This window comes from Acomys russatus, chromosome 22, assembly GCF_903995435.1.
Source record: "Acomys russatus chromosome 22, mAcoRus1.1, whole genome shotgun sequence".
NCBI classification, from domain to species: domain Eukaryota; kingdom Metazoa; phylum Chordata; class Mammalia; order Rodentia; family Muridae; genus Acomys; species Acomys russatus.
Window position 1 is genome coordinate 45,531,096 of NC_067158.1, and position 144,179 is coordinate 45,675,274.

A 144,179-nucleotide genomic window follows, 5' to 3' on the forward strand; every position below is an offset into this window, starting at 1 on the left:
AGTAGGTGTCTCCCACTATTGGACAGTCTGACATAGATCTCTAGTTCAAGTAGTTAGTATGCTGATCAACATGGAATTCCAACATGATTTAGAGGTTGGTCTGAACTCTTTGACTTAGTGCACAAATTACGGTCTTGTAGACAAGAAAAAAAGACATGAGCTAATCACAAGTAGGAATAATAAAGCTAAGTGATACTTAGTATAATATGGGGATTGTAAAATGTATTTCAAATACAAAGGAACAGCTAAATTAACACTATTTGGTAATGTGCTAGTACATTTAGGCCAAAAGAAAATTTATTTACTGCCATAGGTGGATAGTAACTTCTTATTCGATTTGTTTGTTTTACAATCTTTGTGGCAGATTTTTAACTACAGCCTAATTAATTTACTAACAAGATTTAAACATTAATTGACATTTTACAAAGTTTTGGAACTGTAAAAATAAAATATGCTATACAAGTCTTGTCAGAAGTAATTGTTTATTTGTCATCCTATCAATCAAAATCCTACATATCGAGAACTTCTAAATCCAGCAGGAACGCTTATCTGAGCTCGTTTGTGTGTCTGAGATAGTAAATTCTGCAAGATGAAAATCCGTAATAGCTCACTCATCATTTCCCTCTCCAGTTGCCTCACTGAATTTATAGCAGTACAGAGCTCATCCTCCATGGCTCCTTGCTTTTCTTCTCACCCTTTCACCCTCCTACCTTCTCCTTTTCTTCTCAATTAGCTATTCATATACACACTCAACTCATTAAATCAGTACCATTTACATCTATAGAACTTGGGGGCTAAGCCTTTTTCTGTATCACATGAGTCAATTACAGTAAAGAGTCAAATCTATCGGTGCGGAGTTTACACATTGGTAAATGTTAATGACATATCTCACATATTTGAAGCAATTCTGATCAGGCCTTGCTCTTGGCAAGGACATTTTATGAGGATAATTGAAAAAAAGATTGGCGGAGATAGAACAATGAAGGAATTTGTTGCAGTCCCGAATAGATGCAAATACAGTTCTAAAACACAACTTCTCATATATGTAGTTTCAAATTCCAAATAGTTGTTTTGAAATACTATATTTATATTAATTCTGATCTAGACAATCAGGCTAAAAATTGTGACTATGATTTAGTTGTACTTATGTCATAGTATAGTTTTAAGATTAAATAAAACACCTCTGGTATTGCCCCCCCCCCCCCGCCTCGACTTTTCCATTCTACTTCCCTGTGCTTTGTCCAATGTTTGGTGATGAGTCTCATCGTCTGTTTCAAACTGCTGCTCAGTGGAGCTTCGCAGAGGACAGCACTGCTAGGATCCTGTCTGCAAATACAGCAGAGTATCTTTAATAGTGTCTGTGGTTGGCTTTCCCCAGTAAGGGGAGTGGGGCTTGTCTCTGACATAGAATCTGTTGCTACTTTTGATCACTTCCTCATGGCTGAAGTACCTTGTCAGGCCACAGGGGAAGAGGACATGTTCAGCCCTAATGCAACTTGATGAGCTGTGGTAAGGGGTTAAGGGGGCTCTGCTTTTCTGGGGAATAGGGGAAATGGGAAGAGGAAGTGTGGGACTATTAGCAAAGGAGGGAGTGGCTATGACTGGGATGTAATGTGAATAAATTTATCAATCAATGAAAAAGAACTGTAAAAAGGTTAAATAAAACAGAAATGAATGATACTGATTTTTAGAATAGAAGTTAAACTTCTTAGTTTAATTTCAGATATTTTACTCCTTAACATTGCATATGAAAAATATACTATGCAGCTATTAAAAACAAGGAATTCCCGAAATTTGTGGATAAATGGATTGAGCTAGAAATGATCATAATGAGTGAGTTAACCCAGAAGCAGAAAGAATCAAATGGTATATACTCACTTATATCTGCATACTAGCCCAAGGGGCATGTCCCACGAAAGCCTTCACTTACCAGGAAACTGGGACAGAGGGGAAGGCATCCTATTGGGACTCTAAATGAGAGACGCATGGGAGAACAGCAAAATAAAAGGATCCAGAGGGTCCTAGAAATCTACAAGTAGAACAATATGATAGGCAGATTTGGGCCCAGGGGTCCCGCTCAAACTAAGGCACCAGCCAAGGACAATACAGGAGGTAAACTTTAAACCCCTTCCCAGATCTAGCCAATGGTCAGAATATTCTCCACAGTTGAGTGGAGAGTGTGATACGACTTTCTCACATACTCTGGTGCCTCACATTTGGCCATGTCCCCTGGAGGGGGAGACCTGGTGGCACTCAGAGGAAGGACAGCAAGTAGCCAAGAAGAGACTTGATACCCTATGAGAATATATAGGGGGACGTAATCCCCCTAAGGAACAGTCATAGGGGAGGGGAATAATGGGAAAATGGGGGGGGAGGAATGGGAGGATACAAGGGATGGGATAAACATTGAGATGTAACAAGAATAAATTAATAAAAAAAAAAAGGGGAAAAAAAAAAAAAAAAAAAAAAAAAGAAAAATATACTAGTAATCTCAATCCCTTAAAATGTTTTTTGGTTTTGTTTTTGAGATGTCTTCATGATTTTTTAAACTATTCATATGATAGACTATATTTATAAATTTATATGTATTAATACAGAACAGAATATAACATTCAGTATTTACATTATACATTCTCATAATAGGATTAAATATCTCTACTCTAGGTCTTGTCAACCTTTATTTCTCTAATTTCTTCTATATTTTTATGTATCACTCTCATTAATTATACATACTTAAAACTATCGCAGTTGAACACAGACTTCTATTTGTCACGTTGTTCAAATGCCTTGTTCCTTCCATCCCACAATGCCCTCCCTCATTTTAAACTAAAGACCACTATGGGAAAGTTTCTAATGGTTCTGATTCTTGCCTCTCTAATTTTGCAATCTACTCTTTCATTTTTCCTATGAAGACATATGTACACTATGCAACACATTTTTATCCAGATATTAGACTTTAATACTTCCTTCTCTGAATAATAATCATTTCAGTGATTTAATATATTCAGTATATTCAAATATACAATAATATATTGCTTTAATATAAAATTTTACATCAATGGCACAGCATCTCGATTATCGTAAGTAGGGGGTTAAATCCCTCTGAACAAAATGGGAAATTCTGTTTTTATACATTGTATAAGTTAGAGAAGAAAATCTCTTAAATTAGATTTAGACCTATAACTTCCTAAAACAATAAGCAAAATGAAACCATTTTTCCTTGGCCTCTCTACTGCAAAAAATTAATGCTTCTTTCAGAAATAGAACATGTTTGGTACTATCAAAGCTGAGTTTTTCTACATTCCCAAATAAATCTAGTTGCTGTTTAGAAAGCTGTTTCTGTTTATGTTATTTAACAATAAAAATGACAGGATGGTATAATATTGACATGGGAAGAATAACAAAATCCTGTAATAAATGTAAATCTGTTATACTTAGCAAATCACTGAACACATGCAGTAAAGTAAGTGATATGATCTCCTTTTAATTTTTCTAAGCACTGGTATATCTCTCATTTTGATGGCAAATGAATGACTCTAAATCATTTAAAAATGTTTTCATGGCCTTTTAGTTATTAGTTATAACTTTGTACATATTTTAATTGTGTTTTTCTTTTAGCAGTAATAATACTTTCCTTCTTTTGGATTATGTCATTATCTACCTTAGCCTGCCACCTGCTCTCACCTCACCACCCTCCCTAAATAATGTCCAAGATCCAGGGAATGCAGCTTTTCACAAGTCAATCTGCCAATCCCACTCCTTGAGACCACCCAGAGGGAGGTGTCTATTCCAGAAGACAACTGAACAGGTCTTCTTGTCAACAAACCTCTCAGGATGTGGCCATCTGCACTTCTCTGACTGGACCCTTTTACATGTCCGTGTCTTGCTGTCATGCTCTTCCTATGAGCCACAGTCCAAGCTTGGGAAGATAGCGTGCTATCACCTTTGGATTGTCATTGGACACCTTTTAGGAAAAACCAGTAACAACTTAGATATTTTGCAATTAGAATTCTCAAATCTTTCTACATATTTGATTAGTTTTCATTAATATCTCATAGACAAAACAAGTATTTAATATATTTAAATATACACATATATACATATATATGAAATAAATATTTCATGTACATATGCATAAGTACATAAGGTCCATGGTGAAACAATTTGTTTACTTTTCTAACCACTACATATTTTTTCTGTGAAGTTATTATACTATATAGTCTTATCTATTAAAATAATATAAAGGGTAAAATATTTATATTTATACCATAAATACAAGTATTCAACTTCATATTTGTAACTGTTATTTATTGTTTCTACTTAATCACAAATATATTCTCCAAGGGCCTACATTTGTTTCTCTACATTATATCATTAATCTTTTCCTCAAATGATTTACAGGGTTCATTTTACAATGTTAGTCTTATTTAATTTTTCACTCTAATTTCTATTGTTTTCTATTTTTTCTCTTTTCTGGAGTTCTGTGTCTCTGAATCTACTAAGGCTTAGAAAAGTAGTGGTCATGTATAAAATTTTAAAAATATTTTGAGGAAAAATTAATGAGTTCAGTAAAATTTTATGTAAATTTAACACAAAGCCAAGCAACAACAACAAAACCAAAATAACAACAACAAAACAGAAAAACAGCCAGGCGTGGTGGTGCACACTTGTAATCCCAGGACTCAGGAGGCAGAGGCAGGTGGATCCCTGTGAGTTTGGGGCCAGCCTGGCCTACAATGCGAATCCAGGACAGCCAAGGCTATACATGGAAACCCTGTCTCAAAAAAAAAAATAAAAAAATAAAAAAAATAAGAAAAGAAAAAACAACATCAACAACAAAAGATCAATAATTTGAAATGGCCAAAATTAAAAGTAAAACTTTGCCAAGTTGGATTTTTAATGAGAAGAATTAATTCAAATTATAATGATGAGTGTTTAAGCACCCCATGAAAGCCCAAGCAATAGAGTGAGCTTTTTGTCCCATTAATTAATTTATTTAATCATTTAACAGGCTGGTTGCACCTCCTCCCTCCTTCTCTCAGAGAAGGGGAGTCCCCTGCTCCCTGCTTTGGGTAACAACCCACACTTGGCTCAAGTTGCAGCAGGACTAAGTGCATTATCTCCCACTGAGGCCAGGCAAAGAGCCCAGCTAGGGGAAAGGGATCCAAAAGCAGGCAACAGAGTTAGAGACAGCCCTGTTCTCTTTGTAAAGGGAGCCACGTGAAGAAGAAGCTGCACATCTGCTATATATGTGCAGGGGCCTAGGTCCAGCTGATGTGTGCTCTTTGGTTGGTGGTTCAAGTTCTGTGAGTCCTCAATGGTGCTAGATGAGTGTACTCAGTAAGTCTTCTTGATGTCCTTGACCCCACAGGTGTCCTCAATCCTTCTTCCTGTTCTTCCACAAAACTCCATGAGCTCTGCCTGCTGTCTGGCTATGGGTCTCTGCATCTATTTCCATCAGTTGTTGGGTGTAGCCTCTCAAAAGACAGTTATGCTGGAATCCTGTCTGCAAGCACAGCAGTGTCGTTAATAGTGTTGGGGGTTGGCTCTGTCCCTTGGATTGGGTCTCAAGTTGAGCCTGTCATTGGTTTGGCATTCACTCAATCTCTGTTCCATCTTTATCCTTACACTTTTTGTAGGCAAGACACATTTTGGGTGGAAGGTTTTACAGGTGGGTTAGTGTCCCCCTTTCAACCCTGGAAGTCCCACCTGGCTACAGGAGGTACTGATTTCAAGCTCTGTCAAGCGCTGCTGCTAAGATTCTTAGTTTGGGTCAACCTCGTGGACTCCTGTGAGCTGATGTCCAACCCCTATTTCTACTACTTCCATTCTCCCTCCCCGCTCCTCCCCTTCTCTCTCTAGGTCCTGTTCCCTGGCCCCATCCATGATCTCCCCATCCTTGATCTCCCCATACCTGATCCTCACCCTCTCTCGCACACAGTTCCATCCTTTCATCTACTCCAGGGCTCAAGGGAGAATGCTAGATTCTGCCTTTTATACATTATATAAAGTTAATTTGTGGCAAGAAATTTTTTTGGCAGATCAGACAGAACAAAGACATCTCAATGCATCTACTTGCCAATCTTCTAAGTATGTCAATATACTTTCTTTCACTAGCAAAGGAATTTTGAATGAAATGATTTTGCAGGTGTGTTCCAAATTCTTGATTTGAGCAGTTATTCCGTTATCAGGATTCAATAAAAACACCAAGAGGCTGGTGATTATTATGTAGACAAGAAGCATGTGATAGAATTTCAGGCTGCAATTGGAATAATGAAAAAGATCCAGAGGTTATAAACCAAGGAGAGCTGGAAGTCTTAGAAATCTGGCCCAGGAAAGGAAATAAATGTATGTATAAAAACAAGATCTTTCATTTCTCTCTTCCCTTATGTCCAGAAAATCATGGAAATCTCCTATAGCCTCCTTTCAACATGCAATCCCTTTGACAAGGCAGCCAACAGCTTCTGGAACACTTTGACAACCCGCAGGCCACACTGCCCAGACAAATCAGCTAGGTGACCTTTGCACTCCCTCCTACCTGCCAATTCCAGCCCTCCAGTCTTATTCACAGCTTTGGAGCAGAAGATCTACTATGACATTTCCTCTTCTCTGTGTTCATTCTCTCAGGGGACTAAGCAGATTCTAGTGGCATACTCATCATTCCTCAGTCATGTGGACTCTCTCTGCCCCCTCCCTTATAGCACATACCCACTCCCAACATAAGCCCCAAATGCCTACAAATACTTTCTACAAGGGACCTCAGTGGCTAAATGGCATGGCCTTAGATGTATTTCCTATTAGGCAAACCACACTCTTTAGAACAAGACAGGGCAACAGAACCAACAGATGGGCTTCCTTCCCCCAGAACATAAAACCAGATATTAACACTTAGAATTGCAATCACCACAATCACAGCTGCCTAGATGTCATAATAAAGACTCAAAAATAACAGCAGAAACAATATGTCTCCCGGACATGACAGGACCCCTACTAAAGTAGGCACTGAGAACTGCATTATAGCTCAAGTATAAAAAATGTTCTTCAAATTAGCTATTGTGAATATAACCCAGGACCTTATAGGGGCTATGAATAAATCCACTAATAAAATAATAAATATACAAAAGTGAATTGGCATGAAGAAAAGTGTTAAAGACACGCCAACGAGAGGAGAATTTACACACACACACACACATACACACACACACACACACACACACACACACAATCTGCGGGACCCTGAAATGAAAATTTTAAGAACTCAAACAGGAATCTAAGAGGTAAGTCTAACAAGCAAAATAAAATAGAAGGGAGAATTGAAAGCTTAGTCAAAGAAAATGCCAAAGCTAAAGAAAATCCAGCTCCCCCCCAAAAAAAATCATTGAGAAAATTTGGGTTTCTATAAAAATACAAAGTCTGTGAATAATTAGACTATAAGAAGGAGAAAAATACTATGACCAAAGAGCAAAAAATATTTTTAACAAAATTAGAAAAAAAATCTTAATCTAATGAGAAATGGGTCTATCAAGGTGCAAGAAACATGGGTAGAACATCAAATGGACTAGACCAGAAACAAATTCCTCATGACACATAATTACCAAACCACTAAAGATACAAAGAAAAATATTAAAAGCTACAAGGGAAAGGGTAAAAAAATATATAAAGTAATCCTGTTAAAATTTTTTAAGCTGATTTTTCAGTGGAGACTTGGAAACCCAGAAGGGCATAGGGACAAAGAACAGCAATTAGTAAATGGGACATCAAGAAACTGAAAAGTGTCTGGATGGAAAAGTGTACCACAGTTTGGACAAAGCAGCAAGCTACAGAATGGAAAAATATTCTTATAAAAAGCATGTCTAATAAGGGACACACACACACACACACACACACACATACTAACACACACATTCAAAAAATGAAGAACAAGAAAAAAACAAATGAAAAATGGGGGACCGATCTAGGGGGCTTTTAAAAGAGGAAATACACATGACTGAAAAGCATTGAAAGAAATGTTTAACATTTTTAGTCATAAAGAAATTGCAAATAAAAGCTACTTTGAAACTTTATTTATTCTATTCACAATTACCAATATTAATAAAAGAGATGACAGCTTATGCTGGCAATGTTGAAAGGTATAGGGAACACTGATCCATTGTTGATGGGAAAGCAAACTGGTATAACCACTATGGAAATCAATGTTGTGGTTCCTCAAAAAGCTGGAAATTGATCTCTCCAAGATATAGCCATACTCCTCCTGGACATATACCCAAAGGATGCTTCATTCTACTACAGGAATACTTGCTCAACTATGTTCATTGCTGTTTTATTCATTCTAGACAGAAATTAGAAACAGCCTAGATGTCTGCCAACATAGAAATAGGTAAAAGAAATGTGCTTCGTTTACACAAGGAATATTTGTCATTCATTAAATCAAAATAAAATTATGAAATTTGCATGTAAATGGAGCTGGAAAAAGTCTCTGTGAATTAGGTAACGCAGTCCCTGAGTTGGTATGTTTGATTATATGGTTATTGATGTTAAGACTTTGAAGTGCAAACTCCAATCCATATAAGCAAAGTAGTTAGGTATGGAGTAAAGGATTTGAGCTGGAGACTGAAGTATGGATCTATCTGAAAATAAGAAATAAAACTGAAAAATGTGGATGGAGAAAGTGCCAGGGAGCAGAAATGAGAGGACTAAATGTGAAGAGAGAGGAAAAAGGAATACAATATATGGAATAGGCAAAGGGACAGATAAAATTAAGGGGCATTGGAGAGGTTCTGTGAAAAGCTAATACAGTAAATCTTTCTAAAGATATATTCAGGTGTGACAGATAATAATTTACATTAGGAATTTTAGACTCACCAAGATAGGAAATATGTTTTCTTCAAAGCTGCCAAATACAAATAGCTGAAACACTAAGAATGTAACATTTATAAATTTTTGATTGTGTCATGATACTTTTTGCTATAGGTAGTTTATTGTATATATGTTCTGATAATATGAATATATATGTAAAACTTTTAATAAATATATACAGTTATAAAAGCTATTGGGACTCTAGATGAGAGAAGCATGGGAGAATGGCAAAGTAGAAGGATCCAGAGGGTCCTAGAAACCTACAAGTAGAACATTATGATAGGCAGATTTGGGCCCAGGGGTCCCGCTCAAACTAAGGCACCAGCCAAGGATAATACAGGCGGTAAATTTTAAACCCCTACCCAGATCTAGCCAATGGTCAGAACATTCTCCACAGTTGAGTGGAGAGTGGGATATGACTTTCTCACGTACTCTGGTGCCTCACATTTGACCAGGTTCCCTGGATGGGGGAGACCTGGTGGCACTCAGAGGAAGGACAGCAGGTTACCGAGAAGAGACTTGATACCCTATGAGCATATACAGGGGGAGGTAATCCCCCTCAGGAACAGTCATAGGGGAGGGGAATAAGGGGAAAAGGGGAGGGAGGGAAGAATGGGAGGACACAAGGGATGGGATAACCCATTGAGATGTAACAAGAATAAATTAATAATAATAAAAAAAAGCTTTCTGAATGAAATTGCTAAATAAAGGTAGATTGGAGCTTCCACTGTTCATCTCCCCAAACCAAAGGGAACTTTCAGCTTCAGAAATGTGTTACACCTAGTCCTTTATATTGAACCCCCAAACAAATCAGTCTATTGCGAAGGCTGTTGATTGAGCTCTACAACTGACGGTAAGGTCCTATTACAAAGGACAACACAAGTTATTGAACACTGAGAAGTTGAGCTGCTGTGTGCCTAGTGCCTTCACTCCTACAGACTGGGGTTCATGACTACCAAGAAGAAAAGTTAAACACCAATCCAGCTAAAAACTCTTTGATCTACAAGGATATCCTGCCTGCAAGATGTGTAAATATGTACAAACTATAACCTCAGCACTCAGAGGGGGGGCAGAGGCAGGCAGATCTCTGTGAGTTCAAGGACAACCTGTTTTGCAAAGTGAGTCCAGGACAGCCATAACTACACAGAAAAACCCTCTAAAACAAAACAAAACAAAAAATGTTTTTAAATGTGCATGTCTGATGACTAACAATGCTAAGCATTTCTTTACGTGTTTCTCAGCCATTCGATATTCCTCTGTTGAGAATTCTCTGTTTAGTTCTGAGCCTCATTTCTCAATTGGGCTGTTTGGTTTGGTGGTGTTTAATTTCTTGAATTCTTTATATATTTTGGATATTAGACCTTTGTTAGATGAGTGAGAATACAAATCACTTCTAAGGCCCAGCTCATACCTTACAGTAGACAGTAAAGGGCCAAAGCAAAAGGAACACAATGGCATCATTGTTTGGAGTATTTTGTTGTTGTTTTTATTTTATCTCACAAGGTTTTGGCAAGGTGTTTTGTTTTGTTTCTTTATTTTGTTTCTTACCTTACAGGTCCTTTATGTATATATTTTGGGTTCTGGTTTCGTGTTTTTAGCGATCTCCTGTAGAAGGAACATGTATGTCTCTTTGTCTACATGTGTACCTCCTGCTGCTCCTTTGGCTCTTTTTCTTGTTTGATTGTTTTGTCCTCTTCCTATTGGTTTTATTTGTTCTATCTTATTTTGCTGATAAGATACAGCAAAAATATGGATTTGGATTGAAAGGACAGTGGGGTGACTCTTTTGGGGAGGGGAAACTACTATCAGAATATTGTCTTGAAAATATATTTTCCATAAAAGAAAGGAAGAAACAGGAAACGTGACTTTTGATGTTAGAATTTCTGACTTCTAAGGCTAAATGACAATAAATTTGCATTATTTGAAGTAACGTATTAGTGGCACTAGTTTATCAGTTTAATAGCTTCATCAAGTTGATGCAGATAGTATCTGCAGAGCCCTGTTTTAGGTGACAAAAATACAGAGATAAACAACATAGAGAATTACACTGATCATTATATTTGGTGCTTTCCATAAATCCAAATCTTCTTAACAATTGTGCATGTTAGTTGTACTTATTTGCTTCTGGTTAACAAGGAGACTGTAGGTCCAGAAGTAATCTTTCTGTTCTCATATGACTGATAGATGAGATGATTATCTCTAATTAATCTATAGAGTCTAGTATTTCTAGTCACTATGTTGTCCTCAGACACCTTGGATACACAATGCAGCATTTAATAGCATAAATGAGGATTCATTCTCTGAGTCGTGTTTTCTTTCACCGTTATGGAGAGGATAGGAAAACAGGTAAAAAACAGAATTTCCTGATAAGTTACCTTTAATCAGAGTAAAGGGAATTCATCATGAGTTGAATCTACATGTCCAAATCAAATTAAAACATAAACTGTGTAAATAATATTTAGCTAATTTAAAACAGGCTTTTGTTGGGTATTTTCTATAACAATATTATTGTCTAATTTTTATTTATGAACTTATTCGATGCAGCTTTTAAAGTTTAAAAATAAAAATCCATAACTAATATATATATGAGAGAGATTTTGTGCTACTAGTGAATAATTAGAGAAATCACTAAGTATGCCCTGATTATCAAAAACACTATTGGTAGCATTTTTCTCAGCTCGAAACTTTATGTCCAAGTCTTTCCCTCTGTATTCCATTCTATATTCTCTTCTCAATGTATCTTCTAGTCACTGGTTTCTATTTCAAATTATTTTTCCTTGTAATGGTTGCTTACAAACAGAAGTATATTGATGCATAACTACTTTCAATCATCAGTACTGCTTAAATTTTCTGAAGTTTATTGGTGAAATGATCCTACATACATGTTGACAAAATCACCTCTATGAATAAACAGTATATCCAAAAACAACTTGGCATCACATCATATAAACTGGATAATTAAGTTTTAGGTCAAGAAACCCCATTTAAAAAAATAAAATTCTGTATTTTAAATGAGATAACAGTGTTTCTATGCAACTAAATATATAGATGTTATTTTATATCTCAAGATAGAATTTCAGTTAAACTGCCTGTAAAGTCCTGCACTTCATTTAAAAATTAGTTAATTGGTTGAAAAGTTAAGAAATTTCTTATTAAAGGATATTTAACAGATATTCAATATTACCACATGTGTTAGTCTTTTTTTGTCTTTGGTTAAAAGCAACTCTATGACCCACAGAAGTTGATTTTTGCCCCTGGTGATTTTATTTTATTTTGAATAATTGGAAAGCACTTTTCTCGGATGTGAAGTAAGAATTTCTTTCATAAAAGCATGTTTTGCCTGGAGTATTTTTAACTGGGGTGAAAACAACAGTTGCAAAACCATTAGTTCTCTTCTCGAAAATTATTCATTTACAAAGTTATTAGCTTAATAAAAAGGAATTGATAGAAAGCCTTAAGCAATTCTTCTCTAAATCTGGGGGATTTGCATCATTAAAAATCAATTGCAAAGTCAAAGCTTGTTTCATGTGTATGTGAGGAAGAGAAAAAAAGAGAAGTACAGATGTAAAAATCTTGCCTGGAGTTTTCCTTATCTATTATTGAAGATGAAAATCTTCATGAATGACATTTAAAGTATTTCTTCTTCCGGATGTGTCTTTTTCTTTTAGGTACAAAACACAATGTTAATTATGGACTTCATTATCAGAGATTTTCAGCACTAAATCTTTCTATACACACAGCTAGGTTAGAAAGTTCACTTTCTGATAATTTCCTTATAACCTAAGCCTTAAAATTGTGTTTTTCATTTTTGTGACTAAGCTATAAATTCAACAACGAGTCACTTAAACGATTATAAGAACTACTCAACAATGTTTAAGTCATGGATGGACAACAAAATATATGGTCTTTTGTTCATTTTATACTTGAAGAAAACCATTGGCTGAAAATGAAAACATACGCATCTTGTAAACAACTCTAATGCCACAGGGAAACCTTGTGTACGAATTTAATTTCACACTATCTTAAAACTATAAGAAAATGATTTATTTAACAATATATAGTCTAAGAGCAATATCCTAAAATAAAGTAATGGTATACATATATCTTCGGAATCTTATGTAAAAGGATAAATGGAAAATGACAAGGGTCATCCTTGAAGTTTGTCATAGAAAATGTGTGATTATAATGTTGTCTGCAAATGTTTGAGCATTAATAATAGGCATAAAAGATTAGATGTGAAGTTGTTTTTATTTTATCTCTAGACAGTTTCTCCACTTTACTAAACAACTGAAGTCTCCTTTATACTTGATGGTGCTTTTCTTGGGCTTTGCACTTACTCCCGCCTCCAGGCTATATATTGCAAAATTCCCTCTTATCACCGGGTTTGTCTGTTTGAGAGGAGAAGCCACTTCTTTTGATTCATAAAAGGCAGATTTGTGGTACACACAAAAATTAAGAAGTTAGTATATTGAAGGCAATTCTGTAATGTCAATAGTGATACCACTGATAAACATTTTAAATATGTTTTTAATTAAAGTAGATTATGCAACTTTTATATCCCTTTTCCTCCATTCCTCCCTATTCTTTTCTGTCATCCCATCCATTTCAATATACCTTCCCTTATTCTTTTTCCCATGCCTACATATTCAATCTCAAATTGATAACCTCCTTTATTTTATTATCACACACAGACACACACACACCAGAAAGAAAAGTTCGCAATTATCTTTCTTAAAGTATATTCTTTTCTGTAATCAACTCTAGTCTTGTAAATGCTTAGACAGGTCAGTCACAATCTCAGAGAAACCCTGTTTTACAAGCAAGGCACTTCACCACACATTGAGAACAGGAAATGGATCGTCAATCTATTTTTCTATTATGACATCTTTCCGTAACAACTTAGATTTTACTCTCATGTCCTTTGATAACCAATGCCATTATGTTGCATCGAGGTCATCTTCTGGGAGATTAAAAAAATTTAATGTAAATAACCCTTGCTTACAAACTTTTTCCTGCAAACTTCTCCTCCCAACACTGACACACCCGTTGACAGGGCCATTGATCCAGTCTTCTTTATCTAGCTATTTCTAAGAAAGAGTCTTTCACAGCGAACTTCTGGGTATTCTGGCTTTTACAATATTTCTACCTCTTCTCCTATAATGTTTGCTGAGTCATATGCAGATGATCCTTAGGTGGATATAGAAATATGCACCCAGGCTAGGTTCACAACACTCTGTTGACCTCTGTATTGTATCCATTGTGGTTTTTCTGTACTATCCATACGTAGTTTTTAAAAGGTTGCTTTCATGAAGCGTGGTAGTAACACTTACCTATAGGAATCTGAGCAAGATTATAATGTTGAGAAGTGTTATGCTATAGCTAAGTGGATGTAGTAGATACCTTTCTAAAGTCTATGGTCTCACAAGCTTGAGGAATCCAGCTAACTTTCTATAACTAGGTGTGATTTCCTGTTCTTGAGTGGATCCTGAATTCAATTAGACAGCTTTTAGTTGATAGTGACATGTGAATGCTACTTCTTATATCTTTGGGCATAGCTTGCCATGCTCGTCATTTTCGTGGCTCATACATGTTGCAGATGGGTAGGGCTGAATCACTGGTTTTCTTCATTTGTAGCTAGTGTAGTATTTTCTTATTGATGTTAATCTTGAGGTACTATGTATTCAAATGTTATTGCTAGTCCTCCAAGTTCTTTACTGTACTAAAAAAATTCTTGGGGAGAGGGAGAATTTTTTACATTAATCTTGCCTCCAAAATTATCCCTGGTTGTATAATAAAAGATGCGGACAGTGTAATGTTGGGAGATGGTGTGATATATTTTGATGCTAATTACTCCTTGCTGTCTCTATGATCCACCTTTTGACCAATAAAAAGCCATCACCTAGATAGGGCTAATGAGATAAGTGTGGCTAGGGTTCAGGGGCTAGAGACAAAGAAGAATCTGGAAAGAAGAAGTGGGTCCGAAGAAGAGAGGAAGAGGAAGGCCACCATGGGTTAGATGGAAGAGAAGCATTTGGCCGGCCTGGATGGAGATTTGGCCCAGATGAAGAACATTAGCAAGTATTTGGGATTATGGATGGGCAATCGCTTGATAGAAATTACTAGGAGCAGATGGCATGGGAAGTAGTTTAGAGGATTGATATCTGCCCTGCCCCTGGTTTACTAAGGCTATTTTAAAATATAGTAAGTATCTGTGTCTTGATTGATCGCTAGTGGGCATACTGAAGTAATAATACTAGTAATACAGATTTTACTGAGAGTAAACAATTATTAGGCCCTATTGGTAATACTAATGATTTAAAAACAACATCCTATAGCTGGGCAGAGATAGAAGTAGAAGATGGAACTTCCTGGGAGGGAAAAAAGAAGCTAAGCAAGAAGGAAAAGGAAGGTCTTTTGGCAAGGAAACAGACATGACTATAGACCTAGAAGGTACAGCTAGCCACGTGGCTGGATGGGAGTAAGTACACAAGTTAAATTAGATGAGATAATTGAGAGAGTCCCCAACTAACGCCTAAGCTTTGACATTAAAAGGTTTTGATGTCTCTATTTTTATGGAAGAATGGACACCAGGATCATTACAACAAAATGGTGCCCAATTTATGCCAATTAGCATCCATGCCTACAGCTTGGGAAGGCCAGAGTGAAAGGCAAGAAAATGTCAGCCTGGTTGGACATCTGGCCTTGGATCTTTGAAAATAACAAAAGCAGACCAAAGCCTCAGGTATGCTAGAGAGAGCTAAACCTGTATCTGTGGGTGAAATGGAAAACACTGTAGCAGACGGCTACGGACCTTGTATAGTTTCATTTAGTTGTTGTCCTCATGGTGCTAGTTACAGTATGTTCTGTAATGATCACAGTTTTCTGTGTCCTATCTAGGAACGTTCAAAATAAAGCAGACTTAGGTAAGGAGAGAACCGAGAGATGGAGTGCTAAATTACAAGCAATAAGAACACAGGAAGGAAAAGGGCCTTCCCAATAGAAAAAATAAAATGGATGGCAGCTGAACTCAGAGCTCTTTGGCTATGAGATATTTGTCAGCTCTTTCTGCTAAGGGTCCAACAATATAGTAAGTACAGCAACATGTAAATTCCAAGGAATAATGGACAAGGCTTCACTTCAACATCATGAGATAACACAACTGGCCCGAAACTTAAAAGTTTCTTGTCTCTGCTTGATTACTTTTTAAATGCTTTTGTTTTTACCTTATAGCAAGAAATAGAAAGGATATTTTATTGTTTGGCATTATTAAAACATAAATATTTTCTAAAGATTTTAAGTAAATTCAGAATGTCACTACAGTTTGAGTTTGTTGCTTTCTAAATTATAGAGTTACCATGATTTGGAATTGAAGGGAGATACTTGATCAGGGTTGTGGTGGCACACACCTTTAATCCCAGCACATAATACAGCCACTTTAAAGGACAGTCCAAAATTCAAAATGACATACTTTTCATTAAAATTGCCATGTAGGTTTTTGATTAGTAATAAATAATAATGCCCTGGGTAATCCAAAATATAAATGCACATAAATCTTAAATTTATGTAAAGAGAAAGGGTGACGTAGTGCTCTGAGCAGCCAGCTAGGCTTCTTAGGATGTGGGGCTCCCACTGGAGAACTAACAGCAACTCTGCCTAGAGTGAAATATAGAACCAAAACCCAAACCTTCTAAACAAGTACACAATATGTAAAAATGTGCTTGAACACTAAAATAGGAAGGAGTTTAATCATGTGGAATACAGGGAAGGAGGGTGAATTAAAAGAGAAAAGAGGATGGATCAATATATCTAATTAAAAATAAATACATGCCAAGAGCAGTATTTTGGAGACAAAGACAAAGACAGATAGGTTTATTGTAAGTTCATGGCCAGCTGTATCCATAGAGCAAATTCGACACATCCAAGGCTACAGAGAATAACCTTGTCTCAGTAAGGATAGAGAAATACAACAACAGTTTGAGATTATATTATAGAAAGTGTTCCAGATCCTCAAGTCAAACAATTACAGACAGATAGATACTGACTATGTACATGTGTACAATTAAATAAATGGTCCCACTATTAGGAAAGGAAATACAATATATTGTGGAGATTTTACATTTATTCCAATAGGAAAGAAAAGAGATGTTTTCCATTCAAACAATTAGAAATACGATTTTATAGAGGGAGACCACTTGAAAACCTCTGCTGGGGACAGGAGAATGAGGGACATAAAAAAGAACAAATGAGTAATGTATATGCTTATCCCCTAGCTGGTATTTGCTGCACACACGTCATTGCACATAGTGATAAATTAGGGTACGAGCAAGTAATGATTCAAAACATTCTGAAGATTTCTGAAGTCCAGTACAAGGATTGCGTAAGTGGTGGGAAGGAATTGCTATTCAGAAAAAAAAAATAGAGAAGGTAAAACAGGACCACTTCAAATTATATTTTAGGCTGAATTTGTGTCATATAGTGAGTGTCTGAGATTTAGCAGGATAGCTTTAAATTATCCTTTAAAATACTTTTCTTTTTAAATTCTCTCATTGTTCCATGATTGGGCTCACTCTTTTTTTTTTTTTTTTAAGCAAAGACCAGCAAGAATTTGGAATGCAAATGAAACATATATTTGGTATGCTGATAATTGAAATTTTTATCTGTCTTATCAGTAAGGACAAATATTTTCTTTTTAAAAACCAGTTAACCATTGAGATGCAACAAGAATAAATTAATAAAAAAATTAAAATAAATAAATAAATAAAAATCAGTTAACTCATAATTTGTCTCTTTTTTATATCCTTTAACAGAAGACTGTATTTTTCAACTCTATCACACTTCCATGAGTGAGAATTTAAAGTCTCTTTTCCCTTATAAACAGCTTACACTTCTCTGAAATTTAGTTTGAATAGATTTCCTTTATTCCTTCTCCAGTTTTCCATTATATTTAAGTATGAATGAAATTTGTTTTTATATCACATGGCTTTCATTGGAAGGAGTAGTCTGATGTTTTCCCAGCATGTTTAGTCCTAGCAAGAAGCATATATTCACTTATTTGTTATGTATTTGTTTATTCAAATTCCTTATCTCTAGGTTGTGTTTGAAAATGTAATATACACTGTTTGAAGAACATTGTTTTGCATGTGTATTCATGCTAGATATCATGTTAGTTAGAGGGTGAGAGAAAGATAGATGACTAGTATATTTATTTACCTTCATTTCAATTTGTGCACTAATCATGACAACAGCTTTAACTATCAGGCATTATTTTGTCAGGAGGACTGTGTTTTAAAACCCTGTATTATCTTAATATTCCTCTGACTCCCATAGAAAATGGGGACCTGAGTTGTATACCCAAGAAAAGCTGTAGTTAATATACATCTGAAGGAAGTTATAATTGCGATAAATGAGTATTTTGAACTGATAACTATTCTAAGATTTTCCCCAAGATTAATCCAACTTGAGCAAGATATCCCATATTTATAGCTGTCATCAGACCCAGAAAGTGGCACTGACAACTTCTTAAATTCTTCATCCCCTGTGGCAGGTGGTGATTTCTGTTCCCTAGGGATATATACACAGTATAAATGCAAGTCAGCTGCTATTTCACACACCTAATGCAAGATCTCTATTAAAATCTCATTACTAATTCATTAGTCACTCAGAATAGCACAGGTACTACACGACCAGGCTATGTTTATATGTAGTTCCTGAGAATTTTAGAAAAATATGTTTTAAATTTAAATAAAATCTTATCTACATTATATAACTTTAGTTATAAATACAATCACTATATGTTGAACGTGTTTTCCAAGTCTAAGGTAATGGCAATTTCTATGTCAGTTCTTAAAAATCTTTCTGATACCATAGTCTGAATTTTAACTTTTTCCTACTTTATTTTGTGTTATAATTTATTTAAAATGCTACTTCAATTACCATTCCTTTGCACATTGAAGACTTTCAGTCTTGCCTGGTGGATATATTTTCTTGGAAGAGGCTGGATAAAACACATATTTTATTAGATTATTTAGTGAGCTAGAGTAATATTTTTCCAGATGACACAGATTTTGAACAACCAAAATACATATTATTAAGCTTACTGTGGGTAATTTGAATATATAGAGTTATATAGCTATATATTCATATATACCCACTAAACACAAATATACATGCATCTGCAGAAATTTTCTAAAAATGTTTTAATTGCTTGTTTTGTAAGACATCTTCTAGAAAAAGGAAAATGATTGAGCCAAATATTTTTTTCTTTTTCAGAATCCATGAATTGAAGGTGCTAATGAGAACTGTGAAGGAAGGAGTGCCTAAAATAGAGCCAGTAACAACACGTGGCCCAAAAAGTTAAAAAAACAATGGCAGCTGGGAAAAATAATGAGAAAAGACATATTTGTGTAGTACCATAATTGTGTTGAATTAGAGAATTCCAAGATGTTTACTCTGTGTGTGTATGTGTGTGTGTGTGTGAGAGAGAGAGAGAGAGAGAGAGAGAGAGAGAGAGAGAGAGAGAGAGAGAGAGAGAGAGAGAGAGACAGAGAGAGAGAGAGAGAGACAGAGACAGAGAGAGAGAGAGAGAGACAGAGAGAGAGAGAGAGAGGGAGAGAGAGAGAGAGAGAGAGAGAGAGAGAGAGAGAGAGAGAGAGAGAGAGAGAGAGAGTAGCTTTCTAACAGAAAACAAAGAAGAGAAAGAGACCTGACTATTTACTGTGTTTCTCTGCATGCATTCCACAAGCATTCTGTTCTTAAAAACTTGCATTTTATATGAAATAAAAAAGAATTATCTCTCTTTAGCTATGGTTATTTAATAATTTTTAAAAGGCAAACACATTCCAAATTCAATCTTCAACTTAAGTAATTGCAAATGTCCTTTTAATTCCTTCTGTTCAAAACCAAGTTGTAAACTTCAGTTTCTGTTCAAATACATTGATAACATTTCTCTTTTTTAATACCTCATTATCTTCCTTGAGTCTTTCTTTGTTTTATCATTTGGGTTCATCTATCGGTTCCATAGTCTTTCTGTTCTTACTTTCACCCTGTTTATCACATTATTCAATAAACCCTCGTATCTTTTCTTTTACTTCTCTATGGGCACTACCTACTTCTTTCCCTCTTTCTACCGTTACTATAGTGTTTGTTGGTGTGTGTGTGTGTGTGAGTGTAAATATCTTTGTGTATATGTGAGTGTGTATATATGTAGATTTTAAGTGTGCAGGCCTATGCATGTATGTATAAACCTATGGGGAAAGTGAGATATCTTCCCCTATGACTTTCATGACTATTTTTGAAATGATATCTCTCATTGAATATGGAGCTCATGAATACTGTTAGAATAAATGGCCAAAAAAACGACCAGCATCCTTCTAGTTCTGCCTTACCAACATTTGTGCCATAATCCTACCTTTTCACATGAGTAAGAGAGAGCCAACCTTTGGTTTTTGTGCTTACAAACAAGAATTTTATTGAGACATACTCTCCGTCATCCATCTTTACTCTCTCAAGCGTGTGTGTGTGTGTGTGTGTGTGTGTGTGTGTGTGTGTGTGCCTGTGTCTGTGTGTGTTACATACATATATTTTGTATTCTATCTTCACATATATGTACATATTATTATACCTTCAATATTATGCATATTTAATTTATCTTGGGGCTTTATGTATAGTAGGAAAATGCTCTACCGCTGAGCTATATCCCTCCACCAATTCATTAAGTTTTGTGCTTATATTTGCAAATGTCTGCTAGATTTGGGCTTTTGTACACTGATTAAGCGAATCATTAGAAACAAGCCACCAAGGAAAGAAATCTGAACACAAATAAACGTTAGCAAAATCCCACTGTGTTTTTCGCCTCGACTAATCACTTCAAAGCTGTCATTTTTTTGTTTGTTTATTTGTCCTATTTGAGTGCACATATCCCTAGGGATTTTCTGTCAACACACTTAGCCTGGCAATTTTCACCATGGGAACTATAACAGTAGCCAAGAATCAAGCTCAATAACCCTGTGTAGTTCATGGATGCTATGTGTAGACATAGTTAGTTGATTTAAAAATATCATGTTCAATACACCAAACTAAACTCAAAATGCATCTTTATATTACTAACAAGCTATAAACACTCATCATTTTTTGTTAATTTATGTATTATTTGAAGAGAGCCTAACCTTAGTGACTCATTAGTCCCTTGTAGTTTTTCATTTTTTTGTTTTAATCAGAGAATAATGCACACAAATGATATAATAAAATATGTCCCTTTGACTCTTATTTCAACATGAATTTCCTGAGTTCTTAGCAGGTATCAGGAACTTTTCAGAGTAGTGTAATTTCCTTCAGAGTTTGCATACTTTTAGTGTTGTTCTATTATTAGAGAATTTAAGGCTTGCAGCCTATGCAATTTAATGAAATTGGCAACAGGTTTCAAAGGTAAACGATATCTGTTCAGTTTTATAGAAAATATCAAATTTTATGATAAAAACATTTCATCAAACGTTTTATTATCTATATTATCTATTATATAGCTTACCTAGGAATATATATACATATATATACACACACATATATATTACTACTGTACTCATTCCCTTTCATAAAATTGATTAACTGGGAAAAATAGATTGGACAAACTAGTCGATGTTTACAGAGACAATAAATGTAGAAAGTAAGTATGAATCTAAGCAGTATTGGTCAAGTGATAAAGTCAGAACTTTATCACCTTTGTTTTTTGTCAAATTATTGATAATGTGACAGAAGCTTTAAAAAGAAAACCACTGAGGTTGGTCTCCTTTTGAAATTAAGATTTATCACAACTTGTTTTCTATGATATGATAAATCAGCATATGCTTGGACATAAATCAATCTGCTTTTCAGATCAATGATGTTTAAGTGATGTTAAATCTTCATGACTAAACAAGAAAAAGAAAAGATGACATCCAAGAGGCAGCAACCAGCACGCAAGGGGTCTGAATAGCAGGACCTCAGTGAGTGAAGATCAAGCATTTAACCATGCTGCTGACTCCTAAACGCCAGCATCTGTGTTTCCCCTGCTACATGAATGATCCCAAGTCCTAGGGATGCAAGGTTCCAACTTCTAGCCACCTGACTCTTGTCTCCCCAAGCAAGGACAGTGGGTTCCAGGGACAAATGGATTTAACTGCCTCCCACCTAATTAGTCCTGCTTTTCTGAAGATATACTTATGGATTCGCCTACTAGGGACATGATGCCAGCCTCTGTCCCATACCTCTACTTGTTTTCTAAGGAGATCTGCCACCCAGGACAATAGGATCATACAGGATGTTGTTCGAGGATTCCAAGATGTTGGCACCCAGCATGCATGCTGTCTGGGTAGCAGATGCTCAGGGACTGCAGAGCCATGCTGCTGACTCAAAATGTCCATCCAGTAGAGAGACCCTGGCTCCTAAATATCCAGGATTCCAGCATTTGGTCACTCAAATTTTCTAGCCCTCCCCAACAAGGGTGCTCATATTGCGGGGACACAGTATAGTAAGATAAAGTACATGATTCTACTAGCCTTCTTAAGGAGACCTGCCTGATGTTAGAATCATAAAAGTTAGACACCCTCACCTCAGGCCCTGCCGGTAGGTCCAACTGGAACACAGCAGAGGGGAGTGGCAGGGTAATCCCTGAGATCCAGACTCAAGGCCACAACCTCACCCACCTTTGTCCAGGCTCCTCACACATGCTACAAAAGTCAAGTAGGCAGCAGAAATAACCAGTCAATTCCAGGGACCACCAGATAGCTTTGGGGCATCAGAAGAACAAAATAAACAAATCCAGGGCCACATGAAGCTACCATAACTCAGATATTCTACTACAACAAAACCTTGGATATGCTAACACAGCTTAAACACAAGAAAGTGACCTTAAATATATGCTTATGAAGATGATGGGTACATTTAAATAAGAGATAAATAAAGCACTTAAAGAAATACAGAAAAATAAAATTAAGCAGATAAAGGAAATGAATAAAATGATTCAAGACCAGAAAATGAAAATAAAAATGATAAAGAAAGCATAAATTGAGGAAATCCTGGAGCGGAAATCTTATGAAAGAGAACAGGAATTAAAGAATTAAGCATAATCAACAGAATATAAGAGATGGAGGAAAAACTGTGAGACATAGAAGATACAATTGAAGTAATAGATATATCTGTCAAAGAAAATGTTAAATCAAAAAATTTCCTGAAACACAACATCCATGAAATCAAAAGCACCATGAAAAAATGAAACCCAAAGTAATAGGAATAGAAGAAAATGAAGATTCCTATGTTCCTGGCTCCAAGAAACAGAAAATATTTTCAGGACAATTTCCCCAACCTAAATAAAGGGATGTTTTTACACATACACGAGGCTTACAGAACTTCAAATAAATTAAACCAGAAAAGAAAATCCTATCATAATAATTAATCAAGAGAGATGGGGAAGGATACTTCATACACATTAATGGAAAAAATCCACCAAGAAACATCTCTATTCTGTACATCTGTGCCCAAATTACAAGAGCACCCACATTTATAAAAGAAACATTACTAAAACTTAAATTACACACTAATTTCCATACATTAATAGTAGAAAACTTCAACAACCCACTGTCTCCAATAGACAGGTCATTGAGACAGAAAGAAAACAGAGAAATAATGAAAGAAACAGATGTAATGAATCAAATGGTCCTAGTAGATGTGTACAGAACTTTTCCACCAACTATAAAATAATATAACTTCTTCTCAGCACCACATAGAATCTTCTCCAAAATTGATCATATAGTTGGTCATAAGTAATCATTAACTGATAAAGAAAATTAAAATAACTCTTTGTATTTTATCAGATGACTATGGAATAAAGCTGGACTTCAACAACAACAGAAATAACAACAACAACAATAAAAACCAGACATACTCAACAAAACTGAACAACTTAATATGCCATGAACAATGTGTAAGCCAAGAGATAAAGAAATTAAAGATTTCCTTAAATTAAATGAAAATAAAGACACAGCATAATCAAACTAATGAGACCCAGTGAAAGTAGGGCTAAGAGAAAAGTTCATGGCACTAAATGTTTTCATACAGTTGATGAGATCCCATCTTAGCAACTTAAGGACTCACCTGAAAGCTTTAAGAAAAGAAGAAGAAGAAGAAGAAGAAGAAGAAGAAGAAGAAGAAGAAGAAGAAGAAGAAGAAGAAGAAGAAGAAGAAGAAGAAGCACACACACAAGCAGAGTAGATGGCAAGAAATAATCAAACACAGGTCTGAAGTCACTAAATTATATACAATGAGGGCAACACAATGAATAAAAAAAAAAAAAAAAAAACAGGAGCTGGTTGAAAAAACCAATAGGGTAGACAAACCATTATCCAAACTAACTAAAAGGAAGAAAGACAATATTCAAATCAACAAAATCAGAAATGTCAAAAGGGGACATAACAAGAGACATTGAGGAAATCAAAGAAATCATTAAGTCTTACTTCAAAAGACTGTACTGCACAAATTAAAAAGTCTAATTGAAATGTATAATTTTCTTGATTTATTCCACCTACAAAAATTAAATTAAGACCAGGTAACCAATTTAAATAGTCCTAAAATCATTAAGTGCCCAGGTCAGATGGTTTGAGAGCAGAATTCTACCAGACTTTCAAAGAAGAGCTAACACCAATATTCTTGAAATGATTCCACAAATAGAAACTGAAGGAATATTGCCAAAGTCTGTCTATGAGGCCACAGTCATCTTGATACCAAAAGAACACAAAGACCCACAAAGAAAAAAATCAGACCCATTTCTCTTATTAACAGTGACGCAAAGACACTCAATAAAATACTTACAAACTGAATCCAAGAACGTATCAAAACTATTGTACACCATGATCAGATAGGTTTCATCCCAGGCATCGAGGGGTGGTTAAAATAGCTGATAGACCGCTTAGTCTTCATATGGAGCTGCGTCTGAATTGCATGCTTTTGATCACTTCCTCCAGGTGGGGCTGCCTTGCCTGGGCCATTGGAAGAGGATGTGCTCAGTCGTGAGGCAGCTTTATGTGCTGGGGTGCTTGGAACAAGGGTAGGGTGTATAGAGGGAATAGGATGGGAGGGTAGGACTGGGAGAAGAGGAGGGCGGGGGCTATGTTTGTGATGTAAAGGAAATAAATAAAAATACAGAAACAACAAAAACAAATGAAAAGGAACCGGAACATATGACTTATGGAACTGTTTCTCTTCAATGGAAGTCTGAATAGGGATAAAATTATATTTTTCTTTTATAATATTTTTGGAAATATTATACAAACTTGACATATAACTTTTTCTTAATATGGAATGTTTTGTTCTGAAAGTGCTGTTAGCACACTTAAAATATACTGTGTAAGCATGAGGAGTTGACTGAAAGTACATCTGAAATTGAGCACAGCTCATGCAATGTATTAATTGATTCACAGCTAGCTCTGTTGCCTCTGACTTCATGGTGTGCAAATGTACTTACAGTAAGTGTTCAGACTTCCCAGGGGAGCACTGAGCCAGCAATGTAAGAGAGTTAACTAACATTTGTATGGTATTTTAAGTGTCTGGGGGGAAATTCCGTTTTTATAGGGGTTCTGATGCTTTTGCTATCCTGAAGGATTTTAGTTAGGAATATAATACTTTAACATTAAGGGGAAAATAGATAACAATTAGGACAGTGAGATAGTAAAATTAAGGCACAGAGTAAAAAAGAATAATGAAACAGCTCACCACATTCCTAATAATCTATCACCCCAGTCTATTCATTTTCCCATGTGGTGAACTACCAAGTTCCTTCATGACTGGCCTACTTCCAGCTCACCAGCCCTCAGCTTGCTGAGTGGGAAAGATAAGGGCATATGTTCTTGGGGGAATCAGTTCTTGTAACATCTAATCGATCACTAAGTGCTGAAGCACCCAAGGCAAGGCAGAGGTACCTCTGGGAAGAACAATCTGCCTCACTCACAAGAGCACGGGTTCCTAGACATATTCAGAAGGTTATTGATTTCAAGAGAATTGAAATCTCAAGCATACGTGCTGCTTGCTCAGAGGGTTTTATCAGAGCTCTCTGACCTTTCTGGGATCTGTGTTTGAGAGAGAGAGAGAGTGACTGTCACAGCTTTCACTCTGCAGGGACAGCAAATGTCATGTCAGGATCTTAATAAGAATTATTGAAGACTCAATATTATAAATCCATGAAAAGCAAATTCCAGAAAAGCAGGAATCTGAGTTTTCGGCAGTGCATGAACAAAATTCTTCTGTTCTGCATCATTGATACTTTGTGGGAAGTTTTATTGTTTTATATTTGTCTGTTTTGAGTGTGTTTGTGTTTTTGTCTAGTCAGTATGATTACTCTGATTATTATATTTGTTATTTTGGAGTTAAATTGCTATTATCTTCTGCCATGTTTGCACATGGGTTTGTAAACTAGGAACTCTTTTTCTATTTAGGTTACTTTCCGGCTCTAAATAAAATGTTTTGAATTTTTGGGGGACCTTAAGTGAAGTCCTGTGATTGATTTCTTGAGTGTCATTAAGATTTTGAGGAAAATTAAGGCAAAGTAAAATATATTGTCATTGTTATTACTATCCTTATTCTTCCTGGTGGAAACTTTAGCAAGTAGAATCTTAGAGAAGTCTGGTAGATCATTGAGTTTGTGTCTTTGAAAGAAACAAGGACATCCTGGTCACTCCCTTTTTCTTTCTTTTTGTCTTCCAAGTAATATGAAATAAAACACATTGTTTTTTCATGTTAGTAACTCTTTGCTTCATTTTATGCCTCATCACAATGAAATCAAAGGACTCAAAGGGTCATAAACTAAAATTTTTGACATGTTAAGACAAAGTCAAACTTTCTTCATTTTCATTTGATTTTCTATAATATTTTGAAATAATAATAGAGCCTTTGCTAGTATAAAGACTTCTTAGTAAAATGGCTCTCATAAACTGCTAGTTCATAAAATGTAATAAAGGTGTATGAAGCATGTTTGGCTGCCCATAAGATATTTACTATCTCTTTCATTGTTAAAGAGTGATCTCAGTTCTATAGCATGGCTTCTATCTAGGCTTGTTATTCTAAATTTTCACCTTTCTGATTGTCAGGTCCAAAGGAAACCTAGGAGAAATGGTTAACTGTTGTTCCCATTAGCTTTCCAAAATGACTGCTGGCCTCTAGGCTCCCTCAGTACTTATGTCTCCTCTAAGTTCTCATCCTACCCTGTACATTAAACATCTATAGTTCATGAGCTTCCTTTCTCCAGCTTCTCATTTCTATATAATCTGCCTTTAAGCCATGTGCTTTCTTGAGTCTCACCTTTGTGGTTCTTTGTCTCTCTGTCTATTATCTATCTATCTATCTATCTATCTATCTATCTATCTATCTATCTATCTATCTAATGTATCTATCAATCTATCTATCATCTATCATGTATCTATCTATCATCTATCTATCTATCTATCTATCTATCTATCTATCTATCTATCTATCTATCTATCATCTATCTATCATTTTCCTTTGTCCCTCTCCCTGCTTCATCTCTTATGACCTGGTTAAGCCTATAGACTGTTTAGTCCACTGCTTTGTCTCCCTGGTATAGACTCTTTCAGATGCCTCTAGAAAAAAAAACCCTCCCTTCCCCTCAACCATACTTTGTAGTGTTCATGTCCTCATTTTATACAGATTAATATATGTCATGATCTCACTTGGCAAACAAAAGCAGGAACATTATATTGGCTCACTGGAGATCATGATGCTGCTTTTTTGGTATGTCAATACAAATTTTCAAATTTGGGGGTGACAGTAACCACTTTAGATAGCAATTCTAGCACCTTCTGTAGGGCTCAGTTTGTAAAGATATATTGCTTAAATTTGGTATTATCATGCAAATTCTTTTTCTATTGCCTGTGATAGAAAGTTTTGCTGAGTATAGTAGTCCTGGATGAAATCTGTCCTCTTTTAAGGTCTGTAGAAAGACTGTCCACTCCCTCCTGGGGTTTAGTGTCTGTCCTGATAAGCTGGGTAGTATATAATAGGCCTGCCTTTACATATTACTTGATCTTTTTTCCTTGCAGCTTTTAATAGTTTTTCTTTGCTCTGCATGTTTAATGTTTTGATTATTATATTTCATGAGGATATTTTGTAAGATTTTTTAATTAACGGTAATTTATTAGAACCTACACCCTAAGTTCAGATATAGATGATGGACAGATCATCTCCATGTAAAGAAGTGGAGGAGGAGAGTAGGCGACTGCATCTGAAACTCTACTGCCTGCAATTTGCTCACTGCCCCTTGGCAGAGACACCTTATGGATGCACAGAGGAAGGGGATGCAGACTATCCAGGGGAGAGCTGATAGACTGTGGTCAGACAGTGGTAAAGGAGGACCACATCTGTCAGAGATCTTAGGGAGAAGAAGAGGGCAGAAGAGGTTTTTATCTGGTCCATCACATTTGTCATTCCATATGCTTCTTATATCAATTTTTTTGTTTTGCCTCTTATATCTTTATAAGAATATCTTTCATTAAGTTAGGAAATTTTTCTTATATGATTTTTTGCAAATATTTCTATGCCTTTGATCTGGGTTTCTTCTCTTTCCTCTATTCCAATTATTCTTACATTTGGTCTTGTCATAGTGTCACAGATTTCCTATATATATTGTGCCAAGATGATTTTTATTAAAGATTTTCTTTGACAGGAATACTTCATTCTTTCATTTTTCTCCAATTCCTGAAATTCACTCTTCCATCTCCTTGTACTCTGCTGGTGGAGTTTTCATCTAAGGTTTCTCTTAGAATTCCTAACTATTTCACTCTCAAGTTTTCCTCAGTTTGAGTTTCCTTTATTTGTTCTATTTCTATTTTCTGGTCTTGATCTGATTTATTCATTTTCTTTCACTGCTTGTTTGATTCTTCATAGATTTCTTTATGAAATGTATTCATTTCCTTTTTAAGGATCTCTCTCTCTCTCTCTCTCTCTCTCTCTCTCTCTCTCTCTCTCTCTCTCTCTCTCTCTCTTCTTTTTTTTCTCGCAATGGCACCTAAGCCTCTGGGTTTGGAAAGTGTACAATGTTAGGGGCTGATCTGGAATTTTCTTTGTAGAGTGGGTACTTTGTTTCTTAGTTTCTATTTCTTTCTCTGGTTCTTAAGAAAAAATGGTGGCTGTGTGTTCCCTACTAGGAAATTATTCTGGGATCCTGGCAGGTTTTTCCCATTGAGTATTCCAGGTAAAACCCATTTCTAAGTATTAGGATCTAACACTTAGGAATGGGGGAGGGAAAAACCTACTACTGTTTCATCTGGTCATTAATTACATCTGAAAAGACATTGCTTTAACATAATTCTTTAGGCAACATATACTAATTGCATGAATTAATTGGTTTCCTTTTAATGCCCCCACCAAACACATTGTGCCTTGGTACATATATCCTCCTTTATATACTTTCTTCTCATGACCCTGCTTCTAAATGTGGAAATCTCTAAAAGTTAGCAGTAGTCATTAAAAACCTGGATACATAACTTCCCCATGACACTGGTACTCAACACATTTCTAAACTCTTCACCCTCATGTGTACCTATTGTGCTATATGTGAGAGTTAATTAAAAACATTTATTTTTTGGTTTTTTTTTTTTAGAGCTTTTTTTTATGTTTTTTGTTTTTTGTTTTTGTTTTTGTTTTTGTTTTGTTTTGTTTTGTTTTTTTTTTTTTTTGGATACAGGATTTCTCTGTGTGTAGCCCTGGCTGTGCTGGAATTATTCTATAGACCAGGCTGGCCTAGAACTCGTAGAGATCTGCCTGCCTCTGCCTACTGAGAGCTGGGTAGAGCTGATATTTACTTTCTACTTGAAAGTACTCTCAAGAAAACCATTGGAATTCTATTAAATTATAATCTCAGTGAGAATAAGGATGTAGTATATTCTTACTACTGTATACCAAGGGCATCAGTCAGCCCTTGACCTATGATAGTAAGTTAATATATCCGTTTTAGTATGATATGCATTAGACGCAAAGATACTTTGCCAAAGAACTTAAGCAAAGCCTATCACACATTTGGGTAAATGAGACTTACTCTGAAATATTTAGATAATTTGTTCTTTATTTACCCATTGACACAGACAAAAGAACCGAAAACCCTCGTGCTGAAATGTAAGTCTATGCTACTATGAGTTATTTTTGTATGTAAAGACCACTTTAAACATGCCCTCTGTTTATGGGTAACATTCCGTTTGTTGTAACTGAGAGGAAACAGTAATGTAAAAACTTTTGAGGCATGGACTACCGATATTAACAATGTAACTACTAAGTAATTATTTCTACTCTTAAGTTTCTCTGTAGAGGTTTATGAACATTTCTTTACCCAGCTTAACCTTACCCAACAAGGAAAAAAGAGTGTAAGTCTCCTCATTTGTTGTAAATCATTTCCTTTCCACACCATTCTATAGTAACATATAATTTCTTCTGCCTTTTCCAGGATTGTCAGACACTTGGAAACCTACCATTTGCCTTGCCAGCTATACTTATGACCTCATCTTCAATTATTTTTTCACTTTCCCATTGTCTTTTCTTCAGTCCTTTCTGGTGACCTGTAAAATAATTCAAAGCATGCATTCAATTTACCAGACTCATCCACGAAGTCATTAAAATCATCCTGGTTTTCTGGTTTTTCCTCTGAGTGCTTTCCTATGCCCTTAATTCTTTCCCTGGGTGTTTTTAAGAGGCTTCAGCACACTTACCTATGAGCACACCAAGAAGGATTGTCTCTTTACCTGAAAATTTCCCATCCTTGCTCTTTTACCCTTTCTCATACACTTTTCTTCTTTAGTTAATTTTTTTTTCTGGAGCTATTGGTTTTACCACTGATTTCATTTCTATCTAGTGAACCCCAAATCATTTACAAAATTGAAATACAAATTTCAATATGAAAAACAGTTCTGAACAGTCTGATCCAATCATAGAAGAAAAAACTACAGTAAAGAGAAAACATGAAAATTATCCTTACAAGATTAACCATATAGTGTGTGCTCTGAATGCTGTGGAGGTATATTCATAATTTTTTGCCATGTTCTAAGAATAAACCACAAATTCTCATTATGACATTCATGATTTATTGCAACATTTTCTGTAAGAGAAATTTTAAGTATTTTTAATTTTTTCTTTTTGGTCTTCTAATGTTCTTATATCATTTCCTCTTCCTTTTTTTCTTTGAAGCCTTCCCATATATCCCTCCTTGTTATTTTTTTAGAGATTTCTTTATTTGTCTTTTCCTGTTTATTTAGTTGAATAAATAAATCCAAGCACGTAAGTATTTGACACTGATTGTAGTGTGATTTTATTCAGGTTATGTTCCAGGTAAGAGAGTTTGTAGAAGCTACTTGCATATAACAAGTGAAAGAGAAGAATCAAGAATTTCAAAGTAGTTTTTTATTCCTATAAATGGAAAATAAATAAGCTTTGGTGAAGTATTCCCTGCAAAGAAGCAGCTAGAATCAAGCACTAGCTTATAGATAGCTGTAGCACACAATTCACATCACCATGATCAACAGTAGCTTCTATCAGATATCAATGGTAGAAGGGCAGCATCGTGGGAATAAATTGACTAGGTAGTCCATATATGACAATCAGTCTGATGCAATATGGCCAGAGACATTATTGTAATAGAACATAATGTAGACTTAGAAGTGTGGAAGGGAAGCTTGTAGCTGAGGTTCTTCAGCAGTGCCCTGGAATGAAAATATCACAGTCAAGAATCATGCTACACTGCTATCTCAAGTTACAGACAGCATAAAATCACTGGTGTGTGTTGAGGCCTAAATTAATCTGATAGTCATAAAGAGGACAGCAGGTGATTAAGTAATTAGTACCAGACACTCTGCTCCTTACTGGGGACACAAGTGAAGTCCATGAGTGTTATCAGCTACATTAATCTGAAGTTGGTTGTTGTTTCAACCAATATTTTCCTGAATTTCGCTTCTCCGCTCCTCTGAGCATTATAAATCCATGTAAAGCAACTTACATGGCAAACCAAATGAATCAACACAAAGGAATCATAGGAAAAAAGAAAACCTGATGGAGAATTCCATTACAACAAATGTACAACACAACAAAGAAACAAAAGTATGGGAAACATTTTCAATCAACGGACAGGAAAGTCATTAGCACCGTGGATTTTCAAATCAGATAAAAATGTTTTAAGTTGTCATATCACCATCTACTAATTTGATTCTATTTATTTTCTCAACTTGGTTTCCCCATATAAAAATGGAAATGATAGTAACTGTAGTTTACATGCTTTTGACATAATTAATAATCATCCATATATGCAACTACTTAGCGTAATGGCTTATATGTTGTATGTTCAGTAAGTGTGAGTGATCATTATCACAATGCTGGTAAATCTAATTTCGTGAGTGGTTTTCATCTGTAAGAAAACAATCAAAGCCAGCAAAAGCTGTACCACCAAAATCCTGAGAGTGACTCCAATGAACAGATCAACTGTGTTACCACTATTTCTTGATCCTGTCTCCCCGAGAGCTGTGGCACATGTTGGCACCCCTTTCTTATAACTTCTTCATTTCCTTATTTTTTGAGCACATTATGTTTTTCTTCACTACATTTTATTTTAAATAAAAATATGCAGTATATTGAAAGTCCTAATATTTTATTAGGCTTTTTTATTTGCTTTAAGATACTTAACAGATCTCCCCTTTAAACTTTTATTCACTTTCCATCCTGGTCTTAGGCCCCTCCTACCTCTCCTCTCCTCTCAGTCCCATACTCCCTTCCCCATTCCCTCTCCACTCTTTCTCAAAAAAGGGGATTTCCCCCATCCACTCATCTCAGCTCTTCAAGTAGCATCAGAACCAACTAAGTCCTCTGGCAATTTTCAATCATGCTCTATCTGCTGCTTACAACATGTGGCTGGTTGCCATGTTGAGTTTGGGATTGAGTAGAGCCATGGCTTCATGGTCATCTTAACTAAGAGCAGCCACATTACTAGCAGCCATCTTTGTTGTGGGAGAGTGCTGGCTAAGAACTGATGCAGTTAATTACAGAATTGAGCTTTACCTAGTCTCTTATTTTAAGTTTTCAAAGTTAAGCCTAGAATAGGTAAGTTAAAAACAAAGTTTGTTTAGCTCAGCTGTAATAATAGACTATGGTCTTCCATCCTGTCAGGGAATCCTCAGAATATGAATGGCCTTTAAATGCTTAATAAAAAGCTTACTGTGGCAATGAGCCCAGTTTCTGGGCATGGTCTCCAAGGTTTCCAAGAAGATTTGGGCACAATGAAAGATGACTTCACTGGATTGTAATACTGGGCAGGACTGCCCCAACTCCAACTTGCCCACTGCTAAGGCCCTGCCTGATCTGTGGACAAACACCCAGAGAGTTGACTGTCCAGTTTTGCCTAGAAAAAACAAGTAGGTAGGTCAGTCTTCCAAGTTTCTCCTCCACAGAAACTCATCCAACACATTTCTCTGATATATTTGAAGATCAGTTTAACAGCAGAAACCAACTTCAGGTGCCTTCATATAAAACTATACAGTTTATATATGGTCTGAACTTCTTATGAAGTGTTTAAGGGTCTAAGAAGATTATTTAAGCTTGGTAAATGCAAGTTATAAAGTTGGAGAAGATGCTAATATGTTTGAAATTTATCTTTTTGTTGTTATTGTTACTGTTGTTATTGTAAACTTTAAAAGTGTCATATAAACATCATGGACAACACTTCTCATCAGAAAAACAGACTCCAGATAAATGCAACAGCCTTTTTGTCTGAGGGTAGGAGCTATTCTCCTTTCTCTGGTCCTGGGAGCCCCCTGCTCCAAGCATGGGTCTGAAAGTTTCAAATATATATTCGGCCCCTAATATGTATATATGTTTCAGCATCCTGCCAAGTGTTTCCTCAAGGGCTGCACTCATAACTCAACTCACAGAGTACTCCATATGGGCTTGCAGTTTTCTAGCTCCAGATGGTCTCACAGATCCTGGACAGCACATAGAATGCCTGTACTTCCCACACTTGGCCAACATTTCAGCCTTTACCCCCTTCCCCCAGTAATACTAACACCCCAATGTTAGCAGGAAGTAACCAAAGACAATTATTTGTCATTTGTTCATTTATTATCAACAAAAGGCTGGGATGTTTGGCCCTTACCTGCTACAGGGTATGGCTGGAATATCCTTCCCTCTATCTCAAACTCTCTAGCCCATGGGTGCCGTTTCCTCTCTCCCAGAGGCTCTTCATGATATAATCTAGACATTTTGGTTCCTCTGGCTCTCTCTCTACTCTACTCTCTCTCCTTCCGTTCTCTCTCTGTACATCTCTCTCTCCCTCCCCCTACCCTGCTGCTCCAAAAAACTCATATTTGTATAATAATAAAAAAGTTATATAATATTAGCTTGATTTTATAAATATTATTTTAAAATATTTTAATTGAGTTACTTGACCAGGAATGGGTTTTCAGGTGTTCTCTTAAGTTGTTTAAATGTGATGTCTCCAATTTCTTATAAAGGCTATGAAATTTCTCTTTGCACTGATTTCATTGAGCCCCAGAGGTTTGAGTACGTTGTGCCTTCATTTTCATTGTATTTTATAAAGTATTTAATTTATTTCTTTATTTCTTCCCTGGCCCAGTTGTTGTTGAGTAGAGTTGTTCAGTTTCCATGCATGTGTAGGCTTTTTATTATTTCTATTGCTTTTGAAAAGTTCCAGCTTTAGTCCATAGTGGTCGGATAAAGTACAAGGTGTTATTTCAACCTTTCTGTTTCTATTGAAGCTTGCTTTGTGACCAAGTATATGGTCAATTTTGAGGAATGTTCCCTTAAGTGCTGAGAAGAAGGTATACTGTTATGTGTTTGGGTGAAAGGTTCATAGATGTCTGTTAGGTCCATTTGATTCACACATCTTTTAGTGTCATTATTTCTCTATTTAGTTTCTGTTTTCTCGACCTGTCCTTTGGGGAGATTGGAGTGTTGAAGTTTCCCACTATGAATGTGTGGGGATAGATGTGTGGTTTAAGCTTTATCGATTTTTTTTTTTTTTTTTTAGAAATAAGAACGCTCTTGAATTAGGGACATAAATGTTCAGAATTGAGATGCCATCTTATTGGGGTTTTCATTTTATAAGTATCAAGTGTCTATCCTCAATTCTTTTGATTAAATTTTGTTGAAATTCTATTTTATTAGATATTAGAATGGCTACTCTAGCTTGCTTCTTCGATCCATTTGCTTGGAAAAAAATGGTGAGTTGTTGGTGAGGTGTATTTCTTGTTTGGAACAGAATGATGAGTCCTGTTTACAAATCCATTCTGTTTGTCTGTGTCTTTTTATAAGAGAGTCGAGTCCATGCATGTTGAGAGATATTAATGACCAGTGACTTTTAGTTCCTTTTTATTTTGATATAATTGTTGTAGTGTGTTTGTGTTCTTGTCTTCTTTTGGTTTTGCTGAAGTGATTTATCTCTGTGGATTTTGGGGGGGGGCATATGGTGTTGTGAACCTCCTCCAGTAGGAGTTTTCTTTCTATTAACTTCTGCATGGCTGGGTTTTTATATAGATTTTGTTTTTATTTGGTTCTGTGATGTTATTTCTTGTTTTCTCCATCTGCAGTGATTCAAACTTTTGCTGAGTATACTAGTACAGTATAGTATTAGACTGGACTGATGTCTTCCAATGCCATTCTGGCTTTTATGGTCTTTGTTGTGAAGTCAGGTGTGATTCTGATATGTTTGGCATTATAGGTTACTAGTCCTTTTTCCTTTGCAGCTTTTAATATTTCTTTCTTTCTTCTGTACAATTACTGTTTTGATTATTATGTGGTGGAAGGATTTTCTTTTCTGATCCAATCAATTTGGTGTTCTGTAGGCCTCTTGTATGCTTAGAGACATTTATTTCTTTAGGTTGGGGAAACTTTCTTCTATAATTTTATTGAAAAATATCTTCTGGGCCTTGGGTCTGTGAATCCTCTTTTTCTCTATTCCTATTATCCTTAGGTTTTGTGTTTTCATTGTATCCTTGATTTCTTGTATGTTTTCTGTCAGTCCAGTATTTTTTAGATTTAATATTTTCCTTGAGGAATGTACTGATTTATTCAATTTTATACTCTTTCTTCCATCTCTTGTATTCTTTTGGTGATGCTTACCTCTGTAGTTCCTGCTTTCTTCCCTAAGTTCTCCTTCTCCAGTGTTTCTGTGTTTGTGCTTTCTTTATTGTTTCCATTTCCAACTTCAGATCTCAAACCATCTTATTGATTTCATTCACCTGTTTGTTTGTATTTTCGTGAGTGATTTTTTTTTTTTCTTTTTAAAGCCTCAATCTGTGTGGCTGTAACTTCCTGTATTTCTTTAAGGGTTTCATTTTAAAATGCATCATAATCTCTATAAGTATATCTTTAAAGTCATTTTCCTGTGTTTCAGTTGTGTTATGCTATTCAGGGTTCTGGAGATCCCGTGTTGTTCTTGCTCTAATTGATTGTGTTTTACACTGGCCTTTAGCAATCTGGTTGCCTCTTGCATTGTCTGGTAGTTCCTGGTGCCTGATGGAGTTCTCAGGGGTATGGGAAGAGCCGTGGGCACAGAACTCTACGTTCCTGCAGATGTCCTCCTTGGACTGTTCAGTATGGTCTCTGATTGGAGAGTGGTTCTAAGGGAACTGCTCTTGGCTTTCCTCAGGTATATGATCCTCAGGACTCACTGGGATCCTAGGTATCTTGAGGGTGGATCTCTTCTCCTACAGCAGAATTAAACAAATGCTGAGAGCCAAAGCCAGATAATATGCAGAGAATGAGAAGTCTTGGAACATTTATTCCTAAATTGATATCTCCATCAAAGTCTTTCTCTCATGTCTCAGGGAACACTGAAGCAGAGGAGACAGAAAGTGAGTAATAGGCAGAGGAGATGGAGTACCCCAAAACCATCACCAACACCACCACTAAACAACAACAACAACAAAACCCAAGGCTCTCTAAATCAACAAGAATCAGTGAACAAACATCTAAACTCCTAAAGACTAAGACAGCATTCATAGGGCCTGCATGGATATATACCAGATCAGGTCTAAAAGAAGATGTTAACACATGCCCTGTTCCTAACCCAGAACTATCTCAACCACCTGCAAATAAAATGTAGTTTCCTCCAAGGGAGTTGGAAAAAAACTACTATTAAGGGTAGGTTGCATGTACAGCAGTAAATGGACAGCAGAAAATTAATGCTACAACATCTTTGGGTGTTTCTTGTTTCATAAGGTTGTCTCAGTCCTTTTAAAAAATCTATTTTATTTTTCATTTTATTTTTACTTTTATTCTATAAATAAATATATTATATAAATAATGTATATAACTATAAGTTAGCTTTTTTACCTTATAATATTTTATTTTTATTTTGTTATTGTCACTTAGAAGCCTGTTTATATTGAGAGACAATGGGGGTGTATATGAATGGCAGGGGAAGAAGGCAGGAATTTAGAAGAATAGAGGAAGGGAGAATTTTTATCAGGGTATATTATATTTTAAAAAATCTATTCCAAAAAATACAATTTGGGTGGATTCAGAAGCAGATCATTTATTAAGTCTGGAATAAGGAAAGATAAAGAACATCTTTTGTGATAGATTTTGATTTTCCTGGAAGTATGAAACAAAATTCAAAATTGACAACAATTTAGCTTAATTCAGAGTAATACAGTGGTTCATATTTTAAATATTTTTCTTAATAGCAAACAGCAAAATAATATTTTTAGGTTTCCTATTATTTTAAATATTTGTATTTTAAGTTCCAGTTGTAGGGATCCATATCTTCTGACAAAACATTTCAACATTTTTATATAAATTTTAGTCTTTTAATTATTATTTCTAGATTATTTCTTAAATTGTACCAGATAGTACATAAATATTTAATGAAAAATGCACAGATATTATCTTAGTTCTATTTCTAAATAATCATTCCTTAAGACTCCAACTTAAGAAAACTTTCTCTTTCTTTTTGGCTGAGGTACTGCTTTTTCAGGTTTTAATATTATTGGAAATTTTTCATTAATATGCAGGACCCATCTGTTTTTTTAATTGATTACCAATGATGAATATTATAGGACAGACAGTATTTTTTATAAACTTTGTTACATAATTTATGTGGAACCTAATTTTTCCTTATTATAAAAACATGAAGTGGGTTTTTTTCTATTTTCTCCCTAAAGCACAAGTATTGTAGTTGTCTATTCAACATCTATCTATCTATCATCTATCTATCTATCTATCTATCTATCTATCTATCTATCTATCTATCTATCATCTAATGATTTATATATATATATATAAATATATATATCATCTATCTATCTATCATCTATGTATCTATCTATCATCTATCTATGTATGTATGTATCTATATATCCATCTATCTATCGTGTGTGTGTGTGTGTGTGTGTGTGTGTGGGTGTGTATACTGTATATATATGTAGCTATCATGAGGAAAATGTACCTTTGGAACATACTCAAACATAACTTTAATATTTCAGATGTTTTTATTTGATATTGAACTTGTATGAATGTAACAAACACTCTTTTCTGTCTCTTCTCTACTTCTCCCTGAAAATTTCTTTCTGTCTTTCTCTTTCTTTTGAGAGGGACAGAGTCAGAGACAGACAGACAGACAGACAGACAGACACACACACACACATACAGAGAGAGACAGAGAGAGAGAGAGAGAGAGAGAGAGAGAGAGAGAGAGAGAGAGAGAGAGAGAGAGAGAGAGAGAGAGAGATTGTTTATCTTGGGGTTTAAGATAAGATGAGAGATGTCGCCTTGAGATATGCTTTTCCAAACTTGGGTGTGTTTAAAGGTCCCATTTTTGGTGTATGATAGTAAATAATGATGTCAATTCCCTTAAATAATAAATTTCACCTCTGGTGGAATATTATAATTAGTTTGGAGGCTTGAAAATCCCATAGCTCAGGATGTTCCCCATAGCAATTAAAGTGGAATCTCTGGTGCTGTAATCTAGAAATTAGTAGTTGCTTAAATTCCCTAGGTGTGTTTAATATGATGCTAGACTAAGATACTTTTCTCTGGAGTTATAGTAAACTTTATTGAATCAAATACATATAATATATATGTATATATAATATCTAATACATATAATATAGTATATAAATATATGCATGTGTACATTTTTATTTATTGAGAATCAGTTTTCTTGATTTGTTTTCTGGTTTCGCATTTGAGCTATATTTGTTTATTCATTTGTTAGTATCGTAAAAGTTGACATTTTTATCCATTTTTTGAGTATATTTTTCCATTTTCATTTCTACTTTTTTTAATTTAAGAAAACACCATTTTAGTTTAATTAGAAGTATATCAAATACTATGTCCCAAAATTTTTTAAAGAAAGCAATAAAAATTACACCTAATGGAACTATTCTCTTTGCACAGACATCCTTGGGGAAGCATCCTCCCACAGCAGATGGAAACAAATACAGACTCACAGCCAGGCTTTATTCATAGAGTGAGAAACCTTGGAAGAGTCAGGTTTAAATGTGATATCTTTATAGAGTTCCTTCACTTAGGGTTCATGGAACCTTACAGAAAAGGAGGCAGAAAGAGTGTAAGAGTCAGAGGGCATGGGGGACACCAAGAAAACAAGGTCCTCCAAATAAGCATCATCAAAGCTCAGAAGAACTCACAAAGACTGAAGGAGAATATACAGAGCTTGAATAGGGCAGGTCCTCTTTGTATATAGTACAACCTCCAGATTAGTGTTTTTATGGGAATCCTGGGTGTGTGAATGAATGTGTCTGTAATTCCTGTGTCTTCTCTTGGGATCTTTTTATTATGTTTGTTTGTCTTGTCCTGATCACATGTGTTTTGTCTTATTATATTTTATTTGTTGTATTTTGTTATTATCCCTTAGAAGCCTACATGTTTTCTAATAAGAGAGAGAAAGGCAGTAGATCTGGAAGAGAAGAGATGGGAGGATCAATTGGGATAAGTAGAGAGAGGGGAAACCTTAATCAGGTCATATTATGTGAAACAAAATCAAATTTCCATAAAAGCTGGGGAAATAGCTATTTTAATTAGAAATATGCTTGACATATACATTTTCAATGTTTTATATATTCAGTTTTAAACTCAGAAATGTATCAGTTTTGATTAGGCTTATTATTTCACATTACTTCAAAGTTTACTACCCTGCTAACCATTAAAAAGGTGGCGTAACATTGACATGTAGTATTCTTGGATCCATATAGAAAAGCCTTTTCTAGTATTTTCTAACTCGGTTTCCAAAAGATGATTCAATATATGAGACTGTTTACTCAACATTACTAAGTGTTGACACATGTCAGAAGACAAACTGTACCCACAACCTGGTTTTATAGACAAACTGAGAACTCTGAACATCAAGGACATTGTTCAAGGGCAATATTATTCTGCTCCGATCAACATGTCATCTTTTAGAATTTGTAAGACTTATCATTCATCAACAGTACACCAGGCAGTTGCTGGCACACAGGCTCTCAAATCCTACTAGCAGGAATTGTTGAATAAGCCATTTTTTTAAAAATTACCAATTTAATTCAGCATATTTGTATTAAGTGAGCAGGTCAGCTGACAGTCTGGTTAGGAAGAGAACCACCAAAGGGACACTGGAAACCTGCATAGAGTATTTGCTGATCACACTCTGATTTCCCCCATTTGTTACTAACATTGCTTGATATTTTCCAGTGATTAGAGTTATAGGCATTTTCTGTTTTGTTTGAAAATATCTGGAACTTCTCATGGAAATGCATTGGTTAAGCAGGAACAAAGCTAAAATTATAGGAGATTACTATCTTGGGAATAAGTGTCTTTTGATGAGAATTACAGAATAGAGTATGTATATTGTCCAACCTCTGAAAAGAACTAAAAGAATAAAATTTGATTTAATTATTTTTGCCATAGAATACTAGGCTACAATTTCTTAACATAAAGAAAGTTATGTTGAAATGCGTTGCATCCTCTGATATGAACTTTATGTATTATAGCTTCATCATTAAAAAATATAGATGCAGAATGTAATTGAATACAGGGGAAGACAGAAAATAATTTTGACTTTCTATGCACTGATGTAATATGTTACCTATTCTATTTTGGAAATCACTGATAAGCTTAACAGGATTTATTTTCTTTTTTATTAAATATTTTTTATTTTTTACATATACATTTATATTATAATACATATATAAAATAAACTACCTACAGCACAAAGAACCATGACTCAATCAGGACCTATATAAATGTTACATTCTCAGTGTTTTGGTTATTTGTATTTGACAGCCTTGAAGAAAACATTTTTCCTATCTTGGTGCATCTAAAATTCTGAACGTAAATCAATATCTCTTTATCATCAACTATAAACATCTACCTAGACCTAAACACATCTTAGCCCCTAAACAACTAAGCTTAATTGTAAAACTAAACTGTCTGGTCTTCAACACCATCAGAGACTTGAGAAAGAATAAACTTGATTACTTGAGCATACAGTGAGAGCAAGTTAGTAGCTTTCCAAATGAGAAGATGACAAAGACAATTTGCTTCCTGAATATTCACCCAAAATTCTCTATAATGTTGGAGCCTCATCTTCAGCCTTCTGGCCCAAAATAGCTGACAGACATATTTGTGAGTCAGGAACTATTGAGGACTTGCTTACCCTGTCTTGGCAAAGTTTGGCCATCAATTCTGCCAGAATCCAAGTTTACCCTGTTTTAGGAAGAATTCTATCTGTGGTCGAAATGAGGACACTTTTCCCAGTGGCTCCTTTGCCACACTTGAAGCTATCTCCATAAGGAGATTCTAAAAATCAAATACTTAAAATATTTTCTTGACAAGATCTCAACAGAGTTAATGCTTCATCAGCAACATAAGCTATTTACATATGTAATAACCACTTATGTTATAGAACCAAAAAGACAGGAACAAATAATGTTTATTTTCAGGGTTTTTTGTATGTTTAAAAGAATCATAATCTTGAACATTATGTTTTTCATAGAAGCATGTTATATTCTGAAAAAGGTAAGTAAGGTATGCAATGGAATTCGTATAGATTAGGAGCACGAGACAAAGAAACAGTTACTACCTGCAATACATTGACAGCAATGGGAAACTCCCAAGACTCTATGGTGCCCTATTATGTTCAGTTGCCTAAGTGTATTGAAAATGTAAATATTATCAACTTACTGTGCATTTATTTAAGCAGAATCATTGCTTAAACTGAGAAGCATCTTCATATGCATATCTATGATAGGATTTCATTTCTAAATGAAGCACTATAGAAATTAATGCTTATAATGAATAATAAAATAAAACTGTTTGAAAATACGAGAATTTATCAGGAAATTGTTTATAATGACTTTATTTCTAAAGATTTCAATTTAATTTTGTTGTAGTACAGTTGAACAATGGAAAGTAAAAGCATAAAAACTGAAATCACAAATAAGGGTATAACTATGGAATTACTTCACAAGATAGTTAGGATAGGTGAATGTAAGCCTTAATTTATTAATTAAATGAAGCCATTAGTTTTACAACCATTAGATGTCACTCATAACTGTCTTTCAGAGACTACATATTTCATAGCAGCATATTTATTTCAATATGATATCTTATAGTCCGCTGATTATCTTTTCATTCTACTCTTTATATATATATATATATATATATATATATATATATATATATATATATATATATATATATATATATATTATTTTTGAGTTTATTTACATCTCTACTGAAACCGGGATATCTCTGGGAAACATGACACTTAATTTATATAAGTTTGATGACTTCAGAGCTACAACCCTTGCTTCATTTTGCTGCACCGACTTCTAAAGATTTTCTTTGAGATTTCTGTTCCCAGAGATTGAATAAAAATACAACTCTAGATATTTCAGTGGAGAGAATTTGCAGATAGATTTAGGGTTACCAATGAAACAATCTTAAAATGCAGATTAAATTCTGCATTAAACAAATAAATATACTATTATTACATGGATTATTAAAAGCAAGGTAGGAATGTTTAGAGAGACATGCTAAAGTGATGAGGCAGAAAACTGAGCATAAGAGGCATCTTGTGAGATTAAGTTCACTTTGAAAGGGCTTAAGAGACTCAAGACATGATCAGGACTTTAAAGATTGAGAAAAATCTGTAATAGTACACAGAAAAACACAGAGGAAATCAGTAAAACCTGAATTTTACCAATTCTGCCACTGATCTAGCGAGTCTGGAATTAGATCCACTCTCTGCATTAAAGAGTGACTTGCATTTTTCTTTATCATTTTATCATTTTAGCTTTGTAACTATGCAAGTAAACAATCAGCTCAGCCGCATTTCACATAGACTTCTAACTTGAGCCAGCGCAGAGGCAACACACTTTAAAGTGTCCAAGTATGATGTCAGAACTCTTGCATCCCTCTCCATTAGGAGTCCTTATATAAATACTCTTGTCTCAGACTTTAAGACAAGGTTTCTTCAAACAGATTGCAAACAAACCATATTTTCATCTCTACCATATTTAAATCAATGTTGTTTACTCCTACCTTTCAAATCCATCCTCGGCTTCTTCCTGTGGGTTACAACTTTTCTTTACTCAATGTTCAACTTTTAGGTTTGGAATTATCAGAAATTTGGTTTTCAGATCTTTCCTATCAGGGTTTATGTAATCTGTAAAAATGAAGAACTTTGCTTTAATATTTTATTAGCTATTATTTCATAATAGAAATTTTATCATTCAGAAGATAAATCTCTATTAAGTTGTTTTAAATCTATAGACTGAAAGCTTACCAATATATTTTAGTTCTCAATGATATAGTGAAAGAAACACAGATGGTACTCCACTTCAGGTTACCTGATTTCTGATCATTTCTAAAAGTGGATAATATTTTTTTACCCAATTAAGACCAGATTAAAGTTTTATTTTATGTTTCACAATTCTTTTTCATTTTTTTATTAATTTATTCTTGTTACATCTCAATGGTTATCCCATCCCTTGTATCCTCCCATTCTTCCCTCCCTCCCATTTTCCCATTATTCCCCTCCCCTATGACTGTTCCTGAGGGGGATTACCTCCTCTTGTATATGCTCATAGGATATCAAGTCTCTTCTCGGTAACCTGCTGTCCTTCCTCTGAGTGCCACCAGGTCTCCCCCTCCAGGGGACATGGTCAAATGTGAGGCACCAGAGTACGTGAGAAAGTCATATCCCACTGTCCACTCAACTGTGCAGAATGTTCTGACCATTGGCTAGATCTGGGTATTTCCACAGTGTTAACTTTATGCAGAATGCTCTAAAAGGCTTGTTTCTTGAATATTGGAGAATAGCAGAAGACAACAATTATTTGGGAACTGAACTGTGAGATCGCATCTACTGATTTTTTTTCTTTCTTTAATAATTCCTCGTTTTATTTGTCAGGTATATCAGTAAAATGTAAGCACTCTTACAGATTAATGAATTCATTCTGTTGTAAATGATATGTAGGATTCTGTTTTCAAACACTTGTCTTCTGGCCTGGAAGCATAATGAGAAAAACCACAATCTACAAAAAATAAGTATGATATATTAGATTTTATGTTTTAGGATTTTAATCTTTTATTTTTGATCTATTAAATTAACAAAAATATTTAACACATGATATATTTGAACTCAACAATGCCATGAAAGATATGTCATGTTTCGAATTGCAATCTCCCAAAAGCTAGTTGAGACCATTGTGATTTTCTTTATAGAAATGATCTTTATAGAAAAAAAATAATATCAGTTACTTATAGAATTAGAATGGCTTTTCTTAAAGCCAATGACTTGTCCTTACAAACAAAGATCAGTGATTAGAGGACATGGAGGAAAACCATGAGAAGACAGTAGAATTCGGAATCACATAGTCATAAAGCCAGGAGCCCACGGACCTGCCAGAAGCTGGACAAAAGGACCCATTGAAAAGTTTCAGATATAGCTTAATACTTCTCATATCTTCTTACATTCTTCCAGCATCCAGAGAAGTGATGATTAAAGGTTTCTGCTTTCCTCCCACAAAATAGCACAGTATACTAGAAATGTGTGCTATTGTGATTGAAATAAAAAGCGTGATGCAGATTCTTAGGGATATCATCCTGTTGAGGTGAGATCATATAGATGAAATATGTTCTGTGTACAAACTATGCCACTCATAAGAATATAGTGAGGGAATTTTTTCAATTAGCACTAAGAGCCATGTTGTCTACCTGTTAAGGTTCTATTTGAAACAGATATTGCCATTTAAGTATGGGTTTATAATGGAAACAGTCTGAGAATACTAGCAGGAGACAGAGCTAACCCAGGGGGCCCTCTTTTTGTCTCTTGCAATGTGTCAGTGTAGGAGAGATTATTTCTCATTGGAGTTTCTAGTACTCTGGCTTTTCAAATTTCCCCACCCTCTTTCAAGCTTTTCTGTGAGCCAGAGGTGCAAGAGCTGTGATTAATGTATCTACTGGTTCTAGGATCCCCATAACCCACTGATTTCTTAATTATTTTGGGTTGTGTTTTATTGTAATGCTCTCCATTTTCTATAATGAGAGGCCTCTTTGATGAGGAGTGGAAAGTAAACTAGTGTGTTTTATAAGGGTAAAATTGAGAATACAGTAAATTATTGTGATCACCTAGCAATGGGGTGGAGTAGATTCTTATTTATGGTCTATGATCTTACTAACTCCAAGAAGCTTCCTAGGATTCCAAGACCCATCATGATTTCCACCATGTTGAGTAGGCATAACATCCAGTTAGACAGCTGCTAGTTATTACAAATATATGAATGTGACTTATTGCACTTTTGCTGTATCTTGCCATGAGGATCATTGCCAAGGTTCAGAGGTATGGCAGCCCAGTAGGACTGGTTACTTGATTTTTTTCCTTTGGCTACTTTCAGAGAAGTTCTCAGAACCAAAAAAGCCGGACAGCAGATTAGAGGGCTTCAGCTCAGATCTTAATGGAATATTCAATGTCCTGTGTACTACATATGTGTTTTCTACATCAACAGTGACCCTTCCTCATCCCCTGAGAGGTAATCAAGGGCTGCCTCAATAATCTATATTGTTTGTGAAGTCATGTGGATGACCTTTAACAAGTATTCAAAAGAAGACTTTGTCATATATAATAATGGGACATTCACTATTCTATGTGGGAAGTATTGTCAGTCCAAGTAGCATACCTCCTCCTCTTCCTCTTCCTCTTCTTCCTCCTCCTCTTCCTGTTCCTTCTTGTCCTCCTCCTTCGCCTCCTTCTTGTTCTCCTCTTCCTCCTCCTCTTCCTTCTTCTTCCTCTCTCTCCATATCTTTCTCATATGTATGTGCATATATATATATACCATAAATTTTAAAAGATAATTTTACTAGTCTATTTTTCTTGTGGTAAGCATTGTTATCCTAAGTGGAATATATTTTCTCTCTCATGAGTAAGTATAAGATATATAACACATATAAGATATATCTGATGTTAGATATATACTTATATTTACTTATAAAATATAAAACCTTACCTATAGAAAATAAATATGGTAACATTTAACCATAACTATAACATTGCTCTAATAACTTATTATTGGTATTCTAGTTCATAAATATAAAAGCTAATATCAATATTCTAGTTTAAATGTTTAGAGTTAACTTTTTGTTGAGATATCTCTATATTTATATATTAGAAACAACAGCAAAGCTACTTGCAGAATATATAAAAATCTGTGGTAAAATTTCATATTTATTTATTCCACATTTAATTTATTTAATATACTAAATTTTAAATGCAGAATGCATGAGATGTTATAGTAGGACAAGGGAAATAATAAACCATGAAATAAGTCTGTAGTTTCTGCTTTAATGAAGAACACACACACACACACACACACGCACGCACGCACGCACGCACGCACACACACACACACGCACGCACACACACACACGCACGCACACACACACACACGCACACACACACACACACACACGCACGCACACACACACACGCACGCACACACACACACACACGCCCACACGCACGCACACACACACACACACACATGCACACGCACACATATATGAGCCACAACATAACCCATTAATTATTTTTTTAATGTAACATTTGTACTAGTAACTCTTTACCATAACTATAACATTATTCTTATAATGATTCATAATCTCTTTTCTGATTTTCCTTTTCAACACTAAGTATGGCATAATCTCCTTGTGAGAAGGTATTAATTATCTTTCAGTATCTAACACAAAGCAGCATCTCACTGCATGTTTTATGAAGGAAGTATTTTTTCATTCAATGTTTATCATTCTCATTAATGTCAAGGATTCTTGATCTATAATCTCTATATCTTGGTAATTATTGTTTGGTGGCAAAAACTGATTATTTATAGCACTATATCTCACCTTGTGTTCTTGTTTATGGTTGCCTTTCACAACATCTGTGATAAAACATTATACAGGAAGACTTGTGAGCTCCCATATTCTTGCCTTAACCCAACCTTAGCCACTTCTGTTACAATGATCCTCACCAATGGTAGGCAGGGCATGTAATAATTCTAGAGGAGATCTAGTGAAGCACATCAGAAGTACAGGTTTGTCCCACAACCCCTCATATCCCAGACCCTGAGGGACCTAATAGATTGAGCATTCTTTTGTGCCTCTGAGTGCTGAGAGTAAAAGAAATAATCTACAGAGAAAAGCCTTCCAATTATTGTTTAATACCAAGAACATGCCTTGAGATTAAATAGATACAGGTAACATGATACACAAAGAGATAGTTGTATTTATGCATTTAGAAATATATACTATAGAATATAATTTATTATAAATTTTAAAATGGTCCTTAAGGCTTTCTGTGTTTTCTGCTATAACAGTATTCTTTGTTCATCTCAGCTTCCTTTCCCTTACATGCACATTTTTGTATGCCTTTAAGAAATGTTAACAGAATTTCAACTCTAGATCCAAACACCACTTGCCTACAGAAGACTGCTGAGCATTTACTAGGCCTGCCAATCCTGAAGTTTATTCCTGAGAGTTATCAACAATATCTGAAAACCTGTCCCTACTTATAGCAATCCAAGATACACACAATACTAACTCATTTAAAACTGTTTGTATCTTTTCCCCATCCCATGTGATGCTGCAAAGTGTTGGAACATTATTATTACAAAGAAATTAAACTGAAATCCTAATTATGATTTCATATGCCCCCATAGTAAATGCAAAATGGAAATTGTGCTTCTAAAAAGAATCCAGGTAGGCATTTTCTCCCCAAACATAAAGAGCTTGGAATGTTGCCAATGTGGTCAAATTGATCTGGTTAGAAAGATAATCATCTGGTACAGAAGCAATTGCCAAAAGTTAACAAATTGAGAGTGCTCCACTGGGGAAGAGAGCTGCAGGCTACAAAAACTGGCAGCTGTACTTCCTCTGAATACAAATAATTATTTCAAAAAATAAATGAAGTCTTATTTATTGGCAGTAAGACATGGATCCTTGGTGATCACAGATGAAAAAGAAAAATGTGAGATTAATTTGTAAAAAGAAAAATGTCTTAAATCCAGCAGAGTTTTGCTGTGAATTTCAGTCAGAACATAGGTAAGCTATTTTTGCCTTAGGCTCTGTGAACACTACCACCAGTGCCTGGGAAACTTCTGCAATAGGCTTCCAATTGAATATTTCATTTTTAGCATGTGTTGATCTATAACATGTGGTGAGAGTCATTATCTTTGATAGAAAATGATTAGCCCTTCAGTTGCTGGTTAAGGGCTCTAAAATTATATATTTATCTTATCCCATCCAGTGGAAGCTTTCAGTTTATTAATACTATTTCTTTTGGAGACTTCGAGAAAAGATTAAAAAAAAAGAACTCTGAGTATGAAAAGAAAACTCACCAGAGCTTCATAATGTGAATGACACAATGTAACTTAAGTTTCCCTAACCTAAAGAAGTGAAAACACAGGACCCCTGGGCCCAGATCCCCTGGTGGCACTCAGAGGAAAGATAGCAGGCTACAAAGCATATAAAGGAGGAGGAAGTCCCCCTCAGTCACAGTCATAGGGGAGAGAAGTAAGGGGAAAATGGGAGGGAGGGAGGAATGGGAGGATACAAGGGATGGGGTAACCATTGAGATGTAATATGAATAAATTAATAAAATATATTTAAGAAAAAGAAAAAAAAGAAGTGAAAACGCTTTCTTCTTTGCTTGAATATTTTGGGTTTGTTTTTTAAAATTTATAACACTACCTATATACAATTGTATAAATACTTTTTAAATGTTTTTAACACTGTTGCCTGAATCTCCTTAAGGAGGGATATGTCGCCATGAAGCCCTCCTCCATTCATAATGGAGTGATGTTTGGCCCTTCTTATGCGGGTCTCATGCAGGTAACCATTACTGGTATGAGTTCATAGGCACAGCAGTTAGCCCATATGGAGAAGACAAAACAGTTAGATTTGTCTTCCTCTGTGGTAATCGTCTCTAAGACTTAGAGGGGATGCTGTAGATTCCCTGTTGAGCCCTGAAGACTGAACATCACTTATTCCTATTACTTTGCCCAGTTGTAAGTCTCTTCATTCATTGCTGCCCACATGCTAGAAGGTTTGGTCAGAGTGTTTGATCACTACAACAGAGAAGGAATCATGCCATTCCCTTCAACCCTTTCTCTTCCTAACTCATCTGTTCCCAATCTAATTTAGACTGTCTTATCCTCAGTATTTGCACTTTTAATCTTCATGTATCATTCTGACTTTTATTCTTCTATTTACCTTCTTATGTTCTCTTTCTAAATTTTCCCCCTGACTTTCTATGTAGCTTCTGGAATCAAACACAGAGCTTCTGGTTGGCGGGTAAGCACTTTCCTCACTGTGATGATTAATATTGGTTACTAATTTGAAAAGATCTAGTACCACCTATGATAGCAGATATCTGGGCTCTCATATATAGGATTATCTAGAATAGGTTACCCTGTAGGCATGCCAATAATGGATTTTCATAATTAGGTTAAATAAAGTGTAAAGATTTACTGTAAATATCAGCAGCAATCCAGCGTTGGTCCAAATATGATGAAATTTATGGGAAAAGCTTTTGCCGTTTGTGTACTAGAGGCTGTCTTTGCTCTTAAATTGATATCTGTGGCCTGTGAGTTCTGTTACCATGCCTAGTGTCACTTATTGACAAAAACCCCAGTCTTAATGTGGACTTTAGATCAGTGGCTTTTTATGAATCTTCCAGACCTTTGGTATCAGTATGGGACTGCTATAGTATCCAGTCTTGTGGACCCACCAGCTCTTACCCTTTGCAGTAAGAAGATGGTCTCTTTTTGACCTCCCAGACAATGTTATGTATACTTTCACACACATCTTCATTTTATTTGTTCTGTTTCTTTATAGAACCCTGAGGAATACACGAGGCAACCAATCTCTCAAGCACCTATTATTTCTTTTAATTACCTTCCTGTTTATCTTAATACAATTCAAGGTTATTTTATTAGTTCATATGTAGATGGAGTAATTACCACATTTCTAAGATATAATATACACTATGGAATACTACTCAGCTATTAAAAACAAGGAATTCCCGAAATTTGTGGATAAATGGATTGAGCTAGAAATGATCATAATGAGTGAGTTAACCCAGAAGCAGAAAGAATCAAATGGTATATACTCACTTATATCTGCATACTAGCCCAAGGGGCATGTCCCACGAAAGCCTTCACTTACCAGGAAACTGGGACAGAGGGGAAGGCATCCTATTGGGACTCTAAATGAGAGACGCATGGGAGAATAGCAAAATATAAGGATACAGAGGGTCCTAGAAATCTACAAGTAGAGCAATATGATAGGCAGATTTGGGCCCAGGGGTCCCGCTCAAACTAAGGCACCAGCCAAGGACAATACAGGAGGTAAACTTTAAACCTCTACCCAGATCTAGCCAATGGTCAGAATATTCTCCACAGTTGAGTGGAGAGTGTGATACGACTTTCTCACGTACTCTGGTGCCTCACATTTGACCATGTCCCCTGGAGGGGGAGACCTGGTGGCACTTAGAGGAAGGACAGCAAGTAGCCAAGAAGAGACTTGATACCCTATGAGAATATACAGGGGGACGTAATCCCCCTCAGGAACAGTCATAGGGGAGGGGAATAATGGGAAAATGGGGGCGGGGGGCGGAGGAATGGGAGGATACAAGGGATGGGATAAACATTGAGATGTAACAAGAATAAATTAATAAAAAAAAAAAAAAAGAACTCAATAAATTTTTTTTCATAAGAATTTCCCTAAATTTCACATTTTTAATATTTTCTCAGAATAATGCATGGGTTCTTACAAAACTGAAAGTAAATCTAATACAAACATATTTTTAAGTGTTCAGTATTCCTCATTAGTGTAAGTGGTGTCATAAACCTCATCTATTATACTCCAGTTTAACTCCCAAATTACTCTCATACATTTTGTATATTTAATACAAAGCATTTAATATTTTCAGGAAAATCCCTGAAATATGCTGAGCTACTTCTTGTTTTTGTTATTGATGATGATGATAATTTGCAAGTCTAGGACAACTTTATCTCTTTCTTGCCTGAATCAATTCAGAGTGTGACACAACTTTTTCAAGAAACAATAACAACAAAAAGGTAGTTATAAGTTCATGAAATCTGTAACAGAAGAGAAATTCCAGAGGCCTAATTATCTCAGACATTATTTTATTTTTGAGAAAGCCAACAGGAAACAATTTTATTCTTGAGAAAGTCAATCACATTACTATATTATCAAAAGAGTTTGTATGCTATATGTTCAACCAAAAGACAATCAATTAACATCTGTTCTCATTCTTTAAGACATAACCCAAGAATTTATGCAATTTATTAAATAATATTGACTATTATTTTTGACACAACAGAGATATAATTGCATATTATTATAAAACCAAGAACAGTTGGGAAATTATTATTATTTTATGAACTAGATGATTTACTGTAAAGGAATTTCTATTTGTGATGTGGATAGTGAAGCCTTTAGGTCTGAAATCAGTTTTGAGCATGATTACAGATTAGTTATATCAGGAGTGTATCTTCATTCTTTGCTGTAAGTATTCTTTGAATACCAGTATTTAATATTGTTTGCTCTCTTATTTTTAGTGGAACTTTCACTAAATAAGATTTTACTCTATATCAATTTAAGTAGCATCCATACAATTAATAAGATAATCATAAGCTAACATATAAGGTAATACATGTGGAATATGCATGTTGTGTAAAGCATAGCCTCCTTACATATAATATGCACTTTTTCAGAATTTGTGAGTTTAATTTTGTGTTTTTATAACACACATGACATATGCTGTAAAACATTTTTAAGTACTAGTAACTCCCTGAAGACAATTATATAAACATGATCTTTAAAGGTCATTGTAATAGTTTGATGTTTACTGAATTTTTTAATGTTATATTGAATGCAGTCTCAAAATTCTTTAGCGGTAGTGTTAGTTTAAAATTGTGTGTGTTGCAGTTTTTCTCTCAATGTGTCTAGCACACAAACAATTGAGACTGGACTATTTATTATATTATATTAGCATGCTTTAAAGCATAATAACAGAGCAATATAAGTATATATTAACTAAATTAGTCTGGTTTCCTCCCAGAGTAAATCCCAAGATAATTGTACTTTATCACTTTCTTTGTGCCAACTGTTTTTTACTCATGTCTTCTGACCTTCTGCCAATGGCTGAATCCTCTCTCTCTCTCTCTCTCTCTCTCTCTCTCTCTCTCTCTTCCTCTCCCTCCTCCTCCTTCTCCTCCTTCTTTTTCCTGGGCAAGCAAGAAGTCCAGTCTGAGTCTTTCCCCTGCTTAATGATTGGCTGTTAAACTCCTTTTTGGACTATCAGGGGACTATTGTGGAGCAAACTTTAGACAGGAGATTCTCAAAACAAGGATCTCACCCAGATATGGGAGTACAGAAATTGGCATTTGAATCTTTACATAGTAAACAATAACATTATGCCTATACTTTTTAGAAAGTTTATCATATCTGCTAATAAAAATAAAGATGAGTTTAATGAATTTTAATAATCAGTTTTTATAGTGATCAGGTTTCAAGTGATTAAATTTGAAAAGTAAAAATTAGTTCCATTTTTACTTTTTTATTTGTCTAATGTATTTTTTTCCAAAGTAACATTTCTTCCTACATTTTTTGTCTGAATAATTCCCTACTCAATGACTTCTAGGTCAGGAGGAAATTTTAAAAAAAGAAATTAAAGACTTCCTAAATTCAAGGAAAACTAAGGCACAACATACTCAAACTTATGGGACACAATGAAAGCAATCCTAAGAGAACAGTTCACAGCACTAAGCAACTTCATAAAGAAATTTGAGAGCTTCTATAATAGCAACTTAACAGCTCACCTGAAAGCTCTAGAACAAAAAGAAACAGGCATACTCAAAAGGAATAGAGCTGAAAATCATCAAACACATGGATGAAATCAATAAATTAGAAACAAAGAGAACAATTCAGAGAATCAATGAAATGTGCAACTGTGAGGCCTGTGTAACTCCGTTTCTGAAAAAGGAACTCTATTTTTTAAGGGAATTCCCCTATGTATGAACTTCAGTTTCAGAAAGCCCACATGAATGAATTTCAATCAACCTACCTCTGGAAATGTTTGACCATCAACATTGGACAGCCAATCAGGGGCAGCTGTGATTCCTGGCCTGAGAAAGATATAGCTGCTTAACTACCAGTTTGAAAAGCCTCTAACTCCTGACCACAGTCACTTAACCTCAAGAACACCTACCAGTTTGTCCTTGTTTGAACCAGTCCGCAGAGCCCTAAAACTACATTAGAGCCCTAAATAATTGCAGATGTACTTGTACTCTTGCCCCTGATCTGCACCAATAAAAGTAAAGATTACCTATCTCTCACCTTGTTTCTCCTCTTTCTTGCCTTTAAAAAAGGCCTACACATTCAAACTGAGGGTGTCACCACTATGTTTTACCATAGCATGCTGGAATAAAGGCTCTTTGCATTTACATAGGACTTTGGACTCCTGGTCTTTTTTGAGGTCCAGGTGATCTGGGTATAAAAGAACTGGTTCTCTGAGAAATCAACAAGATAGACAAACCTTTAAACAAACTAATTAAAAGTTGGACAGAAAGTACTCAAATGAACAAAATTGGAAATAAAAAGGAAGACATAATAACAGACATCTGGGAAAGCCTATATGCCACAAATTTGGAAAATCTAAATGAAATGGGCAAATTTCTTGATAACTACTAGTTAAAATAATTGAATAAAGATCAGGTAAAATTAATAATCCCATATCATCTAAGAAAATAGAATCAGTCATCAAAAGTATCCCCCTCCCTGCCCACCCCAAAATAAAAGAGGCTAGACGGATTCAGCACAGAATTCTACCAGACCTTCAAAAAGAGCTAATGAAAATTCTATTTAAACTATTCCCCAAAACAGAAATAGAAGAATCACTACCAAACTCATTCTATGATACCATAGTCACCTTGATTCCTAAACCACAAAAAGACCCAATAAAAAAGAGAATTTCAAACCAATAAAATATTTGCAATCTAATTCAAAAACACATAAAAATATCACTCAATATGACCAAGTAATCTTCATCCCAGGCATGCAAGGGTGGTTCAATATACAGAAATCAATTAATGTAGTCCATCATACAAACAAACTGAAAGAAAAAAAAAAAAACACACATGAACATCTCCCTATATGCTGAAAAAGCATTTGACAAAATACAACACCCATTCATATTAAAAGTCTTGGAGAGATTGGGGATACAAGACAGTTACCTGAATATAGTCAAGGAAATATACGTTAAGCCTATAGCCAACATCAAACTAAATGTGGAGATACTTAAATCAATTCCATTGAAATCAGGGACATGACAGAGCTGTCCACTGTCCCCACAGCTCTTCAATATAGCACTTGAAGTACTAGCTAGAGCAATAAGACAACTAAATGAGATCAAAGAGATACAAATTAGAAGGGAAGAAGTCAACGTATCTAAGGTTGTAAATGATAGTACACATAAGTGACCCCAAAAATTCTACTAAGGAATTCCTACAGCTGATAAACACTTTCACCAAAGTGTCTAGATACAAAATCAACTTTAAAAAAATGAGTAGTCATCCTTTAAACAAAACACAAAGAAGCTATGAAAGAAATTAGGGAAGCAATACCCTTCACAATAGCCAAAAAACAAAAAACAAAAAACAAAACAAAACAAAACAAAACAAAAAACGTAAAGTATCTTAATGTAACTTTAGCCAAGTAAGTGAAAGACTTTCATGAAAATACTCCAAATCTCTGAAAACACAAATTGAAAAAGATAGCAGAAGATGGAAAGATCCTCCGTGCCCATGGATCTAAAGTATTAACATAGTACAGATGGCCATCTTGTTGATAGGAATCCACAGATTCAATGCAATTCCCATAAAAAGGCCAACAAAATTGTTTACAAACCTTGAAAGAACAATTCACAACTAAATTTGCAAAAAACAAAAAACTCCAAATAGCTGAATAGCTCAGGCAATACTATGCAATAACATATTCTGGAGGTATCATTATCCCTGATCTCAAGCTATACTATAGAGCAACAGTAATACAAACTGCATGGCACTGGCATAGAAACAAACTGGTGGGTTATTGGCATCAAAACCCAGGAATAAAATGATACATCTATGGATACTTGATTTTTGACAAAGAAGGCACCTTCCAATGGAAAAAGATATCATCTTCAACAAACGGTGCTGTTCTAACTGGATATCTATATGTTGAAAAATGCAAACCGACCCTTATTTATCACCCTACACAAAAGTAAAGTTCAAATAAATTAAAGATTTCAACCTAAACCCAGACACACTAAATATGTTAAAAGAAAAAATGAGGAAGACCCTTGAGCTTATTGGTACAGAAGACAACTTCCTGAATAGAATGCCAACTGCTCAGTCTCTAAGACTGACAATTCATAAGTGGGGCCTCATGACACTGAAAGTCTTCTGTAAGGCAAAAGACACTGTTAAGAGAACAAAATGACAGCCTAACATCCCTAGTCATCAGATAAATGCAAGTAAAAAGTACTCTGGGATTCCATCTTACACCTATCAGAATGATTAAGATCAAATGCTTAAGTGCAGCACATGTTGGCAAGGAGGTGGAGAAAGTAGAACATCCTCCAGTGGTGGAAGTACAAATGTGTACAACAGTTTTGGAAATAAATCTTTTCCTGTCTCAGGAAATTGAGAATAATTCTACCTCAAGACCCAGCCATACTGCTCCTGGAAATATACCTAAAAGATGCTCCACCTACAGCAATGACGTTTGATAAACTATGTTCATAGCAGCTTTATTTGTAATACCCAGAATCTGGGGAAAAAACTAGATGTTCCTAAACTTAAGAACAGAAAAAGAAACTGTGGTACATTTACACAATGGAATACTACTTGGCTATTAAAAACAAGGAAATCTTAAAATTTGCAGACAAATGGATAAAAGAAGAAATGACATCCTGAGTTAGGTAGCCCAGACCCAGAAAGACAAACATGGTATATTCTAATTTATAAGTGGTATTAACCACATAATACAGGATAACCACATTGCAATACAAAGACATAAAGAAGCTAAATAACAAGGAGGACCCTAGGAAGATTGCTTAATACTCATGAGAAGGACAAATAGAATAGTCACCTGAAGCTGTTGACGGGAGCCTACCATAGAGGTCCTCTGAAAGACTCCACCTAGGAGTAGATCCAAGCAAATTCTGAGACATACAATCAAATCCCTGGGTATAGTGCAGGGAATACTATGGAAGAGTTGGGGAATAGAGGGACTTGGAGATGTCAGGAGCTCCAGAAAGAGAGCAATACAGCCAACAAATTAGGGCGGAGGAGGGCAGTGCTGCAGGGACTGATACACCAACATAGGACCATGCATGGTGAGTATCTATACTGTCTGCTCAGATAGTATATAGACAAAACAGTCTCCTTGTATGCCTCATAATATAGGCACTAGTGACTACTTCTAAATGGACTCTGGTGCTCCTGTATTGATCATTTCCCCCTGGCAAGGCAGCCTTGACAGGCCACAGAGGAAGAAGATACAGGCAGTCCACGTGAGACTTGATAGGCTGAAGTCACATTTTGGGGGAGAAGAATTCCCTCTTTCTGAGGACCATGGTAGGGGAAGATGAGTGAGGGTGCATAGGCCAGGGCAGTGATAAGAGAGATGGCAACAATTGAACTGTGAAGTGAACAATATTTATTAAAAAAATGATCCAGGGTAATATTTTGTTTTAGTAATACAATTATAAATTATGCAATTGGTTTAATTAAAGTTCAACTGTATATGATAATATATAATATATGCTGTCTATATAATGTATATAAATCCAGACACTCTAAACTACCTGTGCATATAATCGCATACCCTTTGAACAGTGGTGCTAAGCAAAAGGATATTTCTACTCAATACAGATTCAATGAGATTCATTTATTTCACCTCTTAACTCTATGATAATACACATTTTTTTCAAGAAAACTGTATTCTTCCTCTTTCTTTCTCATCTATTCTGACTTAAGAAAAATATACATTGTTTAGTCATTCCCTCAACCTCTGTTCTATTTGTTCTATCTTTATCCCTGCAGGTCTTGTAAGCAGGGAAGGTTATAAATCAAAGTTTTTGTGGGTGGGTTGATGTTATTCCCCCCTGCACTAGGAATTTTATCTAGTTAGAGGGTGTCTTCTTCTGACTCCATTGCCCCTGCTAGTAGGAGTCTCAGCTCTAGCCCTTCTCATATCCTCCCAAAGACTTTTTCTCACTTAGACCTCCAGCTTGTCTCAGAGATGGTCCTGCTCAAATATTGTTTTTTTCTCTTCAGACCTTTAAGCATTCAGGATGGCATGTCTCAATAGTAACTCCAAACCATTGTTGGTGAGACACTGACTTGATACAAAAACTTTGGAAGTCAGTGTGCTGTTCCCTAGGAAAGCTGAATGTGTACTTACTGCAATTTTATACCCAATATTATCACTTTGATATCACTACATAGATACAGTTGATGGGCATCTCAGGCATCATGGGGGTCCACTAGTAAGGGGTGTGAGAGCTGTATCTGACATGGACACTATTGCCTGCTTTTTGACAACTTTTCTCTCACTGGAATGCCTTACTAGGCCACAGAGAAAGAGGACAAACTCAGTCCTGTTGAGACTTACTGAGCTGGGGTGTATGAACTGTAGGGGGAGCTTTTCTGAGGAGTAGGGGAGGGGAATAGGGAAGGAGGGTGGGACTGCCAGGATATTTATTCAATGCTTTCTTGTACTAAGATTGTTCTGATAACATTGTGCTGCTGTTTCCTCATTAGAGTGGACAGTATTCGTATTGTCCCATGAAGTAAATGAGAGAAAAATAAAAATACTACATTCTAGGGGATCCGGGACATGGCCAAACTTGAATTTGAATCAAATATCTTCACTTTAGTATTATATTGCACATCATTTGTGTTTCTGTGATTTACTATATAATTGTATTATTTATTTTCTCATTGTTGATGCCGAATTCTTGACAAAAACAAATTACATAGGATACATTTTCATGGTTACACAGGATTCAAGGCATAGATATCTCACCGTATGAACATGTGCACAGCAATGTGGTACCTGTAACATGGTGTAAAAACAATGCTCATAGGAGACAGAACTAGAATCTATAGATGTTACTGGAGATGATGAGTAATGCTGAGGTAAGTCTTCAATGATCTACAACTTTTAACTATTCTCCTCATCCTGGTTTCTAAAATCTCCCCAAATGCAACACATGGGGAGCAAGCATTAACGTATAAGGCTTTCGAACAGTTTTATATTCAAACCATATCAGAGAAGCTCATTCACATCTCTTACTTAAGGTCAGAGTTCATGTATGAGTAAATGTGTCCAGTGCCTAACACAATGTCTAATATATTTCAGTAGCCGAATGTTCAAAAGAGCTAACTTGAAATTTTCAATTTTCAGTGAGATTTCCTGACATAGCATCAATCTGGACTAAATCTCTTTGAATGAGTGTAAAAACATTAGCTAGGAATTTCACACAAAGGATTCTAACAACAACAACAAAAAAAAACAAGAGAAAAAAATAGAAGTGTAGGTTCATATAATCACAATCAGTATATTATACAAACTAAAACACCTGTATGAAAAAAGTAAATGGCATAGAGACTTCAGCTAATATTAAGAGAGTGTATTATTGACAAATGCAACCCATGAAAAGCATATGCTTCCATGTATATTTGGATAAGAGAGAACTAATTGGCTACTTTATTTCAGCAACTAAGGAAACATGAAACTGTATGTTCAATTCAGCCCTTTAGACTTTATGTACTTCTCATGAAGTTTAAAACAAACTGCTTATACAACATGACATTATGCAGATTTTCATAAAAATAAATTGTACCTCAGTGGTGGGAGGAGAATATTGACTGCAAAAAAAAATCTCTCTGCTATCTGAGAAAAAGTAAAATGGGCCTTGACGTATAACACTGTACCTTAGGCTCTGGAAGACAAGATGAGAACAGGGTGAGCCTGAAAAAAGTGATGGCAGGGATGACTTTAGACATTTTGGTTGATAAAAAGCCCCTACACACTGTAAGCTCATAGGATCATTTTAGTTATTTGTTCAGCAAAACCTGGGGTTGCAGTGTGATGCCTCTTAACAAAATCCCAGGAATTTATCTATGGATAAGTATTCATATCTCTCTCACCTGCAGCAGTTGTACCATATGAACTCCCATAATGTCTTTTTAGTCCTGAAAGATTTAATGAAGTCAGTAATCGAAACAATTAGGAACTGACAATGCCAGTTATATCTGTTCTGTCCAGATATCAAGAAATATTTATATTTAAATACCTAGAAACATGTTTTGGTTATTTAACTATGGATAATGACATGACTCAATCTCAAGCCATTATTGCTCTTAAATAATTTGCACAGCAGTTATGTTATCAATATAGTTCATTAGTTCATTTACAATACTGACTACTTGCCAGTGCAATGAGGCAGGTTAAGATTGTGGAGTGGAAGGCATAAGTATTAAGAAAATTATCTCTAATCAAATTTACAAACAAAATATATTATAAATAAACTAATGAATAAAAATGAAAATATAGCCGGGCGTGGTGGCACATGCCTTTAATTCCAGCACTCGGGAGGCAGAGGCAGGCGGATGGATCACTGTGAGTTCGAGACCAGTCTGGTCTACAAAGGGAGTCCAGGACAGCCAAAGCTACACAGAGAAACCCTGTCTCAAAAAACCAAAAACCAAAAAAAAAAAAAAAAAAAAAAAAAAAAAAAGAAAGAAAGAAAGAAAATATACTACATTGCCCATACCTGTGAAAGTTACCCATAGATATGCAGAAAGCAATAAATAATTAATGTTAACAGGGTCTAATAGCATGGGAGATTCACACACTCTAACACCAAAATTATTACTTCTTTAAATAGCTGCTTCAGAAATCTTTCCAAAGTTGAAAATGACAGCTTCTGCTGGTGAGGATGCAGGAGAAGTGGAACATATAGTCATTACTGGGGCTAGTGGCCTCGCAAGGCAGTCTCCTCAGGGGGAAGTCATCAAAAAGCAGGCAACAGAGTCAATGTCAGAGTCAGCACCCCTCCCCTTACTAGTGGATCCACATGAAGCAGGCCAATGCCATCCTTCAGTTTTCTTCTATAAGTCACAATGTCCTTGTATGTTTCTTTCTTAGGCATGAAAGAAAGCGAATTTGTTTGTGAACTCCCTAATTGATTGATTATGTCTGTATTTGTTTGGAAGAGTTAGATCTTAGTGAACCATGATAATGTTTTCTTTATGTGGAAAATGTATTCCTAGGCTTGGGGTTCAGCTCATCCTGTAAAATCAACTTTAAAGTCATTTTTACTCTCACTCTCTCCCAAGGGCTCAGTAACCTATGACAATTGAGTTACTCTCTTTTCTATGCAGGCTTCTTACCAGCTTTCTTGTGCTTCTTTGAGGCTACTTTTCTCAAAGCAATTTATCATGTTCTTTTCTGAAACTGCTACACTCTTTATATTGTTTCATTATGGGTTCCCTATGCAGCCACTTCTAATGAACACTTAATAGCATCAAAGGGAGCACAGACCTACACTCTGAACAGTCATTAAAACAATAAAAATAGCTTATATAACGTTGGGGAAGGATTAAACATCAACTCTAACATTTAGAAGAGACCTCTTATACTAGCAAACTAATCATTTGCCTTTAGCATATGTTGGTAGGCATCTGTTGTAGTTGACTGTGTCATGACTTGCCTTCACAGTTAAATACTTAGCACATATATTGTAGAAGTTACAACCTATGCACTCTGCTCTTTGTTGCAAAAGTTAGACATAGGCAGTACCAAGTATATGTATAGTTTTGGATGTCAGAACAACGGTATAATAGAAGGAAATATAAAATGTTGAATGAGTAGTCTACATAACTAGAAAAGTTTGCTCATTTTAAATTACCCTGCTATAAAATATGCAAGAATGAAATTGTCAAATAACCTAGTTGTTCATTTGTGACATTTTAGTATAAACTCAAATATACATGTTCTATAAATAATTATTTTTAATTGATATATCCAAGCCAATGTTAGCTGGAATGTTTGTTTTTTCAATTCTCATTGTCATCACAAACTGAGTGTCATTTTTCTCGTGTCAAGTATACTTTCAGAAATGTACTTGATGTACTTAGGAGACAGTGTGCCTATTTTCTTGTGGGCCCTTGAGGTTCAAACACTGAAATGTGTATTTGTGAGAAAATATTTGAGATTTAACATCAGCAAGAAGAGTAAGTTTAGGAGCCATGACTATCAGATGCTTTGTGGACAGTGTTTAAGCAGAAAATTTTAAAATATTAGCATCTAGACTTGCTATGAAGAAGACAGATAAAAATGATGTTAACACTTTCTCATATTGTAACCTTTGAAAAATACCGACAGGCTCCTATATATGCATGTTAACTTCAGACCTTTTAATTTGGAGAACTATTACATTGGTAAAGAACACATGATTGCATCTATAGATATTAATTATAAATCTAATTAAATAAGTTGTATATATCTCTCTCCATTTAACCAAGCAAACTGAACAACAAACTCCTTGTATAGGTTAGGTGATATATAATTTTGCAAAACTATCATGATTAGAAATAAATAAAATCATGCCAGATAAAAGGTAAAATTGCACTCCAATGAGATCCTAGAAATTCCTTCCCTGTGGCATTTGTCTCTGTTTCCTGCCATTACCTATAGAAGTAATGTAATTAATACTAGCATGAATGAATATGCTATGCATAGGCAACATAGAAGAAATACGGAGAAGCAGGTTTGTAGAAGTGGGATGAATAGGCATATGAATTTAGCAATGAATGACAGCCACTGATTTTAATATTGAAATCCCTAAGGAATAAATATCAAATATAATGCTCAAGCATTGCTAATACTCTATCATATATCTGTACCATTGTGCCTGGTATATATTGTGCCTGGCTATATTTGACAGTGTTCTGTTAAGTTTCTATTTTTTCTTGTAATAGCAGAAACATTTTTCTCAAATTCCATATAGCTCTCTTCAGTTTTGCTTCATCACATGAAATGTTTTTGTGTGTTAAGTGAAGTCTTAATCTATATATACTATATCTATTGAAATGCTGAGAAAGAAAGAATAATAAATTAAATATCTTTTGTTATTTAACTTCTGCTATAAGTTTTATTCTATGATTTACTGATAAAAGGATTTTTAAAGAAGTAACTAAATATTGATCAAATTCACAAACATATTAAATGTGTATTGTTTTGGCATTATCTCAATACCTGGGTCATTCTGTCTAGCAATTTTCCTTTTACCGTGTTGTTTACTTTTGTTATGTGTATACGGTATAAGTGACGGGAAGGCACATGCCTATCACCTAAGGTGACATAGGCTAGAGGACAACTAGAGGAAGTTGACCCTCAGTATCCATTACATTGTGTTTCGGGAATCAAACTCATGTTGTCAAGTTGTAAATGGGTGCTTTACCTCTTTGAGACACCTCCCTTGCCCTCTAGTAGTGTGCTCTCTCTCCCTCCCTCCTCCCCTTCTCTCGCTTACTCTCTGTCTCTCTCTGTCTCCCTGTATCTCTCTGTCTCTCTGTCTCTGCCTCTCTCTCTCTCTCTCTCTCTCTCTCTCTCTCTCTCTCTCTCTCTCGTGTGTGTGTGTGTGTGTGTGTGTGTGTGTGTGTGCATGTCTGTATCTGTCTGTCTATGATACATGTACCTGGTCACTTGTGTGTTTGTGCTTAGGGCGACCAGATATTGATGCCAAATGGCTTTTGTATTTGACCACCACATATTTTAAAGAACAGGTCATTTGCTGATCACAGGGATTACATATTTGGCTCGACAGGCTGGCTAGTAGGCTCCAAGGATCACCTGCTTCCCTATTATTGAGATTACAGGTGTTATCCTAAGCTCTGATTTTAAGTGGGTGTTAGGAATTGAACTCAGGGTTTCACCCTTGCTTGATAAGCATTTGACTCACTAAAACATCTTCCTAAACCCTTTGTCTATCAACATTATTTTTTATGTCTAATGAAATATATCCTGTCCTCATTTATTAAAGCTATATATACAAAGAGCCACAATCCTTGTTGATAGAGGTTTCCTCTCTGGTTTTCATCATTCCTTGAAACTTTAGAGACTAGTACTTTAAGTTGGGCAGTTTCTATATCTATGTTGTATAACAGAGTACCTGACATCTTCAATGCAATCCCTATAAAATGAATGAAATCTATATTTTATTGAATACAAGAAGATAAACATCTTTCTCTCTGTCTTCTCCAGATGTAGTTGAAGACATATCTGGTGTACCTGCTTAAAGATTCCCCAAAAGAAGAAGCTTATTTTTTCCCATGGGCAATCCGTGGGTAGAAAAGCATGAAGTTTTCCAATGGTGGTTGAATATATCTCGTTATCTCGTAAAACATTCATGTATTCGTCAGTTTTCTTGATTGATTACCAATGAGTTTTGTAGTGTTTACTATGCATGTATATTCCATATTTTATAAAGTGACTAAAAGTTTCTAATGAATAAAATACTTCTATTTAAATATGAAAAAAGATAACCAATTATATCTGAGTGTACATATGCTTTACTTGTATTAGTGATTGCACATATAATATATCATTTGCAGTGTTTTGTTTCTCAGAAATGTATCTACTGGTTAACTTATTTATTTTATTTAGTATTTTCAAAGTTTCAGTGTATGTAGAATCACTGGAGTCATTAGGTTTACATCTGTTGTTTTTCATCTTGAGGTCAAGGTAGGAAAAGTCTGCAGTGAATTTGCTATACTAATCAGCCATTTTTCTCTAACAGAATTTTGTGAAAATCCCATCTGAGGTTGATAGACTTGAATTTGTGCTGTTTCCTAATGGGATATGAGGGAAAAATCGAAGCTGTGGTATATAATTTATATAATTCCTAGTGTCATAAACTATTAGACACATACTATTCATCACTAATTTATTTAGTGAATAAATGATTATTTAAAGATGTTGATACAACCAGGCATGGTGGCGCATGCCTTTGATCCCAGCACTTGGGAGGCAGAGGCAGGTGGATCACTGCATGTTCAAGGCCAGCCAGGTCTACAAAGCAAGTCTAGGACAGCTAAGGCTGTCTCAAAAAACCTAACCAAACAAACACAAACAAACAAACAAAAACCCAAAGATGCTGATACATTATGCATTTAATTAGAAATATATATCAACACTATGTACCATATGGTCATCAAACCCCACAATTGTTAGCTAGCTTTCACATTGATGGAAGTGGTTATACGGGCAACTGGTGGAGAGAAGTCAGCAATTGATTTTCTACTCTTCAAAGCTTGTATACTACAATACAAACTGTACAGGCTAGAGATAATTACTGAGTCAACAATGGCATGACTGTTATGGAGTAATCACCTGATTTATGATGGATCCAAGGCTTACTCTGAAGGAAAAAGGTCATTTCCAGGACAGGGAAACCAGTAAAAAGTCTATGGTTAAAGAGTTAATGGAACCACAGTGGAACCTAATTTTATTGTTTTTCTATATAGACATGGTCAAACTTTCTCCTAAATATTTATGTTTATATGCATAATATAGGGTTACTCTCAGCTTTAATTAAAGAAGGTTCTCTTTGCCATGCCCAGTGGTTAATTTGAAAACTCAAACCAGTCAATCTGCTGAATACTCATCCTTAAGTGGGAAACACTTTTCAGCCCCTCCAAGGTTCAGGGAGGATCTTATATAAGGAGATTAAAAAACTGTAATAGCCTGCCAATGAGAAAGAGGGCCATAAGAAAAAAAGAAAGCAGCCATATAGGCATGATGTCTCTGTGTCATTCACAAACTCATAAACACTGTAGATATCTGTACAGATCTGGCACAAGTCTAAGCCAATCAATATTCAGTCATAATTAGGGAAGGGGTTCATGCAGCTAAACCCCACACAAGGGAACTCTTGACAATAATGGGAGAGCAAACGAAATGCAATCATTGTTTTCATTAATACAGCCACTAGCACATTAATTATGCTGTACTGGATAACTCTTCACCGATGTTCACATGAGTAGCCTTGTATAAACCAGTGTGTCATAAAGTAAATAAAAAATAAAATAAAATAACAAAGCGGAAGCATGTGAAAGTGAGTTGGAGATTCGAGGGTTGGGGAGAGGTGTTGATCTTGCTAGAGCAGAGAAAAAGGAAGTTGGGTTGATGATTTTGACCAGAATATAATATAAGCATATATGAAATTGCAGAAGAATTAATTAACTTAAAAATAATGTTAAAAAATAAAAATATAACAAATTGATAAAATACAAGTAAATAATAACGAATAAGCCTAAGGAGTTCTTGGTCTGTTTAAGGAAATAATAGTTGAAAAGAGTTTGACATAACATTCACAAATCCCATACTTGCTGAGTATGATAAACAGAAAGAAAACAGTATCCATGGACTATATGACATTAAGTCATTAACTATTAATAAGAAGCCATAGTGTCCAGAGACCTTTTTCTGCAAATAGAAACTCATGCTCTATTTATCTAATAACCTTCTCTGTAACTGTTCCTGTGAAGGAGGGTTAGCACTCCTTCAAGTGCATTGAATCTGTTTGCAATATAAGCCGGAGCAAATTGAAGAAATAGATCAGAGAATCTCAGTCCTGGTTGGGAGCTCAGAAATAATTTTGTCTGCCCAGATGAGAACCCTTAGGCCCAGACCTATTAAATGATTTACATAAATTCACATAATTGCCCAGTGACAGACCTGGGATTAGAACCATTATCATATTACACCCAAAGAGGAGTCCTATCTCTGCTCCCTCTTCTGATGGCAGGTGGAAAGCAAAAACAAGCATATGGGCATGACCTTGCTGCCTTACAACCTGCTGCTGTCTTAAAGGAAACATGGCTATTGAAAGACTGATTGAAATACTGTGCCAGAGGTTGCTGTGGACTTGCTTTTACACTTCTAGCCTTTGGGAATTTAGGAGTTACTCGAACTATTCTTAGGAAAGAGGAAAATGAGGAAACATTAGCAGGCTTTCTCAGCCCCTTAGATAACAGCAAGAAAAAAAATTTAAGAGGCCAAGATGAATTCTGAGCATTGGTATCATAGTCTATCTGTCACAGAAAAAGAGAGCGCACACATGTAAGTTTGGTTGTGAGTGCTTCATTAGGTAGCAAGAAATGCCAAACGATGCACTTATGAGCTGTGATCCCAGATGTCTTGTATTTCTTTAAGGTAACTCCAGAGAGTTCACAAGAGGCCTTCAGATAACGATTACTTTTATAGTTTATTGTCAAACTTATTGAAGAATGCTTGGAAGCAGCAGAGTCTCTAGCAGCCTTTAGAAAGAGGAACTAAATAGCTAGCTGTGTGACACATAAGTCTTTATGGGCTGCTTGAGGAGCTCACCTCATTGTTAAAGGAAGGAATACTTGGAGCCAGTTTTCTTGGGGCAAGTGCTAACTCATTAATAGAAATCCCACATGTACCTAAAGAACTGTCATTTTCCTAAGATTTATTTAGAATATCAGTCACAGCAAATTGCAGCTCAGTCCTCACCTTCTACTCCATATTATGTCTATGGTAGGGAAAGGAAAATCCTGCTAAAATCAGTCTTTGATGAACTGTTGTTCAGTTTTTCTCATACTACAGGGAAACTCATTAACTCCTCTCAGTGCACTTGAGAAATTGCTGTGAAAATATGGAAACAGGTGAAGATGGAAAGGCTGCTTCTCCGGTTTCGGGGCGAAGTTAAAAACCTAGTGCACTGAAAACTCCGTGGACTCTATGAAAGTAACCCTAGCAAAAACTCCTAGACTCTGCCTGAACCAGGTATCTTCTGGAACCAGGCATGGCTTCAAGTAGAGGAACTGGGACACCAAACCAACCACAAAACCTTCGACCTACAGTGCTGAGGCCTGCAGTGTTCTGAGACGAGAGCCTAGCATAATCATCATCAGAGAGACCACAAAGTCCAGCAATTGATGGGTGTGGCTCAAGTGGACTGTGCAACAGGCAAAAATGGCCTGGAGCTATAGTGAGATTGAGATGTGCCCAAACCCCCAAAATCTCAACCTTGGTACTGACAGAAATAAGTATTGCTCCCTTCCTGTTCTGTGACTGCACGCCCTGACACACATAGTCTTGTGACACCCACCTTTGCAATTATCAAGGTTGTCACATAGCCTAGCATCTGGAATTCCTCTGGATGCAAATAAAGCATTCCCAGAACCTCAGCCCCGGCCAGTGGTGTTCCTTCATGTGGAAAACCCAACCAATTTCGCCAAAGTTTATGTGGCCCTTGTTCCCCTGCTCCCACCACCCAACAAAGATGCTGTATCGCTGGATGAGCTGTGTCAGAGCAGGCTTTCTCCTTCCGGGCATCCACCACAGAAGAGGCGTTCTCCAAACCCACTCATCCAGATAAGCTCCACAGTTTCCTGTCGAGTACATGTTTGCTTTGGTACTTGGAAGCGCTGAGGGGAAGAAGCAGGACCCAGGCTGCAGACTGACAGAGGGAAGCAGATGCAGAGTCCCACAAACCAACAGTAGGCAACGCTCAGCAAGTCCTGCAAAGGGAGGTTAGGAAAGACTGAGGAAACCAGTGGGGTCAGGGTCACTACAAGAGCCCAACCCACAGAACCAATTGATTGAGACTCATGAAGGCTTACAGAAACCGGGGAACCTGTAAGAGTCAACCCTAGGTCCTCTGCATATGTTATTGCTGAGTAGCTTGGTGTTTTTGTGGGAGGCCTAATAGTGTAAGTGTGGCTGTCTCTGACTCATTTGCTTAATTACGGGCCTTATTCCTCACTAGTTTGACTGGTCTAGCTTTGATGTGATGGTATGTGCCTGGTCTAATTTTATTCTATTACCCCAAGTTTGGTTATGTCCTTTGGTGGCCTGCAGTATTCTGAGGAGATATATGGTAGGAGGTGGTGGGTCTTGGAAAGATGGGAAGTCTGGGAAGGGTAAGAGTTAGGGCAGAGAGGGGAAATGTAAGTTTGGATGTAACATATGAGAGAAGAATAAAATTTTTAAAAAGGAAGTGTATTCCTTGAGTTCTTTCATATACTTTGTTGAACACCTAAATCTAAAACAGGTTAAAGCCTCTACAACTGTTTTTGACCGGTTTTATTCTTCACAGTTTCTCTGTGTTTGAGACATACATGCCTTGTATAACAAGTGTACATGCTCAATTAAAATGGGAATATTAAAACTAAAGTATATTTAATAACTTGCATTCATCAGAGATGACCTTGTAGCTCCTTGCTCCCTGCTTTCTTATTTGCAGGCTTTCTATCTATCTGTTTTCTTGTTTACTGTTATCCATCCTCCTATCTCTGTGTTTGCTCTTGCCCATCTTTCTAATTTTCTCACTTGCTGTTTCCCATCTATCTGTCTCTCTTGCTGTTCCCCATCTCACTCTTGCTCACTCTCTCAAGTCTCCTACTTCCTTGCCCCTTCCCTCCTTGGGCCAACCCCAGTATTTAATTAAAATAAAATTCACTTTTTTTTTAATTAGAGATTACATCATGATTTTTTTCCATCACTAGAGCAATCAAAAATCATCAGAGTAACAAGGAAATATAAATAGTTCTGTAACATACAAAAAGTTTAAATCAATTTTCAAGCAATGGTCAGCATGACCTGTTTTTTATTTTTTAAACAATACACAGGCACATTTAATCATAAATTTCCCTGGGCTAAAGCCAATGTGTTTACAAGATGGTCATAGCAACATAGCCTGAGCTAAATATTCTCTAAAGAAAAAAACTTGACCTATTTCCAGTCCCAGACCAACAGGTGTGCTATCCAAGCCTAGGCTAACTGCCAAGGGGTTCTCTGTTGTAAAATATCTGTTAAGCAAGTCCACCTTCTAGTGCTATCAAAGCAGAATCTAAATAAACATTCCTACAGGTAACAGTATCCAGCCAGGCCCTGTTATGTCTAGGTCTTAACTTTCTTACATGCAGTTTCTGCTTGGGTGCTCACAGTCAGAGCAAAACACTCTATAATCATCTCAAGCCTTTGGCCAGATGCCCTTTTTCAACATTCTCTGTGGAAGAGAGGCTTTCCCTGTGTGATTTACCTTAGGACTGAGAAATAGAGAGAGAGAGAAAAAAAATAGTTTTAGGAGAAATAGTAAGTAGAGTTCTAAACAACATTACACCTGGACCATACATAGTATTTAGGGACAGTGTTGGTGGTGACCAGCCGGAGATCTTTCGAACTTCGTCAAGCAAAGCTTCAACAGCTGTTCTAGATGTCTAGAGATCATGCTGGACAGTTGGAGGTCTCTGGAAAATTGTTGAACACAGCCTCTATGACTAATCCTCATGTCTGTGACAATAGATTAAGTTCAGGTGTTAGGGGAGCATGGGAGGGAGGGAGAGGGTATAAGAGAGTGAGTGTAGGGCCATAGGTGATGAGGGAGGGGGATACAGTTGCGATGTAAAGGGAACAAATTAAAAATAAAAATAAAATGAATGCGTGTTTTCTCAAACTGGAATCATAGATTCAGTAACACATGTTAACATAAAGCTTCAATCACTTTCTCAGATTTCCTTTATTAACATGTATGGAGAGTAGAAAACAAGAGAGGCAATTTTTAAGTAAAAAAAAAAAAAAAGGAGGGGGATCACAGAAGAGTCAAAGCATGAAGAAAATTCATAAAGTTATCTAAATGTCTAGAGGTTAGCTTCAAGGCAAAAGTTACTGAAGAGGAAATAGCAGAGGTAAGAGGTATTGCCAATGTAGTGTAGGATTTCTGTTGCAATCAAATTCCTGACCAATCCTAGGAAATGAAGAGAGAAAAGAGATACAGTGAAAGAGTCTGGACATATCAGGTGGCAAAGTGCTTCTCAGGGTGGAGTTTCAGAAAGCATGATTGCTGTGGTGCAACCTTCTGTTTTCTTCCAATTTTGTTCCAGTTTTCATATATGCAAGAAAGGAAGGGGAAAGAAAGGGAGAGGGAGAGAGGGAGAGAGGAGGATATGAGAGAAGAAGGGGGAGAGGGAGGGGAATAGATCGGCAGAGAGGGAGGGAGAGGGAAGGGGAGAAGGAGAGAGAGATTTACAGAGTATTCCAGTAGTTTGGATCACCTGTAAGTAGTATATGTTTTCTGTCTGTTTGTGTAAAATATTTGAAAAAGACATATCTTTTAGTTGAACACTCATGGAGCCATTTGTCTAAGAATACAAATAACAAATAAAATTTTATTTGTGTGTTATGTGTGTGTGTGTGTGTCTGAATGTATGTGTGTATAACAGAAAGTATGTTTTTCTTTTTTTGTTCAATCTTTCCTTTCAGTAGAGAGAACAAAAAGTATAGTTAAAACTCCCAAATGACCACTTTTACCACTTTTATTTTATAGGTAGATGTGAGGAGCATGCATCAAACCATGTTCTTAAATTAATCTCCTTTGGGTGCAATAGGAAAGGGGCTCATTATTTTTCTAACTGGCAAAATTTGATTTTATTGACACCCTAGCAGTATGTCAGTTGTTCATTTTTATCTCCCAAAGCTGTAGTTTTACACACTGTCTTCTCTTTGAAACTTAGCAATTCCACAATGTATTTCAAAGGATGTCTCTTTATGCTATTTTACAATCTACTTCTGAAATAACAACTGTAATTTCAATAAAAAACAATAAATCATACTCTCTCTGTCTTATGCATGTCAAATAGTAAATACAAATATTCAGCTTGAAACTCTATTGAAAAATAGTTATATGAAAGAAGGCATTTTTTACCTGCTCAGTAACTCTCTGTGTCCAGAACTTACTCTGCTCTCTCTCACATCCAAAATGTTTAGTTTAAAATGATTGTTAAACAAATTAATGAATAGCTAGATTAACACAGAAATATATTATGTTGTAAGACTAGCTAAAATGTTTTAATATGTGATAGAATTTTATTGTTGAGTGGAATTATAAATTCTTTTTTTTTAATTTTTTATTAATTTATTATTGTTACATCTCAATGGTTATCCCATCCCTTGTATCCTCCCATTCTTCCCTCCCTCCTGTTTTCCCCTTATTCCCCTCCACTATGACTGTGTATGAGGGGGACCTCCTCCCCCTGTATATGCTCATAGGGTATCAAGTCTCTTCTTGGTAACCTGCTATCCTTCCTCTAAGTGCCACCAGGTCTCCCCCTCCAGGGGACAGTCATCAGGGAAATGCAAATCAAAACAACTAAGAGATTCCATCTTACACCCATCAGAATGGCTAAGATCAAAAATTCAAGCAACACCATATGCTGGCAAAGATGTGGAGATAGAGGAACACTTCTTCATTGCTGGTGGGAATGCAAACTAGTACAGCCACTCTGGAAATCTATCTGGTGCTATCTCAGAAAACTGGGAATAGGGCTTCCTCAAGACCCAGCTATTCCACTCCTTGGAATATACCCAGAAGATGCACTAGCACACAACAAGAAAATTTGCTCAAGCATGTTCACAGCAGCCTTATTCATATAAATTCTTTAAACCTTTGTATGCTAAACAAAATTAAAGACTATCAAAAATGTCAAAATCCTAAATTCCAAAGCCCAGAATCAGGTGTCTCCTGCATTTTTTAAAATGAGATTTTACTTATATAACAGAAATATGACTTGCGAGACAAAAAGGTTGTGTTTGGCTGAGTTTAGTATAATCACCACAGCTATCTCGGTTTTCTTTGAGATATTTTTACTATATGTAACCACATGTGCTTCTTGTTTTACATTTGTTTTCATTTTATGATTTCGATACTAAATAAGGCATACATTGTAGGCATGAATAGAGATTTAGCCACATGAGTAGAGTACAGGCAGGACATAACTGACTCCTTCCCAGGAGTCATCTACTGCCAATATCTCTCCAGGCATTGATGTGTCTTTCCCCCATCCATGTCTCAATGTGGATACGACCAGTTTTACAGAGGCACTTTACAAGTTTGGTAGTTGAAATTCGAACACCTCCTATTGGTTCATTTATTGGACTACTTGGCCCTGAGAAGGTAGCACTGTTTGGGAATGATTAGATGTGTCCTTGTTGGAGATGATGTATCACTGGGAGTGTGGTTTTAGGTTTCAAGAGAATCACACCATTCCAAATCTCTTTCTCTTTGGCTCATGCTTGTGGATCAAAATGTAAGCCTTTGGCAACGGTGGCAGTGCAATCCCTAAATACCTGCCACCAGAGTTTTCCCCACTAAGTTCATAAACTTTATCCCTGTGATACTCGAATCCACAAATAAAGTCCTCTATAAGTTGCCTTGGTCAGGACATGGCATTTATCACACCAATAGAAAAAAAGCTAAGCTATACAAACAACACAGCGTTCTAGCTTCTTCCCATCATATGGCTTTTACATTCTTTCTTCCTCTCTACCACAGTGCTCCGTGAGTTTGGAAGCTCTCTTATGGATGCCTCATTTAAGAAAATCACTTATATCCAACACATTGACTAGTTATGAGTCTGTGCATTAGCTATGGTTTGCAGCAAAAAAAGAAGCTTCTCTGAACGTTGTTTAGGCAACACTAATCTAGAAGTATAAAACTAAATACTTGTAAAATAGTTTGCCCACTTGTCTATTTTGGCAAGAGAGAAACAATAGTTTTGCCCCTAAGATGTATTATCTCCTCATCTAATAGGCCTTTGACCAATTCTACAATACCGAATATAACTCCCTCTTTCAGTGCAGGCATCAGATCCTATAAGAATGCAAATGTTTATACCTGTAAAGGTTGTTCTGAAGTAAGTATATTTTTATTTTGTAGACAGGATAATAACCTACCCAGAAAGCATATTATAGTGTATAATTATAATATTAATATCATTATGCTTTGTATTTCTTAATATATTGAATGTATGGAAAATTGAGGTCACATTAACAATAGCTGAATAAGTCTTACCAGAAGACCCAATTCCTCTGTTGGCAGAATAGGCTACCTATTGGCTTAGGAACTGAGCTCCTTATCTTGCGGTCTCCCAAAACAATCCGATATATTGATAATAGGGAAAATAGATTTACCCTGTTTATCATAAAAGTCTATTGAAACTACTATTTTCTCTTTATTCCTATTGTAGTAATTGCTGAGAATTTTCTCAGCATATGGCAAAAAGTAAAGTAGAAAATGGAGCATCTCTCTCAGCTAATGAGCGGCAAAACACAAAAGTTTGGGCAATCTCTACGGAAACTTTTGAATATGGTGGCCTACTACTGCTGAAAGTGTGTCAAGACAATTCTTCCTGGATGCAAAATTGAAAGAGATGGCAGATAATGATATTTTTAAGACAGACTCTATAATTGCTTTTGCCTCAGTTTCCATTGCCATAAAAGCATAACCATCTAGTTTGATATTACAATAACAGAATTAATGGGATGATCATTTAAATTACATTAAATTCTTTGTATATTACAATTATATAAATAAGAAGCATTATAGTAAGGGAACAAATTGAGAGAGAGAGAGAGAGAGAGAGAGAGAGAGAGAGAGAGAGAGAGAGAGAGAGAGAGAGAGAGATAACGAAAGAAAGAAGCTAAGCACAATCTATAAAATGGTGTCTGAAATATAGTAATTGACCATAAATCAGAATCCTTAGCCAATTATTGGACATTCAATCTGTGTCATTTGAGGAAAATTGTACAGAACATCCTTTCCTCATTTCCACATTTGCTTATTATGTGAAGTAGATAATTTAACACTAAATAGAGACATGGTTTCATTCCTACCATGCATCATTAGAGTCTGCTAAGAAAAAAATAATTGTACTAAATTGCTAGTCAGACTCTTTATCAAATTACAATAACTATATCTCAAATTCAAAGAATTTATTCAATTATAACAAACTGGAAAACTGAACTATAAAGACACTGTCCTCTGTATACCATATTTTCTACTCTCTTAGATACTACATCAGGTTTACTCAAAAAAAAAAAAAAAAAGAAAAGAAAAGAAAAGAAAAGAAAAAGGAAGGAAAAAAAAAGAGAGAAGAAAAAGTATTAGCCCAAAACGTGTATCAAACATATTACCTTAAATTACCATGAAGTTAACATGTTTATATTTTCATGTTAATATTGAAGTCTCATTTTAGGAGATAAAAATCTATATTAATTTTTGTATAGTCTTCATTGAATATAGAGTTTTTGTTCAGCGTATTCTGTAAGACACGTGACAGAGAAGCAATGGAGAAATGGTTTAACCTTTTGCTCCATATATGTAATTCTATAACAGCCTATGGAAAGTTACATACTTATCAACCCCTACTCATATGCATGAAACATTACATGTATGTTAAATATATGTATGGATATTGTTAGAGATTTCATACATGTGCTTCTGCATGGATATACATATATTCCTAATTTTACATCTAGATCAATAATTTTAATGAATATCGATAAACATCTTCTTTTTAAATATATTGAAAACATAGAAGTCTAAGGATGAACAGGGAAATTGCGTGAGTTCTAAAAGAAACATTTTAATTTCACTGGTAAATAGAGCAAATAAATAGAGCAACCCCTCTCTGAATAGAGAACAACAGATAATGTACTTACATAATCACACTTTCTATTTGTCATCAGATCTCCATGTTACTCTTAGACGTTTACTCTGCTTCTTAAAACACACCATTGACTTTACTGATTCTTGAATAAAAAACAAATATGCTCAGGCCATCAGTGAGCCATGACTTTCTAAATTTCTGCTTCCAAGGACCTTGTTTACAATGCATCTTGATTCTGCACCGTTACAGATGAACATCACATCACATCCCACAATTTAATGCTTTTGTATGTAGAGTGATATGTCATTCAGATGATGCTTCACCATCAGATCTTGAGTATTGCAAGTTTTCTAAACCAATTATGAATAGTTATATGCAATTAATTAAAGTTTTCCTAAGTCTGTAGCCTATCATCAGTGCAAATGTTTGTGGGTATGATAGCTAACGTCAAAGGGTGGTGAGCAGATTGTTTAATTCATAGGATGGGTTTAAATTTATATATTAGAATCTCCAGAATTTGTATCCTTTCATATACAGCTTAATAAAGTGTTGTCTGATAAATCACTGCTTTCTATGTTTATTTTGGGTTTGTACATATACCAGAATATTTCAAGACTTTGTTGAAGTACAGTTGTAGTTTGTTAAAACTGTTTTGTTTTTTCCTATAATCTACATTAATATGTTTTAACATATATATGTATATATATGTCACACTTATTTCTATGATATATTTATGTATTTCATGTTTCCTCTTTATTGCTCACAATGAAATATAATTTACACTAGAGTTGTTCCAGATGGTATAATGAATAAAAAGAAATTTAGACACATGAATACCTATCTGTTTACTACTAATATAAAAAGTACTTAAAAGTCATCATTCTTCAACAGTTTCCAATAAAATTTAGTTTATCAGTGAATGGCAATCTTTAGTAAGAAATAAATGAAGATATCCTTACTTGAGATAATGACACTTTATATTTCAAAGACACATCTTAAGTAAATTGTTGTCTCACTTTATGAATACAAAACAATTCCTTGAGTATTTCCCCTCTATTATTCTTATTTCAATAAAGGAAAATTATAATGTAATTTCAATATCAACCTGAGTTATCAACTCTGATGTCCAAGAACAAAAATATATCCCACCCGATTACATCGATGAGCTAATCACCCTTTCTGATTCCACTTACAGATGCGCCTCCTCATTGTTTCATGAATTATAAGAAGTATTTAGTAAGGTTAAGAATAGTTATGAGGAAGAACAAGTCCTTATATGACCAGTCTTTATTGAATACCAGAGGAAGACCATTAATTTTTGATAATGAGGCAAAATGTGCCCGTCAGATAATGGTGTAATTCAAAGCTTCTCTTAATACATTGAAAAATTAGTTCTGTTGATGGCGTAATATTTAACAATATTTCTACATTTCTCAACAAACCAGATTCAAAAACTTTACTAACACAGAAATGAGCTATATATTTTCACAATCTGCCAAGCACGGAAAACCAGAATCATGCCCCAGAACAAAATAAAACCATTTTGAAATCTTTTTGTAGTTCTGAATATCTGACCAACAGGGATCAAATATAGACAAGGAAAAAAAAAAAGATTTATGGACCTGTATCTAGCATTGTGTTATATTTTCATTCTTAAAATTCTTATTGTCTTGCAGATACTTTTCTTAAATGTACTTTTCCTCTATTGTCCAAAAGCATTCATTATTCCAAGATTTCCCCATGGATATCAAAACTTGAACAATGCTCAAGTCCCCTGTTAAAATGACTTTGTATTTAGATATGATATCTATTATAAATTAAATTATCTCCAAACCACTACTTCATTCAGTATAAACATTACATGAATTTTAATATGACACATTTCAAATTAATGATTATTAGAACTCTGTACATCTAGAAAAGATGCATTATTAATAATTTGGTTTTTCTGGGTGAATAGATTTCTGAAGAAGATCCTCTGTAAGTGGTCCACAGTATGCTGTTGTTTCACTTATTTTAGAATTGATTTTCTAAAAGAGGGAACTGCACAATGCTTAAATCTGGAATTATGCTGACATTTCAAAGAGGTTCCAGAAAAATGAACCACTGAAACATCCCTTGTTGAGTATGAATCACTATAGTCACACACCTGGCAACTAATCTGCCCTGAGAAAATATGCCTTGTGCCTGTAAGTTTTCCAGGGGAGTAGGTGATTTTTTTGTTTATTTGTTTGTTTTTGTTTTTTTGAGACAGGGTTTCTGTATGTAGCCTTGGCTGTCCAGGGCTCCCTTTGTAGACCAGGCTAACCTCAAACTCACAGCGATCTACCTGCCTCTGTCTCCTGAGTGCATGATTAAAGGTGAGCACCACCATCGCCCCACTGCATGAGTGATTTTTATTGCTAAAAATATTTTAAAAGATGTTTTAAAGTTTTAAAGTCGATTAAATAGTAATTTAAAAGAGTAAGTTAGTAATAGTCGAATGCTCATGATAATTATTTACAATAGTCAGGATATGGGCTTAACTTAAGTGTCAGTCAACATATAAAGGCTAAAGAAATGGTAATGCATATGTACACAATGGAACTATTTTTATAATATAATAAAATAGAATTTTATTTTATGCAATAGTACATTCATAGTGTTTAGCTATAAGAAAAAAGTACAAATCACAACTATAAATAACTTCTATCTCACTCAAGATGAAACAAGTATGACAAAAATACAAAATATAGTAAATGATGACAAGGCTTAGAATGCCCTATACTTATACAAATAAAGATAGATTTAGTCACTATATGTAGACTTTTCTCTATAAAAGTAGGTATAGAAACTTGGTATGACCCAATTTTTATGATATAATAAAAGGAGCATATATCATATTAAAATAAAAAATATCATTTGCAACAGCAACACTAAAAAAAAAAAACCGAAGAAATAGCCTAGAATTGTTGCTGCCTTTGTCTTGTCTAGATACCCCAGCCTATTTCCTATCAAAATGCTCCAACACTCCCTTTCCCTGTTGGAACCTCAAAACCAAGCAAAGTTGTGTCACCTCCATAAATCCAGACCTATCTCCATACGCACATCTAGTCTTCTGCCTCTACCTCGTTACCTCTCCCTAACCAAGACTTCCTGTTCCCAAAACAAGTACGTGTACAACAACATCAAACTACAGAAGAATCGATTCAAACACACTAAAAAGTTCTAGCAAACCAAACAGAGGCCATTCATGAAGTTCAAATTGGTTTTATCCTGAGGAATCTACATATTATAATATAAATAAGTAAATAAATGTATGAAATCACACAAATTTATATAGAAAAGGTATTTGACAAAATCCAGCACCTTTCATGATAAAAATAATGGAAGAGTAGAAATAGACAGGATAAACCTCAAGATAATAATGATTATATCTGAGAAATTCACAGAAAACATTATCTTAAATGGAGCAAAACCTAGAAGGAATCCATTGAAAGCAGAAAAGAGATGGGTCTGTACACTATCCCCAATCCTATTCAATATAGTGCTGACAGCATTTGCTGGATTAATAAGGAAAAGGGGGGCAATTACAGAGATGGATACAAATAGGAGAAGAAGTGAAATTATCTCTACTGACTGATGACATTATATGTAAGAAAGAAACATAAAATAATTCAATCTGAAAACTTCTAAAAATTATCAAAAATTTTAGTAAAAGTGAAGGATAAAAAATTATAGAGGTTTTAATACACTGACTCCAACAGACTGAGTATGATGTCAAAGACACAGTCTTATTTACAGTCTCCTCAAAGACCACAAAATACCTTGGAATGATGAAAGAGATTACAGAATATTGTAGAAAACAGAAAGAAACACCACCTTCATGGATTGGTAGAATTCATATTGTGAAAATGACCACTTGATCAAAAACAACTTTTAGATGCAATGCAATTCGATCAAATTACCTACAGCAGTTTCCCAGAAATAAAAATAAAACCTAAAATTCATATCAAATTTCAAAAGATTCAGGGTAGACAAATTAATCCTGAGTTCAAAGAACAGTGCTGGAGGGATTACCATTCTAGATTTTAACCTATGCTATACAATTATATCATTAACTCACCAACACCCAAACTTGTATACCAATGTAAGAAACTAGAACACCAAAACATGAGTATATGTAGCTAAAGACATCTGATATTTGGCAAATGGTCCCAAAAATATATTGGAGAAAAGAAAGAATCTTCAACAGATGACCCTGGGACCCTTGAAGCACACATGTAAAAGAATAAATTAAATACATACAAAACACTGTCAAAAATCAACTCCAAATGAATTGAAGATCGCCTAAACTGCTGCGACTACTGGAAGAAATGTGGACAGCACCATTCAAAGCACAGACATTGAAAAGGCATTCTGGGTAGGCCTCCAATCACTTAAATTAAGACCAACAATGTATAAATAAGACCATAGAGAACTATAACATTTCTGTATACTCAAAAAAAAAAAAAAAAAAAAAAAAAAAAAAAACCCTGAGGAAGGAGAAAATCTTTGCCATCTCTATGCTTAACAGAGGCTTTACACCCAGAATATATTAAGAACTTAAAAAAAAAAAAAGATTCAAGAACACAAACAAGTTAAAAATTATCCATGGAACTTAAAAGAGAAGTTGAAAAGGAAAAGAAATAAAATTACTAAAAAATATCTTTTTAGAATGTTTGTCATCCATAGGAATTAGGAAAAATACAAACTAGAAGAACTTTGAGATTTCATCAAACTTCAACCATAATGGCTAACCTCAACAAAACAACTGAAAAATAAATTTTGGAGAAGATGTGGGGGAAGGCAGGTAAGAAGAACACTCAGTTACTGTTGGTGGAAGTGTAACCTTTTGCAGCCTTTTTGGAAGTCAGATTGATTATTTCTCAAAATACTAATAAAAAATAGGCCATATGGCCAGCCAGTTCACTCTTCAGCCTATGCCCAAATATATTAGCATGCTTATAAATAGATGCTTGCTTAAAATTGTAAATTTCCATTCTAGGAAATGAATACCATGTAAAAATCTTTTTAAAATTTACAAATAATGAAAATGAAAACAGGTATATAAAATCTCACATATAAGTGAATACGTACCAGGTTTGTCTTTCGGCGTCTAAGTTACTTCACTCAGCATGATCTTTTCTAGTTCCATCCATTTGCCTGCAAATTTCAGGTTTTCTCGTTTTTACTAAGTGAGGAGTATTCCGTTGTGTAAATTTATCAGTTTCTTTTTTTTTCTTTATTAATTTATTCTTGTTACATCTCAATGTTTATCCCATCCCTTGTATCCTCCCATTCCTCCCCCCCCCCCCATTTTCCCATTATTCCCCTCCCCTATGACTGTTCCTGAGGGGGATTACCTCCCCCTATATATTCTCATAGGGTATCAAGTCTCTTCTTGGTAACCTGCTGTCCTTCCTCTGAGTGCCACCAGGTCTCCCCCTTCAGGAGACATGGTCAAATGTGAGGCACCAGAGTACGTGAGAAAATCATATCACACTCTCCACTCAACTGTGGAGAATATTCTGACCATTGGCTAGATCTGGGAAGGGGTTTAAAGTTTACCTCCTGTATTGTCCTTGGCTGGTGCCTTAGTTTGAGTGGGACCCCAGGGCCCAAATCTGCCTATCATATTGTTCTACTTGTAGATTTCTAGGACCCTCTGTTTCTTTACCCATTCTTCAGTTAAGGGACATCTGAGTTGTTTTCAGTTTCTGCCTATTACAAATAAATCTGCTATGAACAGCAAATGTCCTTGTTCTACAGTAGAGAGCATCTAAACAGATGCTTTAAGTTGATAGAGACAAGAAATGAAAGATTTTACACTCAAAATTTTAGACTCATCAAGATAGGAAAGATATTTTCTTCATGGTGGCCAAATACAAATAGCCAAGACACTTTATTGTAACATTTATATATTTCCTAATTGTTTTTTGGTTCTTGATGTATGTATTATATTATATATGTGTGTAAAAATGTAAATGTATATGTAGAAAAAGGAAAAAATAATGTAAACTCATATACGTTTTGATTTGGATTTCTCTGTGTGTCTAAGGACACTGAACATACTTTTTTTCTTTTTTTAAACAAATTTTCATTTTTTAACATATACATTTATATTATTACACATATATACAATAAAATACCTACAGCAAGAAGAACCATGACACAATCAGGAATTATATAAATGTTACATTCTTAGTGTTTTGGCTATTTGTATGTGACAGCCTTAAAGAAAACATCTTTCCTATCTTGATGAGTCTAAAATTCTTAATGTAAATCAATATCTATCACATCTCATCATTATCAACTTAAAACATCTATCTAGACCTCAAAACGTCTTAACTCCTAAACAGCTAAGCTTAATTGTAAAACTAAGTAATCTGGTCTTCAACCACATCAGAGATTTGAGAAGGAATAAAATTGATTACCTGACTATACCAGGAGTGCAAGGTAGTGGCTTTCTAAATGAGAAGATGACAGTGACAATTTGCTAGCTGAACAGTCACCCAAAACTCTCTATAACATTAAAGCATCATCTTCAGCATTCTGGCCCAATATATCTGATAGACATATTTGTGATGTAGGAGTTATTGAAGACTTTCTTACCCTTTCTTGGCAGAGTTTAGCCATTGACTCTGCCTGCATCCATTTCTCTAAGTGCCTCTCAGCCATTATATATTTCTCTGTTGAGATTAATCGAAAGTAAAGAAAAAAGAGGACCCATAGGAAGATATTTAAATCTCACTCAGAAGTGGAAATAAAATTGAAGGTAGAGGCAGTTGAAAAGAAAGAACATGGTAGGAGAAGAAGCAAGGACAGAAATGTGAGTGGAGATCAAATGTGGGGAAAGTGGTAGCATAAGGACAGAGGGCTTCTAGAGAGAAGAGAAACTGTGGGTGAGGACATCCCTGAGAAAAACTGGAGACCCACAATAGGGTATGCTCAAGACAGGATATGAGGTTGATTGTAGCTACAATTCCAAGTAATGGGGGTCATAAAGTCTAAAGAGGTCACCTTCTAACTAGACAGTAACCTTAGTAGTGGAACTGGATCAACAACCCACTTACAAAGACAAAGATAAAGCAGAGATTGAAGGAATGTCCAGTTAATGCGTGGCCCAACCTGAGACCCACAACATGAGAGAGAGGCAACCACTGACACTATTAACGATGCTTCGCTGTGGTTTGAGTAAGGAGCCTAGCATAGCTGTCCTCTTAATGCCTGCACCCACCAGTAGATCAAAACAAATGCTGAGACTCAGAGACAAACATTGGGTGGAGCGCAATGAGTCTTGTGGATGGTTGAGTGGTGGGATGGAAAATAGAAGAACCCAGTGGAGACAGAAGCTCTACAGGAAGTAAACAAAGCCAACTAACCTGGACCCAGGGGGACTTGCAGAGACTAATGTACCTACCATGGACCATGCATGGACTCGACCTAGGCCCTCTACACACACAGCCAATGGGCAGTTTGATCTTCATGTGGGTCTCCTTGGAAGAAGAAAATGGGCTGTCTCTGATATGGACTCTGTTACCTGCTTTTTCATCACTTACCCTTGGGGGCTGTCTTGCTAGGCCACAGGGGAAGAAGTGCTATCTCAGAAAACTGGGAATAGGGCTTCTGCAAGACCCAGCTCTTCAACTCCTTGCGATATACCCAGAAGATGCTCCAGCACACAACATGAAAATTTGCTCAACCATGTTCATAACAGCCTTATTCATAATAGCCAGAACATGGAAACAGCCTAAGTATCCCTCAGTAGAAGAATGGATAAAGAAACTGTGGTACATTTACACTATAGAATACTACTCAGCTATTAAAAACAAGGAATTCCCGAAATTTGTGGATAAATGGATTGAGCTAGAAATGATCATAATGAGTGAGTTAATCCAGAAGCAGAAAGAACCAAATGGTATATACTCACTTATATCTGCATACTAGCCCAAGGGGCATGTCCCACGAAAGCCTTCACTTACCAGGAAACTGGGACAGAAGGGAGGACATCCTATTGGGACTCTAGATGAGAGAAGCATGGGATAATGGCAAAGTAGAAGGATCCAGAGGGTCCTAGAAACCTACAAGTAGATCATTCTTAATGTGACTTGATATGCTGATGTGGGTTGGTAGGGTGGCTCCCCTTATCTCAGGAGTAGGGGACTGAGGACAGAGAAAAATGGAAGTAAGTTTGGACTGGGAGGTGAGGAGGGAGGGGACCATGACTGGGATGTAAAGTAGATGAAACTATAGAAAACAGGAGATAGCAAGGAAGATCACGCCATCTTCTCAGGTCATCTTCAATCTCTTTCTTCAGAGTTTTGAAATTTTTGGGACTCTAAATGAGAGACGCATGGGAGAACAGCAAAATAAAAGGATCCAGAGGGTCCTAGAAATCTACAAGTAGAACAATATGATAGGCAGATTTGGGCCCAGGGGTCCCGCTCAAACTAAGGCACCAGCCAAGGACAATACAGGAGGTAAACTTTAAACCCCTTCCCAGATCTAGCCAATGGTCAGAATATTCTCCACAGTTGAGTGGAGAGTGTGATACGACTTTCTCACATACTCTGGTGCCTCACATTTGACCATGTCCCCTGGAGGGGGAGACCTGGTGGCACTCAGAGGAAGGACAGCAAGTAGCCAAGAAGAGACTTGATACCCTATGAGAATATATAGGGGGACGTAATCCCCCTCAGGAACAGTCATAGGGGAGGGAATAATGGAAAATGGGGGGGGAGGAATGGGAGGATACAAGGGATGGGAATAAACATTGAGATGTAACAAGAATAATTAATAAAAAAAAAAAAAAAAAAAAAAAACAGGAGATAGTAGAAATATATGTACATAATGGGTTTGTGTTCAATGATAAAGAAAAAGTTATGAAATTTGCAGATAAATGCACCTCTCATAACGTATCAAAATTTCTTTTCACAGTAGATGGGATACAATGCAGAAATGCACAATTTGTCAAAATTCAGAAAACTAACGTTGGTGTCCAAAACTAATTGGTACATCTCCATCACAACCTATATACCTAAGGCTCATGGAAACATTGTTTGAGGTTGTTCTGCTGTATTTTGATGCTAATTTCTGCTTGCTGTCTTTGTGTGCACAGTGTTGCTATGTACCTTTGCCAAAAAATGTATTCCTATTTCATCAATAAGAAGCCAATACACCTGGGCAGGCAAATGGGATAGGCATGGCTAATGTTCCCAGGCTTTTGTAGACAGAGAGAATCTTGGGAGAAGGGAGAGATGGGAGGGAGAAAGAAAGAGGACAATCATCATGGCATAGGAATAGAGCCAAATGGGCCCAGAGAAGGAACTCTGAAGTTCCTCGTGGGAGGAGATGGAAAACATTAGCAAGTATTTTGGGATCATGGATGGGAATTAACACAAACAGGAATTATTAGAAGCAGATGGAATATGATGGAGACTGGGAGTTATTGGAGTATAGCTTAGGAGGTAATATCTGCCTTGCTCCATGTAAAGGGTTAATTTAATTACATATAAGAGGTCTCTATGTTTTCATTGATTGACAGCTGGTTAGAAAATACTGCCATAATAATAATTAGCCTAATAATAAGCATTTATTATGACAAGTTTCTAAATTAACCACAATAAAACATCAAGGAATAGGGGAAAGAAAAAGGACATGAAGACCAAGATGTCTGCTGTGAGATAGTGTCTATATTTACTACAGGGAAGCTGAACTCATGATTTCTCTTTATGGTTGGGATAGCAGAACTGTGATTGCAACAGTTGCCTAGATAACACAAGATGGAGGCATCTCACAAGGCACCATTCATGGAAGATGCACAGAAATTCAGTGGCTGCTGAACCACGAAAAAAGAGTCTCTCCAGGGATAAGTATGTTATAATAGCCTGATGTGTTATCAATGCCATATGGTCAATTCTAAAACATGTTCATATAAGCAACAAAAATGATGTCAGGAGGGTGTATTAGCATACTGATATGTGCATATGTAACAGTGATAATTAAAGAAAAAGTCATGATTTTTAGAATAATTTGGTTAGTCCAAGATGAATGAAAGGAGGAGGAAATGGTTTACTCACATAGAAAAAAATTTAAAAATCACTTGAAATATTATAAATCCAAATAAAATGTCCAGACTTAAACAAGCCAAATATAAAACGATACATATACACTATAATCTCAGTTGTATGTGAAATCTAAAACCTTTAAATTTATACAGAATTAAAGACAGTAATGATAGTTTTCAGATATAGGAGTTATACAGATATATGTGAGAGAAAAAATGACATAAAGTGCTAGTTTAAAAACAACAGAAATATTGTCCAAGACAAAGAATGTGACTTTAGATTGTGAAATTAATATTTGCTGAAGACAGATTTTAGTATTCTCACATGAAGAAGAAAAGTTATGTGAGATGACAGAAGTTTATAATTTTGATATAATCATTTCAAAATAGCTAGGTTATCATAAATATGTTTCATAACATACATAAACACATGTACCTATAATTCATATAACACACAAATAAATATTTATGTATGTATCTATTTAAAATGAGGTAGTAAAATGGTGTCATGTGCTTCCTAAAACAAAATATGTATCTATGGAAGAGAAATCAAATAAAAGAAACATTGAATATAAAAATTTAAGTGTGATGTAAATATGTGTTAAATTATTGATTGATATATGAATATCAGGACCCTTAAAAATGCTAATTCACAATTTGTTTGTAAAACAATTCAATGAATGAGTCTTTAGAATGTCCTCTTTGATGAGTTAACAGTTAATCAGAATACAATTTCCCCTTTGTTTACAGGATGCACAGCAACTATACTATTGATTTACTGTTTAATTATATAAAATAGCATGCCACAATAAAAGCAAAGTAGACAACAAATTATGATTCAATCTAAGATACAGATCTATATTGGCTAAGTGTGCTGACCTGTGAAATACAGCCAAAGTGTACAGACAAAATTATACCTACTGTCAAAATGATGAAAGGATATCTCTGAGTTTCAGACATCAATTTACAAATTACCTTACCTGCAATAATAAAGTTTGTTCCTACTTGAGTTAATAAAGATAAAACTTTTAATTATGGAAGAAATATGTCCACACCATTCAAGATTTTTTATTTTTGATAAAAACGTACTTGTAGAAATAGTGTTGAATGAAGGAGGACTACTGAACACAAAAGTTGAAGTCCTAAAATGAATCTTGCTTGTATTAATAAATGCTATTGGCTTCAGTGAGATGACTTTGAAACTAGGAAATCTTTATTTTCTAATATTCCTTCGTCTTTGTTAATGAAAATAGCACATACAAAATAGGCTAAAAATAATGCTAAATGAAATAATCCAGACCCAACATGAAAAATGTGCTATGTATCTGCTTATATAAGGATGTTAGCTGTTAAATCTAGAATAAGGAGAGTATAAACAATATAAACACAGAGGTTCAATATGGAGTAAGGTACTAAGAGGGAAGCTAGGAACATGAAATAGGCTAATGAAACATAAATAACACAAATTTAAACAGACTAGATAGTTATGAATGAACAGGATTTGGTGTCAGGGCAGATACTGCAGGATCAAGTCAGTAGGAAAAGGGAAAAGAAGAATTAAAAGGAGAATAGCAAGAGGGACAGCTAATACAAAGGTCCACTTTAGGGGTCCTGTGGAAATCTAATGCAGTAGAAGTTTCCTTAAAATGTGCATATATGAAGATAATTTAAGGGGAATCATTAAAAATTGGGAGAAGATACAGTCCTAACTGGATATCTCTCCAAATGAGGCCTCGGGTGCTGTGAATGAGTTTTATCTAACCAAATAGTTGGCCAAAGGTGCTAATGGGAATTTCTGAAACAACTCAGGGTATTGCCAAGGCTATGTTGTTTGTTGTTCTCCAAAAACTGATGGTAAGGCAGAAGACATTACCTACTCAACTCATTGTACATGGAGAAGTTGAGCTGGCTTCTGCTAGAGTACTGGAAAGTACTTTTCATGCTACCAGCACTTAGGTTTACAATTTAACCTGCCTAAGAGACAAACTAATGGAATAGTGATACAAAGCTTGTGGGAGTAACAATAATTATCTGATTGGATTTAAAACCCACTTCATGAGATAGAACCCATCTTTGACACTGCTCAGGTGGCCATGAAATAAGAATAGATAAGTGCTGAGCTTGGTGGTCCATGACTGTAATCTCAGGACGCTGGTAGGCAGAGGCAGGCAGATAGCTCTCTGAATTCAAGGCCAACCTGGTCTACATAGAGAGTCCAGGACAGACAAGGATATACATAGAAACTCTGTGTCAGAGAGAGAGAGAGAGAGAGAGAGAGAGAGAGAGAGAGAGAGAGAGAGAGAGAGAGAGAGAGAGAGAGAGAGAGAGAGAGAGAGAGAGAGAAGGGGGGAGAGGGCAGCTTCAGGGAAATTGGGGCAAGAGCAAAACTAAAAGCTAAAGAACAAAACAGTTGTGTTTGGTTCTACCCTACGTCTCTAGGTTATTTTTTCTCAAGTTCTTGGTCTTCCACACTGTATTCATGGGCTCGATCTGGAGGCATGGACCTCAAGTTGGCCACTCACACAAGTTCTGTCCCACTTTTGTCTCAGCACATCTTGCTTGTAGGAGAGACTGTAGGTTGAAGTTTTTTGTGTCTGGGTTGGTGCCCAGATTTCTTTCAGTATCCTGAAGAATAAAATTAGAGCTTGAATTCAGATTCGTTTTAAAAGCTGAAATCCTATTTAACATATCTTTAAAACAGAGCTTATGATTTAATTAATGACAATTACAATCATGTCTGTCATTTACTGCGAATAATCTAAGTATGACAAATATTCATTCCCTCAAACCATAATTATTGAATGTATCCTGAGGAAAAGTTTCCTAATTTAATGCAATTGCATTTTAGAAAGAGAAATGAGTTAATAAATAAAAATAACTACATATTAAATATTTAAGTTCATTATAAGATTTGTATTTCAGAATAAAATTGATAAAAGAAATTGGTGATGTTAGTGAGGAATGTATTTTGTAGAGGATGCTATAAAATGTGTCTAACAAAACAGCATTAAAGGAGATGAGTGAAAGGAAAGATTCCAGTCCTGTAGGCACATAGAAAGTATATATACTTTTGTATAGGAAAATACAATAGGTTTTGATTATATCCCGAAACACTAGGTGCTGAGCATACTAAATCAATGGAATGCAAATAGACATATGAATTGTAATGAATTGTAATGAATGAATGAGAAGTAGACATACTGAGAGCAGTGAGGGAAATACTGACGTGCCCAACAACCCATGGTTTTTTGCCAATCCAAACGAAAGTCTTTCTTTTTATTTATTTTTTATTTTTGGAAAATAATTTCTATATGATGTATTTTCCCAATCATCAACTCCATGCTTTCTTTTAGAAAACAGCTCTTTTTTTAAAGTGCAATATGAAAAGAGTCAAAAGGGTACACAAATACGTACACAGATGCAAACAAACAAACAAATAAAACAAAACAAATTAGAGACCATAATATAGTTGGAAAGTATAGCGAGGTAAAAATTAACCAAAGGAATATGAGAAAAAAACTCAGAAACACCCCTCACAAATATTATTGTGTTTGTTTTGTGTTGGTGTTCTACTGTGTGACATGAGGTCTACTTCAGTGTGGCTGATATGCTCAGTGAGAATCCATTGCAAAGACCTTTCTTCAATCAATACAAATCTATGAGCAAAATCTCAAGTTTAAAACAGCATTAAAGATTATATAGGAATCATACTTCTTAATAGATTATTGAATTATTCCAAGAGGTTGTGTCTGAAGCATGTAGTAAAATATAACTGCCATACACTTAAGATGAGGAAGAACATAAAACAAGCTGATTGAAAATATCAATGAAATCATATTTGAAAATATTTTAAATATTTATTTTTATTTTCTGCATACTGATACCTACTTGCATGTATATGTTTGCTCGACATGCTTGGCCCATGCCAGGGATGAACTAGAGTTATGGATGGCTTAAGTTGCTATGTGAGTGCTAGGAATTAAACCTGGGTCCTCTGCAAGGCCAAGATTTGCATTTACACAATGGTTCATATCTCTAGCCATCAGAAAATAAGTTTTGTTTTTGAGTTTCCAGTTAGATAGTTAGGTAGAAATTTACAGAATTTCCAAATTCCATTTGGACAGAAAACCATCACCTTTAGAGTGATGCCAGATTGAGGCTGTATCAATAAAATCATCAGACACCTTTTTTTTTCATGTAAAGCTCTACCTTTATTTATTTATTTTTTAATTTTTAAATTTTATTTTATTAATTTATTCTTATTACATCTCAATGGTTATCCCATCCCTTTTATCCTCCCATTCCTTTCTACCTCCCATTTTCCCCTTACTCCCCTCCCCTATGACTGTGACTGAGGGGGACTTCCTCCCCCTTTATATGCTCATAGGGTATCAAGTCTCTTCTTGGTAGCCCATCAGACAACTTTTGATGGGACTATTCTACCTGGCAAATCCATTACCAAACTTATATTTTCACAAGTTTATGCATTTTAGAGCCACAGGTTCAAGTAATGGAAATATTAAGGTAATTTAGTTCTGTCTGATTGGCTATATCATTGTCTTTGTTTTCAGGACAGTACAAATTATAAAGATATGAAATAATTGCAATGAATCTACTCAATTTCAAAATGAGAACTGGATTAGACAGAAGATAAAAACTCACTTTGTGTGTTGTTAGTTAGCTGACCAAGAATCATTCTTCTACACCCATAGACACTATATTTAATAAAAACTCAAACCCATCACGTTTATACACGACCACACACACAAAATTTAATGAGTTCTAGTTATAAAACGTCCTCATAACTAATTATCTTTGAAAGGTAATCTTAATTCTAGCACTGTGAGATGGCTAAATTCATTATTCATTTTATGGTAAACCACAAAAAGTCACAAGGATAATACTGCTCAAAGGAAGAAGGCAAACAAAAGCTTCCATCTCACTTTGGTATATTACAGGAGAAAGTGTTTCTGTCACATATAAAATATCAGGGCAAAATAGACTTCTTTGAAAATATTGTGATACCGTCCCCTGCATGGGGAGGCCTGGTGGCACTCAGAGGAAGGACAGCAGGCTACCAAGGAGAGACTTGATACTCTATGAGCATATACAGGGGGAAGAGATCCCCTTCAGTCACAGTCATAGGGGAAGGGATTAAGGGGGAAATGGGAAGGAGGGAAGAATGGGAGGATACAAGGGATGGGATAACAATTGAGATGTAATATGAATAAATTAATAAAATATATTTAAAAAACAAAAAAAGAGAAAATATTGTGATACATCAGTGTGCTCTCTGTGACGTCTCTTTGCCAAATAAGGGCAATAACATACTTCAACTGCTCAATGGGACAGATGCTTGTTTTTTCTGGATTGCACTTGCCATAATGAATGCCAATCCTGCTAATACGGAGACTGTATAATATTACTGCTATGGTATTTAGAGCACTTTCTATTGTTTTTGATACTTTAAATATTGGATTTGTTCTTAATCTGCCTCAGATCATAATGCTGAGTTGGAGAAAAATAATTTGCAAGATAACTTGGTAGCAAAATTAATGATAATATGAATATGACCAAGAAGATAAGTAGTACATTAATAGTCAAAATATTTTTTTATTTTCCTATTGTCAGCATATTATTAGATATTTTAAGCTTAAATTGGGAACCAAGAGGAAACCAATATATCTTTTTTATAGAAATATGGGTTTGTTTTTGGTCTGATTTAGTTTTATAACCAAAGTTATAGATTAAGAAACCTTTGTTTTCTACAAAATCTAAGTATTTTCAGAAGTGACTTGTGATATGTCAATGATTGTAATATAGGCGCAGCCCTGTTCCATAAAAGCTAAACATTTCTTAAACAAATCCCAGCAATTTCCAAGCGAAAATACTATGTTTGTTAACGATAAATAAGCTACTTCCAAATGTTGCATGTTTGTATGTTTTAGGGAAAGATATATAGTGTTTAATAATAGTTATGTTTACTTCCACAAAGTAACAAAAATTGAAAAGAATGTAATAAAAGATAACATTCATGTTGCAGATACACTAAGAAGACCCAGGCCTTTCTCAAACATTCTGAAATTTGAAAGACAAATAAATCATATCACTAAAAGAAAATGTGATTCCATTTGAAACTCCTTTGCAATGAAAATACAATAAAAACCAAAAAAAAACAAAAACATTTGTATCATAAATTTAAATTGTGTCAAAAAATGTTTTGTTCCTACAAGAAAGACTATTGTACAAAGGTGTCTTCCTAGGTACACACAGAGAATGGCTACTAAACTCCATAAAGATTTCACTGAGACCAAAGAAAATTGAACAGATTCTCTACCATAAGAAGATAAATCAAACTGCAAAATAGTTAATTGGATTCATGAAAAGGGGACAGGGAAAATTTTCAGGGGAGGTGGTAGAATAGACAGTGTATTCACATTAGAGCAGGCCAAACAACATCTTAACAAATGAAAATTTTATTATTTGAGGAAAGAAATATGAATCAGTAATTGTATATTTGTGAGTTTTTGTTTAAGTGTACACATAGTACATATAATTTATTTGGGGAATAACACTTGTGAGCTTCTATGCAAGTTCAAAAATATTTTTTAAGCATTGTTCCATATGGATCCTACGTAGATTCATTCTTAAATCGTTTCTCCCTGACATTCATGCAATTTATGAGTATCTGACTTTGCACTATCCTATATTGTATGAAATATTTTCTAAAGTAGTTTCTGTAAAACATTAAATTGTGCTTCAAAGTTATCTCTTTGAATTCATCCAGTAAAATCACTAAAATACAAAACAACAACGACAACAAAAACAAAAAAGAGTAACTGCATTCCCTAATTTAAACAGACTGTTACAAAGCATAGGATGAAGATGAAGAATATGGTGGTGGTGGCGGTGATTATGATTATTGCTTTTGTTTCAGAAATATATGTAATGTTTGTGAATTTCTCTATCCATGGCTTGGGCTTATTATTCTTACCTTTGTTTTATTTCTTTTTCTTTTCTTTCTTTCTTCCTTTCTTTCTCTCTCTCTCTCTCTCTCTCTCTCTCTCTCTCTCCCTCTCTCTCTCTCTCTGTGTGTGTCTCTCTTTGTCTCTGTCTTTCTTTCTAAATCAGAGAATAATGGCATAAACATGAATTGAAGAAACTATATCATCAAATAGTTTTGACTTCAAAATAAAACCATTTCCCCACTGTTCTATCTTACTGGTGGTCCATTATATAAGAAGCACAGCTTCTGAAACATCCTTTTATAGTCTTATAATCCAGAGCTAATTGGATGATGAATGTTTGGTTTAATGCTGATGAATACAACAAAAATATTTTAATAGGAGCAAATTATGAAAACATTTTGTACCTGAAATTCAGACACTAAAGGTCACTGGGCTAATAGATTCAGTCTCTGAAAATTCAAACTCCTCCTAGGATAGTGACAATGTACCCTCACATGCACATGCTTGCACACACATACACAGAGAGAGAGAGAGAGAGAGAGAGAGAGAGAGAAAGAGAGAGAGAGAGAGAAGACAGAGAGAGAGAGAGAAGACAGAGAGAGAGAGAGAGAGAGAGAGAGAGAGAGAGAGAGAGAAGACAGAGAGAGAGAGAGAGAGAGAGAGAGAGGCAGAGACAGAGACAAAGACAGACAGAGAGGGAAAAAAGACTTGTATAAAAATTTCTTCATTTTCTCAATAACTTTTTCTATACAAAACTGACTTCAAGACTTCAACACATTAATAATTTTATTTACTTTTAATTTAAGAGGAAGTAAACAGAACTCTGTAAAACTGCAAGGCATGAAATTTTCCCATGCACCCGAGCTCAAATAAAATATTATTATTAATTGCTCATTGTCAATTGATCTTATAGCAAAGTAATACCTCTGCAAATTAAAAAGAAAACTAGATTTTTATACTAATATCAAATTATTTTATTCTTAACTTCTGTACTGAGCAGAGAGAACAGTAACAAACTATAAACTAGTGTGAGTTGGAGGTGCTGTTAGAGTGTTGGACCTCTCAGGAAGGATGTTTCTCCCTTTCTTATGCCTGTGATACTGGGGACTCCTTATTCAGTAAAGTGGCTCAAGGAATAGAAAGTATCCTGGTGTAACTCTAACCAAGAAAGTGAAAGAAATTAAACCCATCAAACTAAACAACCCAATTAAGAAATGGGGTACAGAATTAAACAGAGAATTCTCAACAAAGGAATAATGAATGGCTGAGAAACACTTAGAGAAATGTTCAGCATCCCTAGTCATCAGGAAAGTGCATACAAAAATGACTCTGAGACTCCACCTTACACCTATCCAAATGGCTAAGATAAAAACCTCAAGTGACATCTGATATGGGTTAACTGGGTGGCCAGGGGTCAGACCACCCATGCTCCACACAATGTGAATCCCTCTTAAGTGGGAATCAGCAGCACTGGTGTTTTATAGCTCTTAGTTTAGTCTTTAGGTCCTTCCTGTGCAGTCCTCTTTGTCTGCTGATCATAAGTGGTGATGATTGGCATCACCATCTTGGATGTCCCCAACATCTGCCTTTTCATTGTACCCATAATGACAAAATAGGGTTCACATAGAACTGATAAATATTAGTACATTTAAGATGGTAATTAACTAATCACATTGACTCAACATACTAATGAATCCTCATCTTTCATGAGAAAGCTAAATTCATAGAATCATGAATAGGAATTTATATGTATATATATTTATCCAAAGTTTACATATCTCAACAGCATTGGCAATGAAACTAGACTTTGGGGCGGAGTTCAGGGAGTCTTATGGAAGAGTTGGGAGACAGTAGGACCTGGAGGGGACATGCGCTCCACAAAGAGACCAATGGGGCCAACAAATATGGGCCGAGGGGGAGGGGCTGCAGAGACTGATCCACCCAACAAGGGCCATGCATGGTGTGGACTTAGACCCCCTGCTGAGATATAGTAGATAGGCAGCAGAGTCTCCTTGCGGGTCGGGTCCCATGATATGGGGGGAGGGGGGATAGCAGCTAACTCTGACATTCACTCTGGTGTCCACTCATTGATCACTTCTCCCTGGCAGAGGATGCAGGCAGTTCCAATGGGACTTGATAGGCTGGGGTCAGATGATAGAAGAGGACGGCTAGCCTTTCTGAGGACTAGGGGATGGTTGAAGGAGGATGAAAGAGGGTGAGTGGGACCAGAAGGAGACAAGAGAGGGGGCTACAATCTGGATGTAAAGTGAATAAATTAAAATTTCAAATGTCTTTAAATATTTGGAAAAGAAATGAATTTTAAAAAGTAGAACAAGAGAACTTAACGATGTATGCATACAGTCCATCAGTCTAGGCTACAGAATCAGAAGGACTGGGCTAGATGAACTCTGGTGTGTTTCCTATAACAGGCACTCTACACTGAGCCCTGGCAAGCTAATTGGTCCTTGTTTTGAACACCCATGATGCTGTTTACACTGCGTATTAATCTTCTAGAACTACAGCAGAAGAGTTTGACAGACTGTGCTCCTCATCCAATTGAGCTTCCTCTTCTAGCCCCAGATCAGTGTGGTAGTAAGTTGTTTTCTCCAGAGAGTTCCTCTTTTGACCTGAATTCAGATGCTCTCACCATCTTCGTGTTCTTTGTGTGCATATACCAGTCTCTTAGAAGCCCACCTATCTCAATGGATTCCTACCCTAACGCAAGTACCTAATTCACTTGACCCTAATTTTGCCTTCCATGAACGGCCTCCAAATGTAGTTACATTAGGAATTACTTGTCCTCTATATGCCTTTGGCAGGGACAAGACACATAGAGTGGCTCTTTGCTGTGAAAAGGTATTCTTTAAACATTTCATAGCATTCTACCTGTATTGAGCTGTAATTAGCATATTACTATTATCAATAAGGCTTACTCTTAAAATACATATTGGTTTTTCACTAATTGTAAAATGTTATGTAATATGCTTGCAAAGTACCTTCAGAGTCAAATAGTTAAAAATAATGCTTAAATTTAAAGTTAAAACCACATGTGGCATATGACTTTAATTCCAGGACTCAGGAGACAGAGGCATGCAGGGAATCACGGTGAGTTCAAAGACAGCCTGGTCCACAAAAGGAGTTTAGAACAGTCAGGGCTACACAGAGAAACCCTGTCTCTAAAAACAAACAAAACAAAACAAACAAACAAGATATCAGTTTATTTTAAAAGTAAAATTACCTTCATGACCACGAAACTACATCAAAACTGTCATATATTAGAGGTGTATATTCATCATAATAACAGAAAAGCTTTAAATTGGCAGAGTTTAGAGGGGAAACTGATGCCCCAGGTCATTTGATTTCACAATTATTGACACTGACATTGTATCCTTGTCTTAGCTCCACTCACTAGAAAGCATCCAAACCCACAGGGGATTTAATCTTACTGAGTAATTTCTTTTTCATAAGCCATAATGATGACTAATCAACAATCATATTTTAATAAGTATATTCATGGTGATTTTTTGATGCAGCCTGAATAATTGCATACCATCTGTATTGCTTGACTCTTGCACCAAATCACAGCTACTGACTTGAAAACTAAACATGCTAATCTATTCACTGTTAGGACTGGGGCATGAAACACACAAAAAGATCTGGAAGTCAGGGTTTCTTTCCATCACCCTCACTTTCTATATTGCACCCTTTTCTTTCTGTGCCCTAAAGATTCCTTATCAACCACCAAGATGTAAAATGGCAATCTGAGTTACCTTTGGATCCAACCTGTACATCTTAAATTTCAATTGTTTTTTGAATCACAAGTGGAAAGTAATAAAATATTTGCTGGGTTCTTTTCACTAGAATGAATGAATGTATTTGCTTTGTAGAATTCTGCACCACACAGGAGAATGTCCTAGTCCTTCACTTAAACTAATAATAATAATAATAATAATAATAATAATAATAATAATAATAATAATGAAAAACAGAAGGAAAGTAAATTTGAAGGTTATGAAGTTCACATGAAGTGTCCTAGAACAGTAGTGATTATAAGAAAATTAATAGTGTATGCAGTAGAGTCTACCCAGGACCATGTCACTTCTTTCTTGTTATAAATAATAACTTACATCAGAGTTCAATTAAATCCAATGTTTCAAAGGTTTGCTCTTGTTTGCATTTTAAAACTGTACTGCAGAGAAGACTGATGTACCAAGCAAGGACCACATGGTGAGGACCTACACCCTCCACTCAGATGTAGTAGACAGGCAGCACAGTCTCTTAATATGGGGAGTAAGGGTCCTCTGACATGGGCTCCGGTGCCCACTCATTGATCCCTTGCCCGTGGCAAGGGGCCTTGCCAGGCCACAGAGGGATGGTATGTTGGCAGTCCAGACGAGACTGGATGGGCTGAGGTCACATGGTAGAGGAGAAGGAGGACTCCCCCTTTCTGAGGACTAGAGGAGGGGAAAAGGGAATGGTACAGGGAGGGTGGCACATAGAGGCAATGAGGGAGGAAGATGCAATCACATTGTAAAGTGAGCGAATTAAAAAGAAAGATGCAGAAGAAGATGCTCCAAAATAATAGAGAGTTTTGGGTGAGTATTTAGGTAGCAAACTGTCTCTGTCATCTTCTCATTTGGGAAGCTACTAACCTGCACTCCTGGGCACACTCAGGTAATCAAGTTTATTCCTTCTCAACTCTCTGATGGAGCTGAAGACCAGGTAGCTTAGTTTGACAAGGAAGCTTAGCTGTTTAGGGGTTAAGTTGCTTTTATGTCTAGATAGATGTTTTAAGTTGATAATGACAAGATGTGTTGGAGATTAATTTACATTCAGAAATTTAGATGCAACAAGATAGGAAAGACTGCCATTTACAAATAACCTAAACACTAAGAATGTAACATTTCTATAATTCCTGATTGTTTCATGGTTTTTCTTGCTATAGGTAGTTTATTGTATTTACGTATAATAATATGAATGTATATGTAAAAATAAAAATGTTTTTAAAAAGAAATTATAGAAAGAAAACTGTACAGGCCATTGTTTTATTTGAGTATGAATGTGCCTGAGATATATCTATCCTATCTCAGAGGAAGGCATATTTCTCATAGTGAAGCATGCTTACAGACATAAACATAACTTGTTGTAACTACAAATGGAAAGCATAAAAGAATAGACTACAGACGACAGGGCACAAATTTGTTGAGAAACAAGCTAAACAGCTAAATGAAAAAGCCCAAAAGGATGCTTATTGGAGTTGGTTGGTAATGAGAAGATAATCTTTTATGGAGAATTTTTGCTGACTTCTGTGCTCTTGCTTTCTTTTTTCACCCTGTTTGTACTCTCTCCACTCAAGAAGCCCTTTCCCATAGTTATATCTACAGCAGTGTCCTTGAGAACCTATGTGTTTGGGGAAATTTTTTCCTCCCTTTCTCATTCAAAATTTTAAGTATCTAAGTTGGTCCTCTGGTACAGGCTCACAGTCTAAGCTACTTGTGAGACTGAGGCAAGTAATTTCTCTTGGGATGCAGAGTGAGTTCAAGACACCTTGTATACTTTCAAAACATCTTAGTATCCCAAACACTAAATACCAATTTCTAAAAGTTGAATAAGATCTCGTAGTAATTTTAGGTGAATGTCTTCCATTGGCTTTAAAGAACTTCTTTTAAAAAGCTAATGTAAGCTTGTTCTTATGGATTTAGTACTATGATTCTCCAGAGCACAGTATATTGGATTTTTCATTGAAAATATTAAGGATATTGTACAAGAGATACCAAAAAATGAATGTTACGTATTATTCAATGAGTAATTTGCAGGAAGAAAATTATTTTGTAAAAATTTTAAATTCAGACATAGTACATCTCAATTTTAAATAGAGGGGGCAAAATTAGATATGTTAAGGCAAATAATGAGCTTATCTATACACATTTGTGAACTACTCCATATGTTCTTAGGCTGTTTTATATAAGGCATTAATATAAAAGCTAACATGTAAATGTGTACAATGCGCATGTTTGGCTTTAATTTAATTATGTTTTCACTTTTCTCCACCTCGTATTTAAATTTGTCATTATATAAATACGTGGTCACTACAACAAGTCAGTTACATGGGAAGAGAGTTTGAGCCTTGATTTTTGGACAAGAGTATCATGGTGTTGATCCAAATAGAAGTCACAGAATTAAAACAAATTTTTAAAAACTCTTCACAAAGTTCCAGGTCACTTGAAGTAGATATATAATGTTACAGAAATTATGCTACCTATTACTTTACATATTTCAGGGGCATAGGATGACAATAAGTACAGAATTAATTAATGATGTCAGATTTTATAATTTTGAAAGTCAGTATTTTTCATCATTTAGTAGATTTTCCTTAAATTTACTTAGTGGCAGAAAAGACATGTAAGAAAAGAATGTTTGCTCTCTTAAGTTTTTCATGAAATTGAGGTAATGTCACAGAGACAAAATACAAACAACATATTACTATCTGTTGTTATTACAGATAATAAATAAAAAATACACACCAAGAAGGTTTCTATTGCATTTCAACTGGAAGGAATTTTTTAGAAGAAAAAAATGCACGAACATTTCAGAATTCATTTATAGGAAATAAGCAAATATGATTGCCTTACTAATAAAACACTTTAGATAAAAGGGCAGTTAAGAAGCTGTTAATGCCAGTGATTTTAAAGATAAATAGAAACATGTAACAAAGGAAAGAAAAATCATGAGTTTGAATCTGGGCAGGAAATCACCTTGGTGAGACTTTAAAGTTCAGCTTGCTTTTGGTTTTATGTAGGAATAAGCCAAGCATTGTTGAGCTTTAATTAAATGTGAGCCACAGGCAAATAAACAAAGGAGAACAAAACTCAAGGATCATGAACAATAGTGTTGTTCCATAAATGACAATTACGATATAAAGAAAACAGCCAAAAGAAAGGCAGAAAAATAAAGAAGCTCCCTCCCTGGTGTGTTTTGTCTCTTGAGGTGAACTGCATATATTTTGTATGTACTTTAAGTAGAAGTAAAAGCTGTAAACTCTGAATAATTTTGGAGAATCCTTCAAAGCCTTTCATAATCCATTCTTTACAGTTTCATTTTTTAAAGTCAGTTTAGATTAAAACACCTATGATAAAACTGGGGATTACTTTTAGTCAGTTCCAAGTCATGTTATTTTTTTTGAGAGCATAAAGGAAGTTTATTGTGTGATAAAATGGGAAATCACAAGATGTCTATTATGTCAGAAAGTGATGGCAGATAAAATCTGATAAGAATATCTACTCTAAGGAGAGACAGAACTGGAATAAAATAGGCAAGATTCATTTTAAGGAAATAAATTGCATCTTATTTCACATTCTCATGTGCTTCCTCTTTGCCTTCTATATTATAAGTTCTATTCCTGTTCATAAAATGTTATTCAATGCAGGATAGAGTCTCACTTTACTATTCTATATTCCTTTGCCTCATACCTCAACTGCGGGATGCTTACTGATACCATGCTCTTTGAATTTTGAACTATTTCATTTTCTTTCTGAGACGTCTAAAAAGAAGACACAGATTTATAGTCTCACTTCTCATAAGCTCCTTTGCTGTTGGTAATGATAAGATACTACCTAATTGTTATTGCATATTATAGTAAGTGATCTACATTTTTCTCTAAACTATCCTTCTCACTCAATGTTCTGGTCTTACCAACCAGGTCAAAAGGCTGCCTTCAATATAATATAGAAATGAAAATTCTAGAAGAAAAGAAGCAAGAAGTTCTGGGTAGGAAGAAATAGATTCAAATTATCTACCATTAATTTTGTCAGTCTTAGGTGCCAAGTAGTGATTTTTTTCAGTGTTACAATGAGATCATCTTGCATCTTTTGTTTTCTTTATTCATTTTTATATTTGAGAATTTTCTACTATGGGATTTGATCATAATCAAAATCTCCAACGCAGCCCTTTCCATCCTCTCCCTCTTGGCATACACACTTAACATTGTGTCTTCATTATTTTTTAAACCCATCAAATCCAATTTGTGCTGTCAACGTACTCTTGGGAATTTTCCTGAAGTGTGCTCAGACCCCCAGTATCCACACCCATAAAACAGAGTGACTTTCCTTTTCCTAGAAGCTATCAATTATAGTTCCTGAGATAGGGGTGAGGTTCTGTGATACCCTCTCCCCTTCTATGCTGAGATTTTGTGTGGTTTGAGCCTACATAGGTCTATGTCCTGACATAGCTGCCTTGAATTCATAGGTGCAGAGCTGTCTAGCTGTTTCCAGGAAACAGTTTTCACTACCTCTTAAATTTTTGTTACCCTTAAGAGATCAATACACACACACACACACACACACACACACACACACACACACACACACTGAGATACACTGATCTACGGACATAAGCGTAAGTCATTAGTTGTCAGTTTAGTAATGTATTAATTTAGTAGGCTAATAGGAGCAGGCTCTTTGCCAGAGCCTATAAACTGTATAGCCACAAGTCCTTGGCCTTGATAACAATGCCATTTAGGACTGAGAACTTCACACCATAGTTCCCCGTACCTTAACTAGTTGTAGATCTCCATGTTAATCACTGTCTATTGCAAGAAAAGAAAACAATGACAGGTATAGATTTCATTTTCCGAAGCAAGCTTTATATATAATCAGAAAATAATTCATTGCTCCTATGACATCCCTACCACTATTAGATCATTGGCCATGTCTGTCCATGACAGACAGTATTGTAACTCACAGGGTTCACAGCTAGTTAAGACTGGTTATTAATTTTTTAATCTGGTAGCTCATAGACATGACACCTTCCCACACTATGAAAATATATTTTCTGTAGATTTTGGCCCAGATTCATCAAAAGACCTATAGACTTCTACACATTTTCACAGTATATGTGTTCCCTCCAAACTTAGTAAATGTCCCTTTGCTTTGCTTTTCCTTTTTCTCTGTTTCTGAATTTGTGCCATCTGCCTTGCAAGGACATTGATAGGCCTAAGCCTTATGAGATGAATGATAGAAGGATAAAAGACATAGCTCGAGATATGTAAGGTGGACAAAAATGATGTAAACTATCATTATTCTGTTGCCTAGAGTACATTTCAACCATGAGAAACAAACAACCCTTCAGCCTTCACATTTCTGGGTAGCTGAAGCAACAGACGTAAAGAATGTACTTACTTAGAGCCATCATAGTGTTTCATTTGAATAATGTAAAACCTCAGCTGAGTATATGTAACTGAGATTGTAGGAAACAAAACCAGTGATAAGAGGACACGGATTTACTGTAGCTATAATTAGCACCAGTTTTCAGGGTGATGTTTTCTCAACACCCTCCTGGAAATCATTGGGTGATTGAACGGTCTTATAGTCATATACTTTAATCAAACAGAAAATACATTTACAAAGTCTTTATCACCCACCATTCACCTTTACTTCATTTATTTATTTATTTATATTCTTATTAATAAAATAGAAGGACATTTATTGCCAGTAGAGTGACCATGAGATTCAACTTACATATCCTAAAACTAAGAGATAAATTTGATTTCTTAAATACTTTCTATAAACTGAGATAAGTGTACTAATACAGCAAGAAATATTAGGCATATAAATAACAGTATAAGATAATTAGGAAAAGTCACATAAAATTCCATGCAAGAATGGAAGAGTTGATTTGGTGGGAATTATATAAGGGGATTTTTATGATAAGAATTGTGGTCAGCTTAGTTAGGGAAAACAAATGAAGCTTGTGCCGCTGTAATACACTGAGTTTCTCAAAGCTTTCAAATACAGTTTATAGAGGGTAAGAAAATTAGATTTGGTCCTGCACAGCACAAGCTATGAGCCTGAAAGTAAAAGCTTTTGTCATTGTGTTAAAATGATAGTAGGGACCAGTGACTTACCATCAGGCTTACTAGTACTATTATTTTAATTTGTGTCACCAGCAGTAGGATGGACACCCCATAATGAAATGGGCTCCTTGACTGTTATTGAAATGAATTTGGAAGGCTGCCCCTTGTGATTTCTCCATGAGATTTTCCTCTTTCTTCTTCGTAATCCCTAGAAAGCTGTGAGCATAATTATTCATGGGTAAAGGACAAAGGAAATGGGATTGTGTGAGAGAGGGCATTGTAATTGCTTTTAAATGCCTTATTTTGCATGCAGAAAATCAGTTTTGCCCTACATCTGTCAGAGTCATCAAGAGAGTAATTGAAATGTTTTGGAAACACCTACTCATTTGGAGTTACAAAGGCTTTATTACTTTGGCAAGAGTTCCTTGGTTGCAGCAAACGCAAATTGTGAGTCAGAGAAATGTGTTCATGTTTGCAGATTCTAGTCAGCTATATTATTTTTTAATTGTGTGATCAAGTCAGCATAAATCTGACTATATAACTGCTACGAAGGTAAATTCCATTTGTTGTCAGATTTGAAGAATTGATAAACTTTTGAAGGAGAACTGGTTTTTTTTGTTTGTTTTTTGTTTTTTGTTTTGTTTTTGTTTTGTTTTTTTTGTTTGTTTGTTTTTTTTTTGCTTTGCTAACCATTTTTTTTTAACATTCACAATTGCAAATTTAAAAATGGCTTTTAAATATTTAACTCTTTTGGAAATGATAGAATAGGATATTTGGGAGGGCAATATTTCTCTTTGGATTAAAGTATTGTTTTTTTCCTTTTAGTGAAATTGATATCAATACTATATCAAATTTTTAAAATGTGATTGGCGCTACATCTTTGGTTTATTATAAATTTGTTTACCCATGAAATGCTATATGTAGTATAATAAATTGATTACCAATATATAATGGTTTGTGTCTGTAATAAATTAAATTGACTCAATAATAAATCTTGCTCTTCAGCAATTATTTTTATTAGTGTAAATAAATTATATTGGTTTCACAGTAAGCCAAAACACTGTGCATCTAAATTATGTTTCCTTGGTCAGCTGATTTTTGGGTATAATGTTTAATTTGAGTGTTGGACAAAATATACATAATTATTGTCTACATATATACTGAACACCTTTGATGACAATTGTACTATATTTACACTTAAAAACTCTCTCCAAAGTATCATTAAATTAGTATTGTGATATAAATATATTTTCCAATTCTATTTCATTTTGTACTTCCATTTTATGTAGAAATGGCACCAAATGTAAGTTTCTCGTACTGTTGAACATTATACCAGATGTGTGATACAATAAAAACAATATTTTAAAACAATATAAGAAGTACCATTGTGCCCTTTTAAAAGTTGATGCCAATACCCTCAAATTTTTCATTAAAATGTCTATATTTAATGACACTATACTTTTATGTTGTAGTTGGAATCCAGAGAAAGCAGAAAAGACATGCTGAGGGTTAAGATATATCTGTGTGATTCAGATTATTTTGCATGTGAGGACACTATTAAGCTCCAATATCCAGAGTGCAGATAGAAATAGTAAATAAAAAATTAGATAAAAATGAAGTTTTGTTTAAAATTTTCAGCAAACTATATTTTAAAATGCTGTTTTAAAAATTGTATTTTGTAGAGAAGAGTATAGGATAAGGAAAGTATGGTTTTGCTTGGTTTTTTTTTTGTTGCAATTTTTAAAACTCTTCCCTTATACATTATATCCCAGCAGTTTCTGCTCCTTCCACTCCTTGTTTTATGGTGAAGCGCATTTTGGTTATATGCCCAGGAGTATTCCAAATTTTCTGAGAAAGTGCCAAATTTATTTTCAAAGTGGTTATAAAATTTTGCACTCACATGACAATAGAGGAGTGGTCATCTTGCTCCATAACCTCAAGAGCATGTTCTAGTTTTTCTGGGGGTGTGAGATGGAATCTCAGTGTTGTTTTTATTTTCATTTCCCCAGTGGCTAAGGATATTGAGTCTTTAGAAATTCCTCTGCCGAGAACTCTAAGTTTAGCTCTATGCCCATTTTTTAAATTGGGTTATTTGTTTGGTTGGTTGGTGTTTAGTTTAAAGAGTTCTTTATATACTTTAGATATTAGCCCTCTGTCGGATAGAGGGTTGGTGAAGAACTCTTCCTGCCGCTGTTTTTTCTATTCATAGTGTCCTTTGCACCACATATCTTTTCAGTTTCTTGAGTTTTACTAGTTGTTGATCTTAGAGCCTCAGCTGTTGTTAGTTTTCTGCTCAGGAAATTGTCTTCTGTATCAATCAGTTCAAGGCTATTTTCCAGGTTTTTTTCCCCATGTTTAGTGTATCTGGCTCTATGTTGAGGTCCTTGATCCACTTGTACTTTTGTTAGAACTGTATCCGATTTTTTAATTGGATTATTTGTTTTTATGATGTCTGGTCTCTTAGGTTATTTTTATATTTTGTATATTAGCCCTCTGTCAGATATAGAGTTTGGGAATATATTTTCCCATTCTGTAGGCTGAAATTTTATCCTATTGATTATCTTTTCCTTTCAGACATTTTTCAGTTTCCTGAGGTCATCATTTATTGATTGTTGTTTGTAGTGTCTGTGCTATTTGGAGTTCTGTTCAGAAAGATATCTTCTGTGCCAATGTTTTTAAGGAGAATCTGCACTTATTCTTTTAATAGGTTCAGTGTATCTGGTTTTATATTGAGGTCCATTAAAGGTATGGATTTATTTGCATTAATCTACATGTTGCCATCCAGTTATACAAGTACGCAATTTGTTGAATATCCTTTCTATTTCTCACTATATATTTTCAGATTCTTTATCAAAATAATTTGTCCATGGATTTATATCTGTCTCTTACATTTGATTCCACGCATCATTCTGTTTTTATGCCAATACCATGTTTTATTGCTATAACTCTGTTACCTGAAATCAGGAATGGTGATACCTCTAGATTTTTTTTATTGTAAAGGATAGTTTTAGCTAGCCAGTGATTTTTGATTTTCACATGAAGTTGAGTATTGTCCATTCAAGACTTATAAAGAATTTTGTTCCAATTTTGAGGGAAATTGCATTGGATCTGGAGAAAGCTTTTGGTCAGATGTCTATTTTACTGTTAATCCTACTGATCCCTGAACATGGGGTATGTTTCCATCTGCTGATGTGTTTTTCAATTTCTTTTTCAAAGATTTGGAGTTCTTCTCATACAAGTCTTTCACTTGTTTAGTTAGAATTGGCAAAAGATGTTTTATATTATTTGTGGCTATTGTGAGGGGGTTGTTTCCTGCTTTCTTTTCAGCCTGCTTGTCATCTGTGGATAGGAGAGCTATTGATTTTTTTAAAGTTAATCTTTTATCTATCCACTTCATTGAAGGAGTTTAGGAGATCCTTAATAGAATTGTAAAGGGTTGCTTATGTATATTATCATATCATCTGCAAAAAAAAAAGATAATGTAATTTCTTCAAAAGGAAGGATTGTTGTTGAATGGGTAGAAAGTTGAAGTTAAATTGTTGTAAGAAACTCTAAAGTTCTATTACACAATAGAATGACTATGGATAATGACAATATACTACACATTTGAAAAACTAGAAAAGAATAAACAAATGATACATGTTGGATATATGTTTAAGTGATATAAACATTATATAAGCTATGAATCAAAACCTGTTGTTTCATCAGTATGTATTAATTGCATATGCTTTTGAATAATAATCAGAAAAAGCAAGAATGCAAAATATTTTGATAACTATTCTGCAGGATGCAGCTTATTATATCAGACATTTAATAAACTCAAGTAGACTTTTAGATACCCAAGATAGAAATATTAAACCAATGGGAAATATATGTATATATTTACACACACACACACACACACACACACACACACACACACACACACACACACCTTCTAGATCTTACCTAAGAGAGTAAATACGATAATTATAGATCAAATTGCAGCATATTAAGGCCACAGAGAAAGTAGTCGGCTAAAAAGGATTTTCTTTTTTTTTTTTTTTTTTTTTCACTTAATTAAATTTTTTAATTCGTTCACTTTACATTCCCATTGCAGCCCCCTCCCTTGTTGCATCCAGGTCCCATCCTCCCTCCCTCATACCCTGCCCTCTCTCCCCTAGTCCTTAGAAAAGGGACTGCCCTCCTCCCCTAACTTCTGACCTCAGCCTATCAAGTCTCATCTGGACTGCTTGTATCCTCTTCCTCTGTGGCCTGGTAAGGCCACCCAGAAAGGGGAAAATGATTAACATTTGGGGACCAGAGTCCGTATCAGACGTAGTCCCTACTCCTCATTTTATAGGACCCACAAGGAGATTGTTCTGCCTTTCTACTACATCTGAGCAGAGGATCTAGGTCCTACCCTTGCATCAGTTCCTAGATGTTGCTCTACAGTTTTTGCTAAATCTCTCTGTCTTAGCCTGGTTATCTCTTCTGGAAACAAATCCTCTCTTTTCCAGAAATCTCTAACATTTCAGTCTAGGGAAAGCTAGGGAGATAACTTATTGAAGGCTTATGATTAATTAGGTGAGTTTGCCTCAGATGATCTCCCATCCTTAGTAATGTAACCCAGACCCACGAAGACATGCATGATATATATTCACTTATAAGCTGATATTAGTGAAATAATTCAGGATAACGGCACTACAATACACAGATCTAAAGAAACTGATAACAAGGAGTACCCTAAAGAGAATGCCAAATTCTTTTAGAAGGTGTTGAATAGTATAGACACGAGAATCAGTGGAAGAGAAGGACCAGGAAGAGATCCTACTGTAAAGGTCCTCTGAAAGGCTCCACCCAGCAGCTAATCCAAGCAAAGGCTAAGACACTCAGGTGAAAGTTTTAGAAGTGATGTACATTTCCTCAAAAAAAAAATCATCATTTCCTAGAATTTTCATATGTGTTCTGAAGCACCGGCTTTCCTTAACCATGTGATGTGGAAAAGCATCTATCATCTACCGATCTTTTTTTTCTATCTATCTATCTGTCTATCTATTATCTAATCTTTTAAGGAAAATAGATCTTTCTCTTATATGTTCAGACTACAGTTTCCCTTCTGGTAACTCCTGCTGTTTCACTCCAACTTTCCTCTTCCTCAGATCTACTCCCTTTACATTTCCTTTCTGAAAGGAGCAGACCACAAAGAGACAAAAAACAAACATAACAAAACAATATACAAGAAGACAAGGCAAAGGTCCTCGTATTTAGGCAGGACAAAGCAACTCAATAGTAGAAAAAGTATCCCACAGCAGGTAAAAGAGTCACAGATTTCAACTTTTAAGAGTCCCACAAAAATACCAAACTAACAGTCATAGCATACACAAAGGATATGGTGTGGTCTCACAAAAACTAATAAAAATTGAGTACATGATTGATATATCTTAGGCTATAATCCAAACAATGCATATATTTAAATAAACAGAAATAAAGCCAAAAGTAAATTTATTAAAGTAATATAAAAGCATTGGCACTAGTCAAGCTTTCTTTTGTTTACTTATATTTTTGAGGTTATAACATAAATGATACATTTCTCTCTTCCCTATATTTCTGTAAATGTCCCATAATTCTCCTTGCTATCCTTTAAATACAGGCCCTCTTTCTTCACTAGTGTTACAGGCATGCATGTTTATATACATATATATTCTTAAACATACCCTCCTCAGTGTGTAATGTTATATGTAAGTATGTTTTTATGGTTGATCACTTGGTATTTCTCTGACTCTCAGCACTCCTTTGTCCCTGTAGTACTTTGCCTATGGTTTAAGGCTCATGTGCTTTTCCCCATGCGCTTCAGCATGTCAATTGGTGTGATCCTGGTTCTGCTTTTGTTTGACCTGGTATATGGGTATCATCACAAAAATAAATTATTTATTAGTTGTTATTTTGACATGATATATTTATTGGTAGCCTGGTTTAGATCGTTTAACTTACATTTTAATTTTATTTCCCTTTCCTTTCAATTATTTTCTTATTTGCATTTACCTATACAAATCATATAAAAATATTTGCCCTGAATTATATATTTTTTTAATTCTTTTAAAATTTATTAAGTTAAATAACCACAATTTTTACATATATTATCTTTAAGTGTATTGTATTACATACTTGCTTGAAATGCTTGGTTTTTTTAAATTTTTATTTTATTAATTTATTCTTATTACATCTTAATGGTTATCCCATTCCTTGTATCCTCCCATTCCTCCCTCCATCCCATATTCCCCCTACTCCCTTCCCCTATGACTATGACTGAGAGGGACTTCCTCCCCCTGTATATGCTCATAGGGTATCAAGTCTCTTCTTGGTAGCCTGCTATCCTTCCTCTGAGTGCCACCAGGTCTCTCCATCCAGGGGATGTGGTCAAACATTAGGCACCAGAGTACCTGTGAAACAGCCTAAGTGTCCCTAGTAGAAGAATGGATAAAGAAACTGTGATACATTTACACTATGGCATACTACTCAGCTTTTAAACACAAGGAATTTTCGAAATTTGTGGACAAATGGATTGAACTAGAAATGATCATAATGAGTGAGTTAACCCAGAAGCAGAAAGACTCAAATGGTATATACTCACTTATATCTGCATACTAGCCCAAGGGGCATGTCCCATGAAAAACTTCACTTATTAGGAAACAGGGACAGAGGGAAGGACATCCTATTGGGACTCTAGATGAGAGAAGCATGGGAGAATGGCAAAGTAAAGTAGAAGGATCCAGAGGGTCCTAGAAACCTACAAATAGAACATTATGATAGTTAGATTTGGGCCCAGGGGTCCTGCTCAAACTATGGCCCCAGCCAAGAACAATACAGGCTGTAAACTTCAACCCCTACCCAGATCTAGCCAATGGACAGGACATTCTCCACAGCTGACTGCAGAGTGGGGTATGACTTTCACAGAATTATATTTCTAAGTAACTCTGATAATATTTATTCAAAATAAGAAATATTTATTTAATTGTTACAGAATAAATCTCACTGATACATTGTTTTACTGCAGGGGATATTTATTTACATTGTTTTTTTTCATTAGAAATAAACAAAGGCTTACTAGAGGAATTTTACCTATAATTAGGTCTCCATGACTAGGAATAGTAATATGTTTTCTAAGAGTATTCCAGGCAAAATTGTAAACTGTAAGAGCCAAGGAGAAGACTCAACAAAGTAAGTGCTTGGTGTTCAAACATAAGGACCAAAGCTTGAATCTCCAAAATCCATGCAAAGCTATGCTTAAAAGCATTCACCTATGATATTTATGTTTCACGGCATAATGAGTGACAGAGTGAGAACAATTATGGAAGTTCATTGCTCAGATTATCTCAAACAACTTGGAAGGCTAGTATCAACACTTCAGTTTGTCCCCTGTCCTCCAATGTGCCCTGCATGCCCTCTAATGTATGCAATGATCCTGCAATCACACAAATGTATATCCGCGGATGACACACACACACACACACACACATGCACACACAAACACGGACACACAATCCCAACTTCAAAAGACATTCTCATTTTGTTTATAATGAATTCTCATAAAACCTATATTTTTCAAGAAACTTTCTATACAAACACAAAAGAATATGTGGGAAATGAAGAAACTACATGAGATATAAGATATTAAATATGTATACACATTGTTTTATGATCATATCAGTATGTGGAGTACATAGCAACTAATAAAATAGATCAAATGTTATACTCTGAACAATGAAATCGATGTTTTTCTTAATTTTAGAATAATGAATACTAATCCCGTCAATCAACCCAATAAAAGTTTAATAATATTTCTGAAAATATAGATCAGACATTGGCCTCAGAATACCGAGTAAATTTACTTGTACTTTATTTTATTCATTAAAAAAACCACTCAAATCATTTTAGGTCATCTTTTATGCTTTGTGAATAAAAATTTATATTTTTGAGAATACTTTTTCTTATTTTTTATGGTCTAAAGTGATGTTATCTATTTTTCTTAAAGTGTCCAATATAACTTTATATGTAGTTCACTAATTTCTGAATTGTCATTTTTTGTTTTAGAAGATTTTCTCTTCTTTACCCCATTGAATGAAGTTGAGAGTCACAAGGTTTTAATATGGTTTTTCACCTATCACATAACCATGGCTCAATCTTAGGAACCAAACAGTAACCCAAGGGAAATGTATTTATATGCTGTAGAAGCCTTTATAAATGAAGACAAAAAGAACAGGAAAACTTTGCTCCTTTTTTTCTGTTTCTTGATGACTGAACAGGCATGTGCTGATGTGATTAAAAGAGAAATGTCCTAATGACCACATCGGAGGACCAAAATGCAACAAGTCCTGTCCAGGGTCCTTCCTATCCCTCCACATAGCATTTCCTCCTTTGTGAGTACATCAAGAGTCCTCTGGGTCTTTAGCAGAGAAAGCAGAATGACCTTTCTAGGTTTCCTAGCTTGCCTTCACAGGGAATAGTTCTGTTTCTCCTAACCTCTGCTAAAGAAGAGTAATTGTGATATAACACATTTCTATATTTTTCTCATAAAATAAAAATAGGTGTTTTCTAATTTCTTTCTCATATGTTTGTAATTGACCCTAGGGCCTTGCGTATGCAAGTGTTTTAATATTGATCTTTATGTCTGACTCCCTTCCATACTCTTATTCCCTAACTCTTAGCAATATATCTATGACGATATGTACTATCCTTTAAATGTGTTAATGACCACTGATAAGCTTAAGCATTGACCAAACATTATTGAATATTAATACTGCTCTATGACATATATGCAAAGATGATATGTAAAATTCTCTTATTAAGTTATTAAATTACATTTCAATGTCTTCTGCAATAGAATTTGATATAATTACGATATGTGACCACCAAGAACATAACAAAATAACTCAGACTGTCTTTAAATGCCTAAATCCAACAAGGTTATTGACTATTTACTTTACGAACTCTACCAAATAACTATTTAGCCATGCTGTAACTTATTTAGTAATTATATTCTAAGTAAATAATATTAACTAATGAAACACATTTAAATAAACTCAGTAACAGTAAGACATGCACTTCTAAGCAACAGTCAAAGTGATTTTAAAGGACCATAGGTAAAATCTGAACCTGTTATTACATGCAGTTTATTATCAGAACTCACAGGAAGAGAAAGACTTATTCTTCTCTATGCACAAGCTGCTTGCCTTGTATAATTTTAAATAAATTTTGTCTGAAGCATTCAACTCTATCGAGTCATATTGGAAGAGGCATAAGTACAGATATTTTAGAAAAATTAACTGTATCCTTCTATTACTCATGGTTGTCAATGTTTATTGGGACATTTTATTCTAAGCTTTTTTCCATCTCTATACATCTAGGACACCCCAATAGGTCTACAGAAGAAACAGTACATGAAGAAAAAACCCAGAAGGGTCCTCATGAAGACTGCTATTAGATCAGACATCTCCTACATCTGGGGATTCAAACTCAAAAGTTATCAATAAGAACTGGGGTCAATTCTCAAAACTCCCATTGGCTTTTTATCATCTTTGGCTCTCAATGTGTTCCAAAGCCTTTCCCTCATCAGTTAACTCTTAAAGCTTTAATAGATTACAGTTGCCTGTTGATTCTAAGAGACCCAGATGCATTGTAATTGACTACTTTGTTCTGCGTGTCCCCAGGAGATTTGAGTTGACTGATAACTCTATGGGCGGCAATGAATTACAATTATTTATTTTACAGATCCTATATTTTACCTCCTCCTACTCTATCTTCCTGAAAACAAATCAGAGTGCAATCCCCTGATGGTAATATTTAAAATTTTGTGTTCATGTCAACCTGTATTTAGGAAGATATTATTTTAAATCATTTATGGTGTTATCTCTTTCATCACTTTTCATTCTATTTAATTTTCTCTCTTTGCAATATATTATGAAAGAGTTCGATCCTGGCACTTAGTACAAGATTCTGTATTAAATGTCAGTATTCTAGGTAATTTCTAAAACAAATGTGGAATCCAGTACATTATACATAAAAGATTGGATGAAATAGTTAAGTGTTTCTTTAAAAGCTTCCTAAAATGAACCAGCACTTACACAAAGTGAACAATTGCTACGGAGTGAATTAAAGGCCTGTTTGAACTTAATATGCTCTAGTCTCAAAAAAGAAGAAGAAGAAGAAGAAGAAGAAGAAGAAGAAGAAGAAGAAGAAGAAGAAGAAGAAAATACAAACAATTAGAGTAGGGTGTAGTTCAGGGATAGAGTGCTTACATAACATATGTGAGACTCTATATTTAGTTCTTATAGAAAAATTAATAATAATAATAATAATAATGATAATAATAATAATAATAAAATAATAATACCTGTAAATGTTTTTTCTTCTGGTAAGAAGATGAGATGAGAGCCATTCTGAAACCCTTCTAGCTCTTTCTGAACTCATGCTGGCTCATTCAATTCAGCTGTTATGGCCTATTCTTATTTAATCTGACTTATTCAAACTTGTTTCTCTTGTCTTGTGACCAAATTGCTCTGCATGGCTTTAAACTAATTCTGGGTATATGTTCTAATCTTCTGGCTTCTTCTCATTCTCTGGATTGTTCTGTTTTCACCCGTGTCTATTTTAGTCTCTCTATAAACTGTGTAAAACTGTCCTGGAAGTGGATTCCCCTCTTCCTGTGTTGTTCTTGTGAGAGTTAGGTATATCCTATTTATGCCTCATTCTATCAAATCTTCTCATTCTCTGGATTGTTCTGTTTTCACCCGTGTCTATTTTAGTCTCTCTATAAACTGTGTAAAACTGTCCTGGAAGTGGATTCCTCTCTTCCTGTGTTGTTCTTGTGAGAGTTAGGTATATCCTATTTATGCCTCATTCTATCAAATCTTTCTCTGATTCATCACGTTGTCTGCCCCTCAGTGGGGGGTCACTTTCACACATAGCTGTTTCCTTCTATAAACTAACTTTGCCTTCATTGCTTAGGATTACATTTATGTACTACAAGCATGTCAGTATTTCAGACCACAGTGTAATCCAGAGCACGTTCGCATTGCCAACCTGATCGCATAGACCTACAACGTCTTGGATGGGATCCCTTGCCAGAGCAGCTGTGTTGCTGGATTAAAATTCCTATACAAATAATGGCAAAAGAAATAAGATACATGTTTGAGCTGAGGCTTGAAAAAACAGGACTCTAGATAGAATTTTAGTTTCATAAGATTAAAGTGTAAAGGAATTCAAAGCAGAGAAACAATTTAAGTAAAAATGGAAGAAAGTACAAACAGCAGATACTAAAGTAGAAAGGAATGTCTTACGTTTCATGACAGCAGATACTAAAGAAGAAAGGAATGTCTTATGTTTCATGACAGCAGATACTAAAGAAGAAAGGAATGTCTTATGTTTCATGACAGCAGCATGCAGGTGCAGCTCTAATAGACTCACGAGCGTGCTCTGGGACCTTGGGGGTCAAAACGTTATGAGTTTTTTACCAAAGTTACAGTTTCTTCCTTGAACATTAGCTAGATTTATATATTTGATTCAGAAAAGAAATTACAATTTCCTAGTTATATAAAGAAGCTCATTAATGAATGAAACTCATTAATGTGCACCATTTGGGAAGTGAAGATGAAAATTATATATACATATGTAAGACTTGCTTCATAAAACACACAAAAAAAATGTAAAAATGTTACAAAAATAAAAAGGGTAGTGGTAAACAACTTTTTTAAATGGGTGAAGATCATTCTGTAAAATAGAAGAGTGGAAGATGTGATGCTTTTCTCATTCTGTCATGAAGGAGTCCGTGAAGGTCAGACTGGGGATTGGTGTATCACTACTATAGCTGCTGTAATAAATACTGAAACCTCAGTGGCTTGAAGTCAACACATTCATTGTCTTATAGATGAACATATCTGACCATAATTATATTCCGAGGGAGCATCTTTTCCAGCCATGAGAAAGGCATGACATACTGTAGAGTTCATTTCTCACTAACTGCTTCTTCCAAAATATACTGGTGGCTGCCTGACTCTTTTTTCTCACCACCTTTGTTTCAACCCACCACTGCTATCTCTTTGCAATGACTGAGTGAGATTATGATTCGTTCTAGTTACCTATATATCTCTATATCTATAATCATCTCCCAATAATCAAGACTGGCAAATTTGCAGCCTTAATTCCATATGTACTAGCAAGTTCTTTTATTATTGACGCTGATGTAGCCACAGGATCCCATGCTCATCTGAGGGGGATATTAACTTGTGTGATATCCAGGGCTTACAAAGCACAGATGCCTGCTCTTTGCTCGTAATTACAGTGTCTACACTTTGGATGTAGTTCAGGCAATTCTTTATTTTAATTTAACAAAAAGGTCTGGGTACATTCTGACTATATCCTACGCATTACTTTTCATTAGACATAAAACTCAGCTCATAATATAAATTTTGCTATCTATGATATATGTTTGTTTTTTGTTATTGTTGTTGTTTTGTTTGTGTTTTTTGCTTTTGTTATTAGTGTTCAATCCCATTGAAGAATGTTTTGCAATGTAATAACCTAACTTGGATAAGGTGGATTCTACATTTCCAAAATTCCTTGTACTGTATATTGCTAGGATTGATTTGGCTAGGAAACTGATAAAATGTTTTGAGAAGGGAAGCCATAAACATATGGCATACACTCCTGGAAATTCTCTTTGGTAGCATCCCCTATAGGGGAGGAGAAGTGGCCACATTCCCAAGTGCTTCTGGTTCTCTTCAACTCAAAGAGCTACTTTGATTATATTTTGTGAACATGCTGCTGGAGGTAAAAAGTAGCATAGCTGACCACTTTGTACTGGTGAATCAATTATGTGGCTCAATCATTGGAGAGTGCAATTCTCCTTCTCTCAATAATCATTAAGTTCGGCAGTTCTTTGTCTAGAGGTGAGACCAATGAGATTTCCCCACTTCTATGTTAGAATGTCTGTTCCTATGCCATTGTCCATGTCTTTTTTAGGCAGCCATATTGTTGAGGTCTCATGTGTGAAGCTACCCTGTCATTTCTAGGAGGCACATTCCTATAATAAATTTCCTGTTCCTATGGTTCTTTAAACTTCCTCTCCAAGATGTCCCCTGAGGCTTTGGTGTAGGAGTTATACTGTATGACGTATCCACTGGGAGTAGTCTCCTCAGTGTCCACTTATCTCTGCAAGAAGACTGTTGAGGACTGGTTATAATCTTCTGTATTAGTCTAAGCTCACTATAAAGAGGAGGTTCTGTGATGTGGCAAGAATTAATTTCTCTGTGGGTATAAGAATACAATATGCTATTAGTTAAGGAAGTATGCTTGTCTTGCGAGGTATGAAGCCCTAAATTAAATATTTTCATGGACTTAATAGTTTGAGTGTATATGTATGAGAATTTGTGAATGTATCAAAGCAATAAAATGAGGCCACATTTTGAGCAGAGTGAGGGGAGGGATATGAGAAAGGTTGGATGGAGGAAAGGAAAGGGCCATCTAATTACATCTGTATGTTGCTCAATTTCAGTGATTATCGGTAAGTTATATTATTAGCTTTGGCAGTAATGTTAAGGGGAACTAGCTTGATTTAGTGTATGAAGATATGACAGATAACACTTTTAAAATAATATGAGGAACAAAGTTTTCAATATCCTTCTTTAAGATGTCAAAAAGGCTTTAAAATGTTCACATAAGGCACAATTTAAAAACATTATTTTTTTACATTTAAAATTTGTTCGTAGTCTCTGAAAGTAAAATATAATAAGATCCTTTCCTATTTGTCTTTTCCTGCCATTGCCTACCTTTATCTCTCTTATAATTTCATAGCTTCAAGAATATTTTTCTTTAATTGTATATATATGCATGTGTGTCTATGTCCGTTGATATATACCTATGTATCAATATATATGTCTATATATAATAAATATCTTATGACACACTTGTTCTTTATTAGCTAAAAGAAATAAAACAGATATAAGTGCATATCAAAGATTCTATATCAAAATTCAGCTATGTAAAATATACTACAAGTACTGAAAATTGTATTTCAATCTCCATAGTATCTAAAGATAATGGAAGTTCACTTTCTTTGTCTCCTGGATGAATTATCTGTGTAATTGATTAAGTATGAAACCTTCCTTAGTTACTGTGTACATGTAGCATCATATATTATAAATGCATATAGATTTATTGTTTGGTAGGATTAACATGATTAACTTAATGATAGTAGATATTTTATAACTCTAGATTAGGTCTAGGAATATAGTTCAGTGGAAGAGCCTTGTTTAGGTCAATGAAGGCTCTAGGTTTGGTTAAAACAGAAATCATGAAATAGAGATGCCTAAAATGTAACTGCTGATTAACAAAATACACATGTTGCAGTATTTACTTCTTTTATTCATCAATTTTTTCTCATCATGTCTATCTTGCTGTCAGGTTATTTGTCTCCAATACAATATTCCTTAGTACTTAATAAAATATGCACATTGGTGAGCATGCTAGTTTTCTTTCTCTCTTTTCTGCTTTCTGTTCTCCCTTCCCTTCTCCTCTTTTTCCTTCCTGGTCTTCTCCCCCTCCTCCTTCTCTTTTCCTTTCATTATTTTTCTTGTGTTGATGATAGAATTCAGGATCTAGATCATTTTAGAAATTTAGACTGCAGATCTTTCTCATTTTACTTTCCCCCCCTAATCACTGCCTTCTTTTGGCGGTGTGTGTGTGTTTAAGTGATATAAAGGTTTGATCAATCATCTTTCTGAAATCTATTCCTGCTAAAGAGGTCACATCTTGCCGGGTGTGGTGGCGCACGCCTTTAATCCTAGCACTCGGCAGGCAGAGGCAGGCGGATCGCTGTGAGTTCGAGGCCAGCCTGGTCTACAAAGTGAGTCCAGGATGGTCAAGGCTACACAGAGAAACCCTGTCTCAAAAAACCAAAAAAAAAAAAAAAAAAAAAAAAAAAAAAAGAGGTCACATCTTTACCCAAATGTCATCTTATTTTTAGGGAATCATACATAGCAATGTTGGTTGTCTTAAGTTTACATGTTATTTCAATGGACCAAGGGCAATATCTATGTCTGTTAATACATCGTGACACAGTATGCATCCAAATGATATCAACAGCAAGGAAAATAAATTGATAAGTGTAAATAACCCCTGAAAGTTTGAGACATCAACCCTCTTCTATTTGTGTCAACAATATCCAAAGACATTCATAGCATAAGTGAGTCATTTATTAAGTTCCTCTTTCTTAAATATTAAAACTAACATTCAGGCTGCTCTCCAATCTCTCCATCATGACAGATAGTGTGCTTTACACTTCCAAATGCATATTTAATGAAGAGTGCTCATTAAAACCTGAAGTTACTTAGTCATTAACTGAAACAATAAGAAAGTCATTTAGAAAAGAAAACATAGAGGTTTTTGTTTATGCTTGTTCATTTTTGCTCCAAATAGAATGACATTCCTTGGGTATTTTTGGTCCCAGAAAAATAAAATAAGCAGATCAGGTAGGCCAGCAACTATGAAAGGTTCATATTATCTTCCAGCCATATTGCCAATCTTTTTAAAGAATGCTTAAGGAATAAAATATTTCCCACTTCCTCCATTTTTCTAACTTGCTGACCTTGATAATAAATTGAACTTTAGAAGCTATAGAAACTCCCAAATCAAAAAGGAAGACCCACAAATAAAGTGTAAGTCCTGTTAGGAAAAAGCTAATCAGTAAATCCTAGCCAGAAAATATGATTCCTTCCAATAGAACTCACTGGTATCTAAAGTTAAGACTAGTTATTTATTTATTTTTTAAATAAAATCCATGCATTGTATAATGAATATAATGTCAATAAAATCCTATTTTTACATGAAGATTTCCTCATATGTATCTCATTTCTGAAACATCTACTTTACAATTTTGACATCATCTCTTGACAAAAATTTAAAATGGAAAAGGATATTTCACATTTTTTTTCAGCATGATTATAGCAGAAAATAGAATCTTGCAGACACAGGGATCAGTGTACAATATGAGTGCTTATGCCTATGTACACATCTTTTCATTTATTTTGTTTTATTTGTATTGGCCTGTTTTGTTTTTGAGAGAATAAGAAATAACTGAATCATCTGGGCTTCTGATGTTTTTCATACAGGGTTCAAAATTCTAGTTCTGAAATTATGTGCTTGTAAATTATCTGTGGCTCAGTGTATCCATTTACTACATGTATAATATTATACAGTACTTTGTAAGTTTAAGTAACAGATATTCTTGGAAAATTATATGTATATCAATCTGTATCTATATTTGTATGTATTTGTGTGTATATTCATCAAGACTACCTCTTTCCAAAACTACTTATATTATCTTCACTTATGTCTACTCACTTAATACTAATCTGATAATAGACTAGTAACTAAAAATGACTACCATCAAAGACTTACTTTGGATTTTCCTAACATGTCTTCTTTGTTGTTGTAGTTGTTTACTGTTCCTGTGTTGATTCTTCTAGAATATGTTATTGTGGTGTTTTCTAATTATACTGATATTTATTTTAAAACATTGGAGTCTCTAGTATTTGCTTAAGTATAAGGTTATGCGTTGTAGAATTCTAACCAAAAGTGGAATCAATTTGGAACCTTGACCAATTAGTACTTTGAAAAAAGTATAGATAAATCAATCTGTACATTAAAAACATTTTCTCTAACCAGTTATAATTAGCATGAAATAATAGGATTTCTCTAGCTTTCTAACTTTTCAAGGGAAATTAATTTGGAGACTGCCCACCCTATAGCTTCTGACTTGCAGGGTTGAATTTACCAATTAAGTTCACAGCAGATTAATTAGCTGCTAATTTATGAAGCTAATCATCATTCAGTGGTTCTTATTAAATGCCTTCATGCCCATGAAACTTATGTTGGAAGATTGGATTGGGAGCACTTAAATCTCATTTGAAGAAACATTTAAGTGATCTGGACACCCCATTTTCAACCTAAATTCATCACTGGAACCAGACAACTCATTTTTATCATTGTTCAAGGGAAGGCATTAAAACCAGAACAAAGAAATTGTAAGAAGCACATTTCAGAATAAAAGTAAATGTGATATGGTTTTCATTGCCACTAGATTAAATTATAATCCATATCAAAATTTCTGCATTATATGAACAACTTGAAATCTTTCCCTCCTTTTACTCTTTGAAGGATTTCATGTCCTGTCTCACTTCACAGATGAAAATCAATTTTTCAAAATAATTTCATCCAGGTGGCTAATGGAAATTTGTTCAGAACACAAGCTAGAGAGGAATTTGCTTTATTCAACAGAAATTATGGCTGCCTTTCACAAACTTCAAGAGAAGCTTGATTTGAAATATCAAAGGTGTTCCAGGTGAATAAGAAGAAAAAGGAAGAAAAATTATATTTACTTAAATTCTGGGTTGGAATAGTTCTTGATCATTAATATTTAATATTAAAGACTTCTTAAAGATTCTTAATTTTATTTCTGTTACTAAAATGGAACACTCTGAGAACAAGCAACTTAGAGCATAAAAATATTTATTTGGATTATAGTTCTGTTTATAATTCATCATTGAGAGAAGTCAAGGGAGGAAGTTGAATATATCATATCATATCCACAGTTAAGACTGAATAGGAAAAAAAGCATAGAAAAAAAACCTCTCATCTGCTAAAAGGCTTTCTCTGCTTTTACACTTTTAAGACTTTCTTGCCTAAGATGATTGTGTTTGACTCATCTTCCTACATCAATTAATGAGACAACCTTCCTTCCCCCAAAAAAGAAACATGTCTCCAGAACAACCTGATTTAGGTAGTCATCATGAATATTTTCTTTCCAGGTAATTCTATGTTGTAACATATCACAATTAAAAGCTAGTCCAGTGTAAATATATTCACTGAAAATAATAAAATAAAGCAAACTTAAGTATTTTTATAAAGATATACATCTGCCCTTAGCATATGTTCTGGATTGAGTTTTGATAATAACACATTTACATGTTTTCCTTCAGTCAAACACAGAGGTAGTAGATTCTTAGCTAAATTGTAGCAGCCTAATCTTATCCCTCTTTATAAGAGCTAATAGGAGGAAACACCTCTACATTTGAGTATTAGAGACATTCTTGTTTAGATAAGCTGTTCTTAATTATATATGTGGATAATTACAGCAAATAATTCTCCAGAATTCCTTTTACTGGTACATTAGCCACTTTCACAGCATCTTTCTATTATCTAATATCCTTTCAGGTGGGAGAGTGAAGGCGGCTGGCCATTTTACAGTAGTGGATAAACCCTGAGAACACTCCAAAGTGGTAGGAAAAGTAAGCTTATGATGTTAGGATGTTACTTGTTTCAGGTGTTTCCTAGTTTCTTGTTAGACCAAAATATATAGTTAAAATCGAGGTTGCTGTCATTTCAACATTCAAATTATATGGAATAGTTATTTTATTTAAATTCATCTGTTGCAAAATGACTGATGTGATAAAGCTATAAACCCATAGTAGGATGGACTTAGGAAGCAAGGTTTTTAGATGGTGATGGTATTTATGTTAAGAGTGGAGCCACATGTAGGCATTATGGTCCTGATATGGAGACCAAGACCTGAGCTCACTCTCTTTCCCATGTGAAAACTCCAGTGACAGGCAATCTGCTTGTGTGAAAACATAGATGAGGCATATCTAGCACCTAAATTTATGACCCTATTCTTGAGAATTGTCTCATTAAAATTAAATGTTACTTAAGCAATCTGGAGTGAAATACTTCAGTATAGCAAGCCAAACAATGGTGTTATCTTTCTAGAGGTGAGAAGTACTTTTCATCAAGCAATACTTTTTGCTTTAATTAGTTCTTCCTAGTAATTTGTGGTAAAGAAGTGGGTCTTGAAGGTACAGTGTGACTTTGGAAAAAGATGTGTCTCTGCCATGTGATTCTAAGAAACCCAATGTTGCACATGTGTTGTGTGCAACCAGCTAGCAACTATGGTTGCTCATCATTATATATTTCTACCTCAGATTGACCTAACTTGAAAGACTTCGCTTTTTTTAGTTGACCTGGTTGTTCATTCCAACATGAGTTTGTCAGTATATAAGCAACTAGTAAAAGAAAGGCAAAGGGAAGGTTAAATCCATGTTGTGATTTACCTCCAGCCTAGACTACAGGGATGCCCTTGGGCCATGCACTCCCCATGTGCACACATTTATTGGAGAAACAAGCTAGAACATAGAATTTCTTCAGTTTGATCTTCCAGGGCTCATCTCTGACCCTACTTCCTACGGAGGATACAACACGAAGCTTTAACATTTACACTGTTTCTGACAGCCTGCTGTGAACTGAATTTCTCTCTTTAAATCTTTGTTTAAATCAACTCAGGCAAACTAAAATACAACAGGATCTATTGTTCTTTTATATAAAGAAAAATAACGCACATTCTTGACCCATATAAAAATCTTCCTATTTTTCCCCACAAATGAATTTACACACATCGAAGACAAATGTGTATTAGATCTAATTTTATAGTTAGAATAAAGTTACACAATGTCTACATGTATAAACTGTTTCATTTAGTGGAAAATGTTAAGGATTGTCGCCTCTCTTTTGAAGTGCTTGCTAGCTTTATCTGAATTATTTAGATTTGTTTGGTTGTCCGTGCTTTTTGGAAGCACATTCTAAAGAAATCATTAATGTTCCAATGTCGTGAAGTATCTTCCCTCTATTTATTTGGGGTTCCTCACCTGTAAGTTCTAGTTTCCACAAATGCTTGAAAATGTACAATATTTTTGGCACCTATTCTTTTATGCTAGTAATTTCATGATTTTTTATTGCCTTCTAGCATATTTTGAAGTAAGATTCTATAATATATCTAGCTTTATTTTTAAAAAAGAAGCGTACTTTTATTGATCTTTAGTAAAGTTTGGAAGATGCGTTTACACCAGTAAATTGCACACAATAAAAAAAAAAGATAGAGTAAAAGATTTTGAAGTTTTCCAATACACACAATTGATACTAATGATGGAAATAAGAATGCTAATTATCTTGATTTTTATATGTGCATCAAAAACAATCTTTTAATATGTAAGTATTTACAAGCATTATGTGTAGATGTATAAAAATAAAATATCCTTAATTTATATTCCTTCCTTTTGCTTTTCCTTCTTTTTCTTAACAAATAAAGTGAATTTCTATAATGGTTTAAAAAGTGATTGTTTATAGGCATTAAGAATCTTGAAGGTTAGACTGGAAAACTTCTGGAAAGAGATAATACAAATATATCTGGAGTGAACTGGACTTAAAAACCATAGAATGCTGTTTTACTCCTGCCAAGGTTGTGGTTCGAAATGTAATGTATCCCTGACTCAAAAATATCAACAGAAAAATACTTACTTAGTCATTATACAGAGTAGATTGACTAAAGCAAGATGTCTTTACTCAGTTACTATTTCCCAATATTTTTCTTATTATGTATATTCTTATCTTATATATTCAGAAGTCAAATGTTGTATGATATACCCTTTCTGACTTATTTATCCTTACTCTTTCAAAAAAATTCCCAGCATGTAAAATAAAGTGATAAAATTTGGTAAGGGGATTTGGTAAGAGAAAGAAATCTGCTAGAGTCAGAAGACCATAAAAAAAGAGAATAGGGAGTAAATATCAAATTACACTGAGTGAGGGTGAAAAGGGTGTTCACATGTGTGTGCAAGACATTGTCAAGGAATATGCAATAAATAGTCTTAACTATCCTAAGATGTCACCCGGAAGAAAATAACACATCTTTGTGCACCTCTTGGCAGCCTGTGCTGCTTCCAACATGAACCTCCTCCAAATTACATAGTGTCATTATCATTGTCTTCCTCATGTATTCCTTATTTGCTCCTCCCTTTGGAGTAACATAAACAAATTTCCAATTTGTGTCTATATTCCATAGTATAATAGAATTTTGGCTGTGGCGTTATCTTGTTCTTTTGATGAAATTGAACTTTTTTTTTTTTTTTAATCATTAGAACGCTACTGGGGTTTGGCTTAGTTCCCTCTCAAGATTCCACATTACGACCTTTCTTCTACATTCATTCCCAATTAAGCAGAAGTAACAAAACTCAAATTTCAGAAGGTGGGATGTTTCTTTGACACGGTTTCTTTTGTTTTGTGTTTTTGCTCCCTCTGAGCAGAAGTGTGCTGACACTGGTCAGAGGCTACCACTTGCTCTTTTGGTTGGGGAACAAAAATGCCATAAGAAAGAACACCACTTATGGGTTTTGAGTAGACGTAGTTGTTCGTTCTACATAGCTTAATTAAAGTAGAGCTTCTCATAGTAGCTTTGTAACATTTTGAAATATATGATAGAGGTGAAATTGTTGAAAAACTAACTCAAAATTGAGTTTTAAAAGGTAGAGATGATTTCCTAAAAGGTAGGCACATTAATGAGGGCAGATGGATGAAAGGGTAAAGACGAGAAAGGAACATGTGTGAGATAACTAACGCTGAAGATGAGTAAAAACCAGTTAGTTAATCTATTTATATTTATTATTTAAATATAGACATATTACTTAAAAAGCAGATATTGTTCCTCCCAGAAACTACAGGTTGCCAAATGAAAATATTAGTAGTGTCAGCTGTAGGATTCTCTTCACATTGTTGGTCAAGGATTTATTTTAAACTCTCAAAAACTATAAGTCTATTGCCACTCTTCTTTGTTGTCCACAAAAATTCTATTGGTGAGGACTTCACACACTTTCTTCACAGAACATAGGGAAATCAAGTTGGTTTTACCCAAGAGGTTTCTTGCCTGTTATGTAAACTGTTGAGAAATAATAATCATGAACAGTCTTATATATATATATATATCTGAAACCCGTGGCCTACAAAATGACCAATGTGACAAAATATATACTCATTGATGCAATAGCACTACAAATTTATGGGGTAATCAACTGCTCTCTGATTGATTTAAGACCAACTCCACTGGCAGAAATACATATCTGAAATTGTAAATTTCATGAAGACACCATGAATTGGAGGTCAGAGGCCTTAGAAATGAACCAAATAACATTAATTTATGATGTGTGAATGTAGTATTAGACTACTTTCTATGTTCAAGTCACTATACGCAAAGATTAGTGTAGCTCTTAGCCCTCATCAGAGAATTGTTTTCTCCTTTGTTTTATTTTTGGGTTTTGTTTTTGGTTGGTTGGTGTAGTTTTTATGTATGCACAATGAATAATTTTAATGCATAAAACACTAACTAAAATACAGAACAAATATCACTGTAATACTAATCCATAAATTGGACATTGATATCACCAAACCTTATTAAGTATCACAGAATTCTACAAAGAATCAGACACAATAGAGATTTTGGAAAAGAAAAAAAACAAAACAAAAACAAAAAACAAAAAACAAAACAGAGACACGGTTGATGTGCATAACTGGCATCAGCATGCTGCAGCTGCAGACCTCCCCACTTTGTTCTCCCAACCACAGAGTCATTTCACAATCTCACTCATTTAAAAGTATCATATTATTAGTTTCAACAAAATTTCATGTAGCTGTAACGAGTTAAAATGAAATTAATTATACCTCCATTAGACTGTACATTTGATAAATCACTCCTTAGAAGAAATAATTTATGTAAAGAAGCAAACTGATGCTATAAGAAACTAAAATCATGCAAAGTGGGTTAAATATCTTTGAGAAAACAATTTTAAGTTTGTGCTATAGTTTCACATAGCATTTTAAATAAAATTATTATATTTGTAAATTCGCTAATTAAATGTAATTATTTTACTGGAACATTGGCAGACAAAGTGTGCCTATAGATTGGGGAATTGCTAAGGACTCTTTTTTTTCTTTTGCCATAGATTAGATTGTAGCTACTATTCCAGAGAGTTCAGTGTATGGCTGTTTTTGTTGTCTGTTTGTTTTGCTTCTTTTTAATCATTAAAAAACAATCTGGGAGGACATATGTGTAACGGGGGCAGAATGTAAAATGACAGTTAACCCTTCTATTTTTTAATGTGATCTTTAGTTTGATATTCCCAAGAGGCTGTGGCAACATGTAAGACTGTTTGGAAAGCTATAGCATCTATATAAGGCGAGTAGCATACCCAAGCATCATACTGTCAAACTCAGAAAATATAATAAATGATTTTAAGAGAAAGTTAACAAAACAGTGAATGTATAAAATAAACTTCGATTCATATTCTTATGAATATAAGGCATGTCTTCAAAAACCCAGATGTTTTTGTACTGTGCCATTATGACGCTGTAAGTAAAAGTGTTTTGGAAAAGACACTGTTAGTCAAGAGGGCAATTTCAACATACCCCCAGCACTCTGGCAATTAGTCTGGGAAAAAAAAGCCCAGTTAATACTGCCACATTTATTTTACTGCCTGATTGTAATATCTAGAGTTGAAAACCATATAGAAAAAGGCAGACTAATAATGGACAAAAACATTTACTTAATTAGAATGCTATGTAACATGTAATAAAAGATGAGCAAAGAAGAGCCAACAGCTGTGAAGAAATATTTAATGAAAACATATGACTTTAATGTAATAAACCAGGGCTGACTATTCAGTGCTGTTTAGATTTTAGAAGAAATATGTGCTAGTTAGAGTTTTACTGCTTTAAAGAGACAACATGACCATGACAACTCTTACACAAGAAAATATTAATTTGAGGCTGACGTAAAGTTTCAGAAGTTTAGTCATTATTATCTTGGTGGGAAGCATGGCAGCGTGCAGGCAGACATGTTGCTGGAGGAGCCAAGAGTTCTGTCTAAATCTTGACCTGCAGACAGCAGAAGGTGACTGTGTTCCGCACTGGGTGTAGCTTGAGCATAAAAGACTTCAAAGCCCACTCTCATGGTGACACATTTTCTGCAACAAGGCCACTCCTCCATATACTGCCACTCCCTACGGAAAAACATTCAAACACATGACTCAGTGGGGGGCCATATGAATTCAAACCACCACAAAATATTTGCTTCTTTTAAGCTTATTTTTATCCCTAAAATATTTCATAGAGACAGAAAGCCAAATTAAAAAAAAAGAAAGAAAGAAAAAGAAAGAAAAGAAAAAGAAAGAAAGAAAGAAAAGAAAAAGAGAAAACCACCTATATGAACACAAATATATGTAATGGACACTGAAAGTCTACAAGTCACCTGACCCAAATTCTGTTGTATTCTTATTTCATTAAAGCTGTCATAGTCACATGGCCTTTATAATGCTGTAAAGCACATCAAGTGCTCCTCTGTATTACTTGCTTACTATAACCTTTCTGCCTAGAGAACTAACTCTACCTGGTTTTCCATGGTTCTTATGTTCACAGTTCATTTTTCTCTTCACAAATATTGAGAAACTATAAGTACTTTCCTAAACACTTTACATCATAACAACTCATGTCACAGTGTTGTCACTTAGAGTAGTGATATAATTAAAGTGTCCCCATGCAAAGTGAATACCTTAGCTTTTATTCACACAATATCAAAGCAGCTAAACAATTAGAATGGAAAGATATGTTAACCGTCACGCCTTTTCTTTACACAGTATGTTCTTATCTGTTGTTTAAAATTATGTATAATGACACAATAGAATGAAGGACCCGAGGAGGTCAGGCTTTTGATGGAAAAGCAGTTCTGGGTAATGAGAGTCAGATCTGCAAACTTTCAGCTGAATACTGTTTTGTGGTAAGTGTCAGTTCAGTCTCATACTTCTGAGAAAAGGATATTCAGACATAAAATAGTATGTCTGTTGGCCACAGTCTCATAAGCTGTGATAAAACAAATGTCTGCCTATAGATCCTTAATGTGCAACATAATGAGGCATAAAACAGTGAAATCGGGCGTTTTATTTTGAGTAACAGAGTCAACATCAATCTGGGAGGGCATATGTATATCCAGATAGAATGTAAAATGACAGTAAACCTTTCTATTTTTCAATGTCATCTTTGATTCAGTGTTCCCAGATGCTGTGGTCACATGCAGGACTATTTTGGAAGTTATAGTAACTTGTTGTAATTCACCGAAATCAATGTTCACATTAAAGTCATTTTGGGGAGAACTTAGTTTTCTGTTTTACACTCAGGAGGATAAATCTTTGACAGATCTTAAACGTATATTCAGGGACTGGTATTAATTAACTCTAATCTATACAGAGAAAATGTGGGTTCATATCTTGGCTGTACAGTATAATGAGAATTATGTATCATTTCTTTGTGCGGTTTGTTATAACTCCTCTCTCAAATGAAAATTATAGCTATTTCATAGAGATAATATCACAACTAAATGAGACAATTATTAGAAAAAATTGATCATACATCTTGACAGTACACACTCAATATCTTTCTTGTTTTCATTATAGAATCTAAAGTAAACATTTGCTACTTCTAGATATTTTATATACACTTCTAAGATAATGAGTATGTCAAATTCTTATATGAGTTCTTACACGTATTTTACTAATCTCATATAAGCAAAAGTATGATGAAATAACAGTATATTCTACTGAAAATGTCCCCATTTACAAAACTGTAGCCATGTTCTGAGAAGTCTATGTTACCCAGGGCCAATTCAGACAAGTCCTCAATAGCCACATTTTATACAGAATCTTCTCAAATGGTGCAGGCATAATCTTCCATCTTCGATGTTGCCTTATCCCTGTTGTGTGATAAAACTTTAACTCTCAATTTTCCACAGGTGATTTCCACCCCAACTAGTATGGCTTTCCTAGGCTGGCTGAGCCAAAATGGTCTTTAAACTTGGGATTTCCTCTTCATAATTCCTGTCCAGCATCCAGTACTCTCCTCCTTGGCTACAAATTCCCGTTTGAATTTTGGGGCTCAGTCTTACACTCTCTATTACTGCTAAAAAAAAAAAACCATCACAGATTTCTCTGTACTTATTGATATATTATTTAGTGAAATATTTCAAAGTCCTTGACCTTTAAATACTCTGGCTATATTGAGGTTTCCTATTTTCACATTCCCACCCCTTATAGAATCTTTTGGCTTCAAAGTTGGCTTCCATTTGGCATCTCAAAAACTTAAACAGTATCTCAGTGAAAACTTGACCCTAGTGAATTATTTATTGGTGCCGCATACTTGCTATTCCTCTACAACTCTATGCACTTCTTTTTCAGTCAATAGATTTACAGAGAGGAACTGCAGTGTGGATCTTCTCTGTTTCACAGCTATTTAAGGTTAAGTTCAGCAAGGCACACCTGGGATTTCACATACATAAACAAACAACTAAACAAACACCCCACCCCCCAAAAATGTACCTTCCCAAGTAGCACGGTAGGCATCTTCATCAAGAATCTCTTGGACTCCCACGTGTTTTAGGAGAGCTTTTCTCCCTGTTATTTCCTAACCGACGCAGAGGTTTCTTTGTTGCATTAGGTTTTAAGCTCACATCTGCATCAAACTATTTCTTGCTACAAAAGAAGTCAGTGGGTGAAATGATTCTCACTGCCTTCACCTAACCTTTGAGTGTTTTTATCTGTAAAGTTGTCTCTTAACAAAACTTCTTGTGAAAGTTTATTAGTTGCCTCAATTGAAATCACAAGAAGCAGAATGCAAGGATCTAGATCCATTTTAAAGATGCCTCTGTGAACCTCTGCTTTTTTTCTTTCCGAACTTATTTCTTCCTTTTCCACACAGATTCTCACAGTGCCCTTCCATTCTAACAAGAGAAGACAATGTTTCAACATCAACTATAATCCTCAACAAATTTTCTAACCAAAGCAGTATTCCATTCATTGTTATTCCATTTATTTTCTGCATTGCCCGTCTCTTTATTTTAGCATGTATTTGTGTGATGTCTTCTGTACTTCATGTGTAAAAATTAGATATTCTCAGAGATGTTAAATGAAAAGGTTTTACCGCCTATCTGTCTTTTTGCTTCTTCTGCAGAGTAAGGAATTTACAATCATAAAGTCAAGCAACTGAGATAAAATAAGATAAAATCGTAAAATGAAAACTACATTTCCTTTTAAGAACAAATATTTTCAAAGTTTTTGAATGGGTGTTATCCTGTAAGGAGTGGAAAAATAATATATAAAGTAGCTTATACATGTCCCTAATTCAAAGGCAGATCTTAGTTCAGAAAGTTGACTAATCTCTTAAAATCTTTAATGTTCTAGGTGAAAAGTCACTTTAGGGGGCAATTAGAGGATAGACTCATTAAGCCAATTGTACAAGGCCTTACAGCAAGGGGATAAGAGGTTAGGCAGTACCATTAGGAAGTAACCTGGAAAACCAGTCATTTGAATGACTTTGCCTTTGAGGTTACCTCACAGCAAGCAGACACAAGGCAACTACATTGGCTCTCAAATCTAAAGTGACAGCACAATGAGGGAAGAGGGCCTGCTGACCTGGCTTATTTTAGTAGTTTTAATTTGAACTTCAATATAGTTGTTGAGTCCCAAAGAAATACGTCTAAAGGTTATAAGAGATGCAAAGGTTATTCAACTTTCCTGAGGTATTGAAGACAAGCTTACACCTAGATCACAAAGCCACAGTGTCTTCTCCCTCCTCTCTTGATCAGTACTGCACAGGGGAACTAAAACATATGTAAGGCTAAAGTTGATCTTTAAGTTATAAAATCTATGTCACCTTTTATACAATTGTCCATTGTATATCTCCAAAAAAAAATCCTTAAGAAATTTTGAGGGACTTGAACCTGACAACGTTCGACAATGAAGACAAAAAATTGATATATCTTTTTTATCTTGTGAGCAAAATCTATAGCAGTGACCTAAAACCTTATATAAAGCAATCATGGAGATAGATCCAGCAAAGTCAGAGGAAACATTTTCATTTGTCTATGTCTTTCTAATCTCTGCCACCAGTTTCAAGATGAAATTACTATTCTCTTTCAGTTAGTAATTTATCTCTTTGATTTCTCAGATATTGGGAGAGAAAAAAATGAACTATAAATACCTACACAAGCTGAGAAAAACATTGGCTTCACCTCCTTTTGCTAGGTCCTGGAGGCACAGCTGAGAAATCACATACTCAGCAATTCTCTGGGACTAGTTGACCTAATCAATAGCTTCGATGTTTTTATATATGTAAATTTCATTTTTCCAAATAGCACTGAGAGAGTTAATAAATCTACCCTGCAAAGTCTGCTTTGAAGGAGCCTTCAATCATTCACATAAGAATGAATGTGTATAAATCATATTCTACCTATTTGAAATTATTTCTGATCAAATTGAATATATTATTTACCTATATGACCATGTAGTATTCATGCCCTTTGAAAAGATGACATTTTATTTTAATATAATCATTATCATAGCCTTTATCAGGAATCTGTCTTGACAAATTAAAAAAAAGGTATTTCATTCTGGTTAAATGATTCAGATACACTAGGTTTGGATAAAAATATTAACATTCCTTTTACGGATAATCCATCTGGGCCTCTCAATCACCTGGTAGATATGACACAGCTAGAAGTCTTATTCATCTTAATTCATGCCAATAAGATAGAAAAATAATATTTTGTTTAATAAAAATCACATAATGTCCTTGTCCAGAAAGGCTGTCCCTGGTCTACATAAGGTATAGTAGTTCTAGACAACAAAAGTTGTTGAAGCCTATCACAGAATGCCAAGGGTATGTCACTTGTGTCTTGTTGCAAATAGTTTTGAATACATGTATTGGGAACACTGACAGTGTTATTTCAAATATTATTATAAAAGATTTTCATAAAACAGGATTTTTGTTACATGGCTATGCCCAGCCAGGTGGTCTGAGCATATTTAAGTTAGTTTAAGTGTGTGTTAAATGCAGTTTTCATTTGATATTTTAAATTTTCTTTGAATTTATAAAGACAATGACATATTCATTTTGGGTTGTTTTTAATGTAATTTTCATAGACATTTTATTTGTTTAAAATTATGTATCAGTGTATGATATGACTTTAAATTTAAGTAAAAATAGGTGATTGCAATCTGCATAAAATTTTCTACACATTTTACCAAGGATTAACATTAAAATTCAATGTCTAAAGTTCGTAAGAAATTGATGATAATAAAACAAAAATGTTTAAATTTGAATGCCATTTAATGGGTAGCAAGGTAACTGCTCCCACTAGGGGTGGGGGTGATAATAAAAGAGCAGGCACCTGACTCCAAGGCAGAGACAGCCCCTGCTTCACTTACTAGGGGACCAATATGGAGACTGTGCTGCCTATCTGCTAGATCTGAGCCGAGGGCTTAGGTCCTCTCAGTGCATGGTTCTTGTTTGGTGCATCAGTCTCCACAGGGTCCCCTGGACCCAGATTTTTGGTTCTGTTGGTCTTCTTGTTGAGCTCCTGTCCCTTCCAGGTCCTTCTATCCTACCATTCTTCCATAAGATTTCCTAAGTTCTCTTCAAATTGAGGCTGTGAAATTCAGCATCTGCTTCAATTCCTTTCTGGACGGAGTCTTTCAGAGGATTTCTATGGTAGCCTCCCATCCTATTCCTTCTCTTCAACAGTGTTTAGTGTCTATTATATTTGCTCTTCTGATTGAGAATTAAGCATCTTCCCCAGGGTCTTCCTTGTTATTTACTTCTTTAGGTCTGTGGATTGTAGTATGGTTGTCCTGTATTATGTGGTAAATATTTATTTATGAGTATATACCGTGTATGTCCTTCTGTTACCTCACTTGGGATGATCTTATCCAGCTCCAAACATTTGCCTGCAAATTTCATGATGTTCTTGTTTTTTAATAGTTGAATAGTATTCCATTGTGTAGCTGTACCATAGTTTCTTTATCCATTCCTTGGTTGAGGGACATATGGGTTTTTCCCAATTTCTGGCTATTATTAATAGGGCGACTATGAACATAGTTCAACAAATATTCTCGTTGTATTGGTGGAGTATCTTTTGGGTATATGCCCAGGAGTGTGGTATAGCTGGGTCTTCAGGTAGAGCTGCTCTGAATTTTCTGAGAAAGCACCAGATTGTTATCCAAAATGGTTGTACAAGTTTGCACTCCCACCAGCAATGGAGTGTTGCTCTTTTTCCATATCCTCGCCAGCATGTGCTGTCACTTGAGTTTTTGATCTTAGCCATTCTCATGAGTGTAAGATGGAACCTCAGATTCATTTTGATATGCATTTCTCTGATAACTAAGTACATTGAGCATTTCTTTTAGTGCTTCAAGGCCATTCAAGATACCTTTGTTAAGAATTCTCTGTTTAGCTCTGTACCCATTTTCTAATTGGATTATATGGTTTGTTGATGTTTAATTTTTTTGAGTTCTTTAATATTTGCATATTAGGCTTGAGTTTGATGTAGGACTGGTGACTTTCTTTTCCCAGTATGTAGACTGTTTTGTTCTAGTGGCAGTGTCCTTTGCCTTATGGAAAAATTTTCAGGTTCATAGGTCCCATTTATTTATTGTTGGTCTTAGAGTCTGAGCTGTTGTTGCCTGTTCAGGAAGTTCTCTCCTTTGCCATGGAGTTCAAGGCTCTCCCTCACTTTCTCTTCTAATAGATTTTGAATTTTTCTACATGTAGACACCCAATTAGGCCATTGGACAGCTGTGTTCTGGGGATGCCAATTCTGTTCTGGATTTTGTTGATCCTGTTTTTATTCTAGCCTTTATCCATCTGGTTGGCTCTGGCATTGGCTGGTTGTTCCTGGCGTCCATTAGAGTTCTAAGGAGTGCAGGATGAGCCCAGGTCTGGAGGATGCATGTGCCTGGGGGGCCCTCCTCAGATTGGTCTCTGAATGGTGGGTAGTTCTCAGGGAATTGTTTATTGCTCTCCACAGATGTAAGGATCCTCAGGAGCCGGGGAGCCTTCCTCTCACCGAGGAAGGTCCCAGAGTTAGCCTCATCTCCACTGGCTTTCTTGCTCCAAGGTTAGTGAGCTCCAGCTGCCTAGACTGTGCAAAGGCACTATGCTCACTGGGTGCAGCCATTTTGGAGAACCTGTGATCTCAGAGTTCTGGCTGGTCTCCCTAGGGAGCCAGATCGCATTTTGGAGCAGCAGCTGGGGCTGTTTCTGTGGATTACATGCTTCAAGTAGCCTGAGAAAGAGCCACGTGCATCCCATTACCAAGAAGGTATTCACTCATTGAAAAGGGAGAGTATGTGTGTGGCTAGGGCCTGAGTCTGCGCTCTTGTGGAATCTCAGGAGCCACGCCTGGGATGATCCAGGTGCTGTGAGGTTAGAACTGCCTGTTCCCCACACTGTGAGCTCTCCTCTCAGTTGGGAAACATAGAACCTGGCGTTTCAGGGGTCCACAGCACTACCTGCTGATTGCTTTGCAGTTGCTGCTTTTCTGCTGGTCAGACACCTTGTATGATCAGTGCAACCATCTGGATCAAGCACTAGGGTTACAAACATTTTTGCTAATGAATAAATGAAACGAGGTTCAACCACAGTATTAATCAGGGGAATGAAGATCAAGCTAAAAGGCATATTATCCAATACATTGACAATAATTTCTAATATATAATAAGATTAGACACTAAAGATATGAGATAATCAGAACAGAGAAACAATTACTGGCATTCAAATGTTAGTAAAACAACAGTGCGTAAGTTATCTAATATCTAGTGTGAATTATTTTGGCTCATACATGTAAAATATCAACAAAACTGAATAATATGAACTTTATTCAGACAAGGGGAAATGCACATAAGTAGACCATCATAGAAATAATTGTGCCTTCCTACCAAAACAATAATCATAGTACTAATGAAGAAATACATTACACTATTTCAAAATCTTTCAAATATCTTTTAGCCTTCAAAATTATTCTGAATTAAGAGTGAAAGAACTACAAATCTACATATCAATGCATGTGACAATTAGGATAAGTAGTTTTAAATGGTGTAAGAAAACACAAAGATTATTCAAAGTGTTATTTACATATACATATATTTAGTAAGAACATAAGGAAAAGGATTTCATTTTAATTACCCATTGAACATTTATGTTTCTTTGGAACAAATTAAAAGATAACTTCACATTTTTTCTTTAATTCTATAACATTAATTTGTGGTTTTATAGGTATGCTTGTTATACATTATGTTTATTTTGATGGGTTTTTTGTATTAAATAATTTCCCTTAACCTAACGACTTCTTTTATGTACTTTTTACTCTAGCGATGAAGAAGTTATTACAATGATCTCACTTGCCATGCATTATAAACATATTCGTGCTTATTCATATGATTACTTTATTTCATAGCTGCATGGAGCTGCCACCAAACCTTTTATTCATCACAGTTTTATGAAGGTAATTTCTGACCTCTTCTTTCTGTCAATACTGTAAATTGTTGCCTTGTAGTCCATATATTTAGCTAAGTACTCCTAACTACTTTGGGGTACACAGGGATTTTTGGATAATACATCAAATTCTAGGAATATATTTAATTATTTAGTGGTCTACATCAGATGGCAGAAAAGGAGCTCCTTGTATTTCTTAAAGTTCCCAACTTCGGAAGGAAATTTGAAGGCTGTAGACACGGTCATTCCCTGGAGACAATAGGATAAAAAATAATCAATATCCTTTGCCCAAATATGTCTATTTAATTTTATCTAAGTTTATATATATATATATATTTAAATGTATCTAAAAATGACCCAACTTCACTCCAAACCAAATGTATACTCACCTGTCTTTTCAAATTTTTGCCTACATTATTCGATAAGCTATTGTCAGGTAAATCCTGTAGGGATTCAGACTCAACAGTGTAAAACTTCAATTCGTATGTATGCATTACTAAAGGCATTGGCATAATCGGCTTTTCACTCGCCACTCATCACAGTTATCATTTTGGGGTGAGGATAAAAAAGGAACCCTGATATTCTACACTCAGCAAATTGTAATTAAAATGGTAATCGATTGTTAATTATAAACATAGTTTGTACATTGGATCCCTAGAACTTAGGTGTTTTATCATTGAAAATGCGTACACCCGGCCCAAAATGGCAATCTTCCCCATTGGTCTATATTGAAAATGCGTACACCCGGCCCAAAATGGCAATCTTCCCCATTGGTCTATATTGGCAATCTACCTCCAAGTCTCAAGAGAAAATAATCTGACATGTTAGTGCTTGAGGTGAGTTCAAAATGAAGGTAAAAGATAATATTAGTATTTTTCAATAAAAAAGTACTAGTATTTTTTCTGAGAGAAGTTCCAAAAGGCTTTCATAAAAATGGATGTTCCTTGTCTCTCTAAAATCATTTAAAATATTGTTTCAACTGACAAATCCATTTTTTAAGCTACAAAATTTTCCCTTTGAATTGCTTTTTCATGGCAGCCAATAAATAAAGCAGGTTTTCTTTAATTACTGAGCCCTTGTAATAAAAGGAGTGTAATCAGAGAAAAAAAGGTTGAAGTTGTTTTATATTGTACTTTTCTCATACTCTCTGTTTCCTGCTGTGATACAAAGGATTTTCTTTTGCTTGCCGAGAGTGTTATTTTGCTTTGGGCAAAAGGAAAAAAAGATCTCAGAATACCAGTGAGAAAAATGTTATTTCAAAACATTGCAACATCTCAGAAATTCAACATTTGTCACTATCATGCACTTGCAGCAGTAAGAGCAGTGTGCACAGTCGCAGTCATTCGGTATAAAATATCTGTAATGTCTAGGTCCTAAAATATAGCCAAAGACGCATTATCAAGAACACCATAGTTGTAAAAGAGAAAAACAATCTTTTAATGGAAAAAATCGTAAGGATGTAAAACAATAATGATTAACACTTCTGATTGGAATCCGTTAGAAAATACTTGTTCTTTCTTAATCTTTGAAAGTTTAACTTTTCATTGGTGTCACTCTTTTAAACCTTGCCCTTATTTAATTCTTTCCCCTCTTTTTTTTTTCCTTATTGTTTTTGTTTTTGTTTTTGTTTTTTCGAGACAGGGTTTCTCTGTGTAGCGTTGGCTGTCCTGGACTCACTTTGTAGACCAGGCTGGCCTCGAACTTACAGCGATCCGCCTGCCTCTGCCGCCCGAGTGCTGGGATTAAAGGTGTGCGCCTCATGCCCGACACTTCCCCTCTTCTTTAAAAATAATACCTCTATTCGTGTGTGTGTGTGTGTGTGTGTGTATTGGGCATGTGTGTGTTATGTGCATGTGTGTGTGTGTGTGCGTGTGTGTGTATGTGTGTATGTATGTAGGTTAGTGTAGTATGTTTGTGGTGTGTGTGTGTGTGGTGTGCGTGTGTGTGTATGTGTGTGTGTGGTGGGCATGTGTGTGTTATGTGCATGTGTGTGTGTGTGTGCGTGTGTGTGTGTGTGTGTGTGTGGTGGGCATGTGTGTGTTATATGTATGTATGCTATGGCTCACATGTGGAGATCAAAGAACAACGTGTGAAAGTTGGTTCTCTTCATTCTTGATGTCGGTTCATGAAAACTGAATTCAGGTCAGTAGGCTTGGCAGAAAACTATCTTACCAATCAACTATGTTTCTGGCCTCTGTCCACTCAATATCTATATTTCTGATCTTTCCAAAATAATTTTGTCTCAAGTTCTCTCACTGTCATCCACCTCAGCTAAGAAACTCCATGCTCTTTGTATTTATCTTGCCATTGCAAATAGTTTCACCATCCAGAAATTCAATTTGAAATATTCCATTTTCTTCCATCATTCTCACTCTCAAATTTAATTTTCTTTGAAACATAATTTTATGTTCTCTGTCATTAATTATATGGACATCTACTATCTTCTCATGTTTGGTGCCAAGTTTCACAGTCTAGATTTAAAAGCTAATGTTATAAATATTCCTAGGTGTACATCCATATATCCACAACTACCCTCACTTTGTGCCACTGTCTTAACAAACTCTTTTATGTTTTGATTAAGAATGACCCTTAAATGTGCTTGGATTGTAAGTTTAGATGCTATTGGCTTATTGAGAATTCTTGACTTCTGCGACCTCTGAGTGGATTAGTAGGTCAATTCCATAATGGAATCATAACAGGCATTGTTAGAAGGTAATACCTACTTACATCAAGTTGGTCTTATTGAGACATGGGCTGGGAGAATAGAATTTGCCTCTAGCCCTTCCCTTTCTGCCATTTAGCTACATTATGTGAATCCCTTGGCTGTAACACCTGTTAACACAGTGGTATACTTCCTTATCTTTGCCCTGTGGAATGAAGAGGCATAGACTAGTAAACCTGAAATCAAGATTCAAAAGAGATACTCTTTACCTTACACTATTTCTGTCTGGTAATTTTTACAATTGCAAAAAGCCAACCACATTAATGTAATCCACCTATCTATCTCATATTCTCTCTTAAATGGTTATTAGTGTAAATAGAAAATTATTATAATAAAAATATTTTAAAAATAAAAATGATAGGCCTATTCTTATTTAAAGTACATATCTGGATATGTGCTCAAGGTTGACAACAAAATACTGCTTTATAAGGACAGCAAAAGATGCAAGGATCCTAGTTTCTTTTGTCCTCTTCTACAGTTAAGCTCTTCTCTACATTTTCCTGTTGGACTTGTGGCATATGCATTTTCATGTCTTCATAAAAAAGAAAAGAAAATATGTAGGTTAATGAACCTTGTTTAAATAATTGTGTTAATTTCTCATACTACTTTGGCTCCTCAGGTAAGAATGTCATCTCATTCCTACATATTCACACTCGACAGTTTATATAAAATAAAACTTCTAACAAAATAGGATTTATATAACCAAATAAAATAAATTGTTATAGAAATATTAGTAGAAATATTTGAACAAAAGTAAAGTAAAACATAAAGCACATGGATAGTGTCATTATGATTTACACAGATACTTCTCTGTAGTGGAAGACTTTTCCAGAATGGCATCCTTTTACTGCTGTTTTCTTTCTTTAAAATGTGATAATTTATTTCTCCCTTATTGTACATGTTAAAATTAAAATATAACTACATTATTTTCCCTTTCCAGGCCTTCCCTAATCCCTTCCTTCCAACTCTTTTCATGTGTCACCCTATCATTTTGATAACTATCAAACTGGCATTCTCTCTTTATTATGTTTATATCTCTCTCTTCTTCCTTTCTCTCTCTCTCTCTCTCTCTCTCTCTCTCTCTCTCTCTCTCTCTCTCTCTCTCTCTCTCTCTCGTGTGTGTATGTGTTGAAATAATATATTAATAGATAATGCTATTAAATTTAATTTGTGTAACATTTGTGTAAACATGATTTTGGGGTGACAGTTTTGTTTAACATAACCAATTAGGAGGCTTCTCCTCATAAGATCTTATTTCTCCCTCCAACTCTTAATTCCCTGGTTTGTTTGTTTTCTTTCTATTTTGCGTGTCTCTTGATATCAACATTGTTCAGTGTAGGCTTAGATTTTTCAAAAACCTACTTAATTTATGGGTTCTTAAACACTTTTACCTCCCTGACAACCCACCGACCTGACATAGGAAAGGTTTGTAGGAAAGGAGGGTGTGAACTCCTGTAGAAATAGTTCCTTGAGGAGGGGGGATTAGTCTTTGTCATCACTATTCCATCAGACCATCAAATAGCAAACAACAGCAGTGGATGCTTGACTTAACAGCAATGGCAACACTCTGCCAAATCAGCATGAGTCAGCATGAGCTGCAAGACTGAGGCTGAGGGCTATGGGAAGGGGTAAATAGAAACTCACAGACAGTGAGACAGCACTTTTGCATTTCTATGCTTTGCAATGGTTCACATTGGTTTGTCTTTTCCTTGGCTGTATGTTATGCGTATACATACATTTTCTTTGTCCTTTTATTTCAATAAAGTTGAATAAATTAAAGCATCAACTATATTCATCTATTCTATATCACCACAGCCATTCATTTTCACTAATTTGCTAAGAGTCACATTTTTCTTTCCATTTTCTCCTGTGCATAGACTCTATAACTGAAAACCAAACACACTCACAGATACAGCAAGCGTCTGTTTCTGTAGCAGTGCTCATTTCTTGTGGAGTTATCCTTGCTGGTTGTTCCTGTTTCCCTGTCTCCTTTCCTATTCACAGTGTGACGTCATCTGTGCATGAATTTAGCAAGAATTGTGTGCCCTGTCCTTTATGTATAGCATTCTAATTACTTCAGAGAAGCCACACATAAATTATTAGTATTTTCCTTGTTTGCCACTCTTTTAAAAACAGAACACACCATTGTTCAAGTAGAGAAACTATTCTTGATTCTGTGGTAATGCTAGTTACTGTATTTGAGCATCTGATTAGCATTGTAGAAATTTGTCCTATGATAATGATTTAAGTGTTTTCAGTCCTTTAATTTCCTGACTGTATCTTTGCTTCCTTCCTATCTTTCTTACTCTATTGTGTTTCTCTTTCTAAAATTCCATTGAAGTTATAATTACCAAGGTTACAAATGACATCTATCTTGCTAAACCTAGGCTGGTTTTAGGGCATGTTGTATGTAATCTCTATGGAGCTCACTGGACTGCAATCTAGATGGAAATTATTATAAAAACATAAGCTAATCAGTCTTTTAGATCTTTAGATCACTTTTAGTGATCTGAAACTTTATAAGATGATAAGACTATGTGGTCATATATATATGTGTATATATAAGTATATGTATTATGTATATTATATATGGCATATGCTGTAAACAAATTAAATAAATTGGTTTTTAGAAATAAGGCAGACTTGGGGGTTTAATCTACTCATTAACCATTAAATTACCATAATGCAACTCTAACTATGGAAAGAAGAGTTGGAACCAAAAGAGATTCCATTTTCCTTGTTAGAAGTGAAATTCTGTCAGAGAATGTTCCAGAGCAAAGAAAAAAAAAAAAAAAAAGCACTCATCATGGTCACAAATCTTCACTATTGTTAATGACAAATGAAAACAGTTCACATTTGAAAAGTAACATGCTGAGCCTCTCATTGGAAAGAGACTTGGAAGGAATTGATGCTTTCATATGTTAAGAAAATCTCAGTATAGGTTGATTGGGTAGATAAGCTGGAAGTAAGAGAACTGTTAACAAACTGCTCCATCTAAAAATACATCTATTATACACGTTGGTGGATTCTATTTATTTATTTTTACTTTTTACTATTTAATCTCCTACTGTATTTTCTATCCAGTTATTCTAAAAAACTATGGTACCTCAGCACTATTTAAATTTTTGTTTTCTTTCCTTAATTCATCTTAAATTTAATAAAACTTTAAAAGGCAAGATGTATAAAGTTGAGTTATAACTTTAGAGATTCCTTCTTTAGAATAATAAAGCTTGGTCCATTTGCATATTGGTTGGCATAGTATCTGATTCAGCATTCTGTATTCTCCAGGGAAAGTTATTCACCACAATGTGCATACATTCTGGATGGAATATTCAAATACTACAATGTTATTCATTCCATGTTACTGACCAGCAAGACTTTTTACTTGACCCAAATCCCTTCAAGCTTCCTTCTCTGTACTGAACAATGATGCTGAGTCTGCTTCTCCCTCTTATTTTAAATTTAGCAAGAATCATACTGAGTCACTGGATAGAAAGTATCTGGGCCCAGGGGTCCTGCTCAAACTATGGCACCAGCCAAGGACAATACACGCTGTAAACTTCGAACCCCTACCCAGATTTTGCCAATGGACAGGACATTCTTCACAGTTGAGTGGAGAGTGGGGTTGACTTTCACACAAACTCTGGTGCCCCATATTTGACCATGTCCCCTGGATGGGGAGGCCTGGTGGCACCCAAAGGAAGGATAGCAGGCTACCAAGGAGAGACTTGATACCCTATGAGCATATACAGGGGGAGGAGGTCCCCCTCAGTCACAGTCATAGGGGAGGGAAGTTAGGGAAAAATGGGAGAGAGGGAGGAATGGGAGGATACAAGGGATGGGATAACCATTGAGATGTAACATGAATAAACTAATAAAATATATATTTTTAAAATTTTTTATTAATTTATTCTTGTTACATCTCAATGGTTATCCCATCCCTTGTATCCTCCCATTCTTCCCTCTCTCCAATTTTCCCCTATGACTGTTCCTGAGAGGGATTTCCTCCTTAAAATATATTTTAAAAATAAATAAAGTATCTTACCACTGACTTTAGAAGCTTAGCCTTCTGCAACAAGTCTTATCTCCACAATTTAGCCAAAAATTACTTGTCTCAATGGGTTTCCACTCACCAGATCTCCAAATCTATGCTTTACCTATAAATCTTTCCTTTTCCTTATAGCTGTGGTAGGCTGGATGGTTCTGAGTTTACTTCATAATCTACTTGTGAAATCTCCCTTTGAATAAATTCCATGTTACTGACTTAACAGATATAATAAATACCTTGTTATTTCTTATTCCTTTGGACTCTTAAACCTGAGAATGAATTAGGACAATCTTTATTAAGAAGCCTCACATTTACCTGATGACCTAGAAACTGCTGTCCCAAGAGCAGAGTCTGTTTACTTTGTCACTACTTTAAGAAGTATTCTTCTTTATTGGACATGTAATAAAAGCAGAAATTCAAAGACATTTAAAAAAATCTCATCTTCTGTGTATAATCTCTGTATAAGAAAATATGTTAATAAATTCAGTTTTTTTCTCTTAATAAATGTCTTATTTGTTTCCCATAATTTTTCCTGCAATAACTCTCCTCTTTAAATTTCTCTTTCATTTCTCATTATTCTGCATTGATCAGATGCACATTTCCAAAATAATGAGGACTAATCTTCAGAAGGATAGAGCCTACAGAGCTACCTTAACCTACTTTTCCTGAAATCTGATTGACTGTTTCCCTACTATGAAGGGAATTTATTAAATTCCTACCTACTTTTTCCACAGTAGAATTTTCTTTCAGGCACACCTTTTGTCTGACACTTAATGTCAAGGCCCATGCTAGTGCTGCTCTGGCTAACATCCTTTCAGAGTACCTTTTCCTAAAGTGCTGATTGATAAGACACAGTTTTCTAGTCTGTAGTACATTCCCTCAAGTCTCCTTCACTTCAGATGCTGACTTCTTTGGACATATCTTGGAGTGTGGCCATAGCTAAGGGAGTTCTGATGAAGGAGCAGGAAAAATGATTGGCAACAGTTCTGTGGTATGTCATAACCATAGGCAGTCAAATAACTCACCTGTCAGATCACGACAGAAAATGACAAGTTTATTGAATTTGCTTCAAGGGACAGTAGTCAAGGGCAGTAGCATAAGAATCACTCACCTAAGCTGGATCTTGACAGGTTTTATTTGGAGTTCTCATCATTTTGGTTTGTGCTTTCTCCATGAGTTTTCAGCAGTGGAAGCAGGACAGCCTTCATTGGGTGATGGTTGACTCTGGGTGTTGGCTGCATTTCCAAGGCAAGAGCTCTTTGATGATAGGAAATCAAGGGATCAGCCCATTCAGCCATCAGGCCTCCATTCCTCTTTTCCTTAGGAAGGAGCTGCTGGGGTTTGGTGGTGGTTGTTTGTTTCTTTCTTTCCTTTATTTTTCCAATATATATTATTTCTTACCTTAAAAAAAAATCATAGGTATATGTGTATCTGTGGTTACACATCTGTATCTATGGTGTAGGTGCACATGAGACCAGAGTGTTTTGTCTTCTAGACCTGGAATTATTGCCAGGTGAAAGGATACAACTCTTGAACAGCCATACTGCTTTGAACTGCTAAGCTACCTCTCCAGGCCCAGCAGTTCTCTTTTATAATAGTATTAAAATGGCTCCTGTGGGGACTGCAGAGATGGCTCAGTAGTTAAGAGCACGGAGTGGTCTTCCAGAGGTCTTGAGTTCAAGTTTCAGCAACCACACGGTGGCTCACAAGTATCTGTAATGTGATCTGACGCCCTTTTCTGGCCTGAGGGTTCATCTGCAGACAGAGCACTGTATACATTATACATAATAATAATTAAATAGACTAAAAAAAAAAAAAAAAAAAAGAACGGCTCCTGGGTGAGGCTATTATTGTGGGACTTATCTGGTTAGGGCCTGATTCCTTTTGTTTTCTCAATTATGTCCTATTCACCACTGTTGTTCTAAATGCGCTCAACCATTAGCCCTCTCTCCAGCCTTTAGTCCCATTTTATGCCTCTGTCCAGAAGAAGGCAGGATAGCTGTTCACTGCAGACATTGTCTGCATCCTTGTGCTACAAGAATGTTTTGTGAGGACAAAGAGCTATCCATCTAGTCTGAGAGGCAGCGAGTGTGTGCTAGCATCCTGGTACATAGATTTATAATGATTTCATCAGGATGGCTTATTTCACATTTACAAGATGTTTCCTAATTCTTTGTCTCTAAGGACCCTTTAGTGTCCTCTAAGCAAGATGTCCAATGAGTGACTGATTTAAAAATCCATGTTTGTCATGGACTCAGAGATTCACTATTCTTTAAAATGCTAAATACATTTTCAATCTGGTCCTATAATCAACAGAAATTTTAACATTGCATCTGTGTTGGGAGCAATTGCATTATTGTTAGATTACTTAATAAAAATGCAAAACTATAAACTTTTAAATGTTTTCAAGATGCTTTAAAATTATCATTTGCTTCATGTCCTTGCATTTAACAGGATCACAGAAGATACTTTAGCAGACCATGTTTAGGAATTATAATCAGGTGTTTTGAATGATATCCAAGTACAAGATAAAGTCACATGCATTGATGCAAAGGATTTTTCCTTTGATAAAAAAAAAAAAAACTTGAGAATTTCAGTTAGGATTTGTGACAGACTAAACAATTAATTTCTAAAAATTACATTATTGAAAATGGAATTCATTATCTCTGAATATCATTTAACTAAATATCTGAAGTTCAAATCTACTACAGTGTTGCAACTTTTATTATATCCCCTTTGTGAGTACAAACTAAAAACATTTGAAAAACTGAAAGGCAGTAATTTTGGACTGAGATTTGAGTATTTGTTTCATTGAATTTGTATAATCTTTGTGAAGTGGTAGCAGCAATGTGTTTCAGCACTGCTACCAATAATGCCAGGAAGATTTTCCTTTAGAGATCTTCCTTCAGGAACACCAGCTTTTTTTTTTTTTATAAGATTCCACTGGAATTCCAGTGATGTGGTGGTGTGTGTGTGTGTGTGTGTGTGTGTGTGTGTGTGTGTGTGTGTTCCATAAAAACAGAAAGTTTATAGTGAAAATAAGTATGGTAACTTCTTAAGTAGTTTGTTGGAGACATTCTATATAAGGTTGTGAGTTTCTCAAGAGAGAATGTTTGATGCCTTACAGTGACTGTATATAAATTTAATAAAGTTTGAAAATTAAGTATGTTATGGGCTCATTTATTTATTTTTCTTATTAGAAGGAATTTATTTCTGTAAAGAAAATTTTCAGGCAGTTTTATGAGGTGTAGTGTTTATATTCAGTTGTCATAAAAGAGAAGAGCTTCTTCT